Genomic DNA, 141,390 nt, shown 5'->3' on the forward strand with positions numbered 1-141,390 from the left:
GGATCAATGAGGAAATGCCACGTGTCACAGGGTGTCATGTCATCCTAGACCAACCCCCAGTTGACACGTGGCCTCTCCAGATACACCTTTAGAATTGCGGCCTTCAGGGCCCAATTCCCGAGAAATCCGCCTTTTGGCGGCGCAACCCATCAATCCTAGGTTAAATAACCTAGGATAGGGCACCTTTCCCAAGGACCCTATAAATAGGGAGATATTCCCCCAAAATGGGGGACATTCAGAAATTCACCCAACATTTATTACATCCTATTTTCTCTCTCATCAGAGAACACCTGAGCTTGGAATCCAAGCAGATCCCCACCTTAAATTCCGCACTTATTACTCTCCTTCAAGTTACTAACTTGAGCGTTGGAGGCGGAGCACCACCCCAACCGGTGTCTCCGTTGATTTTGCAGGTACAGAAGCCTTCAGGACCAATCTTCGAGCTGTAACTCTCCCAAGGGATAAAAACACCCAAAACATTTGGCGCCGTCTGTGGGGAGAGTACCTCAAGATGGTTCAAAATTCTGTACCAAATCTCAATTCTACCTCTCTACGTCCGGGTACTCAGATGGGTAGCCCGGAAGACTTACAGCCGGTTATTCAGCCGGTGGGATTCGAAATCCCTCGGCCTCCACCTCAGCCTCAGCCAGAGGTATTCACTGAGGAGGAGGATGAGGAAGAAGACAATGATGTTGAGACTTACATCTCTAAGGATGGTTCTCTCATCTCTAAATCCATCCGTTCCAGAGATCAGCTGGAACGAAATCTGGATCAGGCGGGCCCTAGTCGCCGGCCCCCTGGGAGGTCAGACGGGGAAACCCGGAAGGCCAGAGGAGAAGCTCCAGTCACCCGGAATGAGCTCATGACGTTCATGAACTCCTTCAAGGGTGAGATCAAGGATATGATCAACAACAAGGCAGGCTCTTCCAAGAGTCAGCCGGCTAAAAAGACTCCCAATAGTGGGAAGAAGAAGAAGCCGGTCAAGGACAGGCAGCCAACTCCTCATCCAAAGGAGAAGGCAGCCGCAAAACTTGACTGGACCAAGATCTTGATGCCCCGGCGACCTCAGCCGGATGGTAAGAAAGCTTCCACCTTTGATGCCCGGGAGGTCATCAATCGTAGGAGGCAGGAGCAGTCTGAGTCAGCTTCTACTTCAAGCTTTCCAGACAGCTTCAAGCAAGCTTCTGCAAGGAACTCTTTCTCCTTGCATGAGAGTCGGACAGGCGGTAAATCCGTCAACACCGAACCTCAGTTAATGATAGGGTCTATGCCATACGCACCCCAGGCGCAGTATGGGCAATATGGCCTCCAACTCATTCAGCCACCCCCATTCGGAGGACAGGCGGCATATCCCAGTGTCCAGCCACTGGATTGGCAACTCCGGCTGATGAGGCTAGGCGAACAGCCGTCTGCCTTTGCAGCCAATATAACCGAGGCGGCTCAGCCGGCTAAGGTTAAGAACATCTTGGTTGGTGCCTATGATGGCACCACCAACCCGGAAGATCACCTGATGGCATACACCAACCTGATGTGTTTACAAGGTTGGGATGATGCTACATGGTGCCGCTGCTTCCCGGCTACATTGAAGGGCATTGCCCAACAATGGTTTGGCAACCTGCCAGCCGGGTCTATTGATTGCTTCAAGAAGCTAGCCTTCTTGTTTGCCACCAACTTCTCAATGAACATCCCTGCTAAGAAGACAAGTTTAGACTTGAGCACTATTAGGCAGGGGGAGAGAGAAGGGCTACGCTCATATGTCAGGCGGTTCAACCTGGTTAGAATTCAAATCCAGGGGCTGTCTGACGAGGTAGCATTTACAGACTTTTTCAAAGGTCTGAGAGACGGGTCGGCTTTCAAGTTCGACCTTGTCAGAAAAGGGGCCTTTACGTTGCAGGCGGCCCTGAGGGAGGCGGAAAGCTATATACAAGCAACCGACCTCTGCACGCCTGGTAACCAGTCGGACTCCAAGAAGTCTGACAAACAAAAAGTGAGCCGGTCTGCTTAGCCGGCGAAGAAAAAAGAAGAGAGCAAGAAAAGAAAAGAAGTCTGGGCGGTCAGCGACTCTGAGCAGCCGTCTCAGAAAAAGAAAAAAGAGTTTAAACCGTATGTTCCCCGGTACGAGTTTAACAAGGATTGTAACTCCATCCACATGGAGGTAAAGGACCGGCTGTCTATTGAGAAGCCGAATCCAATGAAGAGTTCCGTTCAATCCCGGAACAAGGGCAAATATTGTCAATTCCATGAGGAAGTTGGCCATGACACCAACGACTGCTTCAGTTTACAGCGGACGTTGGACCGTCTGGCTGACAAAGGGCTTCTGAAGTCCTATATTTCTAAGTCCCCAGCCGGGGCAAAGAAGAAGAACAAGGGTCAGTCCTCTAAGGCTGCCTCTCAGCCGGCAAGTAGTTCGGAGACAGACAAGGATCCGGTCTACACCATTGCAGGCGGGTTCTCTTGTGGTGGCCCTACCATCCGGGGCACCAAGAGCCATCTTCGAAAGATGGATAAGGATGATGAGGAGCAGGCGTCTGCCAGCTCCACTTTTCCGGACGTCCTCATTACTGAGAAGGACAGGGGCAGTGTTCGCCGCCCGCATGACGATCCGGTTGTCATTGAATGCAAAGTAGCCAACCAGTTGGTTGGGCGTATCCTTATTGACACCGGTAGCTCGTCAGACATCATCAGTCTCCGGTGCTTACAGAAGCTGAAATACAACTCCAGCAGTATGCATCCGGTCACCCACCCTCTGGTTGGTTTTGGGGGTGGGATGGTCTATCCAGCCGGCAGAATCGACTTACCCATCCGGCTGGGAGAGAAGGGCCAAGGACGACACCTGGTCGTCAGGTTCTTGGTCGTTGAGGAGTTGACCGCCTATAACATCATTCTTGGGAGGCCAACCCTCAATGAGGCCAAGGCTGTAATCATCCCGTCTCTCATGCTTATCAAGTATGAGAAGGATGACGGTTCTGTTGGTTCCCTGAACGGGGATCAGAAGACGGCTAGGGAGTGCTATCTCTCAGCCGTCAAGGATACTGTGGCCGCAGACGGCCAAGGGAAGGAACCAATAGACCTTGACTATGTCAAGGATGCTTACTCACCTCCACCAGCAGCCGGTAAAAAGAGAAAAGCTGCAGAGTTGGTGGTGGTGAAGAAGGAAAAGAAATAGCAATCACTGACCGGTGAACGGTCAGAGGAGCTCCGTCCACAACCGGCTGGGGAAAGTGTTGATATTGTTTTGGATGACAGCCGTCCAGAACGAACTGTTAAGGTTGGGACGGTTGCTAATGCTGTTCTAGGTGCAGACTTGCACCTTCTGCTGAAAGAATTCAAAGATGTGTTTGCCTTTGAAGTGGAAGAGATGCCAGGCATCAGCCCGGATCTCGCTGTCCACAAACTCGCCGTGGATCCAAAAGTGAAGCCCATCCGGCAAAAGAAGAGAAACCACGGTGAGGAAAGAAGCCAGGCGGCAGCTGCCGAAGTAAAAAAGCTGCTGGATGCCAAGTTCATTCGGCCTTGTAATTTCCCCGACTGGGTGGCAAACGTTGTTCTTGTAAAGAAGCCGAATGGAACCTGGCGGATGTGTGTAGATTACACAGATCTCAACAAGGCATGTCCAAAGGATAGTTACCCACTGCCAAAAATTGACAGTTTGGTTGATTCAACAGCCGGCCATGCCTTGATGAGTTTCATGGATGCCTATTCCGGCTTCCATCAGATACCCCTGTGGAAAAAAGATCAAGAAAAGACGGCCTTCGTCACCGATCAGGGGTTATTCTGTTACACTGTGATGCCGTTTGGCTTGAAAAATGCGCCGGCTACATTCCAACGGATGATTAATACAGTCTTCATTAATCAAATTGGAAGGAATGTAGAGGCGTATATTGATGACATGATAGTCAAATCCAAGCAGCAGACGGATCATCTTACTGATCTCCGAGAAACCTTCACCACACTCAGGCGGCATAAGGTTATGTTAAATCCTAAGAAATGCGTCTTTGGTGTTGAGTCTGGGAAGTTTCTCGGATTCCTGATTGATCAAAGGGGGATAGAGGCTAACCCTGAGAAGATACAGGCGGTGATTGACATGAAGTCACCCCGCACTGTCAAAGAGGTTCAGAGACTTACCGGTTGCCTGGCCGCCTTGGGGAGGTTCCTCAGCCGGTCAGGTGACAAATGCCTTTATTTCTTCCAAGCAATCCGGAAGAAGACTAGATTTGAATGGGGGGATGATGCTGAGGCGGCATTTCAGAAATTGAAAGAACACTTGCACTCTTTGCCAAGACTTGTTAGTCCTTTGCCAAGAGAGAAGTTATACATGTACCTAGCCGTCTCAGACCATGCTCTCAGTGTCGTTCTCCTTGCTGAACGAGACGGTACGCAGCTCCCGGTTTATTTCATTAGTCATGTGTTAAAAAATGCTGAACTCCGGTACCCCATGGTGGAAAAATTTGGTCTTGCTCTATACATGGCCTTCAAAAAGTTGAAGCCATACTTTTTGGCTCATCCGGTAGTAATCTACACTGACCAGCCCCTCAAGCGGCCAATGTCCACCCTGGAGTCATCCGGTAGAATGCTTAAATGGGCTATTGAAATGCAAAGTCTGGAAATGTCTTTCGAACCAAGGAAAGCAGTGAAAGGTCAGGCGTTTGCCGACTTCATTGTTGAAATGACTCGTCCGGCTCCTCCGGATAATACTGATCAGGTTTGGAAGGTGTATGTAGACGGGAGCTCTACGAAGAATGGTTGTGGTGCAGGAATAGTTTGTGAATCTCCGGAAGGAGACAGATATGAGTACGCACTACGGTTCAAGTTTCAGGCCTCGAATAACGAGGCGGAGTATGAAGCCCTGCTAGCCGGAATCCACATGTGTAAGGCAGCAGGGGCAACAAAGATTGACGCCTACTCTGATTCTCAGTTGGTTGTTAGCCAGTATGAGGGCACTTATGAAGCGACCCATCCGGCAATGATCAAATACCTTCAGGCTGTCAAAAATGAGGCTGGGACACTTGAGGAGTTCAAATTGAATCAAGTGCCCCGGTCAGATAACCACCCGGCGGATGCACTGTCAAAATTGGCCTCATCCGCCTGCCATGATACGCCTCGGTCAGTCTTTTGGGAAGTTCTTGAAAAACGAAGTATTTATGAAGAGCCCATTGGAATTCTGGATCGAAGTTCCACTTGGATGGATGGCATCCGGGCGTATCTTGCAGACGGCACGCTCCCTGATACACCTCAGGAAGCAGCCGTCATGAAAAAGAGGGCAGCAAACTTCGAGTTGAGAAACGGAGAACTCTTCAAGGCTGGTTTTCTCAAGCCCTTGTTGAAATGTGTTACCCCAGAAAAGGGAAAAGAAGTACTCGAAGAGCTGCATGCGGGATTCTGCGCCTCCCATATAGGCGGTAAGTCCCTAGCCGTCAGAGCCAGGCGGCATTACTTTTGGCCTACCCTAGAGGCAGATGCCAAGGAATTTGTGAAGAAATGTGATAAATGCCAAAGGTTTGGCAAGCTAATACATCGCTCGGCTACTGATCTGACGGCAATCCACAGCCCAGTCCCGTTTGCTAAATGGGGGATGGACATATTGGGCCCATATACGCCTGCTCCAGGCGGAAAACGCTATATTTTGGTGGCTGTGGATTACTTCACCAAATGGGTGGAGGCGGAGGCGGTTAAAAACATCAAGACAAAGGATGTCATCTCCTTCATATGGAAGAATATTATCACCCGGTTTGGGGTACCTATGTCTATGGTGTTTGATAATGGCCCCCAGTTTGAAACGCCTCAGCTCAAGACTTGGTTAGGAGATCAGGGCGTCTCAAGCTACTTTGCCTCAGTCGGCCGTCCTCAAGCAAACGGTCAGGTTGAGGCATTCAACAAACTCATCTCAGACGGAATCAAAAAGAAAATTGAAAGAGCCGGTGGTCTATGGGCTGAAGAGTTAATTCATGTGTTATGGGCCATCCGGACAACTGCTAAAGGGTCAACCGGAGAAACCCCGTTCCTCATGGTATACGGGGCTGAAGCCGTTTTACCCATTGAACACTATGAGCCTACGCTCAGAGTGATGCTCTATGATGAAGAGGCAAATTGGGAGGCCATGCGGCTGGCATTGGACTCCCTCCCGGAACGTAGAGGCAATGCTGCCCTACGACATGAGATATACCGTCTGAGAATGACGAGAGCCTACAACAAAAGAGTGCACAAACGCCCTTTGAAAGTGGACGATTTTGTGTTACGGAAAATGGAGGCAACCGGTAGGGCCAATGAGCTTGGAAAGCTAACTCCTAACTGGGAAGGCCCCTACCGGATCTATGAAGAAGTTAGGGATGGCACATACCGCCTGGAAACCCCAGACGGTAGACGCCTCCCTAGAACCTGGAATGTAGATAACTTAAAAAAGTACTACTTCTAAGTATTGTAATTTTTTGTAACAAAAAGTATTAATGAGAAATGCTTTTGTTTCATTTATTGTCTTTTTATTTCCGTCTGGGTTTACCCATACTAATTTTGGTAATGATTAAATAACCTGAGGCCAATGGCCAGATAAAAACTAAGTTTAATACTTAGTATATGAAAACAAAAAGTCCATAGTGACAAGAGGCTAACAGCCGGATCCTAACGCTAAGCACAAAACCGTTTAGCAGCTATCAACCGGTCTAAAGATTAGATCTGAGGCCAAGGGCCGGATGGTTATCTATCTTCTCAAAATTCGTCTATTCCAATATGGCTATAGGCGTCCGGCGACACCCCTCCGGGTGCAATCGTCGCAGAGAACAGCCACCATGCTTGTTCTATAAGCCCATACAGGCGGCAACAATTGAGTGGCTAAAGCAGCCAACTCATAGCTGCCTGTGCATATTATTTCTCCCAAGTAATCTTTAATTGAAAATTTTCCGGCTGGTTACAAGTATCAGCCGGAGAAACATCAAATGTTTTTTACTAAGAGAAATTTTCATCAAGTTGTGTACCTCAGGGGCAAACCCCTATTTTACATAAACAGCTATGAAGTGTACCCAAACGGTTTGACACCGACTGGGGCAGAGGTTGCATGCCTGTTATTTGGTCGGCTGTGTACTCGGTTCGGGGCAATCTCTATTGTGATTGATCCAGCCACACAGCCGCCCAGGGGCAAGGACAGCCGGAAATGCGTCTGCCGCATGCTTTTTATAAGATAGGCAAATTCATGAATGTATGTTGAGCATATACGCAAAAATTGAAAAACAAAACTGAAAATTATGCAAGTATAAGAAAACCGACTGGGTCGGTGTGCTTCATAAAATAATATGGCTCAAAGGCCAGGAATGATTGTTAACCGGATACACATCCGGAGTACAGAGATACAAAAGAAAAATAAAAAAATTACACAGTTACTCGGCGCACAGGCCGGAAAAGCAAGATGGCATACTGCCGCTGAAAAGAAGAGGGAGCTACGCTGCTGGTTCATCCGGCTGGGCTTGGGAGGGAACATCATCCGGAATTTCAACCGCTTCAGGCTGATCTTCCTTCACTACTTTGATGATCTCATCTAGGTCCGGCTCCTCAGTGTCCGAAACCTCAGCTCCGTTCTCCAGAGCCCAGTCCTTGAAGCTAGCCGGGGCAGGATCCTGGAGAACCTTGGCATCATACACCTCAGTGGCGTAGTTATACCTCAGTTTGTAGACTTCAAAGTCTACCTCAGGATAGAGAAGCCCCCATGCATAACGCAGGCGGATCTCATTGTCCCGCTCATTCTCTTTGATGAGTCGGGCCTGCTCCGCCTGGAGCTCCTCAGCATGTTTGCCCTTCAGAGTGGCAAGTTCCCCAATCAGCCGGGACTTGTCAGCTCTGAGGGAAACGTTCTCTTGATCGGCTCCCTCTAATGCCTTGAGGTTGGAGCCGGCAATTTTCAGTTGCTCCTCTAGGTCCTGGATCTTGGCGTTGGCCTCATCATTGGCAGTCGTCAAGGTCCTTACCAGCTCCTCCTGTTTCAACTCGAGGGCTTTAATCTCAACATCAAAATTTATATATGCATATTGAGCAGAGTTGAGATTAGCTTGAGCCCTTCTTTTGGCATCAGTTACCTCTTCTTGCTTCTTCCGGAAGGGCAACCGGAGACCATCCACCCGGACCATAACCTGAGTAAGGTCATCCGGGAAACCAAATACTTAGCAATTTTTCAAAGAAAAATGAAATAGAAGGAAATGAAAAAGACAAGGGGCCAGTTCCACTTACCTCCGCCAGCTGCCCCAGGATGTGGTCAAAATCGACCTCATGGCGGTTGGGTATTGAGTTCTTTTCCGTCTGGGTGAGGGTTCTCACCATCCGTTTCCCAAACCCAGCCAGGTCTGGGGCAGAAGTAGCATCTGCAGCATAAGAAGGACTTGGTGAGAGACTGGCAGCATATTTGGCATTCATTCTTTGCCGGCTACTCACAGAACCCCCGGAAGGGTCAGTCATAGTCTTGACGCGCATAAAGTCAAGCGGCCAAGGAATTTCTATCTTACCTTTTGAGCCCTCCTTTGCCGGCTCCTTTCCTGCGGCTGCAGCACCACCTGCAGCCTTGGATGGCTCGCCATCCTTCGATGCTCCGCGAGCATCCGACTTTTTCTTTGACTTCTCTGAGTTTTCACTCAGAGTAGCCATGGCTTCGGGGCCTTTTCCCCCGGTTGTTGGAAATCCTCTGGCATTAACGCCAGAGGATGTTGAGGTTGTTTTCCTCCCGGACTTAGCAGCCGGCTTCTGAAGGTTGTCCTCCCCAGGTCTTTTCAGGACCTTAGTCACGGAGCGGGGAAGAATGCCGGTTGAGGTCTGCAAATGCAATAGAAATGTCACTCATCCGGTATAAGAAGAAACTCAAAAAAAAAAAAAAAAAAAATCACAAGTAAAGATGGAATATCTTACCCCTCCTTTTTTGACCTCTTTGGCCTCAATGTTGGCCTTCTTGGCCAAAATATTTTCTTTGCGGAGAAGAGCCGCAGATTTTTGAGGGGTCTTAGCCGGATCAACCATCCTCTTAGCTTCCTCTGCACATAAAACATCAAGTGTTAGAACTAAAATGAGTTCAAAAGCATTAAAGTTAAAGAGCAGGCGGAAGAACGCCGGGTGAGTGAGTTTATCTACCCTTTGGAAACATTGTGCTCAGCCCGCAGGCGGACAAGAATCTCTCGTCCGCAAAGAAATCCGGGTGGGGGATCCAATTTTTGGGAACCACTATCTGAGACCCATCCCCCAAGGGTTCAGTGGTTGTTTTGAAGAATTCCGGCTCTATGATCTGCTCCCGGGCGTTGGCAGTAAGAGCCGGGCGAACAGCCTTTTGGCCTATCAAAGCCGGCTCCTTGTTGTAGCGCCGGAGAATCCTATTCATCCTTAAACTTGGGGAGGAGACCAAGTACCATTTGTCCTTCCAGCCTCCCCACTTGGACACTTTGTCCAAGGACATCAGATATTCCGGGAGCGTGGAGATGGTGTACCACGCTCCATATCCGCCTGGGGCACTTTTGAGATAGTGCATATGGGCGAAGGCGGTGAAGCTTGGCTCTATATCCTGGAGCTCGCAGGCGGCGATGTAACTCAGGATATTGACCCAAGAGTTAGGCGTCAGCTGCCATACTCCCAAGTCATACCCCTTCAGGATCTTCCGGATGCCACGGTGGAGGGGAAAGCGGAGGCCGGCTTCAATCACCGCCTCGTAGCAGACAAAATAGTTGTCCGCATTGTCAATATCATCCCCCCAGGCCAGAACAGCATTAGCCGGAGGGACAATGATGTCCCAGTCCTTCCCAAACGGGTGCTGCTCTTTGAACGCCTCGAAGCCACTTTCAAGGAGAGCTATGTCCCCAGGCTTCATCCGGGTTTTAGTGGGATCCGGGTTCACATCTTTCTTTACCGTCTGGCGATAAGCCTCGGCAAGATCCTCTTTTTCTTCACCGGATCCCTCTTGTTCCTCAGCTGCTTCGTCAGCTGAGTTATTCTGCTCTGGGGAGGAGGCGGTCTCCTCACCGTCTCCCCCGGAGTTGTTGCTGCTGCTGGAGGTGGACGGGGTATCCTCAGCTGAAGTACTTTGCTCAGCCGCCTCGTAGTCCTCCTCTCTCACTACCTCACTTGCGGGCACTTCCCTAGTGCGCCGCCTCTTGGGCTTGGTAGCCGTTTGTTTGGTTCTGGCCATTGTGTCCTGCACAGACACAGAGAGGGAAGAAGCCGGAGATGAGCAAAGCACTCCAGAAACTCCAGACAAGGCACCCCCGGTTCTAGACTCAGCCGATCCCGGTGACCGGCTGAGTGTCCTAGGCAGTGCCGTGTGTGCAAATGGAGAATTCATCTTATTTTTGTTTTAACTTTTGAAAATTAATGTATACAGCCGGAATTCGGCGTATACAAGCTCAAGAAAAAGAAAAGAAAAAAAGAAAAAAGATGGAAAACTTAAAGAAAGGAAACGGATGGTTACCTTACTTTGAGTTCTGAAAAATCTGGAAAGCAACCGGTGACCGGGTGACTTCGAAAGAGCACACGGAAATCTTGAACTTGCTTGAACGCAACCGGGATCAGAGCACTTCTCTCTAAAACTCTCTTTTCTCTCTCTCTAGAAAAGTCAAATGATTGAAAGTAAAAAGGAGAGAGAAAGGGGGGGGGGGGTAAAACCCTATTTATAGGGGGTGAAACGGCGTCAGGAACAGTCATGACTGTCAAAATAACGCCCGTTTTTACTGTTCACCCTTCATTGGGTGACGCGTGTCACGGGTCCCACGTGGCCTGCCACGTGGCACCCGTGAGGGGCAAATGTTTAGGGGATTTTTACCCTAGACATGTGGATCAATGAGGAAATGCCACGTGTCACAGGGTGTCATGTCATCCTAGACCAACCCCCAGTTGACACGTGGCCTCTCCAGATACACCTTTAGAATTGCGGCCTTCAGGGCCCAATTCCCGAGAAATCCGCCTTTTGGCGGCGCAGCCCATCAATCCTAGGTTAAATAACCTAGGATAGGGCACCTTTCCCAAGGACCCTATAAATAGGGAGATATTCCCCCAAAATGGGGGACATTCAGAAATTCACCCAACATTTATTACATCCTATTTTCTCTCTCATCAGAGAACACCTGAGCTTGGAATCCAAGCATATCCCCACCTTAAATTCCGCACTTATTACTCTCCTTCAAGTTACTAACTTGAGCGTTGGAGGCGGAGCACCACCCCAACCGGTGTCTCCGTTGATTTTGCAGGTACAGAAGCCTTTAGGACCAATCTTCGAGCTGTAACTCTCCCAAGGGACAAAAACACCCAAAACACATATGCCCTCAACATTAGAGCATGACTTGTTTTCTATGACTTCTTCGGCACCTCCATTGTCAATTTATTTAACCGGTACCACCAGTTTTTTCAAGTAATCTCTAGTTTCTCATAAAGAGTAAGACATATGAAGAGGAAACTTAATGAAACACACACTATTTCTGCCATTTCTCAAACTAACACACCGAAGGCTAGAGATATCCCCTCAACATAATTTGTTCAGGTATTAAGCATCTATCCATACATTGCAATTTAGAATCTTCAGTGTATGCTCACGTATGCATTTTCTCTTCCTAGGTTCAAGAGTGATTGCTGCTATATGTTATTTACAAGTAATATTGTGATGGTGAGCTACAGTTTCATTGCCAAGAGCTAAAGTAACACCGCTGAGGGAGTAATAGTTTGGCAAAAAGTAACAGAGTATATAGTTTTAGTTATGACCAAAATTATGAGATTCACTGATCCAGCAATAGTTCTTCTAATATATGTCAACCACTACTGCAGCTATTCAATGCAAGAGCACTGTACTGTGGTGCTAGGGATCTTCTTTCAACATCCTACTTTCTATCTGCAGTTGAAAACGCAAGAACTCAAGCATAAGCAGCAAAAAAAAAATACAAGACATCCAAATCAAATCTGATCAGAAATATAATTTGGATTTAATTTAAGCAGCAATGAAAAGGCATTCAAATCAAATTAACTTGATAAGTGGATTTAAGTTAAGCAGCAATAAAAAGGCATCCAAAAATAATCTGGATTTAAGCTTCCTAAGTAGCTTAATTCCCATTACTCTTAAGTGCCCTTAGCGTGTAGTTACCACTCTTAAGGCATTAGAAATTGCTTATCTAAGACAGTAAGGGAACTTAAGATAAGTGAAATTCTCACGCTGTTTCCACGTTTTAAAAGTTATAACATGGAATAAGATAAATACTTGCACAAATTATAATTAAAAATTGGGGATAACTTTGTCATTTTGAAGGTACCTTCAAGGAATTTGATTACATCAGCACAAAATTCCACAAGCTTTCAACTTTTCATGTCTTTACGGTTTTGAACTTCCATAGAAATTGGACCTCAAAGAATTGAAAGAGGCCTTAATACTTTTGTCATCCTTAGGAACTTAAGATTTTCTTCTGGATTAAGGGATACTAGCGTCACTATCAACTTTATATTTACCATTTTCATTTGCGCCACAGAGATGCTGACAACAGTGAAAGGGTGGAAAACTCTTTTTCTGCTTACTTTAACTTTCTAAACCCGCTACTAAAAGGAGTTGAAAAATAATATAAAAGAGAAAACCGGTTTTCCCGAAATTATTTACCCCTAGAACAAACACAACAAGCGCATGTTCTTTAAATTACCACCTATTCTTTCAATTCCGAACTCTTTGAATACTAACGGTATGTTTGGATAGAGAACATGATAATGAAACACCTCTTAAGTCTTAAGCAAAGGGAACAATAACAAAGAAAACACACAGATAAATAGATTGGATGAGAAACATAGAAAAACAGCAGTTATGAATACAGAATTGTTCAAAGATTGCAATTGCATTTGGGTTCAATTAAAATGGCAGGATCATGAAGTTTTACTTGAAGATAGTTCGATTTCTCTTGTCCAAGATCATTAACTTGTTCTCAAACTAACAAAGAAACTATACCTATACCCAAGCAGTAAACTAAGGTTCAAAAAATAAACTCCAGTAGCCAAAATTTGTTTTTAGTTTCAGCAGCAAAACATTTGAGCAAATGCCTACAAATTCAGCTTTGCGTACCTAATCAAATTCACTCTCAACTTCATCATCACCATGTAATTCTTCATCTGCTCCCTCAAGAACTGGGACAACACAGAGAAGAAAAAAAAATGTCAAAAGATGGGAAAAAAAAAAGAAAAAAAAAGAGAAGAGTATACAAATCACTTCTACCTCTAAAATCATTTTAGTATTAGGTGTGATTTTATGATCATCTGAAATCGTAGACTGGATTACACTCTTCATTAGATCGTTCATGGGAAATTTATCAATATGCTGCTTTCTCTTCTCTAGATCTTTCAACACTTTATATTTCTCTGATTTAGTTGTGAAGTTTGACAACATTTCAAATAGGATTTAGACCTAAGTTATATATGTCCGACTTCAATTTAAATTTTGGTGCATCTCCCTTCAATTCAGGAGCAACATACACCCCTTCAGCAATATGTACACCTTCAAAGCAAGACGCCAACCCAAAATCTCCTATTTTAACGCCATCATCTGCAACTAAAAAAATATTCGCGGGTTTAAGATCCATGGCGGATCTTTTTGGCATGAATGACATGTAAGCCTTTAACAACTTTTTTGAAGATATCTCAAACTTTTTAAATAGGCAGTTTTAAAGGGCTCGAGTAGAGCTCTTGTTTTATATACAAATAAGGTCGATTATCTAGAGATTATTCCTCAAATTTCCTAGAAACTTCAGTTTGAACCCACTCTTGATAGTACCTTACAACGTAAAGAGAACCAGACCTTCAATTTTTTTAAAGATTATTATTGATCAATATTGTAATTCATTATTCCGTGTAAAATTTCAGAAAAAACAGGTATTGACATAGCCCCTCTGCAACATTCACACTAACACGTGCGTGATGATTAGACTTGGATGATCTACAATTAATCAACTGTTAGCTTTTAGGTTGTGAAAATCTCATATCATTTTTCACCCCTACTAAAAGTTTTAGTAGATCAAAATACACTCAAGAATAATAGTTAAATGTAAACAATATATATAATTTCATGTAATTTGTTAATATAATAATTAATATAATTTGTTTTATGTAACATTATATATTTCTTATTAATTTTTTTATCTAATAGAACATATACAAGTTCTACCACAAACCTTGTGTCCTAGAAAAATCTCCTACAATCCCAGTCGAGTTCCAAAGATTGTGACGATTATCCCAATGTGAATGATGATTTTTTTTTTTTGTAATTTTTTTTTGTTATCAACCAATCGACTAAGATAAAGTCATATGTTTTACACATTAGGATTGTTTTTTTGGAGGTATCAAACCCATTAACGATAAAACCATTGGATTGGTACGTTAATATGTGTTGATCGTACAAACCGTGAAACCTCTCATAAACAGGAAAAATAGACTCAAGAGCATGGCTGCATGGTTAGAAATGTCAACAGAAATCTCCATAGTATCAGTAGCCCCTAGGGCAGGTGCAGAAGTAGTGGCAAATGCAGAAGCAGGGGCAAGTGTACGGAGCGGAAGCAGGTTTTAGATTCAGGTTTAGTAGCAGTGGCAGCATCAGAAGAAGCCAAAGTAATTTGTGGAGAAGTCCCAAACCCAATTTCACATCCAACTTCTTTACCCTTGGTTTTTTTTCTTAGCACCACTAACAAGCTTACCCTTAGACTATGCATCCTTACTTTCTAAAGTTAAGTTTGAAGGGGCAGGAGTAGGACCCTATACTCTTGACATGAATTGAAGTAAATCAATTGGATTACCCACATCAAAAGGAGCTTGCGGCTGTGGTGCATCTTGTTGCTTGTGATGTGTGACTCGAACTTTCTCGTTGGCTTTTGTTGCCTTTGTTATGCTTCTTCTTTTTCCCTATAATCTGAATCAATAGAAATCATATGAATATTCTAGTGCACCATACACTTATACCAAATTAGGTCATTGGTCCAATATAGAGCGTTAACACACCTCTCCCAGCATTACAAGATAATACACACAGAGTACACAACACACAAATTCATTCAGGGTTTTGGGTTAAGACTCTAATTTGAAGCATGATTGATCGATGTGGAGTTCATTCAGGGTTAGGGTTAAGACTCTTGTTCGAAGCATGATTAATCGATGTGGAGTTCATTTAGGGTTTAGGGTTAAGACTCTAATTCAAAGCATGATTAATCGATGAGGAGTTCATTTAGGGTTTAGAGTTAAGACTCTAATCCGAAAAAGATTAATTGGGGTTCATACAGGGTTTAGGGTTAAGACTCAAATTCGAAGCATGATTAATCGATGCGGAGTTCATTTAGGGTAAACACCCTAATTCGAAGTAAAATTTAATAGGTGAAGTTTAATTAGGGTTTAAGTTCTTTGTTCACTTTTATGAACTTGATTGATATTTTATCAGAATTTTATAGCAACCGGTGGCTTTAATAAATACTCCGTAATAAAGTAATCGGTGGGTGGAGAAGTAGTTTAGATGGTCGAATTTCATATTTGGACTCACTATTATACAAAGGAAATCAAATTGTAAAAAAAGCAAGTATTTAACAAAATTGTGGAAAAATAATGAACAAAATACTTACTTTAATTTGGAAACCAGCAAGAGGTGAGCTTCAACGAAAAACCTTCAGTCGTGGGAGATGAAGCACACAGTAGCAGATCAAGGTTTCCACTTTCCACTTTCCACTAGGAAACTCATACAAAACTTTATTAATACAAAACCTTCTTTGTATTTGATAATATTATTTAATTCTAAATTGAATTATTTTAACGATTAATAAATAAATTAAAAAGAACCAACCACCACCTAATGACATGTGTCATATTTACCTTAACAACCGGTTTCTATCTAATCTAATAAATCTTAACACATTTTGAGAAGATACCTAATAAAAGCCGACTTATTTTGAGTTAATTGAAAGGTGTCTTAATTTGAGCTAATCACGCAAAGGTTGACTTATTCTTGACAAATATTCCTTTTTTTTTAATCTAATAGAACATATACAAGTTCAACAAATTAAAGAAGACAAAAAAAAAAAAAAAAAAAGAAAAACTTTAACCGAGTCTTTACTTTTACCGATTAATTTCATTTATTCATGAAACATGAAAAATGCAATGTAATTATTAGAGCACGAATGAAGTTTTCACAGAAATAAAAGATTAGCCTAACAGTTTTAAATCAAAGAGGGTGAGATTCTTGTTTATCCTCAAACATTCTTCCTCAAATTCAATTGCTTGGTAACAATTTTCAGGAACTTGTTGAACAGGTTCCAATATAATTCTCATTTGATAACTTGTTATGCTCTGATAAACGGGTTTGGGCCACACCCGTCATGAGTGTCCACCCTACACGACTAAGGAGATTCCACCTCAAAACCATATGGCAATGAGGGGATTGGAGTAACCCCTTAGCCTTATTAAATTATTAATGGGACACAATTTTCTACTTTTTTTCAATGTGGGATACACATCCCAATATAAACTCTCACTTATACACTCAATTAATGTGGGACAACACTTTCACTCACATTTGAATTTTCTCAAAGGCTCAACATGCTCACCCCTAGTATTGACCTCGAACCTGATTAGACTGGCCGTATAATTGCTTTCCCAGACAAAAGAAATAATTCACTTCCAATCAGAGGGTATTTTGGGGTATTACATGACTCCCTATCGTATGCAAAGAAAAATATGGGCATTGGTGGGTGTGGTTGCTTGACAACCATAGCAAAAAAGGTGAGTGGATATATGTTGAAGTATAAAGTCGCCTTCTCTCACATATATGAACTTTGCGTCAAGCATGGAGTGTGTTGGTTTTTACATATGGATACATACATTTGCATTGTATTCGAAATCCGACATCATATTTATTGGCTTTGCTCGTTCACTTATGATGTGTGATCTATGTCCTAGTCATATGGAACGCGTACAGAGTAATGCAATAAGCGATATCCATTGTGGTTCTTGTTGGAGTTGTATTATTGTAATGCAAATCGAAGCTCAAGTCTTCAAGCGACGTTGTGTGTAAGGAACTAACAAAGGAGTTAAAGCTCTCAAGGCTAGATAGTTATGGCAAGGCCGAGCTATAGCTTTTGTGCGAGCCAGCTCTAGCTCACTGCTAGTTTGTGTGCGACAAGGGTGATCGAGAGCTCGTGTACAAGCTCGTTGCCCAGTGTTGCTTGCGACAAGGCCGAACTAGAGCTTGCTTCCCTTTGCGCCATGTCTTACCGATAGCTCGCAGGTCTAGAGTTGCTTACGACAAGGCCAAGCGTCAGCCCGATCGGCTGCACGTGGGCTTGCTTTGAAGGCTTTTGACTTGATTTGTTTCTTTTTCTTTCTTCTCCTATAAATACTCTCATAACCCCAGGTCTCCAATACTCATTATTCTATGATTGAAAACCCTAAACACACAAATTAAATAAAAACCTAATCTTGAGATCTGGATTGTTCTTAGCTTGTAGCAATTCCATCCTTCGAGTTTCGATGCACGGATTACAAGGGAATGATATTGTGTTAAACTTGGGGGTGTGTCACTAGGAAACTTGTACTGGTGGAGGCGTATTTCACTTCTAATTAAAGATGTGGATTCCATTCCGCGGCACAACTGTGAGTTTGAGATCTTCAATCTAGGAAAGTTTTAGTTGTTTATTTATTTTTTATTTAAGCAGTTTTTTTTACCAAAAGTTCTTTGTTATCTCTATTTACGTATAGGCACACCCTGATCACATTGAAGAGTTGGTGCAGGACTCTTAAAGATCTTTGTTCACATCCCTTTCCTTCTTTACCAACCCTTGTTCAAATGCCGCAACCAAGCAAATGATTTATGCCAATATGACACAAGGAAGGTTGGTAGGACTCCTAACGATCTTGATGTGAGTATTGACTAGATTAGTTAATCTTGTTTTTTGCATTCATTGCTTTTTGACAATCTCATATATATAGTATATGACATTTTAGTAAATAAATCAATAAATATTTCCATAAAAACGGGTCCCACAATGATGATGATTGGATAAAGTTTTATTTACCAAAATGTCATGTGATAAACAAATTATGTTTATCCCGATGATTAATTGGGTCTTCCTAGTAATATTTTAGTATTCGTAACATAAAAGCATACTCTTATTTGTAATATTTTATACTACCTCCATTTCTTATTATGTGCAAAGGGGTATTATTTGTGAGACATAAAATATTCCTTTGTTGCATATAATAAGAAACGGAGGTAGTAATACAATTAGTCGCAAAACTGTAAATGTAAAATACTGTTTTGTTTCTTGGATTATGCAAGCTAAATTTGTTAGTTTGATCTTTGAAATCACTAAAAACTATAGTTTTTATCAATGTTTACTTGGATATTAGAAGTTTTGCACCTATCGTCATGCTATAGCTCATGTTTACATTTGATGGCCAAAACTTTAAAGAGGTGCAAGACAATTGGTGTTTCACTGAGCAGTGATTATTTCAGTTGTTTGAGCCAACCCCACTGCGTTGATTTTACAGCTTAAAAAGGTGGCATATTTTACTTAATTGGTGTTTGGTGGTAAGCTTCAATAACAGATAACAATTATGCCAATACAAGGGGATTGAAGGTTATCCATACTTTGTTGAATTGCTTGTATGCAAGGTCAATTTGGGATCATTGTGAGTTTGCATCTGAAGCTCCTTTGACTTCTTTCAGCTATAGATGGGTGTGGTTGTCTTCAAAATCGGGGCGTGATGAGTTGAGAACTGCTGCTAGTCTGCTACTATAATGTGGGCTGCTTGGTCTTGCCGAAATTTAATGGTAATGTGAATGCTACACAATTGCTACCGGTAATGTTTATAATTTGTGTATAACACATCCAACTATCCAAGCATGATCAGGCAGGGAATTAAATCTCTACGTAATATATTTGTTCTTTCAGAATTATTGATTTTTATTTTAAGTGAAATTATTTTTGTGATTAATTTTATTAGGATAAAGAGAACCAGACCTTCATTTTTATAGATTGTTGTTGATCAACATTGTAATTCATTACTCCGTATAAAATTTAAGAAAAAGCATGTATTGACGTATTGCACAACAGTTAGATTAACCTTCCCGTAAATTGTTAGGAAACAAAGGAGCAAAATGTAATGAGAGTAGATTTGACTAGATTCTACAATCAGCTTATCAGCTCCACAAAATGGTCAAAATCTTGTTAGGCTCTACTAATGTAATCAGACTAGGTTTCCTAATGCTGGCCAGTGGGTAATCAGTAATGTATGTAATGCAAAAACAAGCCTAATCAGAGTATTGACAAAGTAGGATCGAACACCCTTTAGGCCTCAATGCCAGACCTATAAACAAAACTACTCGGCATCTGGTACGGACTGAGACTCAACTAAATCTTCATCCACTTCCGGCTCAGTGTTTAAAGCCTTCTCTACTTCATCATTCTCCTCTACAGACCTGAAAAGCCACAGCCACCAAATACAACATTAGCCTCGCCCTCCAAATTGCAATCTTATTAAGGCATAAATATTCCAGTGATTCACTAGGTTTCATAATGCATACCCACTATCAGGCAATGCTAAAAGAAGTTTCAACAGAGCCATAAATAGTAGGTATAAATTACTATTACAGTTTAACTTTGTGCAATCATATAGGCTTACAGACAACTTTCAGAGAGTATCAGTAGGAACGAAAGAAAGTCTTCAACAAAATATGATTAAATACTTCTATTGTCCATAATGTGAAACAAGTAAAGATGACAGATCACAACATAGCTAATCTGTATACAAATTACTTACTCCAAATCTTTGGTAGACTTCACTTTTTTGGAACCCAAGCCTCCAGCATTCTTTTTTCTTTTGCGACCGGTAGCTTTTTTCTTGGGACCTGCGTCTTTGGTTGCTTTCTCTTTCTTCAGACCCAAGTCTATGATAGCTTGCTTCACAGCAAAAAGGGTCATTTTCTTCACCTGCGTCAAAGATAGAATTAGTGCTTCCAATAAGTAAACATTTTTTTCCAGAGTTTTGAGTCAATGGTGTGCAATCAAGTTTACAGACACACTAGAAAAACACTAGATATAATGACCGAATTACCTCCAACTTATCCTCCTTGGCCCTGTGATTTTGAGGCAGTCCACGAAACTCCCCAGCCAACCGGATACACTCATCAACATTCTCAGGAGACACAAAATCCAGCGCCACTTTTATGCAAGACTGAACAGCAAAAAATATTGGAACCAGTAAGCAATGAGGCCCAAAATCATAGGTATCATGCTAGCATTGGTTATACCTAATGAACAGAATACCAAGTGGTGTACTCTGACTAAGAAAACAACTTAATAAAATTTTCGGGATCCATAACACATCCTTTTGTCAAGTATTCGTTGAGAGGGCATACCAAACTAACAGCAGTTTAAATTGACATTATAAAAGAAAAATACAATTGGCTGAAAAAAATTCAGCTTGGGCTCATCAGAGAATAAAGATGACACCTTCAAATTTCTAACTTGATGAGGGCAGCCAGCAGGAATGAAGACAGCTTCTCCTAGCTTTTGAACAAAAGTCCATGCCTCAATTCCTACAAGATGTTAAGGCCAAAACAAACAGCAACAGAGAACATTTTTAAAATAATCCAAAGACCCAGGCACAGTGAAGTGTTAACAGCCACGGAAAAGTATAGCTTAAAAGTTGCTAAACCTACCGTATTCTTCTTTCAATTTCCTTTTATGCTCCTCAGTCAAGTACATTGTCTGATCATGAATAGGGTGAATAACCTATTAATAGAAAGGGAACGAAGAGCAGAACAAGAATCAGCAAGCTGGAAACCATATGAATTACATATCATCATTAGTGACAATTTTCATTAAAGGCTCAACAAAAGTGAACCATTATTCTTTGACATTTATGAGCAATAAATGATGGTACCTGTTGCAGGGGGGAACCATGAATATGCCTGAATTCCCGGTAATGTTTTCTCAAATACTCTTGTAGCTTAAAGACATCTTCTCTGCGGAAGATATCCCAAAGAGCACCTCCACTGTCAAGCTCTTTATCTTCTGAACTTCCACATGGAAGAGCTGACGCTTCATTCTCGGGATACTTTACAGGATCTACTTCTTCTAGACCATCTTCAGTAGTTGGTTCCATGTTATCACAGCCACCATTCACAGTCTTTTCATCTGCCTCATCTTTATTATCACATAATCCCTCAACATCAGATTTCCCAAAGATCTCTCTTTGGTCCTGATCAAAATGCTTCTTTTTTAATTTAGAAATTTCCTTGGGTTTAAACTCATCAAAGACAAGTTCAGCTGTATGTGCCAAAATATTGACCTACAAAATCCAACGAAATTTATCAAGAAGCTAGACTAGCCACAATATTGGGATAGAGAAACTGAGAATTTAAACCTTCATAGACGACCAATCTCAAATGCAATATAGAATTTGGCTCTCTCTCTCTCTCCCTCTCTTTAAAAAAAATAAATAAATAAATAAAAGAATTAAAAATAAAAAAAATAAAAAAAAAAAACTCTGCTTTGACGGCAAGCAAAATATAAGAATCAGTCACGTAGAGTTCTAAGCAAGTCTAAAATCATAAAACTGATACCTATACTTAGTTTTAAAAGGCGCAAGGCGCACCAAGGCGCAAATGGTCCTTGGAGCTTAGGCGCAAGGCAAAGGCGCGCACCTTTTGTATGCAAGGCGCATGTATTTATATATTTATTTCAAGTTATATTTTACTTTGTACTTAATACCAATATAAAAGATTCATAATAAATAAAATAATGATATATGTAAAGCTAAGGTAGTCTGAATTTGAAAAAATGTCCACCATTCTTCAATTTATAACTTAAATCTTAGTTTTTTTTCCTTGAGGCGCAAAGGCGCACCTTACCAAAGGCGCTTTGAGGCGTACGAGGCGCGCGCCTTCCGTAGGTGACCGAGCCTCGCCTAGCTAAAGCCCATTTCCCAGGAAGCGAGGCGCGCTTTTTAAAACGAAGTACCTATATGTCTTAGGGTTTAGACCTTAGCATATTTGATGTCAGTTAATTGGAAGTTACTCATACAACTATTCAAATGAAAACATCCACGGGAGACCCCCTGCCTACATTATAGTAAGGTCCAACACCACCGTACCAGTCATTCAAGTACAAAGAAAATACTAGCAAGTATAAATGTAAACATACCGCATCAGACATATCACAATGCAGCTTGGTAACAGAGTCTCCACGACCCAACTCTTCATTAAGCCCATAAGCAATATAGGTCTTAGGACCCAAGTCCGGCTTCAAATGTGTAGAAGGCCATTTGGCAGCTAGGTTCAGAACACCATCCCTTGGATGTGTGTACTCCTTGAATGGCAATGCTTTAATAAATTCAGCACCATGGCGTGGCAAACGCTCCTCAAATTTACCATCAGGCGGCCAATCTTTCAATTTTAGTATAACAGGCCAGTAGGCATCATCATATTTACCCTTAGAATACCCTGAGAAAAATTGGCGAACATTAACATCAACCTACAAACCAACAAAACCAACATCAGTTACAAGTTCAAAATAATTTCACACTTCAAAAAGCCAAGACATTTAGAAGAATAAGAAAAAGCCCAATTAAATTAATCTGTTCAAGTAACAATAACAGAAATCTAATCAAGAACAATATAAGAAGTACACAGAGAGAGCAACAAACAAATATCAATCATGACTAATACCACCTTTATTCTGCACTCCCACCAAATTCCATCCCCAAAATGTAGCCAAGTAGGGAGTAAAAAATATACATTTAATCCTTTTTCAAACAGTTGAGCAAATAACTAATACGAAGTACGAAGTATTAAATATTAAATCTAAAAAACATACTTCAAATGATAGTTCTTTAAATACTGCAGTGTACTAGAGTAATACTTGAAATTTTGACAGCTTTGACAGAAAAAGTAGCAGATATTCAGCATGGGACTGAGTTGTGTTTCTTGCAACTTTATGATGAGATCCTACAAGTGTAATTCTATACCAATAAGAACTGAAAGCAAGTACCACTGTTGGCTTTCTTTCATTGTTGGGTTTGAGAAAGAAATCCTAATCCTCCATATTATCTCTCTTTCTTGTCAATATATGTTATGCTTTATCTGAAAAACCAACACAACACGTTAACTAATTCATTTGCTTGTTCCATAATAACCTCTAGCCCATTGGTTCCTAAAATCAATTTCTATTGAGAAGTACTAAATTAGAATCTGCTATTAGACAAAATATCATAACAAATCACCAACATACTACAGAAGCATCCCTGATTTTTCTTTTAAAATGAGTAGTAATTGACAAGAGAGAGAAGGCAGGGAGAAGCAGATAACTCAATACACTCTAGGTCCTCTTTCTCGACAAAAAAAAAAATTAAAACAATTAAGAAAAACCATCAACATAATATAGAACCAACTGACGATTCTTTGCAGGTGATGAGTAGCAATAAACAAGGAATGGAAGAATGCATGAAGAAAGAAGAGAATTAAACCCCAAACAATGTTTAAGACCTGTAGAAATATTCAGTATCAAGAAAACCCAGCCATCAGAGAGATATTTGTCCATCGCGCCAACAAATCAAATCAATAATCATAACAAACAATGGAAATTTATCAAAGTTAGAATATCCTCCCTCTGTTTTTTAATAGCTCCACTTTGACCTACACGTTTTTTAGTAGCTTTGACCATTACAATTTTTGGTTATCTTTGACTATAAATAAATTATAAAATATATACATATACATTATAATTATAGTTTGAAACCGCGTAAAATAAAATAAATAAAAAATTAATAGTTTGAAACAAATCCACAAACATTTAGCATGACTATTCTTTCTCCATACATTAGTTTAAATATTTTTTTTTTAAAAAAAAAAGTGCAAGTGAGATTTAATAATGTCAAAAGTTTAAGTGGAACAACTAATAAAAAAAAGGAGGGGACAAAATATTAAGCAGCCAGTTGATTACAGCAAGTAGCACAGTACTCACCTCACACCAATCCAAGCAATTAATAGCATTAACATCCAATAGCTGGGAATAATTATTGTTTCGAACTTGGCGAACAGCACGCCACATGACCATAGGATCCCAACTTAAGCCAGGGGTAGTTTCAAAAACATTCCTGACAATTACAGGTTCACCTCGGGCCCAATGCAACTGGAAGTGCTTCAGGTCTCCATGTTGAATATTGCTAGCCTCTGGACAATACAGAAAATTATCATTGCAGCCTTCTCTAGAAGCACATTTTCGCAATATATCTCGAGAGTCACTATTATTTGCAGAATCAAAACATGAGCATCTATAAGGATCACGGGGTTGATTCTCATTTTCCCACTTTTTTACTACCTCCTGCACTTCCTCCAGCAAGTCTGAAACCTTACCATCTGACATAAGAGATTTTAGTTTGAGAAATGCACCACCACAGCCCTCATACTCTGGTAGGGGACAGCTTATACTCCCATTTTCATTAGCTTTCCATTCCGGTTTCGCCTTATTTTGATTAGAATGTAACCCAATAGCATTGCTTCCTGTGGCTTCCTCCGATATAGCAGAAGTATCTACACCTCCAGCTGGTTCCTTTGGCTGGCCACGGCCAGTTTTGCTTCTAGTTCTTCCTGATTGGACAGAAGCAGATCCAGCAGTAGAATCTAAACCATGCAGATACTTAAAGCCTCTGTCAATATATTCTATTATCACCTCTTCACTAATTTGCAGTCCTCCAGCACGAATTTCTTGGCAACAAGTGAGACACAGATCATAGTGACACTCTGGGCAGCTTCTGTGATAATCAACGATTGAGGTTCTGCAGTAGTTGCTGCACAGCACAGCTATATTATCCCCTTAAAAGCAGTAACAAGTCATCATGTGTAGAAGAAAAACGGGATGCAAAAAATTTTACCAGTACACACGCTCATCGTTTGTGGAACTTGCCTTCTGGAGTTTCAGTTCAGATGCAGATACACCTACAAAAACAATAGTGCCACCAATTATCTTTGTGGAGCTAATTTACATTCTATGTATTAACCAATAACACAGAACATGAGAATAGTTTCCCATAATGCTTTAAGAGTTCATAAATACAAATATCATACAAGGAAATAAAAAAAACCAATTGAGAATAGCTGTAGAAGTTTAACAGGCAAAGCTAGAGCAAAATGCCCCTCTCAATCATTGTTCTGTTGCCCTTATCCTAAGGTTGGATTGCAAATATAAAATCAAGCGCACTAAGAATTTATATCAATCAAGCATTCCATTTTACAAAGTCCTTATCTAAATAATTACTTTGTAGAATTTATAAAGAAAAGGATGCACACGAAAATTCTCATAAGTCATGCAACAGTATATCATCTTCAACAGTTGCAGTAACCAAAAAATGCCAACCAATTAAGGGAAATGAAATCAAGAGTTCAAGACTATGAGGGATTAAGAAAGGTGGTCTTTTGTTATAAAAATCATAGGAAGGACTAAGAATACAACGGGAAGAAAACTAAGGAAATTGGGTTTAATTGCCAAGTCAAAATCTCATTATTATCCAATTGCAGTAAGCACAACGCAGGACAAGGAAAACACCAACATGAACCCAAGAATATTGTTATATTGACCTTGACTGATCAACCCTAGAGTCATTAAGGTCTAAGGAGCATCAAATAAACACTTTAAGTATGCAAATAGTTGATCTCATCAACATGAACAATTAACACCATGCACATAGAGCATATATCAAACCAGTGATCATGAAGCATTGAAGCAAATCTGATAAGAAGATAACACGTGATACCCTGTATTTTGGCTTCTATTTCCTTTTCTATTATCTGTTCCTCATTAATTTTTTGTAAAAAGGGCAGTGTTGTCATCAACAAATTCTTGGAGTGCTCGATCTTTTCTTCTCCACTAACTACAAAATCATCCTTCATCTGATTCTGCAAAAATTGTCAACATGTGAATTTGACAAGCAATACAGAGATCCGGAAAGAAGCACAAATATAAGTAGAGATAGGAATACATACTTTTATTGGTCCCTCCATCCGCAAGCATGCCTTACAATTGCAGTTTTGAAGGCAGACAGGGCAAGCCTGAGCAATCTGCTCATTAGTCATATGCGGATACCTGGTCCAAACAATTGGCATCAGGACTATGACAACATCCTCTTTTTTTCCAGAACATGTTCTACTTAAAAAAAAATTGTTGTTAAGGGACAACAGAATTACAAGAGAACAGCAGCCCAAGTAAAAAAGGACAGTGTATGTGGCACTTAGACACAGCAGCCCAATTAAACTGCATTGAAAACTTCAACATTTGGTAACCACAAACAGTTTTTGCCCAATAATTGAACTTAGCAGAGTATAAATCTGCTTGCTAGGGACATTGGTTAAGAAAATTGCCATAAACCATGTAATCAACAAATTATCCACCGCAAAAAAGTGATTAGCAACTAAGTGAAATCAATAGAATAAATTAGTAATACAAAAAACTTGCTAAAGGGGATACCCTAAAACAAGGTGAACTCACAATTATAGACAACACAGTAAAATCAACACCAAGTAATATGCAAAGCAGATAATGATGCAAAACAAAGCAGGTTTCTACAACATATGACATGATGTGGAATTAATCCGATTCCTCTACAGAATATGGTTGAACAAAAGAAACCGACTCAGCAACAACAAGACATTAAATTTACTTCCAAGGTTACTCCTTTCTTTTAAGTAACATTCATCTGGTTGACAAATACACAAGTTTAGGAACAACAAAAGGCAAAAGAGTGGAAAAAAAAAAGGAATAAAAAAGAGACCAATTTTGTATGCAGGGAACACAAAACCGCTTGGTTTTACACTTGGTGCACCTCACAAATTCTTCCTTGTCATTCCTCTGGTGCTGATGACACATTTTCGAATCGATTTTAATCCCCTACAACATCAAACACAACAAATTAGCCATAATTACAAATGCAGATAAAAAAAAAATGTAAGATTAGATATTGGATGGTGTTTCTACATACATTATCATCATAAATGGGATTACGTTTCTTCTCCTGAGCAGAAAGTTTGTTCCTTGAAGTTCTATTTCGACCTTCAGCAGCTTCTTCCTTCTCAGAGACATTTTCACAAACACCTTGTGTGCCCTCATCTTCTTTTTTCTTCCTCCCCTTCTTTTCATTTACTGGCTTGCTCTCATCCTCTTTACCATCATCTCCACCACCTTCTTCTTCAGCAGCACTTCTAGCTGCTGCATTTTTCCGGCTTTTTCGCCGCCTCTTAAACTTCTGTTCCTTTGCATCTTCCTCAAAATACTTAAGCACTTCATCACTATGTTCATCACCATATTTAACCTTCTTCGTATTACGCCTACTACTCCTCCTAGTCCCATCATCGCTACAAATTAATTCACTAATACCACCTTTCTCTGCATCATCTCGATCTTGCTCTAATTTTTCTGCGATTATCTCAGAATTATCTACGCTTTCATCGGGTTTTTTCGAGTTTTTTTCAAGAATTTCTGGGGTTTTCTCATGAATTTCTTCTGCAACTTTTACAATTTTCTTACGACCCCTTTTCTTAGGAACTTCAATTCCTCTATCCTTTTCTCCATCTTGCTCCAATTTTAGTTGGTTATGCTCTGAATTATCAGGGATTTCCTCCTGTTTTTCCTGCTTTTCTTCAGAAATTTCTGGGCTTTTCTCAGATTTTTCTGGGTTTTTTTCAGGAATTTCTGGGGTTTTCTCAGGAATTTCTTCTTCAACTTTTACAATCCTCTTACGACCCCTTTTCTTAGGAACTTTAATTTCTGCATCTTCTTCTCCATCTTGTTCCAATTTCAACTGGTTTTGCTCTGAATTAGCTGGGATTTCCTCCGATTTTTCCTGGTTTTCTTCAGAAATTTCTAAGCTTTTCTCTGATTTTATTGGGTTATCTTGAGGAATTTCTGACATTATTTCAGGGTTTTTCTCAGGGATTTCTTCATGAATTTCTTCTGCAACTTTTGTAAATTCCTCCGGATTCACAGTCTCACCCTTCTCTTTAACTTCCACTTCTTCCTTCACTTTTTCAGCAACTTTCTCGACGCTTTTCTCTTCACCTTCATCTGGTTCAACTTTCACATTATTCTTCTGATCAAAGTGTTTCTGACACAAGCTGTGTTCATCCAATTTGCGGCTCTTACACCGCCAATCTTTTTCGTCATTTCTTTCACAACTTTCTTCAATTGGAATCACTTCTTCATGATTCTCTTTATCATTATTATCACCATCTTTTTTCTCTAAATTTACTTCCAATTTTGGTTCAGCAACAACTTCTCCCTCTATATTTTCTTCCAAATTAGTTCCAGCAACAACCCCATTCTCACCTTTTACACCCATTATTACGAATTTCGAAATTCAGAAAATAAAAGGGGATTAAAAATTAGGGTTCATGAAGGAATATTGATGAGAGAGAAAGAAAGAATTTTGCTGAAAATTTTAGTGTAAAAATAGAAACAAATTTAGGGGAAGGAATTCAAAAGGTCCCGCCAAAAGGAAGAGAGATAAAATTAATGAGAATTTGAAGGTAAAATTGACGCTAAATAGACAAAGAAGAGAGAGAATATGAAGGGTTTTTTGGTTCTTGAATCGTGAAACAGAGTAAGTTTTTATTGTGGGCTGCAAAAACCAATTCCTGTATATTGTACTCCGTATTTCGTTTTTAGGTTCCCCGTAATACCGCCATTGCTATTTTGTTCTCCTCCTATAGCCAGTCGGTCATTCAGACAGGTTTCGATCTCTGGTCGGAAAAAATCGGAATAAACTGTTAGCTATCTAATAGTCAGTAAGTTCTAGCTGTTAGTAATAATACAGTTATGACAGTTGGTTTATAGCTGATAGTTAATTACGGAGTAGTTAGTTGTTTGAATATTTTCAGTTATTTAACTAATTATTACAGTTATTGAGCTGTTTGTCAGTTATTTTGCAGCTATTTAGCTAACTGTTAGTCATCTAACACTCGAAACAATTAGTTATCTAAATCAATAACGATTAATCAATCATTCAATAGGGGTAGTAAATTTATTTTCAAGTACAATGTAATTAGTAGAATAACAAAAGACATATGTATATGCAGAGGAAGTCATATTTAGAAAGATGTAAATTTATTTCGAAATGTTTTGCATGTAAATTACACCCTAATATAGTAACATACAAGATGAATAACATGTCAAGAAGTCCATCATCTTCAATTCATAACAACAACTATTTATACAATGTCTATATTTCGAAGCATACACAGTTATACTACATACTTTTTATTTTCTGTCAAACAACTAGTTCAATCGACTTCTATGTATGATTTTATTCATTTTATTGAGGATTAAGTAAAATGGGCAAAAACTAAAACTTAAGTTTTTATCCACCTCTGAAACTTTACAAACAAATTATATGGTAGTAAACCAAGATTAGTGTCGATAAATAACTCAAGAGTGTAAACATAAATATCGAGTACAACCTCCGAAACTTAGCAAACAAATTATATGGCAGTAAACCAAGATTAGTGTCGATAATCAGCTTATGGAAAGAGTTCATAAACATGTCTAATCTCAAGTAAGCTGGCATAGTAAAGAGACTGATAAAGGATGGTGGGAAGAAGAGCAGAAGATAGACTGTCTTTTCACTGCTCGAGAAGTCTGATTATTACTACAGTACTGGTAGAAGAGAAATTGTACAATATCCAATTAAAATACTAATTACACTTCACCTCACTGTCTTTCTCACCAACTTGCCAACTTTAATAATACACGCAATTTTGGAGGGAAAATTTACTGTATCAATTAGAGGGAAACAGCTCAATACAGTAAAATTAAAAATTATTCAAATTCACTATTTATTTATTATCTTCCCCACATTATTTTGTTTGTCTAACTTTATACTCTGTACATAGTATGGAGTACGTATTTATTGTTACTACGACTCTACGAGTATTCTAGACTTCAACAAATAATTATTTATTGTTACTACGACTCTACAAGACTACAACTCTACCATTTCCAAGGCTATTGTTTTCCTGCTTAATTCACACTTTCAAGTAAAAATAATTACAAAAACATGGGCACATCTACTACCGAATTAACTCAGCAGTACAAAAAATTATTTTTATCTCGGATCAAGTTCATATGTCGTTTTGGCACTCAGAGGGGGACAAGCAATGAAGTGGTGAGTTTGGATGGAAAGGATTTGACCATGAGTGAATGTTTTAAGTACCTAGGGTCGATCATCCAGAAGAATGGTGACATTGATCAAGACGTGACCCACAGGATTAAGTCAGGGTGGCTTAAATGGAGAGCGGCCACGGGAGTGTTATGCGACCGCAGCATTCCCTTAAAGTTGAAGGGAAAATTCTACAGGACTGCCATAAGACCAGTGTTGCTCTATGGTACAGAATGTTGGGCTTCTAAGAAAGAGCATATTAAAAAGATGGAGGTTACGGAAATGCGCATGTTAAGGTGGATGTGTGGAAACACTTTAAGAGATAGAATCAGAAATGAGGTTATTCGCAAGAAAGTAGGTGTGGCGGGCATTGTAGATAAATTAAGGGAAAATCGTCTGCGTTGGTTTGGACATGTAAGACGGAGACCCGAGGGTGCACCGGTGCGAAGAGTGGAAGAGTGGGACCATGGAGGGATTAAACGAGGAAGAGGGAGACCAAAGATGACTTGGTTGGAAGGAGTGAGGAAGGATATGAAGTGCATGGATTTACGTGAGGATGAAGTTTTGGATCGTAAGGGATGGAGGAGAAAGATTTATGTTGATGACTACACGGAATAATCAAATTTGGTTCATGTTAGCCGACCCCACTTTTGGGATTAAGGCTTTGATTGATTGATTGATTGATTGATCAAGTTCATTTTTTGCAAGTAAACATTAAATTAAATCATCATCAAGTTCACCAGATGACGATAAAAAAAATTTACTTTCATTTGCCCATCACATTGCAATTCAATGGAAAGGCACAGGCAAAAATATAATCACATAGAATCAAAATGTTGCCCCGTCCTTCGACAGGTGATGCTGGAAGAAACTTCCACAATTCACATCACATTCATGGGGTATGATATTATGCCACACTGTACTAGGAGAAAACGTAACAGAGTATTGAATTTTATTTCAAACTAACTTAGAAGGCCCCTTTGCTTGAAGACATCGAGCATTGCTGCACCCATTTTTGCAGGAGACTCTACCACGGTGGCCCCAGCTTCTCTGAGAGTCTTGATTTTGTCTTGCGCTGTGCCCTTACCACCAGATACAATGGCTGCCATGAAATGTTTTTTTTAAGATCGTCAATTCATTATTATCACTAGCCTTGTGTTACAGTAAGCGAAAGTACATAGTAAGACACCAAACACCCAACTGAATGACGTGAAACAGCAACAGACAAATATATATCTATATTAAGTTAAGCATATCATTAAGTTTTGAGCTGTCCAATATAGAAACAATAATCATATCATGATAGCATAAGGTAGACATGGTAGTATTAAGCAAACTAATCTAAAATCAATAACATAGATTAGCAACTAATTGTTACAGAAATCAAGGCAGCTAACTAAAAAATTGCTGTCATAACACATTACCTCCAGCATGACCCATTCGTCGACCAGGTGGCGCCGTTAGCCCAGCAATGAAAGAAACCACAGGTTTTTCAGTTTTACTTTCCTGTTTCAAGCAAAGAACTCACTAAGAGACATAAACGCAACCAGGAAACACATCAGCAGAAAAAGGTTATCTAGAACAAATTTCCTTTAGCCTAAAGGAACATTAATTTTTTTTCAGTCAAAATATAAATCATTGACTGCTTTGCTCAAACTATAATACGAGTACCAATGCCTTCATCCCTTAGGGACTGTGTCGTAATTTACTGCCCTTATAAGCTATTATGAAAAAATGCTACCACTGTTTCCTCTATGCTAAAATTAAAATGTCAACACTAAATTTCTCAAAAAGTAGGACATGTAATGTGGGGAAAAAAGCGGATAATTAGCCGTGTAACAATGTTGCCTTTATGTTTTTCAAAAACATCATCATCAAATTGCTAAGTAACGACCATTGTTGCCTGTAACTGAATATACCATGGCCTGGTCCTATTCCGTAAAACAGTTTATTAAAGGGCTGCTAAGATTATACCACATCTAAAATTGGTTAAGATAAGGGGTAATTAGCTGAAAAGAATAAATCCTAATAAATACACCCAGACGATTTCTAAAACAAAAATTTATTCTTCAGAAAATAATCGGTTTACCAAGTAAAAGATCCCTTTAGCAAGAAATGGGTGGACTAAAGCCATAAAGCTTTTAGCAGGAAGAACTTTCAATCCAAGGTACATGGTCAAGAAGGCTTACCTTAATCACAGCAGCAGCATCCTCTTCGGCAGTTCCCCCTATTTCCCCAATAAGAATAATACCTGCAGTAAAATAAGTAGGAAATATATAAGCAAAGGCACATAAAAACAATCCAAGCAAACAAGAATACTTATACCTCCTATTGGTTCTCATAAAATGCAATTTCCTAGGCACATTTTCACTCCATAACCCTTTTACTAGGTAAATGTGTCACAATGTTTTGATACCAGCACAGGTTGCAGACAACTCAGTACAACCTGGAAGCCCATCCTATTGGAGATTTGGTTACACAAACTATGAATGCACAAAGGCTACACAAACTAATCAAGCATCCGTTCTCACCCTGTGTCTGGCATGGTTGCAGCTATATATATACAAAATGGCAGAACATTTCTCAACAAGTTAAATCTGGTGTCCACTACAGATGGAATGAAGAAGTTATGAAGGAAATTGAAGGATGACATAAGTGTATTCTGACTGGTAAAGTTGAAGAGGGATATCTTTATTCAAAAAGAAGCAAGCAATTGCATTGCAAGCCAAAACCATACTTCCAAAGTCACTATACCTCCTAATACCCATCAGATACAGCCATATAAAGCATTGCAGAATCTTCTTTCCCATGTACACCAGCATACACAAAACAAATACTTCCTCTATTCTCCTAATATTGCAACAGGGGGGAAGACACAGAATTTAAGATGAGGAGAGAGATAGAGAGAAATAACGATAGGGACCCAAGTGATGAGGGGAGAGAGAGAGAGAGAGAGAGAGAAAGCATATGTATATATGGCAATGTTGCAATATTTGTGAAACTTCCTAAAATGGTATTTGTTGCAAAATTAGAGGATGGAGGAAGTATAACTAAGTGGAATTTTAGTATAACCAATAATCCAGTATAATAAACTGCACAGTCATCTGATCTTCCAAAAAATTCTGAGTACTAAAGCCATAGTTCTAGGAAGGTCAGGGGTCAAAGAATGACGAGTCATATAGTAATGGTTCTTTTCCAATCAAAATCTACCATGAAATAAGTGAATTCATTTAGCCACTAAACCATCACATGGAAAACCAATCAATCCTCTAATGTTTAGCAATCACAAAAGCAGATCAAGCCACTTGAACATAAGTAAAATCAATTGGTTGAAAGGGTAACGAAAAGTATTTTATGAAAGACAAAGTCCACCTTCAGTCTGAGGGTCATTAATGAACTTCTCAATGCAATCAACAAAGTTGGTCCCGTTGAAAGGGTCACCACCAATTCCTACAACAGTGGATTGCCCAAGGCCAACAGCAGTTGTTTGGAAAACCTACATCACAACACCAAAATAAATTGATTGGCAGATTAAAGTCCTATAAACAAGTACTAACGCTTTGTTTGGATAACAACTAGGGGAGGGAAACAGGAGGAAGGGAAGGGGAAAGAAAGGGAGGTGGTAGGTGAATTCCAATTTCCCTCCAAATCTCTCCAATTTTGGAGAGATTATGTTTATTAAAGGGAGAGGGAAAATGGATCCCTCCCTCTCCTTTCCCTTCCTTCCCCCAATCCTTTACCCAATCAAAGTGTAAAGAGAAATATAATTTTATCATGACTTCATAATATAACACTCATAAGTCATAATGACGCTTTCAATAATTAATTAATGCAAAGATGTAATTAATAATTAGTAATAGACTAATAGACTGAGACAATCAATGATAATGATCATTTAATTTGGTATAGACAAATTTTGATACCACAACAGCATCATACAGTAAAATCCTACATTCATGGTATAACAGAACAAAAGATAGGCAAAGAACTCTCAGAGATAAAAATAGATAATTTGAAAGTACAGCTTGAAAGCAAAATATAGAAGGTAAGTATTATATAGATCAGCAATTGGGCCACTAAACATAAAGAATATCAAGTAGAGAAATTCCATACCGCTTCATATGTCAGTGTACCAGAACGAGAAACAATTCCGATACGACCTGGTTTGTGAATATAACCAGGCATAATGCCTATCTTGCACTCTCCAGGTTTGATGATTCCAGGGCAATTTGGACCGATTAGCCTAGTTTTTGATTGTCTGTTAAGGGCAGCTTTGACTCGAACCTGGAATAGCAGATATATATGTGAGAAAGCAAATTCGCAAAACATCCCAACGAATATGACTGCCTAGCATCACAATAAAAGACCAAACAGCAAGAGACCTGATACTTGAGAGCTAATTACCAGAGAAACTTAACTGTTTCATTAAGATAGACAACATAAAATTCTGCATATCCAATTAATACATAGATATTTAAACCAGATATCAGAATGAATAACAGTATACTGAAAAGAGCACAAAGTTAATTAAAATACAGCACAGAAAGGCACAGAGGAAAAAGAGTGCTTCAGTCTTTCATGTAACTTTAAAATAGATGTACAAGATGTGTCAGATGGGGACATGGGACACACCCTATATTTTGAGTCAACCACTGAATATGTTCTTAGCCTTGACACAAGTATGATATAATACGGGCATTTTCAATAGAGAGCCTGTAACTTTGAGGTCTGAGAGAGAAGAAGAATAAAAAAAAAAAAAAAAAAAAAGGAACTTCATGGTAGAGTCCACAAGGCAATGAAATACAAGCAACAAAGAGGTTTGAGATAGATATAGTCAGGATGTCAATTAGGCTAAATAAAAAATTAAAGTATGCTAATTAGAATAGGAAATTCTAGACAAACAAACATTAATAAAAGCAATAACCAAAAACAAATTAATTCTAGTTAATAAGTCAAATGGCTTACCATGTCATGCTGAGGAATTCCTTCAGTGATGCAGACGATTAGATCCAATTCAGCTTCCAACCCTTCCATGATTGCTTTCGCAGCAAAGGGAGGAGGAACGTAGATAACTGAGGCATTGGCCCTTGTATCTTCCTTTGCCTCAGCAACAGTGTTGTAAACTGGTAACCCTAAATGCTCAGTACCACCCTTTTTTGGTGTCACACCACCAACCTGATACCAACAATGAAGCATCAATTATACAATGCTCTTGTCATTAGAGAGTGCATGATACTCATAAACTAATTTGATGTCAGAAAAAGCAAGCCAAATAATGTCTAACCAATCAGAACCTCCACAATGAGTTGTGACCATAGTATGAGTGTATTTTCAAGTGAGTTTCACACAGCTATTCTACACTTCGATCATTGAAAAGCCCGTGTACACATTATGGCAATGTATTTCTAATTTCTCTGTAAACCCATACCAAACAAAGGATAGATTGACCCAAGCCACTGATCTGGACTTTCTTAGCTATTTCTGATCATCCATGTATATTCTTCAAGACCTACACCAATGCCATCTAACGTTAAAGTCTCCCATGGTCCTACTTCCACCATCATGAGGGAGAGATCTACTACAAGCAGACATAACTACTGCAAAACCGCAAAGCACCCTCACTTCATTTACATTCTTGAAACTCTTTCTAATTATCATTATTCTTTATTCATTTTCTTTTCCTTTAATGTTACACATTCTACATTAACAGCCTCTTCCAACTCCACTAGTAATTCATAACATTCTCAAAACCTTATGTTATAAACCACACTTGTTTTGCAGTCTTCCCTTCGGTAAACCACTTGCCATACCCAAAGAAAAACACGAACATAGTAATAACCAGCACCACCTCAGTCTTCCTTATCAATCACTGCTATCTCACCTAATTGGGCAAACATATTCAAATGATGCAACAAGCACTAGCTCTGAGGTCCTAAAATCCTTAAAATCGTTTCGAAACCACCAAAACGAAGTAACACAAACTACCTTAGTCCTCCATTCAAATTAATCAATCAATCATCAATTCTGATTAAAATACTCCCCAATTTCATATATTAACAACACAAACCACAGAATAGCAACACTAATCTATTGCATCCATAAAAATCGATGTAACAATTCCCATCAAACAGCGTAAAAAGAAAAACAAAAGCTGCATTCCTCACTTCCATATTTGTCAAAATCAATCTCAAATGAAACCATTTTCTCATCAACACTAATAATCACCAACAAAAAGGCCAAAACAACATTCACAAATCGAAAAATCGCGCATCTAATAATGAAAATCTAGGTTAAAACAAAATCAGATCCAACAAAAACAAACAAAACTAATGAAATTGAAAATTAAACTAATCTAAAACAAAGAATCAAAGGTAGAAGAAATGAAGCGGTACCATTTTAGTTCCATATTCGATGGCTTGTTCAGTGTGAAAAGTACCATTTTTACCGGTGATACCTTGACAAATGACGCGCGTATTCTTGTCGACGAACACAGCAGGAGGAGGATGAGAGGTGCCGAAGTGCCTGGTTTGAGCGATCGAAGAAGAAGAAGAAGAAATGGAAGGCTGAATCTTGGAAGACAAGTTAGCGAGGAGTTTGCTGGCTTGTTGTCTCGCCATTGTTGAAGCTCCAAATTAGGGCTTTTTTTTGGTGGTCTAATGTTAGAATTTTATTAGGGAGAAATGAAATGTAATGAAATGAAGTCAATTAGTCACCTTTCAGCTTTCACCTCCCGTGGAATTGAAATGGAAAAAAGGAGGCGAATGTTGAAGCATGAAACCCGAACCTATTCGGTTTTCACTAACGATGACACTAGATCGGGCCGAAACGACAATGTAATGTTTATTTTGGTAAAACTAAATTAACCCATGTCATGTCACCTAGAATATGACTAAACTAGCTAGTTTTACTACTACGTAATTACATAGCATATAAGAACCACATGCAACACAAAGGGCACAATTGTGTGATAATTTAATTTAGCTAGATTTCTTTTTAGCCAGTTTATGGATATTTGGATCACTATATTAATTTGACCATGAATGTTGTGAATTAAAAGTCAAATTATTTTTAGTCGGTGTAAGGATATTTGGATCACTATATTGACTTTATCCATGAATGACGTGAATTAATAAGATAAATCAAAGGATAGTAAATGAACAAAATTTTTTTGAGCAATCACTGATAACCATTTGTTGAACTAAACCATCTTATATCAAAAGCTTATTAGCTTCCAACTAATTTTTCCCTAACAAAAAAAAAAAGCTTTTAACTAAATTAAATTTAAACGAGTAGATAAAAATTAAAGCAAAAAACTCGCCCCATGTATGCTGATGAACTTCTAAAGTTCAAACCCGAGGCACTTGTAAATAAATTTAAAAGAGTACACGGAATTTATATTAGAACAATCACCTTCATGGTAGACTAGCCAAAATATCTTATAACATGTGGCTCTCTTTCTTTTCCAAACTCTTTGTAATTCTCTGCTCCTAAAACACAATCAACAAATTGCAGGGTGTATGTGTATCAAAACCCTTCAGAAAAATGGCTTCTACAACCTTTTCTCTTAACTTTGCAACACTATATTCACCAATCATACATAAAGGGCAGAAAATTTTATTACATGATCAGTTCCCAAAATCCTTATCAAACTTCTCACATCATAAACTTAAGCACCATCATCTGCATACTTGTAAGGCTGCATCATCATCATCATCATCGTCGTTGTCATCAACAAGCTCGATAATGGAGTACGACCTGTATGATCTTTTAGGGATAGACAGTAGCAGTGATCAAAGCCAGATTAAAAGGGCATACAGATCCCTTCAAAAAAGATGTCATCCTGATATTGCAGGGCTAGCAGGCCATGATATGGCTATCATCCTTAATGAAGCTTATGCTGTTTTGTCTGATCCCATCTCTCGATATGTCTACGATAAGGTAATCAGTTAAGCTTTTGGTTGAGATGGTCCATTAACAGTAATTAGTGTCTTCTGGTTAAATTTCAACTGATCATGAATACATCACAAAATTGCTCTACTTTATTTTAAGTGGGTGTTTTTCTAATAATTTTTCGAACCAATAAGTTTTTCTCAAGTATATTGTAAGGAAAAGGTGTGCATGTTTGAATAGGAACGAGCTAAGTTCACAGAGTTGCAAGGCTACACAGGCAGCCCAATGTACTCGGTTTGGCTGGGACCAGAATCTGAACAAAGAGCTATATTTGTTGATGAGATCAGGTGTGTTGGCTGCTTAAAATGTGCATTACTTGCTGAGAAGACGTTTGCTATCGAGTCCACCTATGGCAGGGCTCGCGTTGTGTCACAGTGGGCTGATCCTGAAGATAAAATCCAAGCAGCCATAGACGCTTGTCCTGTTGATTGCATCTCGTAATGACCATCTCATCTCTTCACTGCCTTAAATTTCAGTAGGTTTTGTAGTCTTTTCTTGTGCTAAACTAGGAGTCTAGGATGTTCTTAACTTCTTACAGAACCTTTACTTTGGGGAATTTAGTATTCCCTAGTTAATATTTGATCATGATGTTAGTTTTATTGAATTTATACTCTAGACCATATAATATAACCAACTGATAAGTTTGATTGCACGTATTATATGTACGTCGAGTGGCTCAGGACAGTAGACAGAGCAGACCTTCCTGCACTGGAATTTCTCATGTCAAAGCAGCCAAGAGGGAAGGTCAGGATAGGGGCAAGCAACACAGCTGGTGCACGAATCTTCGATGTTTTCTCTGAACTTAAATTTTTCCAGAAGCGATTGGAAGAAGCAGCAACCAAAAAATCAAATCAAGACTCTAAGGTTATTATTTTCCCTGACACTTGAACTTGGCTTATTGAAAAAGTTATCTAATGCTGCACTACATTTTCAGTACTCTGATCCCCAGAAAGACGCGAGGATGTCAGCAATACAAACCATCAGGTCAATCTCAAATTGGTTGTACTGGCAAACACCCACTTCAGATACTTCTCTAAGCTTAACACTAAGGGAAAAGAACATATCCCGAGATCCTGACATTGAGAAGCTCAGAAATGCAGCAGCAGCAGCTAGGAAACACGGTATGTTTAAAAATCGGGCCAAGGCAAAGGTTCTCTCTCAAGAAACACAGCAGGAAGAATATTGGGTTCCATCAACCCCTGTACTTCCACTGAGAATAGAGAACAAGTCATATGCTCAGACAAGAAGTAAAACACCATCGTATACTGGAGTTAACCGGGGCAAAGCATACATAAAAAAAGAAATTAAACCGAGCAATCCCCTTGTTTCAGGCATTCCAATAGGTTTGGGTGTGGTTGCAGCGATTACAGTTGGATTACAAGGACCAGGTGAGGCAGTTGGAGGGTTGGGCCGACATATCGGTGGTTCTTTCGCACAACAGGTGGTAAACAGTTTTGAGATGCAGGTTATGCTGGCTGGGATAACTTGGTACCTTATCGGATCTTATGTCATAGGAGTAGTAGGGAGCCTGTCAAGAAAAGATTAAAGGTAGAGAGATCTACGTCTGCCAATCCTTTAATTTCAGGAATTCAATAGGTGTACATTTGTATAGAAAGTATACATAGGGCATATATTTAAATTGTAATCAAGCTAGATGTTCGGATATCTGAACGCTAAAACATAAACGATCAACCATGTTATGGACAAGGAAACACAGGGAGTTTGTTGTTACAGGATACTGTAGACATTCTCGATCAACTGTAATATGAACTTGTGCTTTAATGTTCACACATGTCTATCAATTATGTTAAATGGCAGATTTTCTGAGTTTCTACTGTTTACCGTTGATCAGTTCAACATATCGCCTAACTAATTGATATGAATTAAAAGGGCAATCATAATAATGTGAACAAAATCCTGCATAACTTGAAAATTTATCAGCACAGAATATGCAAGTTTGCCAGCTTGTTCAAGCAACAGTTACAACAACAGAGCAATCACTGTCAACATGAATTCATCAGGGGTACACTGACAGGAGTGCAAACCCAGATTTATCGAGTTCAATAATACACTTATTATAAAAGTTCCACCGGGAGTATATTGACCAACCACTCAATAGCGGTATTTCGTGGAATAATCTTTTGGTGCAATCACGAGACCTCGACCCTTACGAGCACCGCGATAGACGGTCTCAACAATGTCAATGAACTCCTGCTTGTCCTTAAGGGCCCAGTTGATCTTATTGTTGTTCCCAGTGCCAAGATCTATCATTATGTGCTTGTTCCTAAAGAAGAACATAATTGTGGATGGGTCATACAGTTCGTACATTGTGTTGAAATCAGGAACTTCAGTTATGTCTACAAGGTATATTACAGCAAAGTTTTTAATTGTCTCTGCCACCGAGGCCAGCACTTCATCCATCTGAGAAGGAGAATAAGAATTGTTGTAAAATTCACGACAACAATTTAAGGGAATCAGAAATAATCAACACTTTAATGTCCTCAATGCAAGAGCAGCCAGGAAAATGTCAAAAAGAAACAAGAGCAGCCAGGAAATTTGCAAGTGTCATTTAATTGTATAAGCCACAGCCCGCCCACCCCACCGCTCTATTAGCCAGTGCAGATTTGGGTATACACAATCTTGCCCCCTACAGTCACAAAGAGGCTGATTTTATTATAGCCTAGGTTGAAAAGGCCATAACTGACATACTTCACAGGAAGAATACACATACAATGAGAAATGAACCAAATTCAAGTAGAACTCATTTTCCTTTCTTCAGCATCAGCAATTGCTATCAAAATACAATAAGTAGCTTTTTAGACTTGCCACTGCAATCGGCAAGTAAAAACTTTAATAAAAAGTTATCTGATGGCAAAAGTCAAAATTTGCAAACACATACATGACCAACCAACTGACGATGGATCTAATGATTTTTAGGTATAAGATCAATCATCTACAATGCCTATTGCATTTCTTCACCAGTATGCAGGGCAATCAATATAAAAGATTATCCAGTAATAGGGAGATATCAAATGAGAAACTGGCAGTATCATGAGACCAACCAAAACCATAAAACTGGAAATAGAGTTTAATTCACCTGAATCCTGATTCCACAATCCACAATTAGACTTTTTAGATCCTAACCCATACCCAAAGAGTCAAAAGCAGCCTTCGGGAAAATAAACTAACCACCCTCATTAGCACAATAAAAAACTTAAAAGGCACAGACTTACAGACCCACGTCAAACATCCAAAAGTCTAATCAACAATCAACTATAAGATGAATCTTTCATTCTTTCCAAGTAAAACCTGATACCAATCAAGCAACTTGTGGAACTAGCTTCATCAAAGAGAAAAGCAACTTCCTATACGAGCAAAAGACAAAGAGCCAGTGAAACCAAAGCACCATCTACAGCACTATCTAATCTAACCATGACAAAAACAATCACCCTTCCACTCTGAACCTGAAATACAAGTACTTGCCTCTAGGAACATTGCCTAACAGTGACTTAAAGTCCTAACATGTATAATTCACATTTCGGTACTACGTACTGACTACATGTCTATACTGTATACTAGAAACCCTTTTGTTCTTTTTATATTTATAATAATAATCTAAATGATGCAAGCATCAATTGTCCCATGAAATGATCAGCTAGAATAAGGAGGCCAGACAGGAGCATAAGACATGTGCAAACTGCTATGAAGACCACCAACTATCAATTCATCATCTATCCTCCTTGTAAAATAAAAAGTAGCTACTGTAAAAACGCGGGCACAAAGACTGGAAAGATAAACAGGTATTCAAGAAAAGATGCTTACAAAACGAAGGTGGTATCAACTTTGATGCACTTGAGTTCTCTCCGAATCCGATCATTAGTTCACTTTACAGTACAAGACTCAATCACTCAACAGTGACTTCCTGAGCACAAAGAAGACCCAAATTCGTGTTTTTACGACGAACATTAAAGGCAGAAAAAAGCTTCTAATTCTAAAATTTAGAATTTTCAGAAATACAATCCCTTCTATGCATGAAAATCCAACAATTCTACCCTCAATTCTACACTAATACCCAAAAAAACCCTATCCTGCCAAATACAATTTACACGGCCAAATTATTGCACAAATTAAGATCATAAAGAAACTTCAAATTAAGGCACAACAATTCAAATTCCATGAATATAAGCAGGCAAACAAGCATATAAAATCCAACAAAAGAGGAATTCAGAAACAGAAATTCATAATTACAATCAGAAATAGACAAATTAGGGTTTGATGAGTTGATAGAAAGGGGGGAAAAAGGATACCTGCATACAAGTTTCATCCCAATCATGGCCGAAACGGATGATGACGAGACGTTCTTCCTCGGCGAGGATGGCTTGATCGACCGCCCAACCAGAGTGCAAGTGCGGTAGCAAGTACGACATCTCTCACTTTCTCTCTCTTCCTAAAACTCTACAACACTTGCACAAACGGAGGTTTTGCGTTGATATTGATTATTGACTAGAGGTGTTAAATGTTAATTCGGGTCTAGTTGAGTCTAGACTCTAGAGGCGTTAATTCAAGTGTTTGGGTGTTTGGTTTGGGTTTGATAAGGTTGGATATGATATTTTTCTTGAGTCCGGCTACTAGGAAATTATTGGTCAATGCGAGTTAAATTGGATATTATTCGGGTTGATTTCGGATCGGGTCAGATGGATCAGGTTTTGACATCACTCATGTTTAATTAAGGTTTAAGTTGAAAATTTTATTGATTGATTCTTGATTAATCAACTATTATTCTCATGCTATGAGTAATGAGCAAAATTGTAAATTTTCTGTAAAGTGAAATTTTAAATAAGATCAAAATTATGTGCAAGGTGCAACAGCCTAGTGAGTGGTCCGAGTCATAAACTAGTTCTCAAAAAATAATGACTTATTTTTAGTCACATTTGAAATACTACCTCCGTTTCACATTTTTTGCAACTTTGAAGAGTGCACGGACTCTTAGGCAAAATTTGTTTGTGAGTGTAAGATAGAGAGAGAAAATTAAGAATGCATGTGATGAGGAGAGAGAAAGAGAGAAATGACAACCTAAAAAGGAAAGAAAAGATTAGTTGCAAATAATGTGTAGCATCCATTTTTGGCAAAAGTTGCAAAAAATATGAAAAGGAGGTAGTATAAATTTTGTATCAATAGTTAAACTAAATACATATGAAATTGAACAAAATATATCTAGAACCAATGATAACCCAAAATCTTTTTTTTAGGAGAAGTTAGTGCTTTATTATTCATCATTTGAAGATAATCTGTCCGAAAGCACATATGGGGAAACCTCACAAGGACAATGATTTTCCCAAACTTGTTATACACCTAAAGGCACTAACTTTTCGAGGTAATAAGCGACAAAATTAGCCTCGCATTTTACAACGGACCAACTAATAAAGTCAAATGTGAACTAGTAAAATGAATATCCTCTAGGATTTAATCCAAATAAGTGAAGAAAGTAGAAGCTGCCTCAAGCCTTCCCTGACAATCATATTCATCAATAATGACTTGCAAAGCTATTGACATGCCCTCTGCAACATTTGGTGCCCAACGATCTCGCAACCTCCTACACTCAGCAAAAAGAACTTCTACCTTCGCGTTTCTTGCTACCACACCCAGCCCTATACAACCCTCAACCTGTAATGAAGCATCACAATTCAATTGTATCACTTCACCATTACGGGCCTTCCAATCTTTGAGTTGCTGTTGCGTTTGCTGATAACCCAAAATCTTGTGACACATTAATGACCCAAAACCAACCATAAAAAATGTTAGAGCGAGCTTAATTTCATTTGTCATGCCATTAAGCTATGCAAGATGTTGGTCTAGTGTACCTCAAATTTCATAGCCAACTTATTACGTCTCAAGGTTTCTAGAAAATCCCCGTACATTGAGAAATTGATGAAAAACTGTACAAGAATCTAAAATTGGTGAATGGTCATGAAAATTCTAGATTTATGTGGCTATTTAAAGAGCATATGTGTAGAAATTTCTACTCACTTCTTCCACCTCCATACATCACATATAAATAGTGGTGTTGGGCATTATTAAAGTCTTAAAGAGGATGTACCACGATAATCCTTCAATACTCCGATACCATACACTCTATGAGTGAACCTCCATACATATCACGATTGGAGTTTCTACAGACACAACCTCGCTAAGCTAATCCTTATTTTGTAATACAACGTATGTATGCCGTGAGAGTTCCTATAATGAGAGTTTTTTTTTGGTGCTTTTCACCCTTTTAAGGGTTTTTTAGGTTAAATATTGTGTATCCACTTTCTTTAAAACTTATCTTGCTTATATCTGAGAGTGAGGGATAGCTCAAGTGGTTAGAGCTTCCCTTCCGGTTCCAGGAGATCTTGGGATCGATTCTCACCCCCGCCATGTGTGGCTCTCTAAACACCAAAAAAAAAAAAACTTGCTTATATCAATATTTTACACGGACATTTATATACAAGATTCAAAATAGAGACAATCTATGAATCATTAGATGTCTGATTACACAATTTTTATTATCCAACTGACAATTCCAATTTACGCAAGTTGATTAAGTTTGTTCCGAACTCGATTTCAAATTGGTGCATCCTATGTTACTTGGTAATAGCTAATAGATAGATATTGTTAAATGTGTATAAAACCCACAGACATATAATTTCGGTTAAATAGTAACAAAACTGCACCTGACTTTAATATATTACTTATATTTAAGACTTTTTCTTGAAAATTGTTACTGAACTGAAATTATTTTACTAAAATGAAATTAATTTTAATGAAATTCTATTGTATTTCTTCTTTAAAGTTACTAATTATTACTAAACTGAAATTAATTTTACTAAACTGATTTTATTTTTAAGGTGAAGTGAAAGGGGTCTTAATGATCAAATCTCAAACGTAAGCTTTGCGGTTGTGGCTCAAAGTAGGAGGGACACATTTCACACATATCACTCAAATACAAGTACACCACGTTACAAGTCTTACAACTTTCCACAACATTCTACATGTTTTGTTGTTCAATTATCATCAATCATCTTAAAACTTTCCAACCCAAAAAGAAATCACCATTACAATATCATTTCTAATCTAATATCTCGATCAAATTCTAACTTCTAATTGATAAAAATGGCAGTTCAAATTTCAACTTCATCCTACAAAAAAATACGAAATCCGAAAACGATTACCCGACCCGAAAACCTCAGTTCTCCTAGTAATCGACATGCAAAACTACTTCTCTTCAATAGCAAAACCCATCATTCCCTCCATAACAACCACCATCAACCTCTGCAAAAGCGCGGGAATCCCAGTCATACTCACGCGCCACCGCCACAAACCCGGCGATGACGGAGGCGTATTAGGCGAGTGGTGGGGCGGGGAAATCATCATCGACGGAACCCCCGAATCAAAACTCATCAAAGAAGTAGTCGAGGCGGCCGAACAAGGGAAGAAAGATGATCATGAGAATGAAATAGAGGTGGTAGAGAAGGATACGTATAGCGCGTTTCGAAACACGGGACTAGAAGAGAGGCTGAAGGAGATGGGCGTGAAAGAAGTGATTATTAGTGGAGTTATGACAAATTTGTGTTGTGAGACGACTGCTAGAGAGGCGTTTGTACGTGGGTTTAGGGTGTTCTTTTCGACGGATGCTACCGCGACGTCGTCGGATGAGCTTCATGATGGTACCCTTGTGAATATGGCGTATGGTTTTGCTTATCTTGTTGATTGCAATCGCCTTCGTCAAGCTTTCTCACCATAGCTGCATAGTTTGTACTTAGCTTACTTTGTAGTTCATTTTCAAGTGAATAAATCGCTACAATTGCAATTTTCACCCAAGGATAGCTGCAAAAGACCTTTTAATTGCAAATGCATCAATCCGAGATACTTCCTCCACTAATGGTTAATTGCAAAAAACGAATATTTTATATCTCACAAATAATACCCCTTTATTGCAATTAACCATTAACAGAGGAAGTATTAGTATGTGCTCTCTAATTAGAGTTGGTTGATGATGCATGTACGTATGTATGATCATATTGAGATATGCATCTCTATTATGCAGACTTTAATATCTATAACAATTCACATTATTACTCCATATATTGATATATTTCAGAAAAAAATGATAAGGATTTTACATGAATAAACAAAACATTTACAATTTTATCTTCAGTACAATTCAATACACTATATATTAAAAGGATTTTTTTTTTTTTTTTTTTTTTTTTTTTACTTTTACCACAAAAAAAAAAAATTAATAAATCGTTTTTTACCGCCAAAACTTTTAAAAGTTTTATTTTACCACCAAATAAAATTCTAAAAATTGTTTTTTATCACATACCGTTAAGAAAACGGTTAAATCTAATGGTTTAAAAAATATTCTTCGACTTTCGTTCAAAAAACATGTTCTTTATAGGTTTAGGGGGCATTTTGACCCTATGATCCAATTTGAGGTCAAATTGAAAAAAAAAATGATGGAAATGCCTCATATTGCGTGTTTCTCGCAAATCAGGTAGTTATTTTCAAACATACAAAACAAGGCATTTCGATTATTATTTGTCAATTCTGACTTCAAATTGGTGCAAAAAAGACCATAATGCCCCCCAAAACCCCCAAGGACCATGTGTTTGGCAAGAAAATCAAATAATTTAAAAATATTCATTAGATTTTTAACGGCAGGTGGTAAAAAACAATTTTTAATTTTTTATGTGGTGGTAAATAAAATTTTTAAAAGTTTTGATGGTAAAAAACAATTTCTTGATTTTTTTTGGTGATTAAAGTAAAAAAAATCCATATTTAAATGATAATAATCCATCTGTTTTGTACATGAACATAAATGAACGAGGATTTCACAGACATGCTTGAATATCGTTGTCCTCCATATATGAAAGTTTATGGTAATAGGATGTTCGTTCATGCATCATTTAGCATAAAGAGTAATGGGGTTAGTGGTGCCTTTGATCCGCACATCTTTGTATTATTCATAGTATATTAGTACATAAAACTCGTACCAAAATGCTTGATTGTCTTACATTTTATAACATGATCATCTGTTCCTAAAACTCTTAATTAGCAGGCGTAATTTAGTGTTTCAGCTGTTCTCTGTGACATCCCTTGCTTTTAGATATCCAACCTGTGCTGCATTCCCTACAGGATCCTTAGCAGATCTACCTTCCCATTCAGGCACAATTCTCTTACACCAGCAACGTTGCATGTACGCGTTCTCTTACCGGCCCAAAGACTTCCAGTAATTCTTGTAGCAGGCAACGATGAGACTAACCACTGTTTTCCCTCAAAAGCTCAAGCTACATGCTGCTGGCGCACACTCCAAACAATAGAAAACTAAGACAATCCATCTCAATACAAAATCTCCTCCCCATTCACAAAGCCATCACCTTTAACGAGAGAGAAATGCCCACGGAACCAGTAAATTAGAAAACCAGAATATGTTCAGACAGCACCACAGTCCACAGGATAGAATGAGATGGCAAACAAGCCCAAAGTTCTCAGCCAACAACACATATAAGGGAGCTGATGGTGTAGGCGGCAATTTCTTTAAACTAGTGGACATGAACTTATTGCAGCAGCTATGAGGAGATTGAGGACATTTGGGGATGTTTAAGTTCTGAAAAAACAACCAGAATACAGCTCTGCAGGGTAATAACAATGATGCCAGGTGAGAAGTTTGATAATTTAGGCGTCATAACCTATTACTCCCAAAAAGAAAAGCCCCGCTCTTTAATAACTTTTCTGAATTCAGGCTCCTTTGTAGCACCAGTTCCTTTACCAAATTGTTTTTTGATTGGGTTTTGCTGGGAACATGATCATTAGTTACCAAGCTAGCTTCTGAATTCGTCACAGGTGAATTTTCCATTTGCTTATTAGACAACCAGGTCTGGATCAATTCATCTGTTTTGGCATCTGGAAGCAAATTTTTCCCCTTCATCTCTGTATATATCTTGTGTGCTTCTTCTAGCTTCCCATTCAAAAAGAGTCCATGGATCAAGCTATATGTGAAGTTGCATCATCATTCAAACCATTATCGGTCATCTGTTTCCACAGGATGAACACATTATCAAGCTGACCCCATCTGCAAAATTTCCTTATTAATAATAGATAAGTATCTTTATTTGGTTGACAACCCAACTCCTTCATTTTGTCTAACAACATGAACGCCTCTTCTCCTGTCCTCTGAATACGCAAGAATGCATGAAAAGTTCGAATAGTGGGCTGCAAGCCACGGCTAAGCATCTCACCAAAGACATTCTGCGCTTCATCCCTTCTTCGGGCCCTGCATAAGGGCTTAATCAATGAGTTATAAGTGACAGCATTTGGGGCAATGCCCTTTTCTTCCATGGTTTGCAGAAGATTCAAGGCTTCTACTGCACGACCTTCCTTTGCAAGAGCATGCAAAACAGAATTATAGGCTTTCCTATCAGGTTCAATACCCATTTCCTTCATCTGAGCAAACAATTTGAGGACTTCTCTCAGCCTGTTTAACTTCGAGTAGCAAGATATAATACTCGAAAATGAAATGACATCAAGTTTCACTCTCAGTTCATTCATCAACCTCCAGAATCTATTAGCCTCACGCGGACTACCTACAATATTGCACCAGCCATTCAGGATGATGTTAAAACTCTTGGTATTGAATTCATACGTGTTTTTGTTACTAAACAGCAACTGCTCAGCTTCCTGCACATTCTTATATCGAGTAAGAGCAGAAAGTAGCTTCTGAAACTCCTCCATCCCAATGCGAAAACCAAACTTCTTGAAAGCATGGAAAGTATTTATAGAATTCACAACATCATGAGCAGCAGAATACCTTCTAATCATAATAAGTAGAGTGTTAGGATTCACAATACCACCCTTCCTCATCTCATCAATCAAAGACCAGGCAGTATCAAACTTCCTCCTCTTCGCCAAGATTGATATAATCGAATGGTACTCTCTCACCGAATGCACATACCCCGGCTGCTTCCCGGCCCATAGGAAGAACATGATTGCCACCTCCCAATCATTCCTAGTTCTAGAAAGCACCTCCACCACCAGCTCCGAAGTGAGTGAAACCCCACATTGATTGAGCTTGTTAGTAACTTCCGTCCCACCGAATGCCCTCAGCCTATCACACGAAACCTCACCCTGAGACGGGTCACTGTTGCTTACACTGCCCCTCAAAATTTCCAAAACAACCCCTAAATCATGTTTAAGTTTCTCATCATTAAAACAACCCATTTTCACAGTTTCAATCTCATCATCATCATCATCCCCACTAAACCCATCATCTTCATCACTTTTACAACCATTTTCACCATTTTTTTCACAAATTAATTCAGTTGAATTCGATTCTAGGTTCAAGAAGTGCGATGTAGCAGAGCAAAAAAACTGAAATTGGGAATTAAAACTAAAAGGGTATTTGAGATTTTCAGAAATACTAGTTGCAAATTTAGGAACTTGGGTTCTTCCCAGATTAATAGAATTAACACGAACACCCAAATTCAACTCATACGATAAGTTTAATAGATAAATCCTTCTTCTGAATTTCCACATTTTTTGAAAACTTGAAAGTAATAACAATAATAATAATAGTTTGAGCAGAGTTCACGTAGTTACCGATTTCGTCGGCGACCAACGGTGAAGCGAAGGTGGTGCAACACGGCGGAGCAGAGGAGAGAGACTGTTAAGGTGTTCAGTGCGAGTGTGCGACTGTGCTGTCACTTGTGACTTTGTGAGTTGTTTTTCTCAGGGTGTTTGGTTTCTTATTTTAACATGTAAAATGTGTAGCTCGGGAGTTGCACCGCTTGCTAATCTAGACCTTGTTATTATCAATTATATACATTTATTTTATAACATAGTTTATGAGAGACGTTCTTAGTAACGCCTTTTAATAGATTAATATAGATTATGTTTTTATGATTTTTAGAATATAGATATTGACATTCTAATACTATGTAGTCCTTTACATTAAGACTTTACTTTTTTTTTTATTTTTTTATTTTTTACAAGACTTTACCAATTTGATTAATCCGTAAGTAATTTGAATAATATTCTAAATTAATGTAAGTCCTTACTACTTTTCTTATTTTGTTTGAATAAAGATTCGATAAGATTAAAGTATATATTGAGATGAATCCAACAAAATGTCAAAGGATTGTTTTTCTTCATGTACAAATCATAATAGAAAGTCAAAGGATTGTTTTTGTAAATCAAGAAGTTAGATAATCAGCTCAAGCCTCAAATGCCAAAAGTTGATGTGAAGAGAATGATTTGTAACAATAAAGCCTCTCTTAAGAGTGTTTCCTCCCTGTGGTTAGCTCTTTGGAACAAGCTGTTTACGAAAGATCCTGTGACCCTATTTGCTTGCTTTGTGTTGGTGGCAGTGAGAATGTGCAGCACCTTTTTCTTCCAATGCCCTTATTCTCAGAAAATCTGGCGCAATGTGTTGCAGCTATTTGATTGCAGGAAGCCAAAATCCAACAATTTGATCAGTAGGTTTTGTGGGCAATCAAGCACTGCAAGAAAGTTAATGCTAACTCCTGATGTGTGACAGAAGTTGTGCACAGTATTTGGATTCAAAGGAATGCTGTGATGTTTACAGGGAATTGTAAGCCTGCTGACAGTGTTTTCGAAGATATTGTTTATAATGTGGCTTGCAGATGCCTTGCTGGTGATAGGGTGACCAGAATGCATGAAACTAGAGTGAACTTAATATATGAGATGAACAGATCCGAAAGATCAAAATAAGATCTTCTCAACATTAAGATTTAATAAAAAATGGAATTCAGCACAAGATATAATGTAATAATATATCATACACATCTCCCTCCATTTGATAAGCAACTAAGAAAGCATGCTAAAGAGACATTATAAAGGAATTCGTGCAAAAACATGCTATTCACATGTATTTCTTCAGGTTAACGAACACGTCGAACCTTCTCTTCTTGTCCAAGTCCGAGTGATTTTTGAGCATTTGAGATACCTTCCGGATCTGTTTAAGGCCAAAGTCAATAATTAGATTTACAGTTGTTTTTAGGACCTAAGCAATTTATTTTCATGTGCAATAGTGTGAAGGGTTTTGAAACATGAAATGGTCAGGATTCAGAGAAATATTGCAAATTCCACCCCAGACCTCAAAAAGGCTTCCTAGCAGAAAAACATAGATGAGAAAGCAGAGCAGCCAAAAATTATAATGGACCAAGACAAGAAGTTCACTAGATGAGTAACTATTGACTATATTATATTAGCATTTTGGATCTCCACAATTTTAGATCTCCCACATGGTAACTTTCTGTATCTTTTACCCATTTTTTCATCACCCATTTAAAGCAACCCTTTCTCAAACAAAAGGACAAAACCACAGTCATCACCATCAGGAGGTTTGCTTACAACCCTGCTGCATTTAATGGGTGTAAAGAAGAGTGACTGTTTTGAATAATCCCGCAAATGGTGAAAAGAAGAGTGATTCTTCACTTATAACTAAGAGAAAACTATCTATGCAGAAGTGACTAATATATGCTCAACATTCCATAGAGTGATCAATTTCAGAACTCCTAGCCTGAGGCATAGGTGCAGAAGGATGATATATTTTTTTTCTTTTTTAATTCACTCGTATACTAAGATGTCAAGACAATCAATTATGTCTCCTACAAAGTACAGTAAGTCAGTAATCAGTTTCAGATATAAACCAAACCAAAAGATATGATGCAATTTATTGATCAATTCACTAGCACTATTATTACAAAGAGTGAGAGAATTGAAGTGAAAGTGGTAATCAGGAAGCAACATGACAGCCAGACACACTGATAAAGCAGCAGTTCATAGCAAAGAGGCACCCATTATCACACATATGGTTTTCCAGCTTTTCCTTTTAGACAATGAGATGAGAGGCTCAACATGATAACAATTAGCAAACAAAGATTTAAAAAAAAAATGTAAGTAAATCTGACATGGCCGATAAGTTGTAAGGAACATATGGATCAAATTGCATTTGGAGGAGTTAAAATCATGGCAGCAAATATAAAAATCCTACAATCTTTCCATACTATTTGGGTTCAGTAACAATTCTGACTTCTGAGGGGCTGAGACACATGCACTTTCTTTCCTACTTCTTTCCTATCCAGCTAACCTTTAGCACAGAGGGAAAGCAAACCAAAGAAGTTTGTCTTACCAAAAAACTGAGTGAAAATACGAGTGAAGAAGCTCAAGTTGCGAGAAACATTATATGCCATCACTGGAGGGAGGGGTTTGACAAGGGTGTCAATGCTAAACACCCGTTGAAGAAACTGCATTTAGATCCACAGATAAGAGTAAGCATTATATAACCAATATGAAAACCAACAAAAGAAGATCAATGTAATACATATACTCATACAGACCTCATAGAAGTAATTTTAAGAGAAATACAGCTAGTACAGTAGTACTCCAGAGTTTTGACCCCCAATGGCCCAAATGTACTTAATTTTGGGTTTTAGTTCCTTAAAAAAGCTATAAACTAGCCAAAAAGATACCAGGGGCTAAAAAGCCAAAAAAGGTGGAACATTACAGAAGACAACTGTTATGGACTGACTTGGTACTTTCTGATTTAAGGACTAATTAAGATATAAAAGCTTGATAATTTAGATTGATAATGGCAGAATTTGGGTACAAAAGGATAGATTAATAGCTTAAGGCTATCACTCTCTTGATAACTTTAGGTTATCACTCTCCTAGTAACTTGAGGTTACTACTCTCACATTTTTCCTCACAATTCACATGATCTCCTACTGCATATACTATCCCTATTTATACTAAGGTCAAGTGACTACTACCCTAAAGGTACTAAGTTTCCCAAATTGCCCTCCATAGTGTTAATCTATTACAACAACAAGCATATAAGTTATTTAACTTGTACAAAAAACCGCTTTCACCTTCAAGCAAACAATTTGTAGAACAAGCAGCCCTTGATTTTTGTAGAATTAGCAGGAAAATAAAACTTTTGGAAATTGGAAAAATATTTCAGATATTCTAAAGTTGTGCTACATAATTTTCTCTAGAGTTGATAAAATTCCAGCTTTTAATGGAGATGCAAAGCAGTGAAACCCACCATAAAAACAATAAACACAGTGAATAACCAACATCAAAAGTGAAGGATGAGAATGAATTATATCCAAGACCTACATTAACTGAGGAATAAGTAAAGAGCTCAATGTACAAGCTGTTTAAGCCTGAAGTAGCAGTGACCCTCATGCCAATCAAGCTTTTTTAAGGTCCTTTATCTTCAAATTGTAAGTCTAATTCATAGACTCCTGAGGAGTGTGAATAGTCATAAGCCAATATGAGACATTTTCAAGGTCATTGCTTTCTCTATCAAAGCTCTCTTTCTTAAACTTCAAAAGAAAAAGAAGAATAGAAAAGGCAATTAATCCTAAAGAGAGTGCATAATCATAATACGAAGTATGAACATTTTCAGTGTTATTGCTTTCTCTTTCAAAGCTCTCTTTCTTGAACTTCAAGAGAAAAAAAAAGAACAGAAAAACATGCCTCAAAGATATGCGTAGTAATATCCTATTTTGTTGAAGAACTGTAGGAACACTTCCTTCCTTGAGTACAGAATCACTCTTGTCAATAGTAACAAAGCAACTCCAGTCTCAAGAACCCTTGTCAATAGCAATTACAATCCCCTTGCACGCCAGAGTTACAATTATTGTGAATAGGACACCTTTCCTAAACTATACACCATCTAAAGAATTTCCTAGATGACATTCATCAACTTAGTTTAAGGCCCGATAGAGTGACACGAAAATCTTAAGATAACACACTCCTGCATTCCAGAACAATATTAAAAGGACACCTTACTCCAACATTTGATACTCAGTAAAATCTAGTGAAATCATCCTATGAAATTTCAATAATTTACACCAACCTACCCGAGTCCGGGGATGGCAGGTAAAGCTACAAGTAAGTACACTCGAATACAGAACGAACATCATAGGCATGACACATTCAAACAAGTACAATCAAATAAAACCATGAATCTCATTATCACCCCATGATTCCAAAACTCTTTTCAACTATGTCAAGGGTGCAAAATCCAATACTTCGACTTCATTTTTAATCATCTGATCCTTCAATTTGAATAATCCAACAAAAATATTACAAAACCCTAACTACTGAATTCCAACACACAAGAAAGGAACCAATACTGAAACAGAACAGAATTACACTCCAAAACCACAATTCCAAAACCTAACTCCAGAAATTCAATAAGAATTTAACAAAAAAACACAACCCCATTTCATAATTCGTCAAAATAGAGCTAAATTACACTCCAATATCACAAATTAAACTTCCCAAAAAATAAAAATCCCAGAAAAATCGAAAAAAAGGGAAAGCAGAAAACCTGATAGTTGCGCTGGAAACTGTAACGAAGTTGGGGGTCAATATCGGAGAGAGAATCATCATCATCATCAGCGCCATTGTTGGAGAGAGAATTCTTCTTTTTGCCAGGAACATGCATAGTAGGAGTACCACCAGGTTGATTGGTAACTTTGAGCTTTGCATCTTTGAATTTATCAGATGGATTCTCTTCTTCTCTCCATGGTGCTGATGATAGTAATTGCTTCTTCGTCTTCGCCATTTTTATCTCTCTCTTTCTCTCTCCTCTTCTTCTTCTTCTTCTTCTTCAATCTTCAGTTTTTCTATGGTTTTAATGTTTCATCTACTGGAGTATTATCTTCTGCGCTTTATTTTGTCTGGTCTATTAGTTCATTGCTGCTAGAAATGGGCCGGACCGGGACGAGGGCTGGTTAGACACGACACGAATGGCTGACCCAGAGTGACCCCGTTATAAGACATGACACGATAGGCATGCTAAAGGAGTAAAGGGTCATGAAAAGGGGAAGAAGCTAGTCGAACCTGAGCTGGCCGAGCACATAAGAAATTCTCGATGTCAAGTTATGGGTTTCATTTTCAAAATTTGGCACAAACACGATAAACCGACCCGCATTTTGGTAGGCGTGTATTTTCACAATTAATTAAATTATAAAATTTATTAGGTGATATGATAATACGATGATTGGCATGAATCTGGCATGTCACAACTATTTCTTGGCTAGTTTTAGGCATGACCCGCTTGAACACGACGTAAGCTGGCCTTTTTGTGACTCTCACTTATCAATAGAATAGTGCCAAATTTTATAAGATACACACATTATAAAATTCTAAAGATAATAATTCCTTTAAGTTATCAAATATCTGAAATACATTTCTATCAAAGAATGCTCTACAAATCAAATGTAATCTCTAAATACAATGGTAATACATATTTTCACTCTCACATTTGGTGCTAATCACAACTCTGCTTAAAAGCTTAAAACAAAACAAAAAGACTATAATTTGTTAAATTTATGGCAAATAAAATGGTTGTATATCATCATCCAAAATTCATCATGAAGGTGGTGCATCTGGTAGTTTTTTATCAGCTAAAAAGTGCTTGATTAACTGCAGAGCTTGTCTTGGCTTAGTCGTCGGAACTTGATGCCCTGCACCTCTTACCGTTACAAACATCAATCCATCGTATTGTATTGTCCATCCTCCAACCTATAAAGACAAACACCTTTCAGAAATATAATTTGACCTCAAACATTAATGTTTTGGTATAATATATGTACAATTTTATAGGTCATGTAACAATGTAACATGTTACATGTATTACCTGTGAGCTGGTATACCATGCAGTCCATTCTTGAACTGTTTTCAACCCGAGTTTTCTAAGAGTGTACCTAGTTGATGTTACCGGAATTCTCCCATCATTATCTCCACTGTCAGTACCAATACAATCGTGATCAGTTGTTTGTGATACGTACAATAAGTGAGGTGTTTCGAGGATAGGGGGAAGTTAATTAAATCACCTGAATATCCAAATGCGAAGACCCTTGGCTATAAGCTCTTTTATAGTAGGAAGTATCGAGGATGGAGAATCACTCCAAGAAGTTATATTGTTACTGTAAAACCATAAACACAACCAACGCGTACTAAATTAGTAGCTTAAGGCCTTAAAGCAATTAATCTATCAGTGTTACTGCCTACTGTGCTGCGAAACACTTACTTGCAGTGAGTCCATGGATATGGAAGTTTCGTAACATTGGCATGTAAGGCAGCTTGGACGTCCGGTCTATTCATATAAGCATCTGTGTAGTCTGATGCACATGGATCATAGCCTGCTGACGGTCTTTTGAGCCACCCTTCCTACAACAGAACAGCAAGTCCTAACCATTAGACAATTTGTCGCGAATTGGCCTGTGATCAGCTTTATTGCCTGAACTCACATATATATAGCTCATAACTGTGCAAAAGTTTTTGATAAATGACTTACAAATCTGGAGAACAGTCGAGGAGAAACACCATCAATAACAGGAGGCTGAGTATTCCTTCTGTGAGTTTTAGTCTGGTTTTCGATACATATTGGAGCATACAAGTTGTATATATCTATCAGTCTATAATCAGCAAAGTATTGAGTCAGAGCATTGTTGCACTCTGTAGTCAAATTTTTCTTACTGAAGTCACAGTTTTTCTTCAGATCATTGTAAACACGATCCGATATCACAGCATGATCCCAGGCGTACTCAACCATCCCTTTCTGATCAGTTTCGTCGTCTAATAGTGCATTTCCAATCTGAAGAATGTCACTGTACATTATAAGCAGACCTCCATTGACATTAATATGCAATCACATGTCAACTTAAAAAAAAAAAAAAAAAAAAAAAAAAAAAAAAAAAAAACTTGTGTACTAATTTGCAATTGATTTTCTTGGCAAAAAATTTAAAAGAATGATTCAACAAAATGAGATTATATTAGGATTGATGAATGTTTACCATGAAACCTTTCAGTTTGATTTGATCTTCCTTAGAAGCAATCTTATTGCCGTCGAGTATGAGCTTAGAAAGTTGTGGAACATAATGACCTTATAAGTTGGATAAGAAAAAAGATATACCAGCTTATTATAGAGTATAGTACAATGTTTCAAATAATAACTTATGAAAAATGTTATGTATTTACCTGCATAACTCTCTCCAGAAAGGTAAAAATCATGGGACTTAAACTGTGGAAATCTTTTGTACCAACTGACTAAAAAATTATATGCATCCTTAGCTGTTGATGATCATGATCAAGGTAAAAATACTACAGTCAGAATCATAAAAATGATACCAATATAATTAATCTATTTGTTCAGGAAAAGGTTGTAACATTATGAAGGGTTAAGACAATGTTACTGTTCGTCTGTTATTTCTAGTATTCGCGCAAATAGAGTACTAGATTATAACTTAGCAAAGATTGAAGGATGATTGCCTGCGATGGTGTCACCAAGTTCACTTATGTCACTGCTAGTATTACTGTAAGAAAATCCAACACCAACAGGAGATTCCAGAAACAGAAGATTGGCAGCTGAAAATACCAAATACTTTATGTAAGAGTTACAATGTATAATTGAAAAGTGCTACAAAATAACATTTATGTCGCGAATAGTGCATATAACAAGACATTTTCCGCGATTTTGTGAAAAATAACCTTCTAAAAAATCTCTCCTTTATAGAATTTCAAAAATAGTTAATGTACACAAGATTATTCACCTTTATTCCAAGAGTACTTATTGAGCTTTAGTTTGGGTTTGCTGCCTTTTTGAGGAGAGAAAGGGCCCAACTCTTCTGCTTCTCCATACCCAATTGAAGAGCATCCTGGCCCTGTATATTCATGCAATTTAAGAAAAAACTTAGAAAATTGAAAATTGTTGTTAAATATACCTTTAAAATGATTTGTGACAAAATTTGTTACATTTCTTAAACTAGTATAGTTATTACTGTTTGCTTTTCGCTTTTTTAACAATGCACATACTACCTGAAAATTCTGAAAATTGAATTTGCCCTGGAACTAAACATCGAGAAAAATTCAACATGATGTCACATGGGTATTCATAAATATCAATAATTGTAATGATGAACTAAAGACATCAAATAAGAACAGAGGAAATATTTTATGATTTAACTTTCTAATAATAATGACCTTATGGTTTAATCAAATAAAAATTACAATAACTTTTGTATACATCCGGTGTACAGTAATTTACTGTACATCGGGGGTCACTTTTTATCAAATTTAGGGTCACTTTTACAATTTTTTGGGTAACTGTTATCAATAAAGTATAAATACTTAGTAATATTTATTTATGTTAGGGTAACATTTATCCATATTAGGGTAACTTTTGCTTATTTTAGGGGTAACTTTATACAGATGTACAATATTTATTGTACATCCGATTTATTTAAAAGTTTGTGTAAACATTATTAGTTCTATTCAAAAAAAAATAAAAAATAAAAAATAAAAAAAATAAAATTAAAAATTATTAGTTAAGAGGAGCTTAACTACTCGACCTAAGATTTAATGATAACAAGCAGCTAAAGGCCAAGTTTTAACACCTAACTAATTATTATACTCATCAGATTATACATATTGTATTCTTGTTGCACCCATTATCAACCAAAACTGATGTTGATGTTTCATTTTTGTGCCAAAAGGAATTTTTCTTATAATTAACTCTAGGTATTTTTTGTTTTAGGCAATGAACTAGGTTAAATCCCGTGCAATGCACGATTGTTAAATATTTTTGACAATTTTATTATAAATTTTTTGATATAATGACTTGAGTATTAAAAATTATAGAGTATAAAATATAAAAGCATGTAAGAGAAAATATTTAAAATACTTGTAATAATTATAAATTTATAATGCATAGTTTAATCTTATAGGACAAGATTTATATTTTATATAAAACAAGTTATGTCATAATTTAGATATAATTTATTTTTTCCTTACATAAAAATAATTTTTTTAGAAGGTATTACTTTTGGCGGGAAATTATTTAATAATATATTGACAATTGTGTCTTTAGGTTCGCTTTTAGTAGTATTTAATTGATGATTAATTGATTGATTGATTGATTGATTAGATGGCTTATAAATCTACTATCATTCTTCGCTATCTCAATTCTTACAATTCTTGTTGATTCTCTACTATGATAATGTACAAATCGATTGTATAGTACTATAGCGTGTCATTAACGGAGAAAACTAAACTTTGAAACATCGAATTATTTTGACATATCTTTAGAGAACGTATCATTTTTATTTTGGGACAATAGGAGTTAATTAAATTGCTAAGGCTTTTGTAACAAACGTTTAAAGGCAAGATTTTTATGACAAAAAAACATACGTAGTATATACTTCTAATTATATGATATACGTGGTACAATGTACTACGTAATAATTAACAAGTGTGACAAATGAAATAGTACCTCCATTGAGCCAAAGGAGCAAAGGCTTATTTTGAGGCTTTTCAGCAGCTTCAAAAAACCAATAAAAGAGTGCCTTCCCATGACTTGCATTCACTGTTACATACCCTGCATACTGCTTAAAACTCACCTTTGGCTGCCCTGGAAGCCTCTCGACGAAATCCGCCCTTTGCTCCGCCATTATTTCCGGGCTTAGGCTGTTCCGTGCAGCGGCCGAATAAAACATGGTGCTTGCAGCCAGCAGCCATAGCAAACAATAGTTGATGATCATTTTGTACACTGAAATATAAACTAATTAAGACCCAAAATGTTGAGTTTTAGTAGTAAAGAAAGTGCATTTATTTAATACCCTATAAAACAGTAAAATGTTACTACTCAAAGAATTGAAACAATATATATAGCTTACATGAATAATGCTTAAATTTGAGGAAAGGAAGTTAGCTATATAACATGATGAGTTTTTATCAAAGGGAGTCTTTTTGTAAGACAAAGTAGTGGAATGTTGCAGTTTAAGCTATTACCTAATTTTTGCACTTTTTGAATTTTTCTTTTTGTTGAATCTACAGAATATTAACAATATTGTACACAAATTATTATTAATTGTTTCTTTTAGCAAATGACACCACATTTTTTAACCAAAGTTTTAACTCTATGCACAATTAACACACTAGTTTTGGAATATAATCATTCTTAACTTTTTTTTTCCTTTTTTTTTTCTTTTTTTTTTTTTGATGCAGATCATTTTTTGTAAATATAATCATTTATCTAAAGTAACATAGATTAGTGGATAAGTTTTCGGTTATCAAATTTTTAATACGTGTGAGGAATAATGCATTAAAATAAGTAAATAACACATGAATGAGATGAAAATGAAAGAAAGTGTTACGTGGTGGAATAAACTAATTTGAGACGCTTTTATCTATGATTAGTCATTCTATCTTTTGTCAGCGATATATTTTTCGGAATCGAAGGGAGCATGTAGAACAAATAAATTGCATAAGATTTAATGCCATGAGCCTATGACAATAGTGTATTTTGCACTAGAAGTCACTTAAAATTTTAAAAAGTTGGTGGTTAAAATTTTTATATAGAAAAGTCAATTTGTTAGAACTTTCCATAACAATTAGTCAACTTGGGTATGATTAATTTCAAGCTCGTTAACATCTTGTTCAGTTGCTTCAACACCCAGTAATAGAAGATACAAGTTTGGACAGCTGAAAACTTGATTTTTATCAATGTGGTCTCCCACTCTTTGGTCAATTGCTTTCTATTGCATCCTTGTAAGTTTTGTATTTTATTTTATTTGTTAATTTTTGAAGATCAACAGCTCTTCCTACTTTACATCAGTCTTTGACTAGAAGTAGTTAATTTTGACTTTTAATGTTATTAGAAGAATAATCTACTACATCCGTTACATTTTAATTGTAACGAGGGAATTCATACCCCTTTGTTTAAGCTCAACTTTATTAGGAAAAAGTTTTTCCTAGCCGGACCGGTCCATGAACCAGTGCAACTATGTTACTTCTGGCCTATTGCGATTAGCCTAACCTACAAAGTGTCTCTCGTGTTTTACCATATAATCGTCTCACGTACATACATGTTCAAATGTTCGTTATGTTTCCGATTGAATCACTTTAACCAAAATAAATTTAAAGCAATGAACAAAAATATGAGAATTGCTAATTACAAGGATTTGGGATTTTATAGAACAACCGTTCAAAGAAATACATAAGCCCATATTTCATTTATTGATCAAATTTCCTTTCCAAAAACTACTCCTTTATCTTTAATCTGTTTCTTTTCTGTGTAAAAAAAATGCTTTACAATTAGCAATTAAACCCCTATATATGGAAATTCTTCAACCTAAACAAATATCACTTGTTCTTTTTTTTCTTGATAAAAATCTTGACAACCAAAAATTTAACTAATTATTCTTGACACATATGTAAGGATGGAGATTGAAGAAATGCATCAATTCGCGTTATCAAAAGGCTTTAGATGGCATTGTTTTGTTGGCAAGGAAATGCCTGAGCATCAGAAGGGCTTCCCTTGGCTTGAAAGTTGGAACTTGGTGTCCTGCGCCTCGAACTGTAACAAACATCAGCCCATCATAGGCAATGGTCCATCCACCAACCTGAAATTCAAATTTTAGATCATGATAAAAAAGAGGTACATGTAACTATATACTAGTGAATCAACAAAATCTAGTGTTGGTAAATCTGCCTCGAGAATAAATCAGGTGAATAGAACACGGCCTATATCATAATATATAGTTGTTAAGAAACAAACATGTTTCTTTGCTACTCCAGAAGTTCAGAACAAGAGTTTATACCTGATCTTTGCTATACCAGGGTGTCCAATCTTGTTTGATCTTCAAGCCAAGCTTTCTGAGTGTTAACCTCGTCGAACTCACAGGAATCCTCCCATCAGTATCTCCACTGGAATTCAATATAGTATTTTCTCAATATATGTGGTCTTATCTCTTATGTATGAATTATTTGCTTATATATGTACGAAATAATTAGGGGTTGCGACTTGACTAACCTGAAAACCCATATCCGAAGCCCACCATCTACAAGCTTCCTAATAACAGGAAGTATAGATGCAGGTGCATCAGCCCAGAATGTAATGTTGTCACTGTTCATATCATCAGATCAAACAATATTATTACAAAATGGTTATATACATTTTGTCAGAAAATGCAGGGGTTCTGTTTTAAGAGATTCATTTACCTGCAGAAGGTCCAGGGGTAAGAAATTTTCGATGTATTGGCATGAAGTGCTGCTTGAACATCCGGCCTATTTAGATATACGTCTGTGTAATGATCTAAACAAGGGTCATATCCAGCAGGCCGCCTGTGCCATTTATCCTGTAAAACATATTAAGAATAAGTCTAAAGTGATACAAATTCGCTATGATATTTTTCTTGTATAATTTTGATAGAGATTAGATTACTAACAAATTTGGAGAACACGCGAGGTGCAATGCCTTTGATGGCAGAAGGTTGCCTCCTGCTGTTGCTGCTAACATTAGTGTAATTTTTTGTGCAGATAGGCGCGTACAAACTGTACATATCTATCAGGTCGTAAACTTCAAAGTACTCATTGAGTGCACTTGTGCAATCATCAGATACGTTTTCAACTTTGAAGTTGCACTTTCTCTTCACATCTCTGAACACTTTATCTGATATAACAGCATGATCCCAGGCATAGTCGATCATTCCTGTTTGATCTGTTTCATCATCCAACAACGCGTTCCCAATCTGCAACATGCCATATCAGTAGTATAAGAAAATCAATGCTTGCTTGTCATTTTTTCACATTAGAACATCTACTTGTATAATTCTGTTTGCTCATTTTTTCATATTTGTTAATGCAACCAAAAGTAAGACTATGAAGCTTACCATGAAACCTTTTAGATTGATAAAATCTTCTTTGCAAGCATGTTTGTTACTGTCAAATATGTACTCTGCGAGCTGTGGAACATAGTGGCCTAAGAAGTAACATTTGCAACAAACAACGAACGTCTCAGTACAAGGTCATTTACTGAAAATTGATTCAGAGTAACAAGCATATCAACAGATTTTGCATATCTTTACCTGCATAACTTTCCCCTGCTAAATAGAATTCATGGGACTTGAATTGCGGAAATCTTTTGAACCAGTTGACAAGGAATATGTATGAATCCTTTGCTGTTTTGAGTTAGAGAAATCGCGTTAGGAAACAATTGCATGAATCTACGACATTTAATCAAACATATTGACTAAGTTAATCACCTGTAAAATGGTCACCAAGTTCATCAAAATCACTGCTAGTATTGGTGTAAGAAAAACCAACACCAACAGGAGACTCCAAAAACAACAGATTTGCAGCTGAAAAATAAACCAGTAACATCATTGTCAGACATCAGATATTGGTTAATCCACCTTATTCTCTAAAATTTTCAGTCAATTAAATCTCAGTATTACCTTTATTCCATGAGAATTTGTTGTGCTTCAACGACGGTTTGCTTCCCTTCTTAGGGAAGAAGGGACCTAGTTCTTCAGCCTCACCATAACCAACCGAAGAACATCCAGGACCTGTAGTATTGCCAAAAATGAATAAAACTAGTTCGAGTTTCAATGGACTAACATTACATTTTGTACTTCCTCTGTCCGGCCAAATTTAGTTGTTACATTGTTGGTTCAAGTTACGTACATGGTTAAGGTCAAAAGACTCAAAACTAAATCTAAATAAGTACAATATACAAAACAGCCTAGGAGAAAAAAGAAAAATCATGGTGTAAGAATGTCCAATTTGGCTTTCAATGCATACTCCTAATGAAGTTGTACAATATTCAAGAGATTACATGCTGAATTTGATTTGTATCCCTTTGACAACTTTGCTTTTTGATACGTAATTGTGGATAAGCTATATTATAAATAAGGGATACGGAAATTCAATCCTATTATCATGAAGGTCTAATTGTTAATCGATTTCATGTTATGAGTAGGGACAATACGACAACTAATTCTAAATGGAGGGTGGGGACAGAGAGGGACCCGAGGTGGTAATGACATCAACTTGTCCAGAAGCATAATAATGGACAGAGCATAGTAAATGGTCAAATATCTAGATGGTATATTTGTCACACTGTAGTATCCACCATAATATCATCTTGGTAATCAGTTGTGTTGTGGCCACTCTTCCAAGCACAAAATTGTCTCCATTACACAAGATTGTGACTTGACAAGACTATATGTCATTCAACACCCTTCCTCCTTAACACACACAATTGAAATAAAATCAAAGAAAGAAAAGGTCAAGAGAATTCAAGTCGAGTCACTTCAACAAAGTCAGGATCGTGAGGTCACCAAGTGAAGATCCCGCTTTTAGACCATGGTATGCACGACATAGTAATGTAACAAAGAGAGCAAAGACGTGTTATTAACTCTTAAGGTGTATCGACAATTCTCCCTTTATAAATCACAAAAATTTAATACTTCCAATATTATCTAAATCGATTATTCGTCCTATATATGAATAAAACGGGTGGGTAACAAGTGGGCGGGGAACATACGGGTGACATGGACCGTGTTACAAAATTGACATTTTTAACAAAGATTTTGTAACAGTAATAAGTTGAATTTTTGGTAGTTGCTAGTAAAACAAGCAAGTTGGTTAGTTGGAAGAATCAGAGCACATTTTTTAAGCATATTGGAGGTTTCAGCCTTTAAAGGGCCTACAGTAGTACAGTCTACTACTATTGCATTTGTTTCACGTGGTGGGACAATATATACAACCTACGGTTCAATAATATAATTATTTCTATATTGAATACAACTAACTAATTATTATTTTTAGAAAATGTTAATGATATCATACATGAATAAAAAACATTAAAATAATTAAATGTTCTCCGACATCTTGTTATTATGAGGCAAGTAAAATGAGATGAAGTACGGTATATAATATTAAATCGAAAAGCTAATGTTTAACTAACAAATGGACCACAAGGCCAACCATTGTTGATGTGAATGTTTACTAATGAGTGTTCATTCATTACTCAATGATCTTTGACTTCTTTTACTATACGTTTTATATTTTAATGGTAATTTAGGTACTTAACAATCCCTACAATTTTAAATCACATAGTTGTTTGTTAATTTGTTTGTAGGTAAGAATACATGTTATAATTGAAAAGTGTGAAAAAAAATTGCAGAAATGTAAGAGAATTTTAAGAGCATATAAGAGAATACAAATGAAATTGTTGTCTGACAGTTAATGAGGCAGTACTTGAGTAAATCTTTGGTCCACGAACCAAAAAGAGAATGGGACAATTTAGTAACGTACCTAGACTTTATATTGAAGGTAGGAAGCTAGCAACTTGGAAGGATATCTTGATTTAATGAATTTTCGATACAAGAATTGAACGTACAATTGCTTATTTCACTATCGAATATTTATTGCATAGTCAATTACGTACTAACAAAGAAAAAAAAAAATTGGTATATAGACTAACTAAACAAGAATCTCTCTAATTCATCATAATGGTTTTGAAAGAGATTATCGAATCAATAGTCATTCTAGTTAGTGAAATCAAATCGATCAATTCTTAAACTATGACTTGACCATACCTTAAAATACAATATAATAATGTATGATGACAATCTAATATTTGTGGCACAAAAAAAGCCTAGCCAAGTTTAATTAATTGGTAGGGCATAACTATCCTATAAATCAATCAAATTATTAGTCTTAAGGAAATTTAAACAAAATATCAAAACAATAATAATTGACAGAAAGGGAGTTTCAACCTAACAATGAAATAATTAGAAAGTAGGACAATAGAGACAATGTAACTTTGTATATATGCATGCTATGCCATTAATTATTATTACAAGGACCACGTAACAATATTGCATAGCCAATGTATAATTACTATATAAAAGGTGACAAACTTTGTTTTATTTGGACTAATCATATACTCCTATGTTTGACTCAAACTAACTTCCCTTAGCTACAATCAATAATCTCAAACAACATTATAATTAATCTTTTCTCCCTTGTTTAAAGGAGATGCAACACATTTGACACCTTTCGAGTCTAATATATTATTATAATCGACATAATAAAATTAAGTTTTAATTTTAAAAGTTTTAAATGAGAAAATATATATAAATTGATGGCTTCATGTAAATTAACATGAAAGCTCACAATGAATTCAGGGGTTTCTTGACTAATTAGGGGTTACAGGGTTACTTATTCTGGAATTACGGAGTCAATTATCGTATTTTTGTGTAAAAGTAATCCCTGACCGAGTAACACCAAAATAAGTAACCCCAGCTACAAAGTGTGGCCAGCCACATATAAAAATTTATATTAGCGTGAAAAATTACAATAAATTGCTATATATCTAAGCCCATAAAAATTTTGTTACATAAACAAAACAGTTAAATTAGTTATATATGATAGTTACCTCCATTAAGCCAGAGAACCACAGGTTTTTGATGAGGATTATGATCAGCTTCAAAGAACCAATAAAACAGTTCTCTACCATGACTAGCATTCACATTTACATAACCAGCATAATGCTTAAACCCAACGACCGGCTGCCCGGGCAAGTCGACGACACGGTCGGCGTTCTGCTTAGCCACCACCTCCGGGGTTAGCCCGAGGGTCGACACCGAACCCGAAACTATCATAACATGAGTTGTAAGCCATGTTAGGAGTATAGATAAAGAAAAATATTTACAAGAAAATGTAGAAGAGGAGAAAGCCATTGAGTATGTTATAACCAACTCTTTCTCTCTCTAAAAAAATATTAAATTTCTCTCTCTAAACTCTCCTTTTGCATAGTGAAGAGTAAAAAGGAGTGTATTAGTGTGTATATATATATAAGCTAAAAAATAAATAATTATAAGAATTACTACTATATCATTTCAAAAATAAGGAATAGATAATACTACGTATTACATATTTATTGCGGATATTACTTTATATGTTGGATTTAATTATGAATTTATGATTATATTATCTAAAATGACTTGTATTTTTCCGGGTTCTTGGGTTGGGGGATGATATGTTACCTTATCCAATAATGGAAATGGAAGATTTAGTATAAGAGAAATTATTTGATACATTTTTGTAAAAAAGTTAAATAAAAATATGATTAATTGATTATGTATTTTTAAACTTGTACAGTGTATATAGGATAGGACTATAAAAGCACATTTTGATACATGGTGAATCATTTTAGCATACTCCCTCTGGCCTGTATTAGCTACCACGGTTATAGTTTTACGAGAATTTATTAGTCGATACGAGTACTTGTTAGGTTTATAATAATGTATATAGTCGTATTTAATATTGATGTGTATGGTTAATAGAATTTGGATAAGATGGAATAAGATTGAAATTAATTGATGGCAAGATAATTTCTGTATCGTGTAGAAATCGTGATTGATTATAAGAAATTTCTAATTTTATTTTAATTGATATCATATCATATTAATTACATAGCTGGCTTTCATTCTATATACGTCTATAGCTTACATATCCAGTAAAGTAGGCAACATATCAACCTCCAAATCAGTAATTGTGATTTTAAAACCCAAATCTATAACCTTGTTAATTAATTGACAATTTTATTTGTATACAAATCATATATCACTCAAACTTAGGATAAAATAATCAAGTTGATGATTCTAATGGGATAAGCAATGATATCGAAACTCATTGAAACAGGTTCTTTAAAATGGGAACTAAAGGTTCAGGTCCTGATTCAGGATGCCATATCTATTACGGAGTAATAAACTTAGTTTATAAGTTTACAACTTGCAAATTAAATACAACCAACCAAAAATAGTTGTTTAGCAAATTTAATACATATTGGTGTAGGGCTTGAACTTAACTGAAATTTTATATCAAGTTATAAAGTACCTTACAAGTTTCTAATGCGATTCCTAACAGGTTTCAGTTCTAATTTAGAATACCCTGATTTTTTACTCACCCCTAATAAATACGAGTAGTATGTACACATTCTTTTATTAAGGGGCATAATAAATACAAGAATGTATTGTATATTGTATTTGGTGAGAAATAAAAATCAGTATAAATTGATTGAACGTGGGGTATCCTGCGCTAATATGGTCAATAGCTTAAATAGCAACCTTTGAAAACCAAAGATGTCGCCATTTTATACGTCGTAATGCCATGATTTGTGACCTGTTATGTGGACTTTGGTCAATTTTTTTACATGATATATACAGAAGAAGATACCAATTTAAACAAGGAACGAACAAGTAGGCTTGTCAAAATTCGACATGACCTAAAATCGACTGAAAAATAATAGATTTTGAACCATTTTTTCTAAACCCGGCCTTAAAACTTGATTTTTAAGAGATTGATACAAAATATTACATATGAGAAATTTTTTTGCAAGAAAATACCATAAATTATTAGTATAGTTGATTTTAATAATGGTCCTTATTTAGGGTCTGTTCCGCTTTTTTATTACTGAAAATAACTTAACTGAACTGATTGGGGCTAAACTGAACTGAAACTGAACTGATTGAAGCTAAAATGAACCGAAATTAAGTTGACCAGAACAAGCCCTTATTGTACGGTGTATAATGCAATTTGTGTGGTTGGTTTTGGATTAAAATACTCGTACTATTTCATTATAAAATCTAACATAGTATATACATGCTGAACAATTGTGAATTTGTGATATAAAGTTAGATGGTTGAAATCCAAAATCTGTTGTAAATATCATGAGGCTGAAGTAATATTTATATCAATGAAGATATGGTTTGGACTCTTTAGTGTGGCATTTCTAACTTTGATAATTCCTGGATCTTGATAAAAAGTTAGTCACCTTTTACGTATGGGATCTTTACTTTTTTATATATAAAAAAAAACTAAATAAAAAATACACATCCAAATTAAATGGGTACGAGTAGATTGTATTTGCTGTACTTTATTCGTTGACCAACCATGCTTTACAGATTAAATGAAAGCATAAGAAAGTTGTCACAAAAGTCACGTATGAGAACCTCGGGATTTGGGTCCTTAATTACCCTATACTCATAGATTAAGTGTAGATAATAGCTAAGTCAATTTAAGTAATTAGCTTAGCTTTGTGTATGTACGCAATGATAATTAAGATTATTACAAGTATAACCTACTGAATTATCTGGATTATTAATTACGGAGTACATTACACTATGATCAAAAGCATGACCATGTGTCCATGTAGTCACATTCTTAATCAATTCAAAGTTTAGATCATCTAGTACTTTATAAGTGTTAAGAAGTTAAGAGTTTTTCGGAATTTTTACAAAGATAACCAGATGAATTTTCTTAACTAAGAGCAAAGAAACAGTCTTCGATCCTGGCCCCAACAGTATCACGCACTTAGTCATTCACGTACATGCGCCATGGTGCATCTGTTTTAATATGATTCATGCTCATCATTTTTTCAACTTAATGTATGAAATCTATTAATTACTTGTTATTTCCCATGTACAACATTAGAACCAACTAATCTTTTGATTAGAAAAACCTTAAGTATAACTCTCTAAAAGTATATACAAACAATCCTAGATCTAATTGATCAAGATACTAATTAGTTTGTTATTATATTAACCAACATTAAGAAAAACTCTGAATAATAAGTGAACTTGATAAGCCAAATAAGTCAATATTCAAAATATATAAGAGCCAAAAACACATTGTATTTTATAAACTAGAACATGGCAAATCTAATAAATTCAATTGTATGTATACATTGCACACTTTTAGGTTAAAGTTTCAAAAAAAAAAAAAAAAAGGGGGCATCTTTCAAAGCTTTAACAAACTATCACATTATTCCAAATTAAGATATATCTAAGTATCTAACTATTCTAAACTAAGATACACCAACTATTCTTTGAAATAAAAGAAAGGTTTCTCACTATATCACTTGTAGGAATTTTAAGAAAACAAATAATTCGTGACTACATGAGAACAAAGTAAGCATGTCATATACATCTGAATCTTAAATTAACCGGTAAGTTCGATTAAAAAAATAATAACTAGTGGATTTTCCGGACCTTATGTCACATTTTGGGACCAAGTCTACCCACTATTGCATGCACCACGCGTAATCGCATATCACATGTACACATGCCAATTGTATTTCTATAGATTTATAGGAGCAAGATATAGCCTATACACTACACGTTGGCCATTATATATACTCTATCAACTCATACAACATAAGCGGACAATAAGTTAGATGTCGAAAGTATTTCTTTCTATGAAATTGAAATTGTTATGCTATGCTCATTACATAGGAAGTGTCAAAAGTAAAACTTTCTATGTTATTTTCAAACATCCAACTCAAGATATTTCTAATTTGCGAAAAACTTTATGTCATCTACATAAATCAATCTCTCTTCAATCAATCACTAACTTAATTGGCTCATAAGTTCACAAACTACACATAGTACCACCACAAAAACTTTTGTTGTATTCATTCATACCCCCAATAAACTATGACCAAACAAATACATACAAAAAGTTATACCTATATTTTGTCAAAGTTAGAACACAGCCAATAATACTCCGTATTTAGTGAGAGCATGCGAGCACTCACTAATTGACATGTGCATGAAGACAGAGTATGAAAGAAAAGGGGAAAAAAAAAGGGTACAAATTTAGTTGTGTATAAAAAAAAATGGGCCCAAAAACTTGCTTTTCATCTCTTAAAACAATTTTATTTGGATGGCATATTCATGGACTGCATTTGTCTAATTGGAAAATCTTCCAAATTTAAGGCAATTTTTAGCTTTTTGGATGTTTTGCTGAATATCTTCTGCAAATTCTTTGACAGTAAACTCTACTTCAACAGTCTTATGTACTTTATTCATGGGATCTTGTTTTCCAAGTGATAATTATAGATCTTTGAAACCTGTATAACTTTTTGTGTTCAGTGTGCCCTAACTATTTGGTGATGGACCCAAAATAGTCCGACTAATTGTCTAACTGTTAGGCATCTAACTAAGGCGTAATGTTTTTAAGTACAGTTTGCTTTATAGGGTAATGCAAGACATTTTGCCCCTTATTATTACCTAACTAGTTAGACAACTAGGCCTTTTCATTTATTTTTGAAATGATAGATCTCCTGTAATTGCTCTAAAATTTCACTAAAGTTTTGAATTTCAAGTAGTATAGAGAATCATACCTTTCTTATTGAAGTACTTCACATGAAGAAGACACAACTGAAGCAAACTTTCACATTAACTTACCTGCAAGGCTGCAAGAAAAAGTCTGATATTCATATAAAATCACTTGAATTCTTTTATGGTTCACTTAAGAGGGTTTTTCATTTCACCTTGGCAAGGCTATATTTGCCTAGTTTCATCACTCTGTTGGCGATGACATAACTACATTTTTTTTTTTTTATTCACACATTTTTTTCATCACAGAGGAATTCAATAATTCAACAAACACTTGCTCATAACATAATTTGTTCAATATTGCTTCACTTGGCATTGATGGTCCTGCAAAGAAGTTCAACGACATAGGATTTACCAAAAATGTTTCACATCTTAATCGGAAGAATGAAGCTAACAAAATCAATTCCTAACATACCGCTAGGTAACACAGGTTAAACCACTTCGTGATGAAAATACCAGTTCAAAACAATTATTTTATTGTTTCTGAGGAACCGAATCGATGGTCATCAGAAAGCACAACCACAGCTCTTCTCTGCTTCTCTGATTTGTAAGGTATGGCAGTTATAGTTTACAATCAACCCCATCTCCTCCGGTCCTCTTCTTCATCAACTGGAGTGTACCATGATGGCCGGCGCTTTGAGTTGCTCAACCTATAGTTCAGTAGTATCTCTTCATTGCTAATAGCTCGAGTGGACACAAGAACAAGTGATTTCAGGATGGGAATATCAGAAACACCATGAACAGAACTCCCAGACTTGAACCAGAAACTACCAAACCTCTTCATCCTTACTCCCTCTTCATTTCCAAATGATATATTTGGAATATATGTTCTCATATCCTTCTCATCCAACGGAAAATCATATGGGCAAACCATGACATTTGGATCCACATCCTTCGGTGGATGGTTGGCAAAATGACCAAAGGCCAGTGGATTCCGTCGTTCCAGAATCTCACCACGGGTTCCACTTCTGGGGCTCTCCAGAGGCTTGCTCAACATTTTCCACACCCGATCAGAACCAGTTTGAGCAATCTGCTCAGTAAACTTTGCAGCTTGTGGAGAGTTCATTCCATCCCAAAATTCACGGTTATCATTTCCCTCACCCCAAGGCTGGGCATTTATCACAGTACTATCATACCTAGTGATCAAATAAGAGTTGTGTGCATCAACTCTTGGGTATCCAGGAATAAATCGGTAGTATGCTGGGGAGTAGACTACTCCAGGATAAATTGCTATCACGGAACCAACATCAGCTTCACCCTCCAGAAATAGACCTCGGCCAGCATCCTTGTGTGGAATTTCAGAAGATCGAACTGCAAGTGAGTAGCCTAAATGTTCCTTAACACCCTGACTTACATCAGCCAGCTTTAATGGCTTCGTTTCAGGTACAACTGCACTGAAAGTGACCCTATAATTAATTTATCTTGATACAGATATCCGAGAAATTTCAGGTTTGGACAGTTTTGTCCTAGAAATTGGAGTTGAAAAAACAAATGACCATATATGCTCCGCAAGCAACAACGAGCAAACAAGCATATGAAAGAGAAAGAGAAGAAATGAATATTGACTGTCAATTTCCAATGGTTTGCCATGAACATGATGCACCGCAAGATGGAGCAAAATTTGCAAGGTCCAATTCCCTTGAACAAGATGTTCTACCAAACGAGGATAAGCATAGGAAAGGAATTTTAACAATGCCACAAAAACCATTCAATTTTGTATTAGGTGCATAATTAGATATATAATACATTTTAATTACCTTATTTTAGTCTTTTGGTGTCTTTTTTTTTTTTTTTCATTTTGGATCTATAAATTTAGTTTTAGATTTTGTAGGCAAATTAAATTTTACTGCTATCCAGAGAGTATATACAAATACAAACTCACCAAAACACCAAAAGAACCTCACTTAGGTTCACAAAATTGCATAATTGTCACCTCCCCACTTTATAGGAGGGGTTGGAGGAGATCCTTCGTGTGCATGAAACTAAGCTTACAATAATAGCACCAACCTCATATTATTCTTAAAACCTATAGTTCAAACTTCAAAGTATTACTATTAAAAGTCCTATTAAGACCGGGTTTGACATGTGGAGAGTGTGAGAATATGATTGAAAAAATGACTACCAGGTTTGGATTGTGGAGCTCTAGAGAAGTCTCTTTTGCTGGGAGGGTTAATTTAATGAATGTTTTCCTGATTAATCTCCATGCTTAGTGAAACCATATTGTGCTGTTGTCTTAAAGTATACTGCAAATCATTAATAAGCTCTGTAGGGATTTTTTCTGGTATGGAAAATTTTCATGATTTGCAGATTTAAGACAGCATATGGCTTGGGACTTGGGGCATTTCAGCTCATACTGCTCATACTCCTAAATCTGAAACACTGTTAAGTTGGAATGCTGCAGGGGAAGCATGTTTGGGCTGTAAGCATCAAGCAAGATAAGTGGATAGCCAGGTTCAAGTGGGTGCACTCTGTGTACATCCATTAACAGCGGTTGTTAGTCTTGGTACTGGTAAAAGATTTGCAGTATGAGGGGTCTATTTATGAGATTTGATCAGTTAGGACAAGGCAACAGTCATACCATTAAAATTAACTTATGAGCTTCTCTGTCAAAACTCTTCAAGATGCATTTGGGAGTTGGGAAAAGATTGATTGGCAGAGACTAGTTGAGCCAAAACACATGATCATAGCTTAGGTGGCAATTAAAGCTGCTAACAAAGGAGGTTTTGATAAATTCACATTCGGTTAGTAGTGAATCCTAGATTTCAGTTATGGCCAGCAAGCATAAATTCATTATATTCAGGAGAGGGGTCCTTTTTTTTTTTTTTTTTTTTTTTTGTGTGTGTGTGTGTGTAGCCTAGGACTACAAGAACTGAAGTTTTATGGGAATACTTAAGTCCCAAGGAAGGATAAGAAAGTCAAAGTACACTAAAGTTAGGGTTAGGGTCGTAGGGGTAAAGATTGGTTTCAATGGTTTGATGTGTAACACTGTATGTAGCTTGAAGCTTCATGCCTGAATGTTTTTCTATTTCAGTATTTAATTACATTTCCGTAAAGTCCTTCCTAGAAAGTTTGATATGCACTAAAAGGCATTATAAATTAGTTTGTGTAGTTAATACAATATCTTATGCTTGTTTACAAGAAATTATATAAATAATGTTTACATGATTTACATCCATTGCAAGTTAAAGATTGACTAATTGAAGATATCGTCGTATTTAAACATTGGATCAATAAGAGGTAGCATAGGCAGAAGATAAATAGCAATGCTATCAATTATTACTTGTCACATTCAACAAAGAACAAGCTAAGCTCAGGAACCTGAAGAAAAAATTACCAGGATGGTTACTAGGAGAGCTTCCAGCACGGCCAAGAGCGAACCTAAGGCCACTTCGTGGCTGATCCTTATCTATTTTTGCAGCTGATTCAAACTGTTTCTCAGTTTTTTTGGCAGGAAGAAGAATTTCATCCATAAGCGTGCAGAATTTTTTTATTTGAGAATGAATATTCTCTTGAACTTGCTTTTGTTGGTCAGCCAAGGAAGCTTTGTTAGCCAAATCAATTATTTCCTCCACATCTGCCTCGTCAGCATCTTTTCCAATGCGGTTATAGCTGCAAGCAGAAAACATTCATGAGCAAATTTTTTGATACTTTTGTCTCGAATTCTTTACGGTTGGGGACAATGCTGTTTCAGAACAAAAGGGTCAAATTGAACCCCTCTCCCTCCCCAGTCCCCACCCCTACCCAACCTCCATCCCCTGTAGGTGAATATGTCAGGTAATGCCAAACTAATTATGATATATTAAGCATATATTGGAATTGATATTATACAATACACATATAGTCAGAGCAAATCCATATCCTGAGATGTAAAATTTTGGGGTTACGTGGACTTGTAGAAGAACCATGAAAACAATATCAAAAGAGATACTTCATTAAATTAATCTCACATAATGATAGCATGAAAAACTCACATTGAACAGCATATCTCCAAGATACTGATACTAATTTGTTGCATAAAAGACACCACCACTAATCATGGACTATGGAGGGTTGTTTCAGAAACAATCTCAGGGAAAGAACTGCAAAAGCCCAAAGGCTTTAAGTATATCAACCTAGTATAAGTAATATATATTTAGAGAGAGAGAAAGAGTTTGTATATCTCCATCATAGATTTTTTGATAGATTACACTAAACCATCTTCTTCTCTAATAATCTCCCGTCAAATCCAAGACACTATGAACTTGTATAACAGTCGATAACTAAATGATTTGACCAGATGTGTAATATCACAAGTTCGTTGACACTCAAAAGACTTTTTCATAATCACATGGTAGAGACCATAAGAAAGATCAACTATCACTAAATTGAGATGAAATGTTGTTCAACCGCTTCTAGTTCATCTTTGATTCCATATGACAAACAACCAAGATATTCCAACAATATATTAGGCAACTCCCACGAATCTTAGATTTAGTACAACAAAATGTTGCATCTGTGATGACATCAACTTTTACTACAATACCTTCGAGAATTGATCATGGGTAATAATGGTTTGACAATTTACTTCCCTATCTTCGTCTACCTCAATACCCCTGCTCTCCAACTTCACCAATCGAAGGCTATCATACTCATAACTATTTTCCCACCTGAATTTTTGCAAGCCATGACACACAAAACTCATGCCTATTCGGAAAATTGTCAAAAAGTTATGTTGGAAAGTTTCAATCTATTGAGCACGTCAACCAATTCCACATTACAATCACAACATAACTTTGTAGAAATTACAGCAAACAACAAATACCAGGATCCAAAATTCTACTATGTCCATCAAACACATTTATGACAAACATCCCTTTCGTTCCATCCGATATAAACGGAGTAACAATCATGTCGATAGTGTAATTTGAACTAGTAACGCAACAATTAAACCCGAAAAAAAAAAAAAAAAGTAAACGATTCAAAACATCAAAACCAACCTGGTATAGAGGAAGAGACGATTAATGTCAGCTTCAAATTGGAGACTCCTAGGATCTTTAGCAAAGGTGGGACTTTTAGCAAGAACTTTCACAGCCTGAGAGTAAAATCAACCCACATCAATGCATCATTCACAAAGCATAAATGCAAGAAATTCATCACAATAAACTTTAGGGTTAAAAAACACAGATTATAGCATTGTAACTTGAAATTATTGCAATTATACGTACTGAAAATCTGAAATTGAAATAAATTTCAGATAACTGCTAAAATCTCGTAAAAACCCAGCAAAAAATTGAGATTGATTGTAGTACCAACTAATGTATGAATAAATGAATCGCAAAATGTTAGAGGATGAAAATGAGCAGCATTGAAGCAAGTGTAAAAGGGTAGAGAGAGAATAAACCTCTTGAAATTTCTGGAATAGAAACGCCATTTTTTATCTGCACTATTTTGGCGAAAACTCAAAACGCCATTTTTTAGCAATGAGGTTTTTTTTTTTTTTTTTTTTTTTTTTTTTTTGAGCCAAACAATGAGCTTATTGACTACTCGTGTAGTCTTATTGAGCAAGGGCATTCTCATACGATTATTTTCAGTGCATTTCAGTTCATTTTAGCTTTTAATTTTCTTCTCTACTAAAATATTCAGTTCAGATTTAATAAGTTCGGTTTTTTCTCTAATTAAATATTCAGTTCAGATTTAATAAGTTCAGTTCAGTTCAGCTCAGCTCATTCCAGTCAACGAGAACCGGCCCTAAAGGGACTATAAATTGAGGCTTGGCAGGTAGCAGTGGGTCGGGCTAGCCTAGTGAACCACACAGCCAGACATGAGATAAAGACGACCAGATGGCTTTTTTTTCATACTTGGGATGTTTTTTTTGTTTGCTGAGCATGCCGGACATAGAACACCCTACGAAGTAAGAGGTAGGATGTGCCATGATTTTAAAAGTGGGTACCTAGCCGACATGAAATGAACGTAATAATCAAGTGATGTCTATCACGGTTTTTCTGGTCTAGTTTTTGGGGGCTAGAAATTTGGAAGTAGGGGGGTAAAGTAAATGAATCTAGTCCACTCCAAATATCTCACTTGGTATAATTTGAAGCTTAGACCTCTAGAATTTAAGGTAAAACTCTTATTAAGTGAATTAACACTTAATTGGTCAAAGTCCAAGCCTGGCCTACTTTTTTTTTCCCAGCTAATGAGAAGGGTCCGACTAATCTATTATATGCTAGAACCTTTTCATAGGTTCACCCACCCAAGATAATCGGTGGGATTGGGGGGAGGGGTGGGTAAGAATATCCCCACCCCAAATAGCTTCTAGTAGAGTTATTTGATCCTACAGAGACATAAATTTATTCACTGGACCAGCCCTAGTACAAGCCTACTCTTATTTTTATACTGTAAAGTGAACCTTGACCAGACCTTAACCCTTATAGTTATTTTAGTCCTGTATTTACAAGCCTATTTGAGTACCCAAATCTCTCAATGGTTACAAATCTAATAGTAGTAAAATTCTACATGAATAAATTGAATTTGTGTTTTTCTGTTATCAATAAATCAAAAGTAAAAGAACAAAAGAAGTGTCATTTTGTTCTAAAAAGGGCAAATCGTTTGGAAGTTTATTCACTTTATTCCTATAAATTTATTATACAAACTTACATATATAACTATACATGTATACAGTATATAGATAGATTGGATAGCTTACAACTTCTGTCAAACCCCAAAGCAGAGATGTATCTTTGTTATGGGAATGAGGCAGATTTTGAAGCTCAGAAATGGAGTTATTTTCAATGCAGAAGTACGTACATAACTACAATTCTGTTTTTAACAGATTTATTATAGATTATAATACGGGTCTAGCTGGGCCGCACCCGCCATGGGAGAGTGCAAGTCCACCACTTTACAAGACCAAGGAGGTTCCACCTCAAAACCATATGGCAATGAGGGGAGTAGCCCCTTAGCCTTATATTGTGGTGATAACTCTTAAATTCTTTCAATGTGGGATTTCATTACCACTACACTCTCCCTTTAGTGTTTACTGTGGGACAAGAGAATGCTCACATGTGGGTTGTTCATGGGCTAACATGATGGTGCTCGGGTTTCAACTGAGTTAGGATGAGGTGGTGGTGTTTTTAGGATTGTCAAAGGGGAATGACATTTTGGTTATTCTAGTAAATATAATGCCCCAAATGAACTGGGTTTAGAACTGTATGCTTTAGGGAGCGGCTAAACTATGCAAGAGCAATGCCACTTCAGTTCTTGGAAGTGGAAACGGATGCAGAGGCAATCAGGATTTTACTTAACAGGGAAGGTGATCATATGCATCAGATCATGAATGTGCAGTTTTTGTCATCGATGTTTCTAGACTCCTCAACAATAGAGAAATGATTGTCATTCTTAGCACAGTACCCAGAGAGTTGAATAGTACGTCTAGCTATTATCTCGCCAAATATGCAATGGATATGAGCGTAGGTCATGTTGATCATGTGTTGTCCAGTTTTTGTCAAGTTGTTTTATCACTCTCTAGTTGTCTGTTTTAAAAACATTCTTAGAAGTAAAGTAGTATGTTACTTTGTTTAGACTTTGTTCAGAAAATGCATTTTGCAGATAAACTATTCTTTGAACTTTAGGATGTAACAGTTTTTAAGGGCTATGCCCAAGTAAAGAATGAAAATAGCAAAATCATTTCTAATATTGTTTGAGATCTTCATAATATATCTTGAACCACCCATTGATAATCTCAACTTCTTTTGTTCTTTGATGAACTAACCATTCTGGATCATCTTCTTCTGCAGCAAGCATGTCTTGGCAATGGGTTCCTACAAATATTTAAGGTAATTAAAGTAAAAATTAAGGTAACGTTATGCTTCTTTTAGCTAATGTCAAATAAATCCTTTAATACACTTCTTACTCATATACTCCGCACTTTGAATGTATATTTGCCTACGTGTTACACTAACTATTAATATCTTTAACTATGGAGTACTTTGTACCTAATAGTGAGGATTACGCATATATAGTATATGCAAAAAAAAATAAAAAAAATAAAAAAATAAATAAGAGCTAATAAGAGTGAACAACTTTAAAACCCGCTGAAGTAGAAGAATAATATGTAGCACTTAATTGACATGATGTTGCACACTAACCATTTGTGGTATAAATAGCAATTATGCTCTCTGATAAGTTATCTAAAACCCTGCCAAAATGCACAAATTTGAGTTAAAAGCAAGGTCAATTATATTAATTGATGAATATGTGTTAAAGAATACAATACCCAAAAAAAAATGCATTTATTAGTCCAAAGGAATTAGAGGATTACCCAGCACTACTATAAGGGTCCCTTAGTCCATTGGAGAAAATAATGTTACTGCCAAATTTATTCAAAATCAGCTTCATATCCTGTATGTAGTAAAATAATATTATGTAAGAAACTTGTCTCATATCCATTTACAATAATTTTTTTTTTTGAACGGATCCATTAACAATGCTCAACGCTTTTAAATTTTTGGATCACATAGAAATTAGAAAATATTCAAACAATAAATAAAATTTTAAATTAGTAAAAATGAGAACGGAGAATAAATAAGTTGGCCTCAATAAAGAAAAAAAGACAATAATTTTTCATACTCACATGCCCTCCATAATAAGTTGTGATCCAATGTGGTCGTGGCACAACATTGTAGTTGTCTTTGCATTCCTTGATAAATTTGAGCAAGTTAAAAGTTTCATATGGAAACATAGAATCCTTATTTGTGCCATATGATATAGGCGCCACCATTTCACTGCAAATCTGAAATTTCAAGGAAAGATATTAAATTATAGGCACAAATATATGCATGATTTGTGTCAAGTTTGTGTATCTTGGCCTATCTAAGCTGTATCTACATGCATAAAATATTTCATAGAGAATTCTAAATTTGAATTTTCCAATCAAATTAAGGTTAAGTTCACGTGTCATGTTGCTTAACCCATGCGTTTTATGGTGCAAGGTATAGATTAGTGTAATCTACCTGCCAATCCCATCCTATGAATTGATTGTCATCGGCATAAATATCTAGACAATCCGTGTAATTGCCAGAGTGTACTTTGATTGCTGCGTAAATTTGAGCAAGTATGTCTTTTTTGCTTCCATTGTCTATTGCTTCACAAATGCTGCTTACACTAGGGATATTATATTGAGCTGCTTGCGCATAAACGTTGACTGCCAAAAATTCCTTAAGCTCATTTGTATTTTTCAATTGGCTACACAACAAAGCACAAAATAAAAAAAAAAAATATAATTAAGAACGAAGAGTTAACACTTAACAATATTAGACAATTCATGCATGCGTTGACAAAAATGATATAAATTGAACCAAATTAATAGTTTATTGGTGCTATTGTAACACCACATTATTGAGTGTCTGTGTCATACATTCTTTTGCCATGTAATAAAATTGAGTAAGCACAATTCATGACAGAAAATTATAGTGAAAAAAAAAAACTAAGCTTCTTCAATAAGTAATAATTATGGAGTGACATTGCTTTTTTTTTTAAAAAAAAAAAGATGGTGACAACAATATTAGTAATACTCGTATTATTGCTAGAACAAGTATATTTGTCAATCTCGCATTATTATTGAAAAAGCCTACCTTAAATTAATATTTAAAATTTTTTGTATTTTAGTTGTTTGATTGATACGAATAGATTTATAACTTTAAGTGATAAGTTTATGTTTCCTCAAAAAAAAAAAAAAAAAAAATAAAAAATAAATAAATAAATAAAAGATAAACTTATGTCTGAGTAAATTACACAAATTAAAGAAACTATTATTACTTACACACAAGTTTTAAACTTTTTGCTCAAAATAGAGAGACCATTCCGCTTTGCCCCAATTCTATCAATCTCAGTCCATGAGTTTTTGATGGTTTTGTAACAACTTTTACTTGTTTCCTACAAAATCAATACATCATAATGCAACTCACAAATCACAATCAACGTGGGGATTCTTTAGCCGAAGCCATAAAGTTACTAGGAAAGTTTGCATCTCAAAATCAAGAGGTTGCGGGATCAAACACCACTAAAGGCATTTTGGGATAGGGATTTCCTTACCCTTCCCCACACTCCAAAAGTGTCTAGCCCACTAACTCGGACCAAGAGTGTCTATGAGAGGTTCTAGTCTGGGAGAGTCCTTCTCTTTACAGACCAAAAAAATGATATCATGTTATATTTACCTTAAAATCCTTGGTGATAACATAGTAATATCCGTGATTTGGTGGAATAATTTTGTCAAAGTATAGCACAGGAGCCGATGAGGCCAGGGCACCCAAGACAACATGGGGATACTTCAGCCGGAGCCATGAAGCTAACACTGCATGTAACATAAAAACAATATGAGCGAGGTTAATTATGCACACAATACAATGTCATCGAAGTAAATATATATAACTATATTATATAAGAGATAATAATGTTCATACTTACGTAAGTTATTATTTGATTCGTCTTACTATGTACTTAGTGTACAAAAATATTAACGATAGAAGAAAGTATATATTGAGATTGCGCGATTATGACTTACTTCCACCATAAGATCCACCAGCAACAATGACAGGAGAATAGTGTGCATTATGCTTTTGTTTAAGGTACAAAATCAACTCTGCGAAATCAGCTAAAGCTTGTGCAGAGTTGAAATACCCACGAATACTTGCATTTTTTATGACTTCTTCCATTGACATACCGAAAGGAATAGACTCTCCATAAAATCGATGCTGTGAAGAAAACAATACTTTCATCATTAACAATAACATGAAATGTATTCCATCTCTTTGTAATTCTATGTTTTTTTTAACAAGGTGAAACAATCTGAGTATTGTACTCTCTCCGTTTTTTTTAATAAGGGTTACACTTTGACTGTCACAAAATTTTAGATAATTTAATTGACTTAAATAAGATAAAAGGTAAGTGGGGTAATTGGAATATTAAAAAAAAGTTGTAAAAGAAAGATAGTGGGGTCAATAGTTTATTAAAAAGTAATAAACGTGAGAGGAAACAAATAATAAAAAAAGTAGTAGCGGATTTAGCTGTGGACCATAAGAGGAGAAATATATAATATTAAAATGTAGTTATTTGCTCAAAAATGAATGTGTAACACTTGTTAAAACACAACTAGATATGATAACTGTAACACTTATTAAAACATGGAAGGTGTATACTACTACAGTACTACTAGATGCCAAACTTTTTTTTTTAAGGTCAAAATAGTGCATTTGCAAAGGTAGACAATGTCAGTTATTCTTAGTTAGACAGAGGGAATATCAAAATTTACCTCAATACAAACCAAGAGAGCCTTAAAACGTCGAGCATAATTGTTGAAAATTGACTTCCTGGGCGTATTATCATCTAGTGGTCCTTCATCTCCAAGATAGACTAATATAGGTGACTTAGATTTAGCACCTCCCCAATACTTATAACTAATAATATACTTTTGATTAAATGTTGCATAACTTTGCGGTTGGTAATTGAAGTGATCAAGTGTTTGTGGGTAATGTAAAATGTTAACATCATTGTCAAGAGAAGATTTAATGGTTTTTACGACGCCATAATTATTATGTTTTATTCTTGATTTGCTAATAACCTTCGTTCTTGCCATGACAAGAGAAGAAGTTGAGAAGATCAAAACAAGTAATAATGGAAGAGATTGGAGCAATTTTGTGTAAGAATTCATTGCAATTTGTAATTAAGCTTAGTGTTTAATTTGTTGAGAAAATGAATAATGTTGTATATTCATGGAAGACTATTACAAAATATATATATACAAGGCTAAGATGCCAATTATGTAATGTACAGCTAAGAAAATCAATTATTACATTACATTGCAATAAAAGTCTATGAGAAAGTCAATTTACACTTATAGTAGATAGTATGAGTCAATCTACACTTTATAGAAGTCAAAGATATGAAAAGATAATAATTATGAAGGAAATCAGCTCATAATAATATCATATCATGATATTATTCTCTACATTTGTTACTTGGTTTCTACACTACACCATGTGTTAATGGGACTTATGAACGTATACTTAAATAGTACAAGTGTTTACACATGGAAATTGCTTGGAAATTCTCTCAATTTTTAAAGGAATTCTAGTAGAATGATTAGTCAAAGATCGATTATTTTCAATTGCATCATGAAAGTATTTTACATTTTTGTAGAATTATGTCATTTTTGTTAAGAGGAGTTTGATTGAGTGACAACTAAATTACGATGAGAACATTGGAAAAGTTGCTTGTGTGCTTGATTTCTTTTAGTTGTTGTTATTGTTTTACTTTTAGTTTAATTATGTTGTTCATGTATAAGTTGCTTGTGTTGTTGATCGGGTTTTTGTTTTTCAATAATTCTCTTTTTCTGCTTGGTCATGAGTTAGAGTTCCATAGAGTAATTCTAGTTTTGAAAGTTAATAAAGAGTTGTTGTGGTCTTTTGAGCCTTATTGGTTGGTTTTAAGGGTTATAAGATTAAACAATCCCTTGTTAGTTAGGTTAGTGGTCATGCTAGTAGCCTTGTCGGGGTGTGGATGTGTTTCCTTGGTTGTTAAAACAGTTCTCCAGGGGGTGAAGTTATTTATTTGCGTCAGGTGGATGGTTTTCCATGCATATTGAATTCGCAGGAGGAGTATGGTTTTGAGGGAAGAGTTTGCTTTGTAGGTACTTTTTGCTAGGTTGTGGGATGATATGAGCATTCATGCATGTGATTGCTATCATCCCTTTATTAGTTTGGGTGATGACAAGGTCAGTCATTGCTATTAATTAATATCTTGAAAGAGTCTACCCATCTTTGATGTTTGGGTTGAGCAAAGTCCTTCATTTTCTAGCATTCTCCGTTGGTAGAGTTGCAAGAAGAGAACCTGCATTTAAATGCATGGTTTCTCATAGAGTCGTTAAAGTATATGACTCTATAGGTTTTGTTCCCAGACTCCTAGGATGCAGATATGCTTTTCAACCCCTAGGAGTGGAATGGTGTCAAAGGTCTGTTCTTCAGCAACAAGGTGCATATTTCGGGTTCTTCAGTCTCCCAACAATTTCTATCATGATTTTCCTTCGCTATCAATGGCAGTTCGGGTTCTCTTCAATGTTTATGATCCGCGCTCTTGGTCCATCTCGACAGTTTCAGTTAATTCAGTTTCTCTTGGTCCATATTAGCTTTTTTTGCACATACAAGCCTACTTTTTTTTTTTTTTTAAATACGGTTAAGTGAACCTTTACCATACCTCAACCCTCATGATTTTTTTGGTCCATTATTTACAAGTCTACTTGGATACCCAAAATTCTTAATGGTTACGAAAGTAATAAGATTCTATATGAATTATTTGAATTTGTGGCTATTTGTTATCAATAAGTCAAAACATAAAAGAACGAGTTGAAAGAAGTGTTATTTTGTTTTGGAAGGGGGAAATCGTTCGACAGTTTATTTCATATAAATTTATTATACACATCTTTTTTTATTATTATTATTATTATTATTATACGCAGCTTACATATAAGTATACAATATATTATTTTATAATTTAAAAGTATTATAATTTCGTAAAATACAAAATAGATTAGCTACATAATGATAATAGCAAAATCATTTCAAATATTGTTTGAGATCCTCATAATATATCTTGAACCACCCATTGATAATCTCAACTTCTCTTTTCCTTTGATGAACTAACCATTTTGGATCATCTTCTTCTGCAGCAAGCATGTCTTGGCAATGGGTTCCTACAAATATTTAAGGTAATTAAAGTAAAATTTTTGGCCAATAAAAAAAAATTTTTAAAAAAAAAAAAGAGTAAAATTATAGGTAAGATTTTGCTTCCTTTAGTTAATGTCAAATAAATCCTTTAATATACTTCTTACTTATCATATACTCCAACTTTGAATGTATATTTGCCTACGTATAATACTAACTATTAATATCTTTAACTACGGAGTACTTGTTTACCTAATAGTAAGGTGTATGCATAGTATGTGCAAAAAAAGCTAATAAAAGTGAACAATTTTATGAAGTAGAAAAGTAATATATAGCACTTAGATGACCATGATGTTGCACACTAACCATTTGTTGTATAAATGGCAATTATGCTCTCTGATAAGTTTTCTAGAACCCTGCCAACATGCACAAATTTATTTAAGTTAAAAACAAGGTTAATTAATTTATGAACATATGTTTAAGAGCACAATAAATAATAAATAAAAGAAGGCGTTTTCTAGTCGAAGGAAATAACGAGGATTACCCAGCACAACTATACGGATCTCTTAGTCCATTGGAGAAAATAATGTTACTGCCGAATTTACTCAAAATCAGCTTCATATCCTATAATGGACAATACTTTATAAGAAACTTGCCTTAATTTTGGATCATATTGAAATTATTCAAACAATAAAAATAATTTTAATTTATCTATAGTACTATATAAAGAGAAAGGGATTCTTGGGTGATAAATTTGCTCTTTAATTTCACAAAATGTCTTTCTCAATTTGCAAAATTATTTTATCTGTATTATTTTTCCTTCTAATTTCTTATATGGTACACGCATAGCGTGTACTTCTTAGCTTGTAATTTTAATTTAGTAAAAATGAAAACGGAGAATAATAAGTTGACTTCATAAAATTAAAAAAAGACAACAAAAAAAATTCCATACTCACATGCCCTCCATAATAAGTTGTGATCCAATGTGGTCGTGGCACAACGTTGTACTCGTCTTTGCATTCCTTGATATATTTGAGCAAGTTAAAAGTTTCAGATGGAAACATAGAATCCTTATTTGTGCCATATGATATAGGTATCACTATTTCACTGCATGTCTGGAATTTCAAGGAGAGTATATTAAATAATGGATACAAATATTGAAAGATGGCTATAAGCCATATATATCATGACTTGTGTCAAATTTGTGTATCTTGAGCCTAGCTAGGCTCTATCTATGTGTATAATATATTTCAATGAGAATTCTAAATTTGAAATTTCCAATCAAAATAACGTCAAGTTCACGTGTCACGTTGCTTAACGGTTTAACCCATGTGTTTTGTGGTGCAATGTCGTCCCATGATGGACCTTAGACCTGGTTATTGGGCAGGTCTAGTTCGTCATGATCGATGCAGATCAATTGTGAGCCGGGTTAAAGAGGGTCACTTTTTACAAGGTCATGAATACTAAGTTGTGCCAATACGATTTGTGGGTCAATAGCAGGTCGATAATTATGTTGTATTATAGGGAAACATTGCTTTCCATTGGACCTCATTGTGCTTTTTCCAATAAAGGTATAAATTAGTGTAATTTACCTGCCAATCCCATCCTATGTTTTGATTGTCATCGGCATAAATATCTAGACAATCCGTGTAATTGCCAGAGTATACATTGACTGCTCCGTAAATTTGAGCAAGTATGTCTTTTTTGCTTCCATTGTCTATTGCTTCACAAATGCTGCTCACACTAGGGATATTATATTGAGCTGCTTGCCCATAAACGTTGCTTGCCAAAAAGTCCTTAAGATCACTTGTATTTTTCAATTGGCTACACAACAAAGCACAAAATCAACAATATAATTAAATACGAAGAGTTAACACTTAACAATATTAGACAATTCATGCATAGACAAAATTATATGAATTGAACCAAATTAACAGCTTATTGGTGCTACTGTAACACCACATCATCGGGTGTCATACATTCTTTTACCATGTAATAAGTTGAGTTAGCAATTTTCAAATCACGTCTGAAAATAAAAAAAATAAAAAAAAATCTAGGCTTGTTTAATAACTAATAATTAAGATGGTGACATTGATTGGAAAAAAAATAAATCTAGGCTTGTATTATTGCTAGAACAATTACGTAGTATTTGTTACTCGCATTATTATTGAAAAAGTCTACCTTGATTTTGATTTGATTAAGATGAGTTCACAAGATACTATGTACTTTTTTAGTTGAAATGGAATAAATTACTGCATGAAATACGTATTTAAAAAATGTATTTTAATTGTTTGATTGATACGAATAGATTTGTAAGTTTAAGCGATAATTTGTCCGAGAAAACAAATTAAAGGAATTATTGTTACTTACACACAAGTTTTAAACTTGTCGCTTAAAATAGAAAGACCATTCCGCTTTGACCCAATTCTATCAATCTCAGCCCATGAGTTTTTGATGGTTTTGTAACAACTTTTACTTGTTTCCTACAAAACCAATATAATGCAACTCACAAATCACAATCAGCATGGGGATATTTTAGCCGAAGTCATGATGAAGCTAGTGGAAAAGTTTGCATTTCACAATCAAAAGGTTGTGGGATCAAACCCCACTAGAGACACTTTGGAGAGGGGATTTTCTTACCTTTCCCCACAATTCAAAAGTGTCTAGCCTACTAACTCGGACTAAAAGTGGTGAGAGATTCTGACCTGGGAGGGTCTTTCTCCCTACAAATCAAAAATGATACTATGTTATATTTAATATTTACCTTAAAATCCTTGGTGACAACAGAGTAATATCCATGATTTGGTGGAATTATTTTGTCAAAGTATAACACAGGAGCCGATGAGGCTAGGGCACCCAAGACAACATGGGGGTACTTTAGCCGGAGCCATGAAGCTAGCACTGCATATAACATAAAAAATAATATGAGTGAGGTTAACTATATATGTACACAATACAATGCCATCGCTATATATATATAATAGAAAATAAGTTCACTTATGCAAGTTATTATTTGATTCGTCTTACTATGTACTTTGTATATAAAAATATGGGAACGATAAAAAAATGTATATATTCATACTGCGCAATTATGACTTACTTCCACCGTAAGATCCACCAATAGCAATGATCGGAGAATAGTGTGCATTATGCTTCTGTTTAAGGTACAAAATCAACTCTGCGAAATCAGCTAAAGCTTGCGCAGAGTTGAAATATCCACGAATATTTGCATGTTTTGTGACTTCTTCCGTTGACATATTGAAAGGAATAGACTTTCCATAAAATCGATGCTATAAAGAAAATAAATAATTTCATCAGGAACAATAATATGACATGTTCCATCTCTTTGTAACCACATGTTAAAAGTTCCAATGTATTTAAAAGTTTCAAGGTCAAACTAGTGCATCGGCATATGTGTAAAGTTTAAATGTGTCAATTATTATGGACCAGAGGGAATATCAAAATTTACCTCAATACAAACCAAGAGAGCCTTAAAACGTCGAGCATAATCATTGAAAATGAACTCACTAGGCGTATCATCATCTAGTGGTGCTTCATCTCCAAGATAGACTAATATAGGTGACTTAGATTTGGCACCTCCCCAATACTTATAACTAATGATATACTTTTGATTGAATGTTGCATAACTTTGTGGTTGATAATTGAAGTGATCAAGTGTTTGTGGGTAATATAAAATGTTAACATTAACATCATTATCAAGAGAAGATTTCATGGTTTTTACGACGCCATGATTATTATTATGTTTTATTCTTGATTTGCTAATGACTTTCATTCTTGCCATGACAAGAGAAGAAGTTGAGAAGATCAAAAGGACTAAAAATAGAAGAAATTGGAGCAAATTTGTGAGAGAATTCATTGCAATTTGTAATTAAGCTAAGTGTTTGTTACTTGGTTTGTACATTACACTATGAGTTAATGGGACTTGTGAACGTATACTTATATAGTACAAGTGTTTACACATAACACGTTGAAATTGATGGGAAAATTCTATCAATTTTTAAAGGTATTCTAGTAGAATGATTAGTCAAAGATCGATCATTTTCAATTTTATCATGAAAATATTTTACATTTTTGTAGAATTACGTCTTTTTTATCATGAGAAGTTTGGGTGACAACTAAATTATGATGAAGTTGAATTGGCCGTCTAATTTGTACGATCAATTTACTATTCTATTTGTGTGAAATATTGACTATAATATATCCTCAATTATATTTTGATTTAATTGATTTATTTTGATTAAATCGATTTTCATCTACTAGAAGACGTTTGTATTATAATTCATACATCCACAACATGAAGTGATCTTCATTCATTGTGCCTCATTCCACACATCTAAATCGAAAAATTAGTAGAGTAGAAATTTCAATCTTGGATCCATGAAAATGTTTTTCCTCAAGCTCTTCATTTTCTTTGTTTGTTTGATTAGAGATATACAACAATTTTTTCAGACGTGGAAAGTTATTTCTTTGATAAAAAAATATCATTTTCTTTTTGTAAAGAAGGTATGTCACATTTTTCTCTTTATTCCGCGCTTCTGTATTTTCTCTTCTTGATCGATCCTTCCATTATCCACTACTCTTTTTCTCCGTTCATCACAATCATGTTGTCCATCAAAAACTATTGTCTGTTGAAAATGAGTTTGCATTAAATTTACTTTCTATCAAAATAAACGAAACCTTAAATCACGATTTGATAGCTCAAATAAGTTAAAATATGTCCATTTCCCAGTCAACTGCCATACTTTAAGGTCATCCTTATAGTCTTAGGAATTTTCCTCATTCTAGATGTTAATTAGTGGCTGGCAGTTGGAATTATATTGTAAGGCCTAGTTTTGTTTCTCTTCTTGAAAATCATAGATAGTGGTTGAACATATAACCACTATCAATAGCATCTTAGTGAAGTGACAATATATATCAAGTGACAATATATGTGTAATGACTAAGATTGCAGTCAACATTTCCTAGCTAACACCAAATATACATCTTGAAATGAAATTGATATAGACGAACACCAAAGTTTATTACATCAATTCTAAGATATACATACAGAATTGAATCCCCTTCAGGGAATTATACTCGTCGCAGCAGTTGGATCGATCGATGCACACGAGTAAATATTCCACAGACCATTCTCCCTCACTTGCGATTCCAAAGAGCATCCCCCCAATTCTCTTTTTCACTCTTTCTCCAGTTTTACGACAAAGTACGGAGAAAAAAATTATCTCCCATTCTCTTAATATAGGTGTGTTAAAAAAAAAAAAGCTGTATGTTTTTTTAAAATAAACAAATTAAAGACCTACTGCTAAATTACATGATGTATGACAAACTATATGGCCGTGATATATTGCATACAACAGCATTCTATTTCTACAGGAGAAGAGAAGTAGAGAACTGCTCTGGCTTGTTATTTAAGGTACACACTACACAGCCCTGTCTTCTTGTGCACCCCATTTTCTTTCACCGTTCTTTCTTTTACTTTTTCGTCCATAAGATTCATGCAATTTACTCATTGTTCTCATCATCACGGTGCCGATCACTCCAATTTTAGAAGGATTAACCATTCGGGAGTCACTTACTGCTTTAGAAACCAAATGGTGACTTTTTCCGGCTTCCACCTTCTCCGTACTGATCATTCCACTTTCGCAATTCATTCATGCTAGCTGCATCATAAGCAACTGAAGGTCCTACCTGCAATGTACAAAATGATCAAGCAATGACACACTTTTGTCAGAAAATTTCAACTCGACTAATAACAAGCAAGTGAAAAATATGACCGCTAGGTGAAATTATTTAATTTAGTTTGTAACGGATTAGTGAGTTAGGTAAACACAATTCTTTCCTATTCCCTAAAGGGTGATAGTTTTTGGATTGTAGGGGAATTAGCAAGGGTAAACAGTTCCCTCTCCGCCATACACAAATGTCAGAGCCTTTATATGTACTATTTCATACTAGTAACAAGCCATCATGTGTTCATGTGCACGAAAGATAAAGAGATTTCTTCAATGCTTTAGATATAGAGGATTGCTTTTTTCTTTTATAGCTGAGGTAAATTATTCCCTTTCTCCACCTCTCAATATAAACAGAAAGCAAGAGAAACTGGACAGATAGATGAATGAAAACAAGGACATATTCACTAAAAATGACAAAAGGCTGGCAATAGGGACACCACTCGAACTAAAGCCTCCTCCAGGCTAACTAGTTTATTTGGAACACATAGGTTGTTTTGATAATTTTGAGGGTAAAAAATTTCTATTTAAAAAAATTCTCTAATAAGGGCCTAAGGGGGTATATTGAGAATGAAAATTCCTATAAAAATCCAATCTCTGACTTAGCACAACTTTAGAAAATTTTCAGGTTGTGAATATAATTTCTCCACTGGCTCTTAAAGTGCTATTATATGATATATCCTTTCACTTCACACTTCGAGATAAACATGTTCTGGATTGCATTAACTGTGATAGGGATTTGCTTTTGTCCCATGGTCTAGTGTAGACAAGTCAAGTGGTGGATCACAATTACTCACCCCTTGTACCAGAATATACTGCATTCTTTACAATACTACTCACAACTCCAAAATAATCAACACTATAAGCTTGAAATAAAAAATAAAAAAAAATAAAAAAAAAATCAATTTAATAATTCAATTATTATCAACAACGTATTTCTATGCAACAATAATTGTCATGGAGTTCAAGAGAAACAGAAGTTATTCGTGTCCAGTGACTAATGCAAAAGTAGTAAAACAAATTACCTTGGATTTTGATTGAATAAAATCTTCCAAACTAAGTGGACGTAGTATTGAAGATGTAACGTTCTTCTCAACCTGTCAGGAAAAGCAAATGAACGTATTACAAACGGGTAAATGACCATGCTACTTGTACACATAACCTTTACATAATAAGGCACACAACCCATCCTTTCACATATTTTTATGACAACTCCACAAACCCAAAAAGGAATTCTTCAGAATTGCCAGTAAACTAAAGTTTACAGTAAGAACAATCACATGAAAAACATGCATGAGAGCAAGAAGAAAACACAAAAAAAATTAAAAATTTTTGTTTGCCATTGAGCTAGCTCTTTGTTCACATGCTATCACATGAAAGTACAAAAACTCGACTCCTGAAAACCTCAATCCCATGTAAAGTCAGGGATACAGATCAGGCTGAATTACTGCTTCAGCGTGATTGAATATAAGTTTTTTGCTGAGAGATTTAAATTAGACATGTACCTTGTTTTCTTGTTCCAAGAGTTCTTGGACAGGTCTATATGCTGCAGCAATGCAGAGGTTCTGCAGAACAAAGTAGATTTATGTTAGAAGCTCACAGCATGTAGGATAATGCCAAAGAAAATGAGATCAGGAAAATTCAGAATACCTTCAAATCACTCCCGGAATATCCTTCCGTCACATTTGCAAGTTTATCAAATTGGAAATTTGGCTCAATGTTCTCTTGAGCAAGAAATATTTTCAAAATCTTCATTCTATTTTCTACATCTGGAAGGTCCACATATATCCTGCACGACAAAAAGATATATCATGATTCTAAAGCAACTGCTTTCAGTTAAGCACATATAATTGCTCTTTTCAGAGCTTCCAAAATTCAAACAACCAACCAATTAAAGAGGCTAAGAAAAAGTATAGAGAAATATCCAATAGACATTGACGAATACGGAATACCAAAAGCAGGAACCAGAGCAAACCAGGAAAATATAAAATTACAGTGCCTCAGGTTTAACCAGTAGATTTTTGAAAGAAATTAAATTAAACGAGGTAACTTAGTTGGCACTGGGCAAAGAAGCAGCCAGGCAATGAGCAAAAATAGTCTTACCTTCTCGGCAAACGGCGAATGACAGCATCATCAAGGTCAAATGGGCGATTGGTTGCACCAAGGATGAGAATTCTTTGACTATCCTTTGTCCTCAACCCATCCCAAGCAGCCATAAATTCATTACGCATTCTTCTAGTTGCTTCATGTTCAAAGGACCCACCACGAGCACCAAGCAAACTGTCCACCTACATGAATAGAAAAGGCCTCTTCTTTACTAAACGGAGCTCAGACCACACTGTCATTCAAATAGCTACTTTCCATGGGGAACAAGCTTACTTAAACATGTTTATTCTTAGTGTTAAGAGTACCAGAAAAAAGATGCATCTAAAATGGCAACATATGATTATTAAATTACATTGTAATCAAGTCACATGCTAGTTTTTGAAGATAAAAGAATATGTTTTCGATTAAATAGCAGCCATATTTCAGCACTCAATACAAGCATTCTGATAACGTATATTACCTCATCAACAAATATTATGACTGGTGCCAGCTTACTAGCAAAGGAAAAAAGAGCCTTAGTAAGCTTTTCAGCATCTCCAAACCACTGCCATGAAATAAATTGAAATGATTAGACAAATATTGAGATTAATCATAAAGAAAATAAAATATCCAGTTTGGATTACGAGGCTGACAAGATCAAGTGAGGTCAAGATTTAAAGCCTCATCAGCCACCCATAACAAGCAAAGACACCATGCATTCAAGAAATCAGAACTTTTCAGAGGACATGACAGTTAAAACAGGAAAAATATAGTTTGCTATAAAAAGCATATAGTTCTACTAATACCTTTTTCGATTTCAGCACAAAGCTCATATATTAGTACCGACATCATTATGTCCATATCAAGTACATTTTGAAACAAGAGCTATAAAGACAGTTATTTGACCAAACAATTCCAAACTCAGGTGGAGAGACTACAACTACAGCGCTCATGATCACTGTAGATGTTATAAGTCTGACTTTGACCAGAAAAAAAGATATTCTTTATTTTTCTCCATTAGAAACTAACAAATGCAATACCATATTAGGTGACCAATGACTAACAAGAATATTAAACAAACAAAGATGATACAGCAGTGTTAGCCAGACAAAAAGGCAGCTTTTGAAGGACAATTTTCTAATAAAGGGTGAGATACCTCTGTGTTTTAATTTGTGTCAATTCTGAGGAATCTAGACTCTAGTTGTATTCTACATTACTCTTTTCATGATTGTCTTATATCTATTTTAAAAACTAGTAACATTGGCAGAAAGGGGGGAATTGAGGCAGCCAGCAAATGAAAATTTGTCAGGCCCTGTCCTCTTCACTTGAATTTTGTGAATTAAAACTTTTTTTTTTTTTTTGGTGTTTAGAGAGCCACAAGGGCGGGGGTGAGAATTGATCCCAAGATCTCTTAAAACCGGGAAGTAAGCTTTAACCACTTGAGCTGTCCTTCACTTTCGTGAATTAAAACCATTTTATAAAAAAGTAAATCATTTTAACTGAACTTAATTTATTTTTTTCTAAACTTAAATTATTGTTTACTAAAAACTTGTTTTTATTGATTTGTGAATTTAACTTCTTTTTCAAAACAATACCACATTGTTACTAAACTTAAATTACTCTTCTAAAGATTATTAGAATAAGGTGAAGAGAACAAGGCCTCAGTCTACAAACACAAGAAGCATGATACTTTAGAATATTGGAAACAAAACATATAAACAATACTACAAATTGCATGCAGATGTAGTAAGAGAACACACGCAGGAAAAAGTCTATAAATCAGCACAGATGTGCTGTTCATACCTTTGATGTTAAAGTTGAACCCGTAACGCTAATGAAATTTGCCCCTGCTTCAGTTGCAAGTGCTTTGGCAAGAAGAGTTTTACCAGTTCCCGGAGGTCCAAACAGCAAAATACCCTTGCAAGGCTGTTAAGAGCCTCAGACTATTAATAGATGCATGTAATATTTAAACCAAAATTTAACTCAATGAGTATTTGACGCAAAGTAGTACCCGCAGCAAATTTCCACGAGAGAAAAGTTCTGGCCGTCTCATAGGAAGAATAACCAATTCATTCAGTGCCTTCTTCACATCTTCAAGAGCACCAATATCATCAAATTGAACACCTACTTCACCAGGGGGAACTACTGCTGTAATAAAGTTACTCTCATACTCATCCTTCGCCAGATTCTGCCAGATCAGACAAATTTAAACAAATGAAGCTATAACGGAGAGAATCATCAAATCACATGTTAACCAAATGCATACCTTTAGATTTTGTGAAGGCTTTTTTGTAATTGACTCCTGCTCCTTTAACCTTGAAATTGCAACCTCCAAGCTGTACGCAAAACACCAAACAGAGATTGCACAAACAAAGTCAGATATGTGCAACATAAGTCTGTCAAATTAACATAAAGAAATAATACACTACATACCTTTCACGAGGCAAAGTGAGTCTTTCTCCCTTGATGGAAGGAATAAGGCAAGATGCTAAGTAGTGATTTTTGGCCCAGCCAACAACCTTCTTGGCCTCTGTGGATAGAGTTAGAGGAAGCAGTAGGTCAAAAAAGGCATAGGAGAAGGAAAAACTTGAAAAAGCACCAGAGCAGAAATAATTTTGTGGAAACACATTCCTGGTCCAGGCGCAAATATATAACAGAAAATAGAGAAGACTGCCAAATAAGTATCTTTCCTTACATCAGTAACATGGTGACCCATCATTTTGCCACCAACACATTGAAAAGACACCTATTATAACAAGATAACCATATTCCCTAGTAACTTTCCCGTTTACAATGATACAATACCTCCCCACATTATTTTTTAAATGGCAACACTTTGACCATCACAGAATTTTAGGTGGTTGAGTTGAATTTGTTGGGGTATTTAAAACTACAAAAATGAGAGTGTGCTAATAAGATTTTTTTTTTTTTTTTTAATACAGATGTGAGGTGAGAGACATAATAATTAAGTATGAGAGAGGTAAGATTAGGGACCGTGAGAGGAGAAGAATATAATAAAATAGTATGGATCATCTCCATTACAGGAAGTGTTGCATAAAAAAAATAGTATTACAACAAACCCCTGTGTAAACTGACTTAGCCCCTCCACAGAATAGATTTAATTAAGAAGTAATCATAATTTTTATTGTCAACGATATAAGTGAAACTTCACCCAATATGTTTTAAATAGATAGTATGCAGAGACCAGCACTATTATACCCACAACAATCATCTTGGGTACTTACTTTTTTTTGTCAAGACCACACCGTCAGTGCCAACCTGCAGTAACTCCAAACAAGAAAGCTCGTGTTCTTCAAGAACCTGCAGTACGTCATAACTTCATAAGAGTGAATCCATAGAAATCATTTGTTGACAACAAAGCTCCAAGGCCAAATATAACTATATAGTATGAATAGAAGTTGCAGATACTCAAATACAGAAATTTTTTGTCTCCAAAAACAATGACTGGGAATTTCTTTCTCCCCATCCCAGACATTACCTTTAGCCCAATGCCTAGTTTTATAAAGGAAAGGTAGTAACATAAAATCAAACTGAAAGCCAACAATAACAATAAGACCAGAGCGAATCCCATGCCAAGCAGAATCTAAAGGTCAACACATACTCAGCCTTACACCTGAGTAGCTGAATATATCCCTGTATTAATATGACAAAGGTATGCAATACCTTCTGTAGTTCATTCAGATTGCTGCGTGAAATTACTATTCTTCTGTCTTCTTCAAGTTGTTTATTGAAAGTCCGAAGTAGCTCTTCCTCCTGATAGCAGCATGAAGAGAGAAGACAATCAAAAGAATAAAAGCAGTAAGGACCTTAGGTATGAGAATAAAATAGACTTTCACAGATAAAATCTGTTACACCACAATATATATTAAAAATTTTGGCAAGCTGATATGACATGATTCCACTGTATGGAATAAAATCAAGGCGCTTCATTTACAAAGTCGTTTCTTAAGAATTTCAACATGCATATTTGCGAATAATGACAGTAGCATGTACTTTTCACATCACACCATGAGATCTGGTATAGACCTTAAGTGCAGTTACCACAAACCATTATAAAAACATGGTAAAAGTTAACATTATAAAAATTCACATACATGAGATCTTAAAACTCATAATTTTTTTGCTCACAATAATACATAACTGCTTTGATATAAACTTAAAAATGCTTTTCATAATTTAACAGATTTAAAATCTTGAATCACAATCATCAAAGAATCGACCAAAGGATTACGTACTCATGAGTGACCGCATTCTTAACCAAAAAAAGGTGTACCAAAGAAAGCTAAAAAAAAAAAGCTCAAGAGGACTAAGATGCACACGAATGGTCCAACAAAACAAGTTGATAAAAGAAAAGAAATCCAGTAGATACATTTATTGAAAGCCATCATTTTAGATCTATTATAACGATGAATTGCAAATGATTAAAGAAAACTTTTGAAAGGGATATCAATTAAAAAAGAAGCCACAGCAGTTTAATTCCAAAATGCATAGTATAAGCAGTTACTTGGTTACCTTTGGTGGATGTATACACATGACATTTGTAAAAAGCTTATATATATCATTGTCATCAGATCTCTTTGTTGCTTTAAGTCCCTCTGTCAGTCTTCTTAAAGGAAGTGGCTGGCAAATTGAGAAGAAATGGGAATGGAGTTAGATGCAAAATAATAAGTAATGACAGAAGACAGAAGGTAATTTTGAATTATATCATTAATAATGAAAACTAACATCATTCCAGAAACACCAAGACGTTCAGTTAAAAACTCATTATATCTTAATACACAAAATAAACTAAAATTTTAATTAATAATTAAAGATGTAAATGGTAGAATTAATGAATTGGCAATTTTTTTGTATTCTTTGGAATAATCAAATAAATTCACAGAAGACAAAAACTTCAACAAGATGAAACATATGTTACAAAGAACCACTTTGAGCACTCAAAAGCTATCAACTCCTCCATAATTTCTTCCCTCAAATCTTACTAATATTTTTAGAAAAGGATTTAAAGTTATGAGTTTCAATATATCTACCATTACATGTTTATACAAATTACCAACAGAGAAAAAACTCCTCTCATTCAAATCAATAGTTGCACATTAAATTAAAAATCAAGATATGCAAGCAAACAGCCAATCTAGTGATGGAACCCTTTTCCTTCATCCACAAACAATCAAGCAACTCAAACAATTGATGTATGTGAGACATGCAGTATATAATCATATCACCATTCACCAAGGTTCTAAACAGAACTGTCACAAATTCACAATGACGATAATTTAAAAACAAAAATTAGTCAACATTGATGCTAATTGTAAGGAAAAGATTGTGAAGCATTACCAGCTTTGCAAGACGGCCGAAATTCGGGAGTATCATTGTCTGCAAAACGACAATTAAAATTAAATTTTAGCAATAATCAGTTGCTTGCATGCATCATAAATATGTAATTGGGGGGAGGGGAAATAAAAAGAAAATTATCAAAGATGTTAATTATTCTAATTGGACTTTCAGCACAATCATCAGACAAAACCTTAGCAAGAAAATCTATAACTTTGATAAATTCTCAAAAGATTTGCTTTTCATTAGCACATACTTCCTTCCTTTCTCCATTAGTCTTCCTACTTTCCATTTAGGTGTGTTCCCTCTTTAACCAGTGTCTTTTAGCAGCTAACTCTTTCCTACCCAAAAAAGGGACCCACTTTGCATTAGATATTTAAAATCCTGCCTTCTTAGGTATATGGTGTTACAGTAAAAGTTCAGTGGCAAATCTTCAAACAGGCTAGCTGAATCCTCGCCAGTAAGACCAAACCTTTACATAATATCATGTTCAAAATTGAATATGACGTAATATTTCTAGACAAACTAGTTGTAATTGAAGCTATTAGTTGATTTGGTTCTCATTGTCATAATAATCCACCGACAAGGATTAGAGAAATAAACTGTGGAGATCTCATGGAATGATGGATGGACAAATTAGAACATAAACTAGCATATTTGAAACTTACAAATTTCTCTTTCTCCTTGGAACCAGTTTCTACTTTGTTTTGCCCACAAATCAGGACCAATGGCCCTGATAATCGGTCAAACATCTCTCCAACCTTGCTAACAAACTCAGTTCGATTAGACTTGGGAGCTGCACGTGACAACCACAGCGAAGAATCGGGAAAATAGACAATGAGAGGTTGCTGTGACTGTAAAACCTGAAAAGACATGGGCATAGTCAGGCTAAAAGAACGCTCGTGACATAAATTAAGAATTCAGAAGAAACATCAGGATTCCCCATATGCAAATTTTATTTTATACAGGTAGTCCCTAGTCTTGGATCCATAACATACTTCACACAAAGATTCCATAGCAATATAACAGTCCTCGGCCTGAGCATCAAGATCACGCTCAATATCCTTCACTGCAAATAATAAAAGGAAACAATTATTTCAAGGACAACATACAATATCTTATAAACACATAGAAAGGAACTCTGTTAACCTATTGTTCCCTCATTCTTCTGCAATTGCAACAAAGGGGGAGGCAAATAGTTTAAGGAGCTCAGGTGATGAGAAAAATAAAAAGAACGTGATGAGGAGAGGGATAGAGAAAAACCACATGCAAATAGCGTAACGTTCCAACTATAATCATAACGAAACTTCTTAAAATGGAAAGTGTGGTAAAAAGAGTGGAGGTAATGGGGGGGGGGGGGGGGGGGGGGAGGCATTATGCATTTTATACAAACTAATCAAAACTTAAACACACCCCAAAGTTTAAACCACTGATAAAACACCAAAAAAATGTCAAACAGAAAAACAGCAAAATACATAGCATATGGGAGGAACTAAACAAGATTTGAAATATTTACATCATGCCCCAATTACAGCATTTTATAGATAGATAAAAATCATCAACAAGATGCAGGGAAAAAAAAAAAATAAAAAAACAACAACAACAACAACATTCAAAACTATAGCTATCTAAATAGCTATAGAACCCAATCTATAGATCAGCAGTACAAGTGATGAGAAAGGGAGAAAACAGCTCATGGATCAATAATCAATGTGTAAAAATGACAAGAAAATTTTTCTGACTGCTCCAACCCCTAATAAACACAACCCAGAACCCAATCCTGGCCGTACATAATGTAACATATGAGACTTTCATCCTATCAAACTTATCTGATGTATAGAGCATCACCTCTCTCTTTTTTACCGTTTCACATAGTTTCCTTACTATACCCCTGATCTCCAATGAAATTTTCTTACTATACCCTGATCAGATGGGGTGAAAATTTTTCTGTAAAATTTCAAACAATAGGTTGCTATACTACATTTGTTTTGGATTTTACATGTAAATTAAAATGATAAAATTAGAAAAAGTAAACTTAACCACAACCAGGCTACCTCCTACAGTATATTTTTAGGCCAATTTTTCACAAAGATGAGCAAGTAGAAGCAAATTTTTATCATAAACAAAGGCATTCTACAACTTAGTCCAAGAGTTAAATTTTGAGTGCCAATTACAGCATTTGAATTCTGATACAAGAATGAACCTAACAAAGATCCCAAGGCCTAAGCCCAAAGAGAGCCTCTGATGTTTTGGTTCGACAGTATAATGTAAAAGATTTTCAATAGACCAAACCATTCATCCTGCTCGATACTTTGAAAACCTGCGATCTTGACCAAATCAAAGGATCCAACCCCAAGTTGCCCCGCATTGAGCATTATGTCCCATGTTTCAATCAAAAGTCACTTGCTATCATGAGATATAGAAAAAGACTCCCTAAGTCTCCCTAATAAAAGCTCTATGAATCTAATTACATACTTAAACTACTCTAATGGCATACAATTATTAGAAAATTCTTCCAGAAATTTCAAATATTATCTGCATCACCACACGGCCTAGTGGTCAAGCATTTCCTTTCTCATTACACCATGACCATTCCCATGATCAAGACCAAAACCGCATTATCAAACCGTAGCTACAGTCCAGAGTAAACAAGTACAAATACATCTATTATTTTATGCTACAGATTCAAGCAGGCATAAACAAGATGACTGTTTTGCCAAGCTTCATTGTCAATCAGTGGATCAATCATTAGTGTTCATCATCTAAAAACAGTCAGAAATGACAATAATTGTCTGTTCAACAAATGAAAAATAGGATAAACAATATCACACAAAAAAATGAAGCTTGATTAGTGTAAGGAAATACCAGGAATCCAATAAATTGGAGGTTTTACATCTTGCTCTGCGTTACCATCTTTTTCCCCCCTGTCCAAAATGACAGCTACACGGTCTTTTTCAACTTCGTATACCTCGCCACGCTGTCCAGTTGGTATCTCTCTGCAAATGTGGCCAACTCAGATATAATAAAATCCACGAAATACTCCTAAAAAAACAATAATAACCTTCACCCACCCCCACCTCCACCCCCCAACACACACACACACAGAGTGAATTTAAAGAGAATTTAAGATAAACCACATGTGGGAGAGGGATTTTATTTTATTTTTTTTTTAAAAAAAAAGTCAAACAATCTCTAAGATTGCAAGAAATCATCTCGCTCTACATATGCACTAAATAAAGACCTGAAAATGCAGAAGCAAAGACTTCTTCATATGCATGAGTTTAAGAGCTTGAATGACTAAAGTGATAAGAGTAAACTACTTTATTTCTTCAAGCAGGATATAACTGACTGTTATTCATTCAAGAAAATACACCAAAGACCACAGACCAACAACGCATGTCAAGCAAATTGAGAAATGCTAGAAACCTATACACATCAAACCAACAACACATATTTGCCTCAACCCTCTCCTACAAAGAAACTAACTGTTGATATAGATCATTCTTTTTCAGCTAAATCACTCACTAAATAGCAAAGAAAGACATCAGCCACAATATTCTATTCCCAAAAAACCTTTAAGTTAATTATAATAAATCTGCTAATTATATGATAAACCAACCCACCTTATCAAATCTACATATTCAGCTTCCCCCCAATAAGTAGCCATTTTACAATGCAAGAAACTTAGGCAATAGCCTAGTACATACTATTGATCAATCTCATTGGCCTAACATCCGTAACCTGGACTTGGCATCAAGGCTAAAAAAGTTGAGCAGCTTAAGTTTTAATTGCAAAAGATCTTGATTCTAGTATAACTTCTCAAAGCCATTCAAAGTGTTTCGCAATTAGGATCCCAAAAGCCTTGACACTCCAAATGGCATCCCAACTCAAGGGCCTATTCAACTAAACTGTATCAGCACAAGGTTTCACAGCCTGCTTTAACAAGCTCCACAATATAGGGCCTGATTGGAAAAGGAAATCTCAATAACAGTAACTTATTGATCTATTAAAACAACATATCGTCCAACCTCAAGCTCCTTCTGAAACTCCTCCAAACAATAACCTCAAAATACAGCTTTAAATCTTTTCACATCGACTCCTCCCACTAAAAACCCCTTCTAAAATTCCTCCAATTAGTGACCTCACTTATCACATCTTCTTGACTCCTCCAATCCTCTAAAATTTCTTACATTGCATACTCCTAGTATCCTACTCTTTTCAACCATTAAATCTTCCAATAAATTCTTTAGACCTGCCTGCTTGTACTCTATTTTCCCCATTTTAATCTCTCTCTCGACAAAAGTGGCACAATGGTAATTAGAAAAGCCAATCTAAAGAATATCTATGGCGAGTCTAAACAGGACTAAATGCAGCACAACGAAACCAATTAAAAATCCTCTTGACAAAAAATTCTACAACCTAAACAATCCACAAATAAATTATATCAGAAGAATATATCTTCTTTTTGTGCCAGGTAGAGAAAACAAAACCCTCTAAATGTAACCCTATAAAAGGAAGACACAATATATAGGTTATACTTAATAATGTACATTACTAATTTATTGTACATTACTAATTAAGCATAAAACAATTCATACTACAGTAATAATGCACATTACTAATTATTGTACAAGATAATGTAGGTCATATGATATTATCCCAGCAACATTCAAAACCATTTTACAAGACTACCGCAACTTTAACTAGACTCAATTGAATTCTTAGAATGCGTACTAGTTGCTAAAGTGACTTTTATTACATAGGATCCGAGGATGTTAACCATGTGTTTGCAGGTGTTATTTGGGTTCTTTCTCCAACATATAATGGCAACTTACCAACCCACCTGCTACGAATAATAGTATAAGCATTCATCGGCCCATCGGATGTTGGAATCTTCCCCAATAAGATCCTGTGAGCATTGTATATTGTCAATGATTAAGGGGGGACAATGCTATCTCTATAGGAGGAGATAGTGGTAAAGGTTTCTCTAGAAGAAATAAAGAAGAAAGAAGAAAAAAAATTCTCTTTCTTATTTTACATCAGAAGTGTCAAGGTATTGTCTACCCACTAACCCACGAATAACAAAAGAGATTCTGTAACTACCATAATGAAATTTATAAACAAATTACAAATTAAATAGTGCCCATTATGCATTTAAAATCAGCTTGTATAATTCTTCCTGCTATGCCCTCTCTCTTAAAATGCAAAATATAAAAAAATCCCTGAATTAATCTTTAAAGTGGAAGTTTTCCAAATCCACGCAAAAACAAACAATTGAAAGAAAATAGTCTTTGATACTGAGGAGTATGAACAAGCATTAGATCATCCCACACATACAAAACAAAGGTTTATAAATCAACAGAACAAAAACATGCAGAACAAGCATGATTTTCATTGGTTATCAATAACAAAATAAATCTGAGTTTATACACACATAGGTATAATGTAATTCAGAATAGCACGCTAATTTGACAGAAGAGCACAAATGGGAAAGGTATGCTCGAAAAATTGCAAATGGCAACTCCATGATCAAGGTATTGTGAAGATACACCAAAGAGAATTCTTTCAAAAACGAAACATAAAAGTGGAAAAGTTATGACCTGCTATCTGATTCAACATGCACAGATCGTCCAATGTACTTGATACGGTCGCCTGTAAGCAGACAGTATAAAATATTAAAATGACATCATATTTACAAATTAACTTCAGAGAAAAAATCAGTATATAATGGGTGAATGAAGTCCCACAGTTATCGATTGTAACTATATTTTTACGACATATTCATGCAGAAGCGCAATACTGGAACTTAAATCTCCAACAAGCAAACACCAGATCATACTCTGGTGAGAATACATAAAAGCCACACAAACAACTGTTGTCTATAAACAGAAAAGGCATCCTCAGAAAAGCCTAAAGAATCACACCAAAAGGAAACAAAGCACAATACTCTACACCAAAAATCTTTGCATTTCACCCATACTCCGAAGAACTAAAATCTCTATAATCACAAAGCACAAGAAATAACCAAACAAACATATTGCTCTGATATCTCCCACTTTTATTTCTTCCAAACTCCACACATAGACGTATGATGTGATGGTTGACCACTACAAAGAAAACAAAGGGAACAAATCCAGACCAAGAATGAAGGGCCAGGAGAATAAGTCAACAGTAAGCAGAAATATTTAACCAATAAGTTCCAAAGATATGTAGCAAAAGGAGAGATGACTGCCATTCTTCACAGCCAACAGGCAATACATCAAGGGATATACACTTCCTAGGTTGCCAACTATAAATCATATAGAGCCACCAAAAACAAGATTTGCAATCCAAGAATGTAAAATATTCAGGGACCTTAGATTTCCAATGTGTAAGCAACTAATAAAAAAGGAAATATTTATGGCTTTCTTATATCCATTAGTCTTGAAAAAGTCAATAATTATATAACAAAATGATCTTGATGATAGCCTCCAACATCCCAAACTCCAACTAACTTTGACCACATGTACACCAAATAGAGCATCAAGAATTACAGTCTAGTCAACCAAAACCATATACATACAGAAAATGACCAAGATACCATATACAAATCACAAATACAAAGAAGAGAAATGCAGAGTTGAAGTAAAGAAAAAATGACAAAGTACCTTTCCTCAGAGGTCGTTGTGACTCATCAGCAGTCGGGTTAACTGACTTGGAGGATTCAGATGCACTTTCACATTCTCCAGATACTCGCTGCAAAATGAGTGACAGAAGAAACAGCCAACTTAAGTCATCAATTTATCATATTAGTTACAAGCTTGAAGCACACCACTAACTCAGAGGGTAAAAGGAATAATATCAAGTAAAGCACATTTGTAGGAATTGCCACTGGAGTCAATTGCATTGCCAAGAAAGCTTTAGAATGTGTGCCTAATTGAGTGAGCTATCAGTTTAGAAAACATGCACTTCCTCCATTTTATATTAAAAGTGTTACACTTTGACCGGCACATAGTTTTAGGCAATTTAATTGACTTTAATAAAATAAGAGGTAAGTGGGGATGTTAGTATTTAAGAAGTGTAAAAAAAAAAAAAAAAATAGTGGGGTTAATAGTTTATTGAAAAGTAATGAATGTGAGAGGAAAGAAATAATAAAAAACAGTATTAGTGGGTTTGGGTGGAGACTTTGAGAGAAGAACAATATACTACTAAAATGTAGCTTTTTTCCAGAAAAAGGTGCAACACTTATTAAAACACGAAGGGAGTAACACACTTTGTTTTAACACGTTCGCCAATGCACACTTTAAATGCAAATATATTTAATTATGTATTAGAAAAATTATAAAATTTTTGATATTTTGAAAATAGATGTTGAGACGAATCCAGATCGCTATATTTTTTCTTAGCACTAGATCACAAAACGAAGTCAAAGGAAGTTATGTGAATAGTGCACAAAGTCAAAATGTGTCAACTTAAAAGAAACGGAGGAAGTATGCACAAGGTTCAACCCCAAAGTTAGGTCACTTCACAAGGGTATCAACGAAAGAAACATGAGGTGCCTAGAAGGGTAATAGAAATGAAAGTGACATCCAACTCCTCAAAAGTTAGCATTTAAGTAGGAATGAACTTCCTAAACACGTAAAACAGACTAAAAAATAAATAAAAAAAATAATAAAAAACTTGCTTGGACGTATGAGTAAATTTTTTGGATATGGAGATTAGGCTAAAGTTGATTTATCCAGAACCTCAAATTTCACATAGCTTGGTAGTTAAGACAATAATTGGAAGAATAAAAATAATTTTGAACAGAAAATAAGTATTTTATACTTAAAAATAACAAAGTTGCTTGAAACTAGTTATTAAACTTAAATTTGAATTTGATTTTCTGAAATTTGTTATCCAGAAAAGCAGTAAAATAGAAAGTAAAATAAATGAAAAATAAAAATGAGCCTTAGCTGCAAAGAACCTTGGCACCTCACGCCTTTTGAAACTAAGATACATCCTCTACCTCTGTTGACCTCAAAATAAATTCACTGAGAGATTGCAGTAGGAAAGAGAGAGATCCATAAATAGAAAGGAGTTGGAGCACACTATATTGTCACTAAGGAAATAGGACAAGGGAGTAAGAGAGAGAAGTCAAGGATTTGATGGGAATAGAAAGGAGTCAAGGACATGAGGAGGAAATAGGAGACAGAAACCAAGGGATATCCTTTGGTGTATTTTGTCAATTTATAAGTTTCGTCAACAAGTGTGTTATTGAAACTAAAATATATACATATAATGTTAGTGGTATATTACCCAAAAAAAAAAGTCTTGTACAGAGATGATCGCAAAAAGGTTATACAAACAGTGACGTCCAGTAACTTTTAAATAGTAAATTAATAAAATGAAACAATAACAATATTATACAAGAAGAAAGTCCACCAAAGAGAGTAAATGAAAATGATCATTAAGAACTGTACACATCCTGTCATAGGTCAAGTTCAATAACATTAGGCTGCCAAGTCTACATATTATCATGAGAGTTTCCCTAACTGAGTTGTCCACACAAAGATTTAAACATTTAATCAAGCATAACATTTTCAAAAGTATGTGGCTAAAAGAGAAAAATTACACACGGATCATGGAAAGCTATCAATGACTACACCTTAACTAATTCAGATAACATACCAACTCACCCAACAGATTAGCCAACCCAATTGATTCCCTCTTTTAGATATTGCATACCAAATGACATTCTTATTAAAAGAATATCAGTCTCCTTACAAAAGGATGTCAGAAATAAGGGCAAAATGAAAAGTAGAATGAGGGTAAAAGCACACTAAAATATCTGCTACAATGCTTCCTTGCCAAGGAACCAAACAGTTATCGACTTCACATTAAACATACCTTTTCAAACTCATCAAGATTGAAAGGCACAAGCTTCTTAAGGGCTTCAGCAGATGCTTGCACATCTTCGTCATCCTCGGAAGCATCTGATTTTGCTTCAGCATTGTTCGCCCACTCTTCCTCATTTTCATCCTCGCCTTCTGACCCAGAAGTGCACTCTTCACTGGATACCGCATGTTCATCATCTGAGTCATTTTCTGACACACCATCATCCCCAAAATCCTGCACATTGACACCATCATTAACAACAGAGTCCATAGTTCATTTTTTTTTTTTGAACACTTATATTGCCCACAGCAAATAATTAGTTAGCTTAAAAGCTTACATAAGGAGCAAGAACACTGCTGTCAAGCACCAATAGTGGAACTTTTAAATCACGAGCAAGCGCTCTAACCAATCTCTCTCTATATAGTTCCGTGCCTAAAAATCATGAAAAAATATCACATCAACTACAGATACTTTTTCTATGCAATGCAGTTTTTGTCAAAAGGTTATAACCAGAAAATTAGAAACCTGGAACACTTTGTAGCAATATTCTCCCACTTGAAGACGGTAAACGAGAACCATACTCCGAAGTGAATTTTTTGTTGTTCAAGTGTGATGAAGCGCAGTCCACCAAGAGGCTTTTCGTATGGTCACTGACATAAACATAGCTCTAATGAACATGGTATCAAGATAATAAGTGCTAAAATTAATACAAAGTACAACGGTAGGAGATATTTACTGGACATAATAGGGAAATGTATCCCAAGAAACAGTGATTTTCTCCCATGGGACAATCCTCCGCATGAATTCATTCTTAAACTTTTCCTGCCTGCTAAGAAACGGGGATTCTTTCTTTTTATTCTCGATCGCTAGCTTCTCATTACTCAGCCATTCCTTCTGATCTTGCTCCCCTAACCGAGCATGCTGATCAAATTGTTGTATAGCCTCCTTTACTTCTGTCCGCGGGGCACCATTCTTGTCAAAGTCCACCCCATCTTTCACAGATATATGCTCCTCATCTCTAGCATTCCCTCTACCCCCTTCCGAACTATAAAATCGCAAATGACCACCCTGCCAAGGCGTATGTAACCCCCTATTCAAAGGCAACGAATTTCCGACAACACCGGTCGCCTGGCTACATTCTAGCATATGTTGCCTCACATAATTAACCCTTACATAAGCATCCCCCACAATAGAACCTCGAAAACTCGAGCATTCACCGGAGTATAATCTTATTGAGTACTTTAATGACTGATATAAATACTCCCACCTCTGATTCCTACATTTAAATCTTCTAGCAAGCATTGCAACTTCTTTAATCTACCACAAAATTCCTATAAGTTCATCAAAATTAAACATATCCTTCAATTCATCAATGAACATAGAAGCGATAACAGCAAAGATTAAGCATTTCACGTCAATAATGCATCAAATTTAAAACAAACAATAACAAAATGAATCATTTCAATCAAAATCCAGCTGAAATCTGGTGAAATTCTGCCTCAATGCATTGCAAAAACTGAAAATGAATAAATTAATTGCATACACAACTTAGAAAAAGACGCAATTACCTTAAAGAACTGATTTTGTTAGAGCTATAAACGAATCAATCAAGATTAAAATCAATAATTTAGGGTTTTGGGTAAATTGGAGAAGAATTGAGGATTGAAATTGCAGAGAAATTAGGGCTCGTAGATGATAAAATGGCGTTAGATACTTAGAACTGGAACGTTCTGTTGGCATGCTCCTGAGCACGTGACTAAAGTATTGGGCTTTGAAATTGCACCGGTCACCTCGACCGTAATCCTTAGTGTCGCTGAATCGTACAATTGGGCTGATACGCGATTTTAAAGCAAGTAATAAAATACGAAAGGAGTATTATAGGTTGATAATCCAAAACTACATGCTAATATTTAAGACGACTTTTACAATTGCTCCTAAGATTATATATAAAGTTATGCATAAAATACACATATTAGTCAAAGACTCAAAGTGATATGTGTAAGAATCTGTTTTATTTACCTTATTTTCACTTATTTCAGAAATGATAAGTTTAGACAAATTCAAATCAGGATACATAAGTTCAATATGTTCAGTTCAGGAAAAATTAGTTATGATAAGGGTTTCTCAAGTTCAAATTACAACTAAAATAAGTTTTAATAAGTTCATTTATTCAGATAAGGTAAGTTAAGTTCAGATAAGTAAAAATCAAATGAACAAAACACAATAGTGCAATAGTTAAATTGAAGCTATTTTATAAAAATAAAATTGTACAAAGTACTTCCTCTAAATTCAAATAAAAACTTCATTTCACCCAAAATCAATAAAAACTCCAACTATGTTTTAATGAGGAAGTCCCAGTTTACAAAAATTTTTTATCAAATGGCAAATCTGTAAATAAATCAACAATTTTGCCTAGTCATCATGACATATTTGTAAATAAATCAACTATTGTGGAGTCCATATGACATTTTGTAAATAAATCAACTTGTGTAGGGTCCATTTCTATTAAAAAAAAATGTTGACTTATTTATAGTTTGTCATTTGATAATCATATTTTGTCTCGAGAAGATAAACTTGTATTTCTCCTTTTTAATAATTAGAAATCCAATATTTTCCAATGTTTAAATAGGGTCTATGTAATTAGTTCAATTAAGGAAAAATAAGTTTTAATAAAGGTTACCCTAATACAAATTACAACCAAAATAAGTTCTGATAAGGTTTAATAAGTTCAGATAAGTAAAAATCAGGTAAATAGAACACGCTCTTAATCAGCTATAATTCATTATACATTTTTTACTCACCAATAAAAAAAAACTTGTGCTAAAGGCAATTAAATTATTATTTGGGAACAAAGGGAATATATTATGATTAGAAATGTAGAATTGATTAGTGCTACTGAAACATAAATAGGTCCAACAGTTTAACCCAAGGGCAAGCCTAAATCATGTAATAGGACAAATGTGGATAGCATGTCAAGCCCACATAAAAGGGCTTAAGCCCATTGGACAGCCTGGCCCAAAAAGTAAGGTTAGGCCCAAGTTATTATACATTCAAGCTGGCAAATGATCATCTCTAATGGAACTAGTTTGATGGTGAATTATGGAGAAGGATAGGTGTGTAACTCATAAAAAGTGGAATTAAATTACCATTCAACCGACTCATAAAGTGGAACTAGTTTGGCATTGCTGTGGTTTTCTATTTTTTTGGTTTTTTGATTTTCAAACTCATATGATATAAGTCATATAATTAAACAAAAATTAGTCAAACTTATTAAAATCATGATAATTTTGAAAACTGACAACAGAAAAGTGGAAACACCTTTTTCTTGTTTTCTGTTTTTGGTTTTTTGTTTTTTAAAAAAACAGAAAACTAAAAACGGAAAACGATACCAAACAAGCTCTTAGTTAATCTTTTTTGAGTTTCAAATCCTTTGTTAATAAAAGGGTCTTCAAAAACTATCATGGCTTTTGAAATTGGATCAAATCAAATTCAAATCAGTTTTGAAATTGGATCAAATTGGACTCAAAGGGGTGACTATCCTATGACATACTTTGTATTTGGGATGTGTATTTGTATTGCTCTTTTGTATTTTGGAGCGTATACGTACTGTGTGTACATAATCAAATAATAGTCTAGTTTGACTTATGTCCTATTTTTGTACATAGTTTGACTTGATTTTTTACTATTACATAAAATATATATATGATATCATGTAATATATTGTTGAATTAATCAAGAAATATATTTTCATTATATCAAAATTTTATATTTTTACATATTTATAATTAAAGTTATTATTAGTCAGAGTCTTGTCCGATAAAAATACTGATCAAACTATTGCATTTAAGAATAACAGAGAGACTACTACGTAACCTCTAATCACCAAACAAGGCCGATAGTATTCTATTTATCTATCATCATGTTAAATTATATGATCCACATAGACAATTTTCTTAAGAAGATAGGTCATCCGTTTTTATTATTCTTTCTAAAGATCATTTGAGAAATGTTCATGACGGCCGAATTAGTCCAAATGATTTCTTTCCAACTGTCGGTTTCCATTATAATTTGATGTTGTGGTGTTTTAAAGGGTCAAACAAGAAAGCTTCATCTTACCAACAAGTGCATACTTCTCATGCCACAAATATTAATTAAATTTATAAATTTGTGAATTTGTGGCTTCTTATTATTTTAATCATCTCTCATTTCTTTTGCAATTTAGAATTAATTAAATTTAATGACAAAAGTCTAGATCTTTTAGTTAGGAGGTATCTGTCTTATCCTCAGATTAACGTGTAGTTTTAGTAATTAATTAATAGTAGTAATATTTGGTTTTACACTTAAAAAGTTTAAACTTTTTTACATATTTTTAGCCACCTAACTAATGGCTTTTCTTACAAGGTTGTTGTTGTCCATTTCAAGTCCAAGGAAACATCATGGTATCTCTTTTGCCTAACCTTAATTTTATATTTACTATTCATAGATAAATGCCCTTTAGTTTAGGATACTAATAAAACTATAAGTTTAGGATGAATGTCAAGTAATTAAGCTAATTATTTTCTGTTCAAAATACAAAATTGTCACTCTTAATACCAATACACTTTTATTTATATGTTATTTTACTTTATTCGTGCAATATTAATGTATGGTTTTAAATAAGGATTTTTTCACATTTGCTACCACCTAAAACACCTCACTTCAGATTCACTACCGTTTTTAAATTTTTTTTTACTTTGCTACCACCCTAAACAGAGTTTATTAGAAATTACTACCCATGCCTTACACTGTTACAATTTCCGTCAGCATGCCCCCAACCACCGTCCAGCCACCCCACTACCACCCCCTCCCCTCAACTGTCACCCCTCCTCCTCCCCCCTGCTGGCGGCCGACGCCCAAAACAACGGCCGACGCCGGCGACCCCACCCTCCTCCCTTTCCCCCACCACGAACCCAACCCCCACCTCCCTTTCCCCCACCCACCGAAGCCAACCCCCACTATATTCAGCCCCCCTCCCCGTTCCCTCCACCGGAATCGACCCCCCTCCCCTATTTCTACCCTTTTCGACCACCCCTAACCATAAACCACCACCCAAAAACCACTATGAGCGAAACCCTAAAATTCGTTAATAGTGGTTTCGGGCTAGTGGTTTAGGGTTAGGAGTGTCGATTTTTGGGTGGGGGAAGGGGAGGGGGGTCGCTTCCGATGGGGTAAACGGGGAGGGGGTTGATTTTGATGAGGATTGGCTTCGTGGGTGGAGGGTTTGGCTTCGTGGGTGGTGGGGTTTCGTGGGTGAGGGAAAGGGAGGGGGGGTTGGTGTCGTGGGTGGGGAAAAGGGAGGGGGGTGAGGTCGCCGGCGCCGGCCGAATCTTTTGGCGCCGGTCGCCGGCGGGGGGGGGAGGGTGAGGGGTGGCAGTGGGGTGGCTGGGGTTTTTTTCATATTTTTTTTTTAATTTTTTCTTTTTTTATTTATTTATTTTTTTTTTTAAATAAACTTAACGGAAACGGATTCCGTTAAGTGGTAGTGATTTCTAGCAAACTCTGTTTAGGGTGGTAGCAAAGTAAAAAAAAATTTTAAACGGTAGTGAATCTGAAGTGAGGTGTTTTAGGTGGTAGCAAATGTGAAAAAATCCTTTAAATAATAGTTTAAGATTGTATAAAATTCAATTACTGTCGAAGTTTTAATTAAGAACAGAATGGGTATAATGATTTGTATATTGGATCAAAAGTAATACTAGTACTATTATACAAACAACGACAAATTACTTAATTTCCTAAACAACTAATATTTGGGATCATAAGTGAAATAAATACATTTAATTTATTTCATTTTGTAGATTACTATCCTAAGTTAAACGACTAACATTAAGGAAGGCAAGGAAATTAGAGATATACAATGGTGGGTTTTTAATGTTATCAAATCTAATATATAATAGCACTTCATATATAGCAAATTTCAAAGCTACCAAGTAGTTTGTATTAATTAGTTACCAGTTTCCATGCCATCAACATACTTGACGAAAAGCAAAGAACTTGGTGAGCATGGGCGATAAACATTTTTTTTTCTTTACACTCTTATACTCCGTATTCAATCGTATTAATTAGTTACGACTTCCACGCTATATATCAAGTATCAACATACTTAACGAAAAACAAAGAACTTAATTGGTGAGCATGGGCGAGAAAGGGTTTTTTTTTCCTTAACATATGCTCTTATATTGAACTAATTTATTACATTGAGTTGTAGTTCGTATTAATTAGTTATGACTTCCATGCTATATATATCAACATACTTAACAAAATACAAAGAACTTGGTGAGCATGGGCGAAAAAAGGTTTTTTTTTCCTTAATTAACATATGCCCTTATCAAAGAATCAAACTAAATTTATTACATTGACCTAAACCAGCTCTTAAACACATAAAGTAAGCTCTTGAGATCTCTAACATTACATGAAGTTCCGTTGGTTGCATTGGACTATACCTTCTATCTTTAATTGTGTTGTTAGGAGGAAGTACGTAAAATCTTTAAGTGTGTATAGTTAAAAGTTAATAAGTTATGCATGACAAGCTACTACAATATTTAAGATTTGCATATTATAATAAAACATGATCAAAGTTTCTCTCTTTCAAATAATCAAATTGAATATTTTCTCGAAAAAAATATTAAATATTTAATTGGAAAAAAAAAAAAAAGAGCTTCAAGTTACAAATTTAAAAACAATTAAGCACCAACTCATATTATAGTACTAACAAAAGTATGGTAAAAGGTTTGATAAAACTATAATTAATCAAGGTAGTTGTTGTTGTATATGTACAAGTATTATATAGTGGCACTGTATCGCTAGTTGTGCACTTGCGTTCAATTTTTCACTTGCAGGATCAATTTTATTCTTCAGCTTATCAAAATTAATTTTTAAAATAATTCTTGTTATTGAACAACTTTCCTAGGCTAATCACTATTGTTCCGGCTAATTAACTCACTCTGATGGTAAATTAAAATTCAGATATAGATTGATATGAGCATAAAGGGAATTTTTTTTTTTAAAAAAATCGATTATATTGAGAATTACTTTATATACCTTTCTAGTGTATTTAGGCTTGTATATATATCTTTAGAAGTTTTAAGACAAGTGTCATGTAAGGGTAGACTGTAAAAGTGAATATATATTTACTAACTAAAAATTATTAGATGAACATTCGTACCCTTATTCCTTACCTTTGAAGTAATTGTTGATCTCGGCATGTTTAGACTTTGGTGGGTAGCTCTTTCATAAAGGCCCTCTAAAATGAAGGGTCATACATAATGGGACGTTTACAACATCCTCTTTGTAACAATTTAAATCACCCCAAATCATATAAAAGTCACTTCATAAGGACTGACTCTTAATAAGCTACAGTAATAGCGTATGATTAAGTCTGTTGTAAGCAGTTCATCGCGCACAATACCTATCGAGTAACTAATCCTATATTAATAATCCTATCCCACACACAGATTCTATACTTGTACACTACGGAAAGAGCAAGAAAATTCCGGGAATACAAAATCAGCACATAACTGTTACACTTAGGTTAACCGTTACACCCACTTCTCATCCTCCATAATATTTCTTTCAATACTTATATTTGACACTTCAAATCAATACATTAAAACTCTTGATTATTTTCCCTCCTGAAAGATAAGAATTTCAAGACTCAAAAAACTCTGAAATTGAAATAAAAAGCTCTTGTTTCAAGAAAAACAGACCCACAGCTTTTACTATTTCTAGTAACCTCTTTTCTCTCATTTCCTCTGCTTCTTATTTCAGCTCACCAAATCAAAACCACTATATAAACATAAACACGCCAACAAATACATGCACACAACACCCTTTCATATAACTCATGCTATTCTTACTTTCATACAACTAACTACTATTGCTCATTCTAACATCATGAATAAGCAGCCCTTTAACAACATCACTTCTTCTTCCTACTCGTTTTTTCCTTTCGCCTCTGACATCATGATCGGAGGAGGAGGGGGAGCTATTTCCCGGCGAGTTCTTTCATTACATGATGTTCAAATCCTTGAAATATTCCTTGCTATCGCGGTGTTTATAGTGATACATTCTATAAGGCAAAGGAAGTATTATGGCTTGCCAGTATGGCCATTTGTAGGTATGTTGCCTTCCTTGATCTTTGGATTAAGGCAGAATTTGTATGACTGGCTTACTGAGATTACTAATCGTCAGAACGGGACGTTCCACTTCAAGGGACCCTGGTTCAGCAACCTCCAGTGTGTGGTGACTTCGGATCCTAGGAACTTGGAGCACCTTCTGAAGGCAAAGTTCTCTAACTTTCCTAAAGGAGGGTATTTTCGAAACACTCTGAAAGACCTTCTTGGGGATGGGATCTTTAACGCGGATAATGAGACTTGGTCTAGGCAAAGGAAGACGGCAAGCATTGAGTTTCATTCAGCAAGGTTTCGACAGCTGACTGCTGAGTCCTTGTTCGAGTTAGTCCATAAGAGGCTAATACCTGTCCTAGAGGAGTCACAGAAAAATTCTCTGCCTATTGACTTACAAGATGTCCTCTTAAGGATGACATTTGATAATGTCTGCATGATAGCTTTCGGGGTTGATCCTGGATGTTTAAGCCTAGGACTCCCTGAAATACCATTTGCTCGTGCATTCGAGAAAGCAACTGAAGCCACAGTTCTCCGTTTTGTCACTCCAACCTGTATATGGCAAACAATGAGGTACCTTAACCTTGGCCCAGAGAAAGAGCTGAAAGAATCAATCACAGGAGTAAACAAATTTGCTGATGAAGTTATCAGGACGCGAAAAAAGGAGCTTGCTTTGCAAGATGAGAACAGCAAGGAGAGATCTGATTTACTGACAGTGTTTATGAGGTTAAAGGATGAAAAGGGTCAGCCATTTTCTGACGAGTTTTTAAGAGATATTTGTGTAAACTTCATCCTTGCAGGAAGGGATACCTCATCTGTGGCACTCAGCTGGTTTTTCTGGCTTATTGATCATCACCCAGAGATCGAGCAGAAAATTCTAGCTGAGATAGGAAGAATAGTACGCGAAAGGGAAGTCACTGACAATGCAGAAACTAGAGGCCTAGTCAGTTTCCGTCCAGAGGAGATTAAGAAGATGGATTATCTCCACGCCGCTATCTCAGAGGCCCTGAGGTTGTACCCTTCAGTGCCTGTTGATCATAAGGAGGTAAAATACTCTGTTTATTTCCTTTTCTTTCTTTTTTTTTTTTTAACTAACTGTTTACACCATTTCCTGTGTGCATCAAAAAAATTACCAGAATAAGGCGTCTTAAACTGTCAATTCAGCACTTAATGAATGAATCAAATGCCAGAAAACCAAAGATAACTTGATGTCTTACCAGCCTTAATTACCCTCTAAGCATGCACTGCATTCATTAGACAAACCTTCAGCATGAAACTCGGCCATCTACTAGTTTCTAAGAGTCAAGCCGTTCATAATTGACCCAACCCGAAACAACTAGACCTTAACCCGCAATTAGGTAACCTGGTTATGACTAGGAGATTTACAGTATATGATTAATCATAGATTCATAATACACTATTAATTGTCAAATATGACTTGACTAACACATGACAATCAAATTGAAACCGAAGCGAATGAGTCATAAATTGTATATATATCTAGAACTCCACAACCCCACCAACACAACCCATGCTGTAACTTTATACCACAAACTTGGCTTCAGATAATACCACTAGATCAAAGTAACGTCCAATAATCTTGAAGTTGTCAAAAAAAAAAAAAAAAAAAAAAAAAAAAACATCATTGATTTCTGTTTCAGAGATTAAATAGCACACACTTGCACTTTATGAAACTTTATAGAAACAGACAGAAAGATAAGAAGAATTAATAAGGAAGTTCGTTGAGAGACGGATAACTCCTACGTTGTTTCTCTACAAACATTAACTAAGATTCTATGTACAGGTTGTTGAAGACGACGTCTTCCCAGATGGGACAGTGCTAAAGAAAGGAACCAAGGTAATATACGCTATCTACTCGATGGGAAGAATGGAGGCCATCTGGGGTAAGGACTGCAGGGAGTACAAGCCGGAGAGGTGGCTTAGAGATGGACGATTTATGAGTGAGTCTGCATACAAGTTTACAGCTTTTAACGGAGGACCTAGACTATGTTTAGGCAAGGACTTTGCTTATTACCAAATGAAGTTTGCTGCAGCCTCCATTCTATACCGGTATCACGTGAAAGTGGTTGAAAACCACCCTGTTGAACCAAAGCTCGCGCTTACTATGTACATGAAACATGGACTACAAGTAAATCTCATCAGGCGCGATGAAGCTGAGCTGCATAAGTTCCTCAGGGTTAGATACTAATTAAAAGTTACAAGTTTGACAGGGTTGTGTGTAATGTTTTCTGTTTTAGCTATTTTTTGTGATTGGATTTGTAAAAGATTACATATGATTAGAGTAATTTGAGAAGACATACAACGGTGTGCATTTAGGTATGTCCAGAATGTCAATAATCATAGGTTTGATATTAAAATTTTGAATGAAGCATTCAGAATTTGTTTATGGTTTGCTTCTTCTATACAAAATAATATAATGTGTTATTTCAAAGAAATTTAGCATAAGTGCAATCTTACACATCATCACATTAGTGATGTTATCGTTCTTTGAAATTGTTATACGTAACTCTTATCTTTAACTATAATACTTAATTTAAAAAGTGGTCTATTATTTTGGGACGTACTAAAACAGAATTATGAAACATGCCTACTATCTAGGGACGTAAGGAGTACTACCTACTCTCGATCTTATCATTAGTCTATCATCCTTTATCTATATATGTAATCCGTACATGGACTACTCGGATCTCCAACCCCTCACCCCCATATGCTTAATAGGAATGCTTGCAACATTATGCAAGATAAGCATTCTCATAATTGTGGATTACTCAGACAAGATGGCCAGTGATACAAACTATATACATTAGAATGCTTCTCAGACAACCAAAATTAACTTGCACTGCAGATATGATATCTGTTGCGAAAGATCAAACAGTAAAGGAAGAGTGCATATAAATTAGATAGGTAAAGACAGCTAATTTTTAGGACAGCCATCCATGGACTATGTTACCATAAAATTAAAGAATATGATACAGTTATATTTCAGCCTTTCTGTTCATTAGTCCTCCTTAAGGGTCTACTAACTTAGGCTCTATCTGTAGCCTTTGTAGGACATACCACATAAATAGTTGTTACACCAATTGAGAAGTCTCGTGGTAGTCGTAATTTGCAGTCTAGATACTACCTCTGTCACATATTAGTTTGCATACGTGTTATTAGCACAAAATTTGAGTAGTTCAGTAGATAAGAGAACACAATTTTTTTTTTTTTTTTTTATATGAAATGTGTAAGTTAGGGGAGAGGAAAAAGAAGTAAGTAAAAGTATATTTGAAAAGGAAGTGTGCTATTCACGACAATCAGTAAGGGCAAGAGTCATTCATAAGGGATTTAGTGAAAGAGGAGGTAGTTGTTAGGGTAAAAATAAATAAACTTCAGTAAAACTAGATGATAAATTAGTTATACAATTTCAACCTCCAAACGCTATCTATATATAAACACTTCTTAACCAAATAATTTTTAGTAAACTTTTGACTCGATTTGTAAAGTTATTGTCGAACATAACCTAAGTTTATTGAGTAATAACAAAGGAACAAAATCAATAACTAATGCATCTTGATAGGCCGTAAAATTCGAGTGATTATGTTGGAGTTAAGTCGAATAGCTTCTCCTCTGCTAAAATCTGTGCTCACAAGTGTGCTATTTATTGCAGTGGTTTAACTGCAATGGATAGCACAGGATTAATTACTGACACAAAGGGGAGGACCATCCCCAAACAATTGGAAAAAAACTGAGTCATAAACATTTAAGATCTAACCAATGAGAGATGGGTGCCGCCCTGACGAATGACTAGGTTCAGGAAAGTCAGATTAGATAACCCATACCATTGAAATGATGGTAAAGTCGTTTTCTCAGGCCATTTGGTCTGTAAAATTAATCTCATATACATGAACATGGGCTACATCTACTGCACCCACCTCCATATAAGGAATCTGGATCATGAAAAGGTATTAGCTTAGTTACATAGTACGTACATTAATTGCCCACATGTTATTTATGAATGAGCTTGGTACCAACTCATATAAATTATACTCCCGCCATCCCCGTTTACTCGCCCATAGCCATTTGCGCATGATTCTATGCAAGTGAAAAAGTAAGGAGAAAAAATATGGGTGGGTAAGCGTGGAACCCAACTCAAGAAAAGAAAAAAAAAATGTGTAGGGAAGAAAAATTTTACAGCAACAAGACAATAGAAAAATAAATTGGACACCTTAAAACTTAAAATGGGACAAGTAATAAAGGATCGAAAGAGTAAGTTGGTTATGAACTTATGAGTAGTAAGGTTCAGATGCCCTAAATCCAAGTCAGGCCCATCTTGAAACTATGACAATATTTGACCATTTCTAAATAAGCTCAAATGAGTAAATGACCCCTTCAAGTCAGGAGCATGTATATGACCCTGTTTTAGTCTGGTAGCGACTCGATCACTAGATTCAAGATTATAAGCCATAACCATGGCCCCTTTTCCCATATTGGAAGGAATGACAATCTGGTTCAAAATTTGAATGATTTATTAATTTCCTCCTTACTTTTCTATGAGATGTGATAAAACCAAAAAAATTAAAGCCTAAATCAGAAAACCAGGCTGTGTCACCTGCTCAATAAACAGAAGAATAAGCATGAAGTTGAAGGTAGTTTACTCGATACATCTATTTTAACACGATCACACTTCATTATAACAGCATGTTTCATTAAATAGTCATGTAAATAACACGAAAAGTATACATTATGAATTCATGATATTCTGTTACAAGTCCCAATATTGGTACCGTCAGTTCAAGCCCTCCCATTCCATTCTAGGTAGAACTCTTCTAGGTATTCTTCCATAAACTTGTGCCTTTTCTCTGCCCTCATCCGCCCAGCCTAAACCATATACATGTAGAGAAATTTATACTGATAAAGATAAAACTTCAAATAGACATTAAAGAAAGTACAAAGACAAACAAGTGGAATGATAATGCAGGCACAGTACAAAGATCAGACACATTTAGTAAGTAACAGCGCTAAATGCTAATGGCTGTATTCTCAATTTAAAACATTAGACACGGAAAAGGAAAGGATCATCCAAAAACTGAATAATGAATGAACATATAGACAAATAACAATAGATAAAATCCAAATGAATAGTAGGAAAAGATGTAGACTGAAGATTTGAAGCCACATTTAGCAAGCCAATCTCATTCGTACCTGTGTTTTCATCAAATCCTTCAGTTTCAAAAGCTTCTCATGGAAATGATTCACAGTAGTCTGCTGATTTTTGTTCATGTACTCTTCTTTTGATATTGTAGAGCGTGGCTTAATAGCAGGATCATGCAGCACCCTGTTCCTACTTCCCCCAAAGGTGAAACAACGAGCAATACCTGAAAGTATAGGGGAAAAAAATTAGGTTTGTCCACATTCTTAACGCAAGTCAATTCATCATAACCATATTAGGATGCACTTGAAGGTACTGGGCTAGTGTTACAGCATGATAAGATGGCACATGATCATCTGCTCACTGTCCCAAAAGACAAAAAACCTTGCTCAATTCAGAAATCAGTAATAATCTTCATTAATTTGATAGCCTTTTCTGAATGGTCCTTATTCCTGTTTTCCTTATTATTGATTGAACAGAGAGCTGAGTTGGGGAGGGAGAGGCGATTATTGAGGGAGTACAATTTTATCTTGGAGAAAAGACGACATGTTCTACAAATTATCATATTGAACAGTACTATGTAAATACTACCATTTTGCCATCAAGCAAACTGAATTCAGTGAGCGTCAGTATAAAAAATTAGTAGAGTTGGAAAAGTTGGCATTGTATTAGATATGGATTTTATTTACTTCAAGAAACCATATAAACCATCAAACCAATATGAAGTTAAGTTGCATTCCAGCGTCCCTAAAGAATTACATTAGGAGTTCTTTCACACATGAATCTGTACAAGGTAGCCATGTAGAACAAAGAAATTAAGAAAGTACCAATAGCCCCAATAGCATCGAGACGATCTGCATCTTGCACCACCCCGAATTCCAGAGAACATTCCTGATCTGAAAGTCCTGCAAGCTCCTCTTTGAAGCCTGCAAAGATCACCAATTTAGCATATACAAAATCTAAATATTGGTCCAGTTACTTAGATAATCCACCATCTGTATCATGTGCAAGCACAAATAAGAAATCCTTGTTTTTCAAGAGGAAAGGGGGATTGAGCACAGTTACAGGAGGAATCAAATTGAGTAGAAGACTACTTTCATGGATTATGGGGTCAAAAACAATGATTGAATATAAAATCAAGGGGATTAAAAATCAAAAGCACCTACATCAGATTTATATGGTTAAACATGACAATGAAGTCTAATTTACTAAGAGTATACAATATCTCTATCTCAAAATTGCAAAAGCACTTTTATGTGCAAGAGGAGAAGATCTGCTCAGAGTGAAGTATACAACATCCCCAAAAATACTGTGGGTAAGTATGCACAACCATATTCTTAAGGTGGGCTTGAGAAATTTAAGACGATCTAAAAGACAATAATGCTAGTGTAAGTAAGTACAAGTGCAAAAATTCTCTTGATAGAGCCTAAGTGCAACATTTTCTACAAGGAGATGCTGGACAACAGGAGAACAAACCCATTCTTTTTATGATATCCACTATCTTCATCTTCTTGTTCTCCTCTATGCCTTCCGTCTCAAGAAATTGCTCAACTAGATTTTCCTCGGCAGGATTTCTGCATTCCAAAGGCCAACATATGACTAAGGGGGAAAAATCATACAGAGAAAATTGTCAGGGGCACAGAAGAGGACATTAATACATCAAAAAGAAAAGAAGTAGAGTCTGTGTCTTAGAGTATAAGATACAAGTTTCTTAGCAGTGCATTGACAATTGACGAAGCTTGACCATTAAACCGCCTCTCCAAGGAAAAACCAAGCGCCACGGCTTTATTATGTCCACAAAACCAGGGGATAAATACATGTGAAAATACGTATAGTATTCGCATATAAAGAGCCATAGAGGGGAGTGTGACAAAAAATTACAATATTCATTTCATTAAGCTCCAAAGGTATCTACAGCTCATTAGCAAATACAAATGATTGCAAAACAGACAGAAGAACAAAGCCATACTTTTGTGCAGCCTGATTAAAACAGAAGTTAGGCTTGTGCATATAGGTTTCATTAGATAAAGCTCAATCACTGTATAGACTTTAGTATGCAAGACTTGATAATCAAGGAAACAAAATTTTGAAACAAACTCAGAAACAATTTCAGGCAAATAGTTAAAGACTGAATAACTGACCTAGCGTATTTGTAATCCCCTGCAAATTGGTCATCCAAAGAAATACACAATCAGTATGGTAAAAACCACACTACCGCATCAATTTGGTAATACTCATATGTTATGCGCGCTAATTCTTTCAATTCAAACTTTTAACTTAAAATTTTTACTTCCAAGATGCAAGAAACTATGATTACCTATATCATGTAACAGTGCAGCAAGTTCCACCTAAAAGCATAGAGACAAAAAAAGCCACTGAGAATGACATACTTCACAAATGCTAAGATATACTAATACTATCTGCTAACCTTTATTCCAAATATCACATAGTCCTCTTTCTCTTTCGGATATCAATCTAAACAGGCTCTTGCGCTTTACTATGGTAAAAGTCTCCAACAGATTACAAAGTGTTACTTTTTTGCTAAAGGTAACAATCGATACACATTTTTTAACACTTGCATACATCAATCATTATGTGCAAGTAACTGTTATATTAGTAAAGGGAAATCCACCTTATGCTCTTTGAGGGGATACTTATGCAGCATTAATTTGTATCTTTCGATTAACACACAACTCATTGGCACCAAGCCACAAACCAAAGTCAATATTTTCACACTAATAAAACAAGGGAGTATTTAGTTGACTTGAAAACAAAACAACCAAATGATCAAAGAGCATAATGTAAGAGACAATAAGTCATAGGCATCCTAGCAATAATAGATAAAAAAAAAGGGATTATTCTCACATTATTGGCATGATAGATTTTAATCAATCGAATTCCCCAATGGAAAAGGCAACAATATGACTATTCTTACCATAAAAAGGTCTTATAATGATTCTCTATAAGTTTAAACTAACAATACCACCAATGAAAAAAGCACTTTTAAACTTTACCGCTCTAAGTTGGGACCATTCTAAGTTATTCGAAAGTTAGGACCATTTTAAGTTGATCGAAAGTTGAGACCTTTTAAAGTGAACCGACAATAATAGGGAATAGCATTGTCAACATTTCATAGTTCATAAGCTAAATAATGAGCCTTTCCGAGGTAATCTCCTATATTAACCCAAAAAAATTGTATCAAATGGCACAATAAACTCAACTACTCATTAAATGTAGGTCACACAACCTCACACTATGTACAAGTGTACAACAACATGTCAACATTGCATTTTCATAATAAATCGATAACTATAATATCAAAAGGTCACATATTTACACTTGATTAGCAACTTTTGTTAAATTAACAAGAAGATAAATTCGGAATTTCCCCAAATAATCAAGAAACACTAGGTCTAATCATAAACATTCAACCTACTAATTAAAATTGGCTACTCATAAACAAAAACCCACAAAACGTTCAATTGAAAAAACCAATCAAACAAAAATGAAATTGCAAAAAAGAAAGAGAAAAAGAATGAATTTTTACAATAAACATGGAATCTGGGGAAGTTGAGAAGCCTTCTTGAGCAGCAAGAGAAAGAGACAAGTCGCGAACTCGAAAGACATGAGCAGCATCATGGGAAGCATCGTTGGCACTCATGTGTTCCTCAACCAATTTCTCTGCTCGTCTCACTGTCTCTCTCCTGTCCTCCATTTCAATGGCGGTCGGAGTTTTTTTGTCGATTGAAGAGGAACTAACTATGTGATGTTTTTTTTGGCGCGTTGTTTGTCTCTTTGGCAGCCCGCTTTTCCGAGGGAGTCCTTGGGTGAAAGTTTGTTTTGCGGTTTGGATTATAGTCAAAACTAGGTTAAGTTCCGTGCCATGCACGGTAATTTTTAAAACTTAATACTTATTATTAATTTAGCATTATTATTTAATTATATAAAATTAAACCTAATAACAAAATAGGCTAAAAGTTCTGTAATTACAAAAAAATTTAAAAAAATTGATCACACTATAGAAAATAGAGAGAATGTGAGTGAGGGATAGCTCAAGTGGTTAGAGCTTCCTCCAGGTTCCAGGAGATCTTGGGATCGATTCTTACCCCCCGCCCTTGTGGCTCTCTTAACACACACAAGAAAAAAAATTAAAAAAAAAAGTAAAAAATAAAATAGAACGAATAATATATACACAAATAACTATGAATTACATCATTAAGTTATAGATAGAAAACAATCATTGCATAATATTGTATAAAAAAAGAATTTTATATATATATATATATATATATATATATATATATATATATATATATATATATATATATATATATATATATATATATATATATATATATATATATATATATATATATATAGTATATATCTTTGTTTGATTGTGTACAAATGGAATATACTTATAAAATAGGAAGTGAAATATTATTGAATAGTTTGTATTAAAAACTTCTCTACGAAGCTTTGACAAAAAAAAAACAGGAAAAAAAAAATTACTTTTGGAGGGAAAATTTTTAACCAGGAGATGACATGTGTCATTCCTGGTTTCGCCTTTAGTATAAAGTTATAGATAGATTAGTGGCGTGCCATAGCACGTAAGTCTAATTTCTTTTTTACAAAAATTAATTAATCTAACAAACAAAATGATTAAACATAGACATCTAATATATAGAAATTATATTATCATGATCTATATTAAATGGAAGAGAAAAAGTTTAATAGATAATACAAGTAGATATCTTTCCCAAAAAAAAATCTAGTAAAAGTGTGAAAAGTCTAGTGTTGCGATAGTTTTTATTTAAAAATTCTTCTGTCTGTTTTCGAAAACATGTTCTATTTATGAAATAGCCACTCCAATTTAGTTTGGTCCATGATAAGAGTCCAATAATAGTGTAGTTGGATAGGGCTTGAAAAGTGCTTTCCAACGATATATTATAAGCCCAATTTTGATGAATAATGAGACAGTTATGGTTAAAATACTAAGTTGGACCCGATTTGGTTCTTACATGCAGCCCAATGATCTAGAGGAGGGCTTATTATTAATTATCATTCTTGGGACAGAGGTCTTGATGTATGTGTTGACTTAACAAGGTCTTCACCTTTGATACAATCTAGGCTGTTTGACTCCGTTCCTGGTCGTGTTGTATTGGCTGCGGCTCAGCGGAATCAGGTCAAGTATGGGGCGCGTTGCAGGGCTATTGGCCATGGTTTTCTTTCTTTCTCCTTTTCTTCGTTGTGGGAATTAGAGAAGGATGCTATTACTTTACTGATGCGGGTTCAGACGTTCGCAAAGACTCAAAATATTGGTTGCTCGTGCAGCTGCTCACATCTTCAACATGATCGGGTTTGCTATAGCTAGAGGGGTGGGGGCCAGATTGTATCTCGACTCCCCACCAATTTCTTGTAAATTGGTTGACTTTGTCCATTTTGATCTTTTGAGGAGGATAATAATAATAACAATAATAGTAGTAGTAGTAGTAATAATAATAATAATAATAATAATAATAATAATAATAATAATAATAATAATAATAATAATAATCTAATATATAAAAATAAAGTAGGCATTTTTGGAGAGCATTGGGAGCGCCACATAAGAAAAGGTATATTTTCGACCAATTAGAAATTAGATTTCTATTTTATTTTAGAATTAAAAAAATCACTCGCCACCGAAACAAAAGTGACGAATGATAAAATGACGAATTGTAATTTATTAGGATTTTAATTATTTAAGAACACTAAATTTTATCATTTATATTTGTTACAAAACTAAAAATTATCTTTAGATATTAGGATTTATATTATTTAAAAAACTAAAAATTATATTTTGATATTTAAAAAATATAAATTATCATTTGATGTTAGTGGTTTTATGTAAATATCTAATGATATGATATTTTCATACAAAATTTTTAAAACTTATAATGCAAGAAAACAATTAAGATATCACCAAAAAAATATTTATATACAAAATGAATATAAAAATTCGTGCATCGCACGCCACATAAGCAAAAGTAATATTTCGACCAATGAAAAATTAGATTTATATATTAATTTAGAATTTAAATTTTTAGTCGCCATTTAAGAAAAAATTAACAAATGAAATTTGAGAATTGAAAACAAAAAATAGTAATTTAAGATTTAAATAATGAAAAAAAAACAAAATTTATCTATTATATTATCTTTTACATTAGAATTTATATTATTTTAACAAATAATTAGAAATTAAAAAATATATTTTGATTTAATGATTTTATCTAACTATCCGATGAATGAGATAATATTTATTTCAATTTATAAATTCAAGTTCTATATACGTAAAATTTGAATAAGAATAATTTAAAACTTAACAAAATATTTTATCTTAAATTAATGTTAAAATAATAGAATAGAAAATAAAAAACAAAAAAAAATAAGAAATTACAAAAAAAAAATATATATATATATATATACAAAAATGAAATATTTAAAAACCGTGCATCGCACGGGCTTACATCTAGTAATAATAATAAGATAAATCAAATTTCCAACGTAAAAAATTTTGAAAAAAATACGGATAAATGTCAAAAGTCGTTGAGATGAAGGAGAAGTAACAAGAATCATTAACACCTTAACTTTATCAAATAAACATAAATAAAATCGAAAACATCTTAAGTTTTTAGGGTTTTCATTAGCATTTGCATACATACTTTGTTAATAAATAATAAATAATACATCCGTGAACTATACCTAACTAAGATGCAACCATTTATTCATTTAAGTGAATAACACGGGAACGTGAAGAAGGTGCATTCTTTTGACCAAAACGCAATCACCTTTCTAGTGCTAATTGGTATTTGGTACCCCACCAATTCTAAAGTCACCTCCCTCTTGTGAGGGGTCGTCTAAACTCTAAACCAAGATAGACATTTGCTACCCATTCAACAACCAATTAAAAACAAAATACAACAACCAATCAAATCAAATCAAATCAAAAAAAAAAAAAAACTATAGACCGGTATAAATAAATATAGAGTATTCCTTCCGTTTCGTTCAGAATACTTGACAAAGTTTTTCATCAAAAAAAAAAAATAATTGACATAATTTGATCAGACAACACATAAATTTAACCACTAATGTATAAATGTATACATGATTAAATATAATTAAACACTAATTAAACAACATTTTAAAAGATAACATTTGATTTTTTTTTTTTTTTTTTTGGGATATTATTAAAGGATACCGTCTAAATTAATATATGAATGATGAAAAAAGTCAAGTGTTTGTTAATTCCTTTAAAACGGAAGTAGTAACATTTTATAAATATTACTCGTATTACTTTATGTAATTTTAACACAAGACCATTTTGTAACATGAAACAAAAAACCTTACCCAAATTCTTAATTATAGTAATCCTATATATAGGTAACAATTTATCATGCATAAAAGTCGTTTGTTATTTTTTTTGTCTTTTGTTAAAAGGCATCCCTATCTTACTATGTACATGGTACATTCAGTCATCTTACACAGTAGTTACTATTTTAATAAAATTAAGACCGTAATCAAGAAGCTAAATGAGGCTAATTGATGTCATCATCATCATCAAGCGTGTTTGAATGAGAACATTTTGAACAATCAAAAAAATGTTTTCAATATTTATTTTTGTAAATATTTTAAGAAATTAAAATATTAGGCCAATTGAATTAAAACTTAGTCTCCTCCATGCAATGCCAAAGTCCAACCAAACCCATCACCTTCAAAAACCCTCCTTTTCTCTAAGATCCTTTTTTATTTATGGGTTAACCATCAACTTGTTCATCTTTTTTCCATGGCACCAAACCAAAAAACAACTCAACAAAAGAAACCTAAAACCAATTGTTTCTTAAATTGTTTTGGAATTTCTTCAAAACCCTCTTCCTCAAAGAAGAAGAAGCCTAAGAAAATCGACGCTCGAAAGAAGTTCTTCAAGTTCAAGTTATTAAGATGGCCTAAGCTTAAAGTCATAACCATTGAGAAGAGAAGATTTAGCTTTGATGATGCTAAAGCAGCAACTCTCAAAACCAGCCATGATATAATATTTGAAGCAACAAAAGCTCACCAACAACGCAAGCGTATAGATCACCATGTCTCAAATATTGTCCAAGAGGTATGAAATAATTATACTCTAGATCGTTCCCTTGGTTCAGAATTACTACCTTAGAATGTTCGGAAAAATACAGTCATATTATATTGTGAACAAAAAGTTTAATTTAAAACTACTTAAATTAAGTTTGAGTAGAAGCTACAAACGAAAAATGTTTTTTTTTTTTTAGAAAAATGTTTCCTTTTTTTTTTTTATCTTGATGAATGATATAAACTAGTTGATTGATTTTTTTTTTTTTATATCAATTAATTCAGCCAAAGGTGCCCTCCAAAGGAATAATCATCCCCAAAGACACACAAAATCATCCAAAGATTCAATCAAATTGCGACACATGTCATAGAGAAGATGTGGCCGATCATAAGGCAACAAGCGTCGTCATCGGACGTTCTTGGTCTACTAATAAAGTTATCAAGGATTCACTGCTCGGAATGGCAATCATGATAGCGATGTTGGTTATTATGTCAATTTGGGGACGATTTTGTGCGATTTTATGCATGTCAGCTTGGCTATATTGCATACCACTTTTCCGAGGAACTAGAGATGTTGCAATTACACGAAATAATACAAACACAAAATTGGACAACATGGGTGAGACCAAAAATTTAAACTTAGAATTGTACAAGAAGAAAGTGGTGCTACAAGGACTTCTTCAAAGGGATCACAAAAATGCTATTGGCATTTCGTGACATACAAGTTGTCAACTTCATTAGTCATTAATTTTAGAGGTACAAATTAAATACCTATCTTTCTTTTCTCACCATATTTGCCAAATTTTGAAGAAATCAGGTGCTTACCAAAGTGTCACAACAATACTACATTCAAATTAATTTTTTATTTTTCCTTTGTTAACAACTCTCTTTTATTTTCAACCTTTTCAATTTAAAAAAAAATTTGTACATTCACCAATTACGTACATCCATAAAGCTTTGGATCAAAACTACTTCATTTTGGTTTCGGGGGTATTTTATATTCAAGCTCGAGGAGACTTTTTCTATTTTATAAGTGTGTGTTTGGAAGAATTTTCTTTTAAAATGAAGAAAATACCAGTAATTTTTCTTAGCTGCTCTTATTATAAGTATGTAAATAATGTAGTATTTTCTTCGATCTTGTTATTAGTATGACTAATTCGAGCAATTTTTTTTATTTCCAATCGTATTCATGGCAAAGTAATTGATGATGATATTAACACATAGCTTCTTTTTGAATCCTATCATAATCAAAGTAGCTTTTAATTTTAGGGTAATGATGTATATATCTCTTAGCTTAGGGTTATAAATTAAGTATTAATATCTCTTTTTATATTGTTTGGAATTAATATAATAATGTATGATTAAATCACATGTACTCATGTAGAGGTAATAAATGTTATATTTCATGCATTTTTTCCAATTTAATTTACTTATATACTATTGTAATTGCATTCAGTAAGCCACAAATTTCATCATAATTATCACTTATAAATCAATTTTTTTTAAGAGTATAGAAAAGAAGATAAAATTAGAGAAATCTACAAGGGCAAGATGTAGACGTGATAAGATTTCAAGTAGCTAGGTCTTGGATATTGTCCTAAATATCATTAATCAATTAAGTTAGTTGACATCCACGAAAAGATCGGAAAAAAATATATGTGACGGAGAAATGTGGCATAAGATGAGGTCTTGATTTGTGTTAGCCATGTTAGCCTGTTAGGTTGATAATAGGGAGTAATAAAGATGATTAATTTATAGTTCCATATCTTTTACGAAGTATTATTCAATTACAACTTGCGTTAGTCTTAGCAAGTTTTTATTGATAAATGAATAATTTGTCCTAGAAATTAAAAGAATGTACATTTTGTATTAATATTGTACCGTCCTATTGACCAAACCCAACAATTAATATATTGGTGCAACTATATTTGTATGATATTCACAATTCGTTATAATAGTACCATGATTTTGATTACTATTGCCGTAAGCAATTCTACCAACTCTAATCCATTTTCCTGAAACAGTCGGCACAATGTATAACTAATTCAAAAAAAAAAAAAAAAAAAAAAAAAAAAAAACATTATCTTGAATACTTCATTTTTGTAAAAAAATAAAATTGAAACATTGACAAGCATTAAAGTAAGTGATTAGAAAAGACAAACAGACAAATAAATTAAATAACTTTAACCCCAGAAAGACGTCCACAATAATATTATTGTGGACTCGAGGTTTATACACACGCAACTGACATTATATTGGTCCACAATAATATTATTGTGGACCCGAGGTTTATACACACGCAACTGACATTATATTGAACATAATGACCCTTATTTTTAACATAAGTAACCTTTGATAAAACTTGTATAACTTTTAATGTTATTAGGAACTTGAAGTAGTATAATTCATATTGGCCAGTATATAAAAAATCCATTAAAAAAATTAATCTCTTATAGCCAATATACATTACCAAAATGACTTTTACATCAACATAGTGACCTTTTTATGATTATAGTGACCTTTTTATATTAATAAAACAACTATAGTTTCTCTAATGTTAGTGATCCAAATATATTAATGTGAACCAGAAAATTTGTACTTTCACCCGGGAAGAGTAAAAGATTTACCAGTGCTTAAATTAATCTAAATAGATTTATCTGCTTATGTTATACGTAGTATAATATTTCATATCTTCTTTAAGTATCAAGATGACATGTTCGTATTTTTGAGAGAATATAAAATTTTTTGATTGGTGGATAATACCAAATACAAAGTATAATTAAGAAAACCAGAAGATTAAAGACTTTCCTACAAGGTTTACATCAGAGGAACCTAAAACATTTAATTTTAATATAATAACACGTACAAGTATATCTTAAATTTCTTTTTAAGTATCAATTAGAAATTGCATTCTTTGTGACAGCAAGCTGAAGCATCAAGGTATCTGAAATCAAATCAAATAGTAGTATTAGGCTCAATTGCCAGCGTCTTGCTTAATTAATTTTGTATTCAATTCTAAGCCAGCTGCGCGTGGATTACGTGCAATCACGCAAGTTAGACAATCAATCGCAATCGTTTATAATGTTTATTATAACGATAAATTTAAACACGGATTAATCCAACTATTGACGTACGTAGTACTGATTAGTTTAAACATGTTTACGGTCAAAGTTACTTCTCAATCGCTAAAAGTAACTTTACCCTCAAACTCTACCCAATAGGAGTTATGGGACTCAAGTGACCCGGCTGTAAAAATTGTTTTGGGGAAGACTCGGGTCGGAAGTTGGCCTAGCCTAGCCTAGCTAGTTCAGTGGAGAGGAACCATATGATGGTTGCGCTCCAAGCCTCCAACTCGATTAAGCAGGACTAGATTAACTCAAATATGATGACATATAATGGATGACCTAATGGCGAGGTTCACAGAATACTAAAAGAACTCTCTAATTATATCTAAAGGTCCGTCACAAAGCCCAGAAAAACAACATGAATGTCACGAAATGTTGCTTTTCCTAAGTCGGCGAAGAGTGGATACGGTATTCCTAAGCCATTTCCTGATTCCTGATAAATCACAGAGTATAAAAACTTGAGAGATTCACCACCTTAGCTCACCACTTGCTAGCACAAACAACGCAAAGTCATGCCCTTTTGATATGCACAAATAAAGGACAAGTAATGAATCATGATGGCTATGTTACTATGGAAAGAAATATCCAATAACACTTCCACCTAGAGTGACAGATATTCTGCAAGTTCCATAAAATGAAATGGAGAAGGCGAAAAAATACACAGCTGAAAGTATTCAACAAAATGTATAAGCGCCTGCCATGTTCAATGATTGCTCTATCCGGGTTTTATCAATACCGTATAGATCTCAATTCAGCAACAATCAATGAAAGCTGCTCTCCGAACTTCAGCATCTTCCACAGTGATGTTCAACCATTATTCATCTACTATGTTAGAAGAAACGTTTCTCTCACGATTGACCATCTGCCAAGAGAAATAAAAACCTTAAGACATCATATTATGCAATCGGATAACTTTGACAAGGTAAATACACACGCACACACAAGCAAATAAAAAAAGGAAAAAAAAAAAATAGAGCATGATACAGACAAGTCACCATCAATAGGCAAGGGTGGACAACATGACATAAAAAATAATTGATTTTATATGTTTAAGATATGACAAAAAATCAGGTTGAACAATATGCCAATTCCCTCACTGAAACTTTCTAACACATGAAACACAAAATTTCATTTTATACAAATAAAATTCACTTGAGATACAACTGTATATTTCATGGCTAATGCATCCACAAGCTTAAATTAAAACAAAAACAGCGATGGCATACAAAATATTCCACTGCTCACCAACACTTGTGTGATGAACTAGTCCAAGGGGAAGGGATAAGTGTAATTGCAAAAGCGATGCATAATCAGTTGTTCGAATAAGCTTTAAGGAGAAGCTAGTCAGTATATTAGACTAAGAAATGATATATAAAGAGAAGAATAGCGAAAAACCATGAAAAATATTATTGAAAGTTTTCTTTAGTTTATTTTCAACTTTGGGAGAGAATAAGCATCTTGAAAGCCTGTATTGTCTTTTATTTCCAGCTTTTAATGCAAATATCCATCTTCTTTCCAGTTCATAAGTTCTGGTGAAATCTCCAGCAGTTTTAAATACTTATTTAGGTTCCAAAACTGATAGAAAGACAAACTTATGATGGCTAGACCTGGAAATGGTTGCATATTATAGAAGTCATGCTACTAGTGGTCGGTCAGTCATGAAAACTAATAATTAGACTAGTTAGAAATAAAAACCTCTTATTCCAACAGCGTGTTTAATAGAAATTTATATAAAGAAGAAACGGTGAGGGGAAAAGGAGGGTGGGGGGGAATATACATATTGGACTCACCATACAAAATCACAAGCATAGTCATAACGACCACCTTAATCTGCAACATCATACAAGATAGTTCATAATAGCCCTTTGGTCGCCTGATACTTCGTATCTGAATCCAAAGTGGCACATTTTGTATGTCTAGGAGGTAATTATGGATCAGACAGAAATTAACCATATCTACGTCAAAGCACATCATGACTGATAGAGAGCGTAAAATGTCTGGTGCAAAAGATCTTAAATCACAGAGAGCATTGCTTGAATATTGTGTTTATAAGGTCAATCCTGCCGGTCAAACAGATTTACTACATCTACTACAAAGCACAAGGCTATTAATCAGTGGAGTTACACTCACAGTACCTCGGCTACTGGGTTGGAAATTGGAAACAATATGTAGGCAAAAGACAACTTAGAAGATAACTTAGAAGATGGGGTTATTAGGTCCCAATCCAAAATATGCTACACAATTTAATTCTTCAAGTGGTTGTATTTGGCTACTAGGAGATGAAGATAAAGTTGTTGCCGACTTGGGTCAGCCATTACCTCAATCTACCCCAGCACTGCTCTATCAGCTCAATAGTTATGGTCCTTATGGAAAGCTGAAGGTAACGTGCAAGGTGCACTCATGAGCAGAGGATCCTTGGAAACTAAGAGCAAGGTCCCAGATGAAGGCATGCACTTCACATATGCAAGGCACAATTATTCCTTTTTTTATGTGTGTGTGTGGAGTACAATTTCAATAGATAAGCCCCAGTTCAAGTAAAAGTAAAGACATGTGTGAAAAAATATAAATATTAAAATATTAGTCACTGCATGGGAAACAAAAGTTGAAAAAAACTGACACAGAACTTGATATTTTCCAGCATGTGAGCTAGAAAAAAGTTGAAGCAACGGAGAAAGAGAGAGAAGGGTGAAGAGGAAAAATCTGCCAATCTAAAAAAGGCTGACCAGCAGTAAAATGACCAACTACGGCCACCAAAAACTACTCACCAACAATCGCGGTCACATTGTTACTTGACCAGTGACCTCCAATTTGATATAATAGTAAATTAGGAATATTTTTACCAAATTAGGGCAGTTTACTTAGCGTCTAAATGGAAGCAATTCCATCGAAGGCTTTGGGTCAAACTAGGATCTTAAAGCTGGGTACAACTTCATCCGGAGAAATCATAATTAAAGTTTGTATTTTACTTAGAGCTTCTACGCCTCTTCACCTCTACTCTAAAACTACCAAGGCGCTGCACCAGGAGACACGTATATTGTGTCAAGGTTTGTCAAATGAGTCTAAGCCTATGTGAGCCTCTTTCCTGGGCATATTTGGGGCCCATGATACTCGGACTTGGGTGCTTATTTTAAATACATTTATAAAAAAAATTCCGTGTTTTTGGTCCAAAATTAAGTGGTGTGTGCCCATAGACTCCATACTCATGTCGGGGTGTCAAAGATTCAACATGGTTACTTGAGAATTGAGATTAAATGAAGAATCAGAGCAGAGTAGCAGAGCTACTGACACTTTTCAAAATTAGGAACACGAGATAAAGACCTTTGGATTTGTGGGTCTGTGAACTCTGATGACAGATGATGACACTTGACTTGCGTGTTAGCGTGTGATAGTCAACCTGAGACAGTTACCTAATTAGTCTTTGGATGCAGCTTTAGTCAGGAAATGTGTTGTGCTATGCAGTTTTTTTTTTTTTTTTTTTTTTTTTTTTTTTTTTTTTTTTTTTTTTCGAGTTTGCAATTTAAGCACATTAGAAAGACATAAGGAGGGACTATAGAAGCACAGAAGATCTAAGGTTAAGCATGGAGTCATCCTAGCTGCTGTAGTTAGCCATGAGAGAAAAGGCAAGGAACTTAGCTTTGTGGGAACAGAAAGTTCCTGTTTCTGATATATCTCTGCAAGCAGTTACGTTGATTGCGGTAAATAATGTTATGTCTTTAGTGAGAAAACCTTACTTCTCTTGTGGCCTAGAGCTCTTTGTAGGGGTAAGCCAGATAGCAATCGCCACTTGACATTTTTTTTGTAGGCAATGATGAGTATAACACTATATTGTAAGTCATATATTGGTGAAAATCAACAGAATCCTTCATGCTTCTCCACTCCCTGGCCAAAAATTAGTTATCACCACAAAGAAAAACATTTGATTCACTGAACCACTCTCTGTTCTTTGTTAGTTTTTACAGGCAATCTCCAAAAAGGGAATCTTGATTATTGAACCACTCTTAGTACTTTTCTGGCTTAATACAGAGATTATGCCACCCCACCCGATAAACTCAGAGCTGGTTTATAATAAATCATGCCCACAGCCTCAAGGATCTGGTTCTTTTTTTTTTTTTTTTTTTAATTTTTTTTTTTTTGAAAGAAAGGATCTGGTTCATAATTCTCACTTTGTGATGTTTAAAAACAGGAAAATGAGAGAAAAAGATAATATTAAAACATGTTTGGTATATACGGAATTTCCAAGAGCATTCGGAGAGCCACATAAGCAAGCATTAAAATTTTACAGATGAGAAAAGATATTTATAATTTAATTAAGAATTAAAAAAAATTCAAGTCCCGTAAGTAAAAACCAACATATGAAGTCGGAGATTTTAATATAATTTTTAAATTAAGCATCATTTATTGATATAAGAAGTAATTATCAACGAATGAGATTATAGATTTAAATTGAATTAGAATAAATAGAAAGTGCCTTTTTTAAAAAGAACAAATCCATGGAGATCACAAGATATTCAAAATGCTAGATTAAAAAAAAATAAAAAGGGGTAAGCACAGGCTTAAATCTAGTTTATAAATTACTCTAGACCAAAGACACACCTACATGAGCTACATCCCAAGCCTTCTTTTCCAAGCTAATCTTTATATACTACTCAATGTGAGGGCACAACCGTGTCGAGGAGTAAGGTGAGGGGTGACACAGTCAGCGTAAGGGGCTTTCAACAATGGCACTGAATCATTGAGAATTCATAATTCTACTATGGTGGATGATCAGTCTTCACTGCACCCAAAAAAAAAAAAAAAAAAAAAAAAAAAAAAAAAAAAAAAAAACTTGAAGCAATAGGCACTTTTCAGGGAAAAAGGTGTTATCTGAAACGAATGTTAAAATAAGATCTCATCAGAAAATCAAACCTCCATTAAAGAGGAGCGAATGAAAGGGCAAGAGTAACTATTTTTAAGTCATACAGGCAGCAATAAAATCTCTCACCCACTCATTTAAAGAAAGATTTCAGAAATAAATAAATAGCAAAAGTGAAGATCTTCCACTCCTGTAATCAGCAACACACACAAGAACTCCAAGCTAAGGGTGGAAACACTCATGATCTCCAGTCTATGTCCTAAGATAGGAGAAAGCAACACATTCCTCTCCTCTCCAAAAAAAAGTATGAAATTCATCACCTTTTCTACATGGCCACATGGGTGATGCCTCTTGGGTGTCTTTCAAATATATATCATTATTACCTATCATTAAATATGATAATCATCAAACAACAGCCTACAAAGCATGCTTAAAGCCTTTGCTAATATCAGACTATCCACAGTTCCACACTGCCAATAATAGTGGTTCAGGCTGTAATCAATCCAGCCAAGTAGCCAACTGCAACTATCTTTCTCCTAATATTTCCATAGATGACTTATTGACCTATTGTCCTCACCCCCAATATTCCTTTATCACAGAGTAGGAAAAGACTCATATGCCCCGCAAATTAGAGAACTGACAAACATGACAGAATGAAAACACGTGGAAATGCAATATGAAACAAGTGAGGCAGCACAAACAGGGCTGCAGGGTGCTTCAGAAGAAGTCATGAATTTGTACGCAGTTATACAGCATCCCACCATGGATCACAAATAAACAACGAAAACTGGATGTAATCTACTGCTATCAAATAAAATGGGGTAAGAGTTATGTTGCAAATGTATTGTAAAAAAATTCGGAAAGTCAAATTAACCAAATAGCGCAAAAAACAATCAACTTCCAAACACATCACTGTAACTTTGAAAGTACAAGTATACAATCACCTCTTTTGCAGTTTGCACAAGTAAATTTTATTCCTAACCCAAACCCTTTCTTTCTACTAAAACACCATCTCTATGTTCAATCTCGCAAGTAATGATGGAGCACCATGTATTATAGCCTGCCAATCTATTATCCCACATTGGAAACTCAACCAGAGAAATTACCCTGCCTTTTCACACAAAAGGACTACAAACAGTCATTGGTCACCAAATAAGAGAGGTAATAACACTTGAGATGTTCTAAATTAGTTAGCATAGCAGTTAGGGTGTTTTATAACATTTGTCATTAGTTAACATCACACACGTTGACATTCGAGGGTTTGTTTTATACATTGAAACAGGTAAAACTGATTGAATGTAGAGAGATTTTAAGAGCTTCATATATTTTGTAGATAACTCCACGTTGCCAATGTATCCCCATTCATTGTCATGTTATAATGTTGATGAAGTGTATTGTATAGTATAGTTCTCTTGTTGTGAGAAGGTAATTGGAGTTAGCTTAATTCCACATTCTCTCAGTTGATATAGCTGGAAGCTAGTTACATTATATACTACCAAAGTTAATGTTGACTTCAGGGGGCATGTGGTCACAGGTATGGAAGAAAAGTTGGAAATATATTGGTCACAAAGGTTCGGCCAAGAGAATGACTTTAAAAAATGTGGCACTTCTACAACCAATATGAGCAGGGAAGGGTATGACAATTGAATGGGTGAATCAGGATGACATCACCTCATTAGAATTTCAGTATGAGCCACCTATGCCAATATAGGATCCAAGTACAATTAGCCACATAAAAATTGTTTTTTCCCTTTCAGAACCCTATTGCAGGAATCCCCCTGGACAATCAAAGCCCAGTCATGGCCCTATTTTTCCCTATCAATCTCCCCTTTCCCAATCCCATGAGAATCAACACCCTGCCATGCCACTTAGAAGGGAGATGGAAGCAGAAACCGGTGATTCGTCTCCTGATTTTCCTGCAGTACCTCTCAACTAAAGTGAAATTCACCCAACACATATCACAAGTTTTAATGCACAAGTATTGTCGTAAAAGTGAAATAAAAGCTTAGAAAGCAAAAGCAAAGGAAAAGTTCAGAATTTGCAGATCATTAGAGTGCATACAGCAAGTTAATAAATAGTCCACTTCAAAAGAATAAAAAAAAAATTAATCACCAGAGTAACAAGTGGTGGTATGTATGACACCTACCTCGCTTATGTATCCTTCTTTGAACCTTTGTCTTTGTCTTTGTCTTCAGCACCAACAGCATCACTTACCAAAGCTATGGGTCTCTCATTAATGACTTCATCGATAATCCCAAATTCTTTAGCCTCTTCTGGCGTCATAAAGTAATCTCTATCCATGTATTTTTGAATAATGTCAACAGATTGCCCTGTATGCTTAGAGTACAATGCATTCAAAGAATCCCAGACACGGACAATTTGTTTTGTGTGAATAGTCATATCTTTTGCTTGCCCACTGTAACCACCAGATGGCTGATGGACCATAACGGTTGCGTTTGGGAGTGACCTTCTCTCACCCTTGGTACCCGCTGACAATAGAAGAGAAGCCATCGATGCAGCCTGTCCTAAACAAATGGTATTGATTGGAGAGCGGATGTACTGCATTGTATCATAAATTGCAAGACCTGCATTTCAGAGAGATAATGACGTGGTGTCAATCAACACAATGGCTGAAGATGGTAAGCGAGTAAACGACTACAAGAACTCACTAGCACAATTTCAATTTTCTCCCTCGTCAAGATACACATACAGTCCTACACTCCTTCCAGAAAAAAAATGTCACATACTCACATAATTTTAACTACATAGATGACATGATTCCCTAGAGGACCCTTTATAGCACATGTATCAATTTCAGTTTCTCACAGTCTCTCTCGCTCCCTCATACACACACAACTCACCATCGATCATTCCAAATATGTTCATTTTGAGGCATTGTGACTGACAATTTCAAGAAGGCCTAGAATCCTATATACAATTATTAGTCTATTACTTCCAGTCGGAGAAAGTATTTACTCCGTACTATTTAGGAAGCATTAGGTAACCTCTAAAAAAACTTACAAGAGAGATTCTGCACCACACCCCTTTCTTCCGGCATAAGAGACTACACGCACGAACACACACTCACATCACACACACACACACACACACACACACACACACACACAGTCCCACTTTTCATGTAGTTTCTTCCAATAGAGCACAATTTGAGAAATTCAAAGTTCCCATCTAAAATACAACAGGAAATTCCAAGCTCACCTATGTATATGAAATTTAAACCAAAACACTGGGGAACAAAATGACCTTTAAAATTGATAAAATCATTCACAACAACCATATTCTCATGAAACAAAAGGAGAGCTTAAAATAACAAAACCCCTGGTAAAAAAGACAGATTATATAGAAATTACATGAATTCCCACAAAAATTCACATGCATTTCTGCAATTAAACTAAATGAACTACTAAAATTACCAAACTTGATAAAAATCAACAAACACCCACATCATTAAAAACAACAAAATTACAGAAAATCAAAGAAAAAAAGAGATTGAGTAAGAAAACTAACCGGCAGTAACAGCGCCACCAGGTGAATTGAGGTACATGTGAATAGGCTTAGAGGGGTTTTCAGATTCAAGGTAAAGAAGCTGAGCAACCACAACATGAGCAGTATCATCAGCGATTGGGCCATTGATGCAGATGATGCGCTCCTTAAGAAGACGAGAGAAGATATCATAGGCTCTCTCTCCTCGAGAAGAGTGCTCAATCACCATTGGAATTAGGCTGTATGCTCGGCATTTTTGAGAAAGCAACCCATTTGAGAACGAAGACTGTGATGAGCGCAGTGAAAGGCCCTTGGTTATGGTGCTCCGCAGCATCTTTGTCGCTCAGATTTGAGGAGAGAAGAAAGGTTTCTGGAATTGGACGAAGAAATGAGGGGAGGGTTTACTAGTTTTAGTCGTGGAGTGTTCGGGACTGCAAATACAGGGATCGGCTAAAATAACGTAGAGTTGGGCATGGATCGAGTCGAGTCGCATTTCTAAAAAGAATGTAGAGTTGGGCATGAATCGAGTCGAGTTGCATTTCTAAAAAAAATGTAGAGTTGGGCATGGGTCGAATCAAATCGCATTTCTAAAGGATTGAGCCGATATGATTTAGGGCGAATTTAGTGTAATTTGGCTCTCATTTATTTCAATTAGATAAGGATGTGCGGTGGTTTAGTGATATAGATAAGCATAAAAATCGAATTGAGTGATGGGACGGGGTGTAGTTGTGAAAGTTAAGTGGTTACGTGTGGTCTACTATATTTCATCTCTCGCTCTGCCTTTTCCCATTTCACAATTGTCCAACCATATAACTTGTATTGTGTAAAAATTTTGTTTATTATCCACACTTATTATCATACACTGAGTATTAAAAATTAATTAATAATTTTACTATGCAATGTAGTAGTTGCTTGGTCAGGTAAGTATAAAACACTCAAGAGTTTGTGAGGTGAATTAAAGGAGGGGTAGAATAGGATCGAGGTGGTATGGGTACCCACATTGGTGGAAAGGTAAGGATAGTTCTATCTATTTGTGTACTTGATAAAGCAAAGACGGATTAGAGTTTTTTACCAACAAAGTAAGTGGTGGAATAGATAATGATAAGGAATAATTGAGTGGATCGTGGATGCGAGTGTAGTGTCTCAGCGGCAACTCTAGTAATATAATCGCGACGTGAATAGAAGTGTTATACTCCCCATTCTTTTTTGTTCTACTAGCTTTCTGATATGTCTATTTTATATAGTATTTTACCCCCGTCCCTTGGTCATAATTAGTAGTGTTTTTGGCTCTTTAGAGCCACTTTTATTACTAATATGTGTTTTCCAGTGTTTTCGTAGTTTTGGTTGAGTTTTGTAGGGAATTGCACCTTTGGAGCATTTTCCCGGGATTTTATGGAGCAACTACGAGCATTGGAGGAGCACGACCATCTTTCGTAGCCCAAGATCGGTTAGAGTAATCAAGCCGGTGAATAAGGGCTCGACTTGTGTGAAGACGATGCATTTGGACCGAATGATTTAAGCCCCAAAGAGGATATTTGGTTTGGGCCAAGTTACGAGCCCAAACGAGGAGTCCAAGCGGCCCAAGGGTGTCCGCCCGATGGTCCGCCC

General features: G+C 35.6%; 15 protein-coding genes and 2 pseudogenes across 18 annotated transcripts; 4 read left to right on the forward strand and 13 right to left on the reverse strand.

Moving 5' to 3' along the window:
• Positions 1-19,039: 19,039 nt before the first annotated feature.
• On the reverse strand, positions 19,040-28,648 carry LOC145618939 (lysine-specific demethylase JMJ29-like). The gene is made up of 13 exons (XM_081673549.1): positions 26,980-28,648; positions 26,773-26,888; positions 25,988-26,087; positions 25,759-25,900; positions 24,880-24,943; positions 23,970-24,795; positions 22,152-22,481; positions 20,890-21,297; positions 20,666-20,738; positions 20,457-20,542; positions 20,059-20,178; positions 19,765-19,934; positions 19,040-19,423 (listed from the first exon to the last, which is right to left on the reverse strand). The coding sequence occupies exons 1-13, from the start codon at positions 28,333-28,335 to the stop codon at positions 19,324-19,326; spliced, it is 3,891 nt and encodes a 1,296-aa protein (XP_081529675.1). The 5' UTR covers positions 28,336-28,648; the 3' UTR covers positions 19,040-19,323.
• A 2,246-nt stretch (positions 28,649-30,894) lies between these two features.
• On the reverse strand, positions 30,895-36,903 carry LOC145619307 (succinate--CoA ligase [ADP-forming] subunit alpha-2, mitochondrial-like). The gene is made up of 7 exons (XM_081673976.1): positions 36,543-36,903; positions 35,116-35,325; positions 34,264-34,434; positions 33,523-33,646; positions 32,340-32,401; positions 31,575-31,656; positions 30,895-31,252 (listed from the first exon to the last, which is right to left on the reverse strand). Exons 1-7 carry the CDS (start codon positions 36,765-36,767, stop codon positions 31,113-31,115), a joined length of 1,014 nt encoding a protein of 337 aa, XP_081530102.1. The 5' UTR covers positions 36,768-36,903; the 3' UTR covers positions 30,895-31,112.
• A 653-nt stretch (positions 36,904-37,556) lies between these two features.
• On the forward strand, positions 37,557-39,834 carry LOC145619183 (chaperone protein dnaJ C76, chloroplastic-like). The gene is made up of 4 exons (XM_081673815.1): positions 37,557-38,088; positions 38,281-38,537; positions 38,781-38,964; positions 39,035-39,834. The coding sequence occupies exons 1-4, from the start codon at positions 37,693-37,695 to the stop codon at positions 39,644-39,646; spliced, it is 1,449 nt and encodes a 482-aa protein (XP_081529941.1). The 5' UTR covers positions 37,557-37,692; the 3' UTR covers positions 39,647-39,834.
• Positions 39,835-40,001: 167 nt separating this feature from the next.
• On the reverse strand, positions 40,002-42,601 carry LOC145619185 (thioredoxin-like protein YLS8). The gene is made up of 2 exons (XM_081673816.1): positions 42,408-42,601; positions 40,002-40,521 (listed from the first exon to the last, which is right to left on the reverse strand). Exons 1-2 carry the CDS (start codon positions 42,525-42,527, stop codon positions 40,213-40,215), a joined length of 429 nt encoding a protein of 142 aa, XP_081529942.1. The 5' UTR covers positions 42,528-42,601; the 3' UTR covers positions 40,002-40,212.
• A 2,530-nt stretch (positions 42,602-45,131) lies between these two features.
• On the forward strand, positions 45,132-46,243 carry LOC145621337 (nicotinamidase 2 pseudogene; annotated as a pseudogene).
• Positions 46,244-47,092: 849 nt separating this feature from the next.
• On the reverse strand, positions 47,093-49,836 carry LOC145621117 (pentatricopeptide repeat-containing protein At5g15010, mitochondrial-like; annotated as a pseudogene).
• Positions 49,837-50,857: 1,021 nt separating this feature from the next.
• Positions 50,858-54,837, reverse strand: LOC145620372 (uncharacterized). Its single transcript, XM_081675042.1, has 3 exons — positions 54,503-54,837; positions 52,292-52,406; positions 50,858-51,112 (listed from the first exon to the last, which is right to left on the reverse strand). Exons 1-3 carry the CDS (start codon positions 54,737-54,739, stop codon positions 51,039-51,041), a joined length of 426 nt encoding a protein of 141 aa, XP_081531168.1. The 5' UTR covers positions 54,740-54,837; the 3' UTR covers positions 50,858-51,038.
• A 705-nt stretch (positions 54,838-55,542) lies between these two features.
• LOC145619089 (serine carboxypeptidase-like 34) lies at positions 55,543-59,668 on the reverse strand. The gene is made up of 10 exons (XM_081673688.1): positions 59,450-59,668; positions 57,732-57,842; positions 57,451-57,546; positions 57,160-57,252; positions 56,976-57,064; positions 56,477-56,776; positions 56,210-56,349; positions 56,013-56,105; positions 55,817-55,922; positions 55,543-55,701 (listed from the first exon to the last, which is right to left on the reverse strand). Exons 1-10 carry the CDS (start codon positions 59,625-59,627, stop codon positions 55,549-55,551), a joined length of 1,359 nt encoding a protein of 452 aa, XP_081529814.1. The 5' UTR covers positions 59,628-59,668; the 3' UTR covers positions 55,543-55,548.
• A 1,494-nt stretch (positions 59,669-61,162) lies between these two features.
• On the reverse strand, positions 61,163-66,799 carry LOC145621359 (serine carboxypeptidase-like 34). The gene is made up of 10 exons (XM_081676092.1): positions 66,404-66,799; positions 63,414-63,524; positions 63,222-63,317; positions 63,045-63,137; positions 62,850-62,938; positions 62,406-62,708; positions 62,179-62,315; positions 61,991-62,083; positions 61,779-61,884; positions 61,163-61,580 (listed from the first exon to the last, which is right to left on the reverse strand). The coding sequence occupies exons 1-10, from the start codon at positions 66,705-66,707 to the stop codon at positions 61,431-61,433; spliced, it is 1,482 nt and encodes a 493-aa protein (XP_081532218.1). The 5' UTR covers positions 66,708-66,799; the 3' UTR covers positions 61,163-61,430.
• A 4,634-nt stretch (positions 66,800-71,433) lies between these two features.
• Positions 71,434-76,637, reverse strand: LOC145620873 (uncharacterized). 2 transcript variants are annotated; one of them, XR_014108310.1, is made up of 5 exons: positions 76,528-76,637; positions 76,124-76,218; positions 74,482-74,756; positions 71,563-72,536; positions 71,434-71,471 (listed from the first exon to the last, which is right to left on the reverse strand). XR_014108310.1 is itself a non-coding variant. In XM_081675596.1 (4 exons), the coding sequence occupies exons 1-4, from the start codon at positions 76,555-76,557 to the stop codon at positions 71,722-71,724; spliced, it is 1,215 nt and encodes a 404-aa protein (XP_081531722.1). In that variant the 5' UTR covers positions 76,558-76,637; the 3' UTR covers positions 71,434-71,721. The 2 variants fall into 2 exon arrangements, 1 of the variants encoding a protein (XP_081531722.1); XM_081675596.1 differs by having other exon boundaries at positions 71,434-72,536.
• Positions 76,638-78,759: 2,122 nt separating this feature from the next.
• LOC145618950 (uncharacterized) lies at positions 78,760-82,830 on the reverse strand. The gene is made up of 9 exons (XM_081673559.1): positions 82,432-82,830; positions 81,685-81,874; positions 81,338-81,474; positions 80,944-81,056; positions 80,135-80,366; positions 79,756-79,914; positions 79,444-79,523; positions 79,271-79,320; positions 78,760-78,943 (listed from the first exon to the last, which is right to left on the reverse strand). Exons 1-9 carry the CDS (start codon positions 82,828-82,830, stop codon positions 78,813-78,815), a joined length of 1,491 nt encoding a protein of 496 aa, XP_081529685.1. The 3' UTR covers positions 78,760-78,812.
• A 1,720-nt stretch (positions 82,831-84,550) lies between these two features.
• On the reverse strand, positions 84,551-88,741 carry LOC145621148 (uncharacterized). The gene is made up of 9 exons (XM_081675879.1): positions 88,308-88,741; positions 87,939-88,128; positions 87,603-87,739; positions 87,209-87,321; positions 86,431-86,662; positions 85,795-85,953; positions 85,383-85,462; positions 85,205-85,254; positions 84,551-84,867 (listed from the first exon to the last, which is right to left on the reverse strand). Exons 1-9 carry the CDS (start codon positions 88,713-88,715, stop codon positions 84,731-84,733), a joined length of 1,506 nt encoding a protein of 501 aa, XP_081532005.1. The 5' UTR covers positions 88,716-88,741; the 3' UTR covers positions 84,551-84,730.
• A 1,102-nt stretch (positions 88,742-89,843) lies between these two features.
• Positions 89,844-108,587, reverse strand: LOC145620378 (uncharacterized). 2 transcript variants are annotated; one of them, XM_081675047.1, is made up of 25 exons: positions 108,450-108,587; positions 107,618-108,212; positions 107,407-107,531; positions 107,219-107,313; positions 106,894-107,115; positions 104,673-104,760; positions 103,626-103,677; positions 102,869-102,934; positions 100,891-101,021; positions 99,024-99,094; positions 98,694-98,888; positions 98,029-98,067; positions 97,204-97,311; positions 96,355-96,444; positions 95,916-95,991; positions 95,104-95,200; positions 94,937-95,006; positions 94,682-94,858; positions 94,474-94,596; positions 93,152-93,235; positions 92,689-92,873; positions 92,236-92,374; positions 92,091-92,150; positions 91,611-91,682; positions 89,844-90,547 (listed from the first exon to the last, which is right to left on the reverse strand). In XM_081675047.1, exons 2-25 carry the CDS (start codon positions 108,181-108,183, stop codon positions 90,440-90,442), a joined length of 3,039 nt encoding a protein of 1,012 aa, XP_081531173.1. In that variant the 5' UTR covers positions 108,184-108,212; positions 108,450-108,587; the 3' UTR covers positions 89,844-90,439. The 2 variants fall into 2 exon arrangements, with proteins under 2 accessions (XP_081531173.1, XP_081531174.1); XM_081675048.1 differs by lacking the exon at positions 102,869-102,934.
• Positions 108,588-114,601: 6,014 nt separating this feature from the next.
• Positions 114,602-117,362, forward strand: LOC145621086 (cytochrome P450 86B1-like). Its single transcript, XM_081675823.1, has 2 exons — positions 114,602-116,085; positions 116,845-117,362. The coding sequence occupies exons 1-2, from the start codon at positions 114,733-114,735 to the stop codon at positions 117,247-117,249; spliced, it is 1,758 nt and encodes a 585-aa protein (XP_081531949.1). The 5' UTR covers positions 114,602-114,732; the 3' UTR covers positions 117,250-117,362.
• A 2,344-nt stretch (positions 117,363-119,706) lies between these two features.
• On the reverse strand, positions 119,707-123,983 carry LOC145620785 (uncharacterized). Of its 2 annotated transcripts, XM_081675494.1 has the most exons (7): positions 123,740-123,983; positions 122,510-122,540; positions 122,334-122,352; positions 121,669-121,766; positions 121,020-121,118; positions 120,246-120,418; positions 119,707-119,921 (listed from the first exon to the last, which is right to left on the reverse strand). In XM_081675494.1, the coding sequence occupies exons 1-7, from the start codon at positions 123,905-123,907 to the stop codon at positions 119,835-119,837; spliced, it is 675 nt and encodes a 224-aa protein (XP_081531620.1). In that variant the 5' UTR covers positions 123,908-123,983; the 3' UTR covers positions 119,707-119,834. The 2 variants fall into 2 exon arrangements, with proteins under 2 accessions (XP_081531620.1, XP_081531621.1); XM_081675495.1 differs by lacking the exons at positions 122,334-122,352; positions 122,510-122,540 and having other exon boundaries at positions 123,740-123,967.
• Positions 123,984-127,970: 3,987 nt separating this feature from the next.
• LOC145621480 (uncharacterized) lies at positions 127,971-129,440 on the forward strand. Its single transcript, XM_081676214.1, has 2 exons — positions 127,971-128,335; positions 128,587-129,440. The coding sequence occupies exons 1-2, from the start codon at positions 128,018-128,020 to the stop codon at positions 129,016-129,018; spliced, it is 750 nt and encodes a 249-aa protein (XP_081532340.1). The 5' UTR covers positions 127,971-128,017; the 3' UTR covers positions 129,019-129,440.
• A 2,531-nt stretch (positions 129,441-131,971) lies between these two features.
• Positions 131,972-140,204, reverse strand: LOC145620666 (ATP-dependent Clp protease proteolytic subunit 2, mitochondrial-like). Its single transcript, XM_081675370.1, has 3 exons — positions 139,807-140,204; positions 138,425-138,863; positions 131,972-132,288 (listed from the first exon to the last, which is right to left on the reverse strand). Exons 1-2 carry the CDS (start codon positions 140,114-140,116, stop codon positions 138,430-138,432), a joined length of 744 nt encoding a protein of 247 aa, XP_081531496.1. The 5' UTR covers positions 140,117-140,204; the 3' UTR covers positions 131,972-132,288; positions 138,425-138,429.
• Positions 140,205-141,390: the final 1,186 nt, after the last annotated feature.

This window comes from Chenopodium album, chromosome 27, assembly GCF_948465745.1.
Source record: "Chenopodium album chromosome 27, dcCheAlbu1.1, whole genome shotgun sequence".
Classification (NCBI taxonomy): domain Eukaryota; kingdom Viridiplantae; phylum Streptophyta; class Magnoliopsida; order Caryophyllales; family Amaranthaceae; genus Chenopodium; species Chenopodium album.

Excerpts from the sequence above, each read along its gene's own strand:
- LOC145618939 (XM_081673549.1), bottom strand. The coding sequence starts at position 28,335 with ATGGGTGTAAAAGGTGAGAATGGGGTTGTTGCTGGAACTAATTTGGAA. Across the intron at positions 24,944-25,758 it reads AATAGAAGCCAAAATACAGG|GTGTATCTGCATCTGAACTG; the intron begins GTATCACGTGTT and ends TTGTTTTTGTAG. Across the intron at positions 24,796-24,879 it reads AACGATGAGCGTGTGTACTG|CAACTACTGCAGAACCTCAA; the intron begins GTAAAATTTTTT and ends TGTGCTGTGCAG.
- LOC145619307 (XM_081673976.1), bottom strand. The coding sequence starts at position 36,767 with ATGGCGAGACAACAAGCCAGCAAACTCCTCGCTAACTTGTCTTCCAAG. Across the intron at positions 34,435-35,115 it reads GAATTCCTCAGCATGACATG|GTTCGAGTCAAAGCTGCCCT; the intron begins GTAAGCCATTTG and ends CTGCTATTCCAG. Across the intron at positions 32,402-33,522 it reads TAATGACCCTCAGACTGAAG|GTATTATTCTTATTGGGGAA; the intron begins GTGGACTTTGTC and ends ATTTTACTGCAG.
- LOC145619183 (XM_081673815.1), top strand. The coding sequence starts at position 37,693 with ATGGCTTCTACAACCTTTTCTCTTAACTTTGCAACACTATATTCACCA. Across the intron at positions 38,538-38,780 it reads TGTCCTGTTGATTGCATCTC|GACAGTAGACAGAGCAGACC; the intron begins GTAATGACCATC and ends CGAGTGGCTCAG. Across the intron at positions 38,965-39,034 it reads AATCAAATCAAGACTCTAAG|TACTCTGATCCCCAGAAAGA; the intron begins GTTATTATTTTC and ends CTACATTTTCAG.
- LOC145619185 (XM_081673816.1), bottom strand. The coding sequence starts at position 42,527 with ATGTCGTACTTGCTACCGCACTTGCACTCTGGTTGGGCGGTCGATCAA. Across the intron at positions 40,522-42,407 it reads GGGATGAAACTTGTATGCAG|ATGGATGAAGTGCTGGCCTC; the intron begins GTATCCTTTTTC and ends TCTCCTTCTCAG.
- LOC145620372 (XM_081675042.1), bottom strand. The coding sequence starts at position 54,739 with ATGGCGAAGACGAAGAAGCAATTACTATCATCAGCACCATGGAGAGAA. Across the intron at positions 52,407-54,502 it reads GTTTCCAGCGCAACTATCAG|TTTCTTCAACGGGTGTTTAG; the intron begins GTTTTCTGCTTT and ends ATCTAAATGCAG. Across the intron at positions 51,113-52,291 it reads TATTTTCACTCAGTTTTTTG|ATCCGGAAGGTATCTCAAAT; the intron begins GTAAGACAAACT and ends GGCCTTAAACAG.
- LOC145619089 (XM_081673688.1), bottom strand. The coding sequence starts at position 59,627 with ATGGCGGAGCAAAGGGCGGATTTCGTCGAGAGGCTTCCAGGGCAGCCA. Across the intron at positions 57,843-59,449 it reads GCTCCTTTGGCTCAATGGAG|GGCCAGGATGCTCTTCAATT; the intron begins GTACTATTTCAT and ends ATGAATATACAG. Across the intron at positions 55,923-56,012 it reads CTTCGCATTTGGATATTCAG|TGGAGATAATGATGGGAGAA; the intron begins GTGATTTAATTA and ends TGGTACTGACAG.
- LOC145621359 (XM_081676092.1), bottom strand. The coding sequence starts at position 66,707 with ATGGCTTTCTCCTCTTCTACATTTTCTTGTAAATATTTTTCTTTATCT. Across the intron at positions 63,525-66,403 it reads GGTTCTCTGGCTTAATGGAG|GTCCTGGATGTTCTTCGGTT; the intron begins GTAACTATCATA and ends GCAATACTACAG. Across the intron at positions 62,709-62,849 it reads TCAATCTAAAAGGTTTCATG|ATTGGGAACGCGTTGTTGGA; the intron begins GTAAGCTTCATA and ends GGCATGTTGCAG.
- LOC145620873 (XM_081675596.1), bottom strand. The coding sequence starts at position 76,557 with ATGGCGTTTCTATTCCAGAAATTTCAAGAG. Across the intron at positions 76,219-76,527 it reads TATTCCAGAAATTTCAAGAG|GCTGTGAAAGTTCTTGCTAA; the intron begins GTTTATTCTCTC and ends TTTTACTCTCAG. Across the intron at positions 72,537-74,481 it reads CTCTCCTAGTAACCATCCTG|TTGTACCTGAAACGAAGCCA; the intron begins GTAATTTTTTCT and ends CTTTCAGTGCAG.
- LOC145618950 (XM_081673559.1), bottom strand. The coding sequence starts at position 82,830 with ATGAATTCTTACACAAAATTGCTCCAATCTCTTCCATTATTACTTGTT. Across the intron at positions 81,475-81,684 it reads TGGTGGATCTTATGGTGGAA|TGTTAGCTTCATGGCTCCGG; the intron begins GTAAGTCATAAT and ends TGTTACATGCAG. Across the intron at positions 79,524-79,755 it reads CAACTTATTATGGAGGGCAT|GATATGAAGCTGATTTTGAA; the intron begins GTGAGTATGAAA and ends TACTACATACAG.
- LOC145621148 (XM_081675879.1), bottom strand. The coding sequence starts at position 88,715 with ATGAATTCTCTCACAAATTTGCTCCAATTTCTTCTATTTTTAGTCCTT. Across the intron at positions 87,740-87,938 it reads TGGTGGATCTTACGGTGGAA|TGCTAGCTTCATGGCTCCGG; the intron begins GTAAGTCATAAT and ends TGTTATATGCAG. Across the intron at positions 85,463-85,794 it reads CAACTTATTATGGAGGGCAT|GATATGAAGCTGATTTTGAG; the intron begins GTGAGTATGGAA and ends TGTCCATTATAG.
- LOC145620378 (XM_081675047.1), bottom strand. The coding sequence starts at position 108,183 with ATGCTTGCTAGAAGATTTAAATGTAGGAATCAGAGGTGGGAGTATTTA. Across the intron at positions 99,095-100,890 it reads TCCAATTTATTGGATTCCTG|TGAAGGATATTGAGCGTGAT; the intron begins GTATTTCCTTAC and ends TATTATTTGCAG. Across the intron at positions 95,201-95,915 it reads TGTGGTCTTGACAAAAAAAA|AGGCCAAGAAGGTTGTTGGC; the intron begins GTAAGTACCCAA and ends CTCTATCCACAG.
- LOC145621086 (XM_081675823.1), top strand. The coding sequence starts at position 114,733 with ATGCACACAACACCCTTTCATATAACTCATGCTATTCTTACTTTCATA. Across the intron at positions 116,086-116,844 it reads TGCCTGTTGATCATAAGGAG|GTTGTTGAAGACGACGTCTT; the intron begins GTAAAATACTCT and ends TTCTATGTACAG.
- LOC145620785 (XM_081675494.1), bottom strand. The coding sequence starts at position 123,907 with ATGGAGGACAGGAGAGAGACAGTGAGACGAGCAGAGAAATTGGTTGAG. Across the intron at positions 121,119-121,668 it reads GGATATCATAAAAAGAATGG|GCTTCAAAGAGGAGCTTGCA; the intron begins GTTTGTTCTCCT and ends TGATCTTTGCAG. Across the intron at positions 119,922-120,245 it reads AGGATTTGATGAAAACACAG|GCTGGGCGGATGAGGGCAGA; the intron begins GTACGAATGAGA and ends TATATGGTTTAG.
- LOC145621480 (XM_081676214.1), top strand. The coding sequence starts at position 128,018 with ATGGCACCAAACCAAAAAACAACTCAACAAAAGAAACCTAAAACCAAT. Across the intron at positions 128,336-128,586 it reads TCTCAAATATTGTCCAAGAG|CCAAAGGTGCCCTCCAAAGG; the intron begins GTATGAAATAAT and ends CAATTAATTCAG.
- LOC145620666 (XM_081675370.1), bottom strand. The coding sequence starts at position 140,116 with ATGCTGCGGAGCACCATAACCAAGGGCCTTTCACTGCGCTCATCACAG. Across the intron at positions 138,864-139,806 it reads TGGTGGCGCTGTTACTGCCG|GTCTTGCAATTTATGATACA; the intron begins GTTAGTTTTCTT and ends TCTGAAATGCAG.